We start from the raw sequence: 144,179 nt of genomic DNA on the forward strand, positions 1-144,179 counted from the left end.
ACCTTCTACCCCACCCTAAGCTCTCGTTCTTACATTTACAGCATCTCATTGATAAATCTAACGAGACTTACGCCCTCAGACTCAAGCTATTACCCTATTGCAATCCAAAAGCAAGATGCTGAGGAAAACGTCTGTTCTAATTCAGAGATTCATCACACCCCCAGAACCATACAAACCTGCCTTTCTTTTCAGCTGGGAGAAGGAACTCCACATCCAGCTTTCCGAAGAGGAAACTGCCATGGTCCTGAGGAACTCACAAGGCTTTTCACCATGCATCCGATTGAGAGAAGCACGCTACAAATTGGTGTCCAGGTGGTACAGAATGCCGGCGTGGCTGCATCACACAGGCTTATCTGACAGCAATGTGTGTTGGCGCTGCCTGTCTGATTGGCAATTACTTACACATTTGGTGGACTTCCACTCATCACACCCTATTGGGCAGAGGTACAGTCTCGGATACAGAGAATTACAACCAAACGCCTAAACCTCACACCTGAAGTAATATTTCTTGCTTTGCTGAACACCTCATATTCCCCAGAAGAAATTCGAAGGCCAGTTAGAGTAGATGTAGACTGATGCATCCAGAACAGTTTATAGAAAAAACTAGACCCAATTCTGACATGGAGCTCTAAATGCTAAAATTCTTCACCTCCACTTTCATGTATCACTGACTACAGATATAAATGTGAGGTTCTTAGCGCACAGCTTGGTGAAATGTGCGAGCCCATCTGCCACGTCAAGGCGACCTCATTCAGATGGGTCCCTACCCTAAGACTTTATTTATATAATAAATGTTTTACTCCCCCTATAGACAAAACCCCTAGGAGACGTAACATTCTTAGAGACAGCACTGTAACAGTGAGTTTAGAAGAAGGTTATCTCCTGCCCCATATATAAAGTGTTAGTGTAGGGACCCATCATAATAAAGCCACTAAGTGGTTGATGGGCTCTATATACACATACTGTATATAGAGATTCTTATTACATTACATGATATATAATTTGTATGTACAGTATATACAGGTGAAGCAAACATTAACTTGACTGAACAACATTACACGCCATTGTATTACATGGTAGAAAACAACATAGTAAGATGGAGCCCGCACAAACTCATAGCACAAGTGAGGGAAAAGTCATTGGATGGGACCACACAGTCCCTTAGGATAGTTGAGGGACAAATAGTAGGATGGGGCCGCATAACCACTTAGGACAAGTGATGGAGTAAGGGTAGGACAGCACAAGCCTTTGGGATTCCTGAGAGTAGGAGCACAGTAGCCCTTAGAATGGAGGATGGACATACAAATTGTGGCCACATAGCCCCTAAAGGACAGGTGAGGGACACACAGTAGGGTGGAGGCCACACAACACCGTAAGATGAGTGATGGATATACAATAAGGAGTGGTCTCACAACCCCTTGCAGCAAAACACAAGACAAACAAAGTACAGGAAATACTTCCTTCTGCTTCTAGCTCACGCTCTGTGTATGTTCTGATACCTAAGGAAGCCAAAGACAGCTGATCGGCATGGGTACCAGGTGTCAGACTCCTACTGATTTCATGTTGATGTTGACTCATCCTAAGAATAGAAAACTATGTTAAAAAAATAAAACAAGAGCGTGTCCTGACAGTAGAAGCACAAATACTATCCTAGTCCTCTTCTAGATGTCTTCCTCCACATCCTGCTTCATTGTAGAACTTGGAATACTCTGCACCTGCTGAGATGTAATATACATGGTGAGGCTCTGATGCCTATTATGTCATAAGTTCCGTGATGTCATAGCTACTCATTTTCCAACCTTTTAACAAGTTATGTGGCTGGGATTTAATCACCTATAACCATTTTTAATGCAATTAGTAATTTTTTCAATTTTCACTTTTACCCTATCCCCCCCCCCCCAAAAAAAAAAAATAAAAAAAATATATATATATATATATATATATATATATATATATATATATAATTTTATTTTGATTATTTAATCAATTACTTTCTGACAACCCTTGAAAGTAATAGGCCGAGGTCGATTAAGGATACCATGAGTCCTGGGGTGTATTATAATATAATATACACCCCAGGGCTCATGGTTTGACATAAACAAGACCTGCAATTATTAGGGCCCCTTCACACGGAGGATACGCTGGCTGATTCTGAACGTGTAAATGTTCGGAATCAGCAGCGTTTAAAACAGATCCCATTGCTTTCTATGGGAGCCGGCATACGTGCGCTCCCCATAGAAATGAATGGGCTGCTTTTTTCCATTAATTTCTAAGGGGAGCGCACGTATGCCGGCTCCCATAGAAAGCAATGGGATCTGATTTAAACGCTGCTGATTCAGAACGTTTACATGTTCAGAATCAGTCAGCGTACCTTCTGTGTGAAGGGGCCCTTAGACTCTGGGGTCTTCTCACACCCCACCTTGCCTCACCTCTCCTAGGCATTCTTGCAGCATCCATTGGCTGATGTCAGGCGGCCCAGGTCACAGGCCTCATCGGTCACGTGGGACATACTGACCACCAAATGTGCAGGAGAGGTGATGCAAGGTGAGTATAAGTGTTTGTTATTGTTACTCACCTCACTTTAGACCTCGGAGTGTAATAAGTGGAGACCAACGTGTTTGGTAGGTGATGAACCCCTTATGTTATCACTTCAGGCTGAACCGAAAACTTTTGGAAAATTAAAGTCAAATCTTGTTATAACTGACACAACAGACACATTTCATGAAGTTTGGGAAGGGAGAGGGAGATCTCGTCCAAAAACAGGAATAAGTGTGAATATGGTCCTATACTAACATACCTCCCAACCGTCCCGATTTCCGCGGGACAGTCACGATTTGGGTGACATGTCCCGCGGTCCTGGTTGGAGGGAGGTATGTCCCGATTTCAACTCAGATCTGCGTCCAGAGGACGCAGATCTGAGTTGAACACATATGCGGCTGAAGCAAGGAGCTGACACAGGTCAGCTCCTCGCTTCGCCGCTGCCCGCCTCTCTCCCTGACATATGCGGCTGAAGCTGCTCGCTTCGCCGCTGCGTCTCTCTCTCGCTGACACATGCGGCTGAAGCGAGGAGCTGACACAGGTCAGCTCCTCGCTTCAGCCGCATGTGTCAGCGAGAGAGAGACGCAGCGGCGAAGCGAGCACGCGAGCAGCTTCAGCCGCATGTGTCAGGGAGAGAGGCGGGCAGCGGCGAAGCGAGGAGCTGACCTGTGTCAGCTCCTTCCTTCTGCCGCATGTGTCAGCGAGAGAGGCGGGCAGAGAGCGGCGAGGGAGCGGAGGAGAAGGTAAGTTTAATGTGGAGGTGGAACGTGAATCTGGGGGCAGATGAAGGAGAGGACGGCATGACACTGGGGACAGAGATGGAGAGGACATGAATCTGGGGGCAGAGATGGAGGGACAGGAATCTGGGGGCAGAGATGGGGGACATGAATCTGGGGGCAGGGATGGGGGACATGAATCTGGGGGCAGAGATGGGGGGACATGAATCTGGGGGCAGAGATGGAGTGGACATGAAACTGGGGGAAGAGATGGAGAGGACATGAATCTGGGGGCAGAGATGGAGAGGACATGAATCTGGGGGCAGAGATGGAAGAGGGACATGAAACTGGAGGCAGATGAAGGGTGTATATGAAACTGGGGGAGAGATAGAGGGGGGGCATATAATTTACGGGTGACTGTAGGAGGATTATATTGTGTGCGGGCACATGAAAAATTAACGAGTGGGCGGAGTCAACACAAAAGTGGGCGGGGCTAAATTTGCCGCGGCGCGCAGCCGCACATTTTGTCCCTCTTTCAGTTCTTCAAAAGTTGGAAGGTATGTACTAATATAATATCTTACTATGTGTAGGAGAACATGGAAAGTCATCATCTAAGTCTGTGATCTCCGCCGCTCATAGGCCTAAACACTGTTTCTGTACTCCTGTAGTATCTCCTCTGTGTAAGGCCCTAAAATGTCTAGGGGCCATACTGATTTGAGGACTATCTACACTTGAAAAGTGTTTACCAGCATATAACCATACTATACTGTTGACAGCTAGAGGGCGCCATCCCACTATTAATGACTCACTGTTTGCTACTCTGCAATGTTCCATTTGACTATGCGTTCAGTACATGACCACTAGAGGTCAGCGCACATATTGTGTATACGCTGTGGATGATGGAAGCAAATCATAGTAAACTCAATAAGCAATTAAAGAGCTTGTATTTGTGTGGCAGGTTCCATCCTCTAGGCCAAAGTGAGAAAGGAACAGATCCAGCTTTAAGAACCGCACAGGTACAAGCTGGAAATAACATGCCACGTGACATTGTCAGTACATAAACTACTTATGTTACATACTGAAATACATAAACGGTCCATTGTTCATACAAAACATATTTTTGCGCCACCGGTTTTTGCAGGGGTTTACACAGCTAAGGAAAATAAAGACAAACACCCAAAAAGTACCAAGATTAGTCATGCTGATTTCTCTTGCCGTCCACTATGTGTTTTTCAACCAGTAAAAATGCCATGTGAACATACTCTTAGGCAGATGACACAGTGACATGTTTTTTGTGGATTGCAGATCAGTATTTGCGGAGAGTAAAAAACATTATGGTCGTGTGCTGGAGGCCTTACGTCTCCTTCAGGGTGGTTTCACACATGGTGTTTGAGGGAAAATGGTAGGATTTTTGTCACAGTATTTTCATTTATGTTTTCGCCTGCTTCTGCTTGAGGTTTTTTTTAGGATGGTTTGACATTTTTGATTTTTTATGGTGTGTTTGCCATTTTTAGCTTTGCTTTTTCAGGCTAAGACTCTATGTTATGGAAAAGCTGTTTTTTTTTTTTTTTTTTTCATTTCAGATTTTGCTGCAGTTTTTTGAGCCAAAGCCAGGAGTGGATTGAGCTGAAGGGAAAAATATAAGTTCTTAAGCGGTGTTCACACTGCCGCTGCTGTCCGCCCCAGGGTGTCCGTGGTAAACCCCCGCGAAACCGGACAGCAGACGGCTTGCGAGCGGTTGACTTTTAAAAAATATTCATTTGAATGCGCATTTTCGGCCTTTCCGCCTGGTGTACGTTTTTTTTTTCCGCAGACACAATGTCCTCCATGTTGGATTTTGTGTCCGTGAAAAAAAAACAGACACCAGGCGGAGAGGCTGAAAATGCGCATGGACCTTTGAAAACCCATTCAAATAAATGTTTTTTGAAAGCCGACCGCTCACAAACCGTCTGCTGTGCTGTTTCCCCGGGGTTTACCACGGACACCACGGGGCGGAGAGCAGTGGCAGTGTGAATGCCGCTTTACTAGATATTTCCCATTTCTTCTGTTCATTTGGCTCAAAAAAAATGCAGCAAAATCTGCAATAAAAAATAAATAAATCAGCTTTTCTACAACATGGGGCCATAGCCTCAGTGTTTTTTTTTTGTTTTTTTTTATAAAAACACATGTAGCCAGATGTTGGATTAAGTCTATATTGGATCATGACACATTTACTGCTTCCATAGTAAATGTTTTTTTTTGTTTTTTTTTTGTTGCTGTTGACGGTTTTGCGATTTTTGTTTTCAAACTACTGTTCCTGCTTATCTGGTCGGCATTTTCAGAAGCCTACACCAGGACCAGACACGCACATCTGTCCCCAACTATTCCAGTCTGTCTCTAACCAATGAAGTTTCATTGGTAGAAAACCTCCATCAGCTAAGGCCTGGTTCACATCTGCATCGCTAATCCTTTCGGGAGTCATGCAGACAGGAAAGTAGATCGTGAACTACTTTTCTGTCCGCATGGTCCATGCGGAGACCGTGCGGAAATCGCACAGACCCCATTATAGTCTATGGGGTCCGTGTGCTTTTACTGCACACCACTTGGCAATGCATTCGATAGTCCGTTCCGAGGGGTCCCCATGTGGACTCCCCTGAACAGATTACTGACGCAGATGTGAACCAGGTCTAAGGCCCCACTTAGCAAGCCACTTCCAAAAAAACGCAATAGACACTCCCCAAAATGGTATAAATAAAATGTACATCTGACCCTCTATGCATCCCCATACACAAAAATATGAAAAACTTACAGGTGTCAGAATATGGCAACTTTAAGGAAACCTTTTTTTTTTTTGCATTTGGATCTTTGTTAATGGGTTAAAATCTAAACACATACTATAAGAATTTGGTATCCCCTGAATTGCAAAAGAAACATAGAATACACATGAAATGTCATTTGGCTGCACAGTGAACGCCGTAAAAACGATATCCATAACAAAGACTTTTTTTTTCCAATTCCACCCAGTTCTGAATTTATTTATTTTTTTGACTTCCCAGTACATTGTACAGAATAATAAATTGTACCTTTATGAAGAACAATTTATCATGCAAATATAAAGCCCTAATATGGCTCTGTGAACAAAATAAAATATAAAATAAGTTATGGGGTTTGGATGGTGGGGAGTCAAAACCGAAAATCAAAAAGGCAGGAAGGGGTTAAATTTACTGGAACACGCCTCAAGGGTATGTTTACACAGAATTTTTTGCAAGTGGATATTGAGGTACCTTAAAGCACCTTAAAATCTGCTTTATTAGACTAAAGCCCCACGTTGCAAAAATGTTGCGTATTTTTGGTGCAGATTTTTTTTTTTATTAATGTAGATTGCGAGCCCCGTATGATCACAATGTACATTTTTTTCCCCCGATCAGTATGTCTTTGTAGAATGGGAGGAAAACCAAACAAGCACAGGGAGAACATACAAACTCCTGGTAAATGTTGTTCCTGGTGGTATCTGAACCCAGGACTCCAGTGCTGCAAGGCTGCAGTGCTAACCACTGAGCCACTGTGCTACCCCTGCAGATTTTTGAACCAAAGCCAGGAGATGACAAAGCAGAAGGGAGCACCATGGAATTAATGGTACTATATAAATAAACAATAATAATAATATTGGCTTCACATTGTTACAGATAGATCATCTTTGTTAAAGGCAATTTCTAGGATGAACACAGCGGCCTCCAGTGGTGAGGAGGGGAAATGCAATAAAATAGTTAAGAATGAAAAACAGTGGCCACCGGTGGTAGATTAGCAAAATACACCAGGATTCTCTCACAGTTCCTTTTGTAGCCATGTTTAGCTTTGGCTCAAAAAATCGAAGCAAAATCTGCAACAGAAAAAGCTGTGTTTTCACGTTGTTTAAAATATGCCTCAGATCTCTCCTATTCATTTCAATGAGAGTCAGGAGCAGATTTTTTTCCTCTGATTTTTGTGCTAGAGGAAAAAAGAAAGCACTACGACTAGAAATGGCTGAATTTCTAAAGATTTGTTTCGGGTTCGGGTGGATCAAGGCCAAGATTTGTTTTGGGTTAAACAATTTTGGTACAACCCACACTTTAGGGTATGTTCACACCGAGGTTTTTGCAAGCTGAAGAAAATCTGCATTATGTTAAGGCAACCGCAAAAAAGTCCTACGGGGAAAACCGTGCGCAGCAATGCATTGTGGTTTTTCCTGCAGCGCTTTTCACAGAAGGACTTTCTGCTTCCATTATACCTATAGGGAAACTGTCAGTGTTTCCGTAGATATAATTGACTTGCTGCGATTTCCAAAGCTGCAACTGTCTTGCTTATTGCAGCGTTCCACCACATTTTTCCTTGCAGTGACTGTAAAAAGCTGCATTTTTAAAATGTGTTTATGCAGTGTGGAGCCCCCACCTTTTTTGGATGCTTTTTTTTGCATGATGCGTTTTTTGTTATTTTATACTTCAGCACACTATATGGACCTGAGAACTTCACTTTAAAAACACACCAGTGGTTTTGGATGAGGTGGGGGTTTTTTGCGCAAAAACCACATTAAGGCTGGGTTGACACGGGGTATTTTGGACCAGAATTTGAGGCCACCTCAGATTCTGGTTCAAAAACCAGCATCCAGTTGCGCGGTCCAATCGGATTAGGCCCAAATGAATGGACCTAGTCAGGAGGGAGTGTCTTCAGGCGGACGTCCGCGGCTGAACCGACCGTGGCATCCACCTGAAGAATGAGCATGTTGCTTCTTTTTTTCCGGGAGCCGAAACAAACGGCTCCCGGAAAAAAGAACTGACCAGTTCCCATTGATTTCAATTTTGAGGCAGAATACGCCTCAAAATCCTGACCAAAATACCCCTAAAAGAAAAATCACGTTGAAAACCTATGTCACATTTTTTCTACTTCCTGTTGTTTTCAAAGCAGAATACGCCTGAATATAAATCTGCTACTGACTCAAAATCCTCCTGCAGAAAACTTCTGCAAAAAAAAAAGAAGTTTACGGGTCCATACAGTGTGCTGGAGCAAAAAAAAACTGACGCAAAAACTGTGATGAAAAGCGCGTCATGTAAAATAAAACCGCAGTTTTTTTTCCCACTTGCACAAAACTCTGTATGAACATACCCTTAATTGTCTTAAAACATAGTTAACCTGTCTATCCAAATTCTAGCTCTCTAAGGCAAACACAGCCAAAGTTATGTCACAGTGAAGTGACATGTGTGGTAAGCAGTGAACTGAAACTCAGACTTTAACCATACACTGCGCTGAGACTCACTTTTACACATTTTAACCTTTAAAAGACTCCAAAAAACCTTTTATTGGGGAAATGTTCTTGCCTGTGGTTTGTTTAGGCACCGACTGTGGTTATATTGCAAAAAGCAATGGTTTTAGAGAAAAAAAACAGTCCGATTTGATGACTTGTTAGTGTTACAGGCATGTATTTGGGAGACAAAATTTGTGGCTGTGAGTCTAATTGAAAAGTGATGAAGAATTGGCTTTTCAAAAACAAAAAAAATCTGCTAAAAATTATCCATTTATAGGAGCAGATGTCAAATCAAAATGGTTCAGTATTTTAATTTATTTTTTTAAATGCCAACACTGTGGCACCCAAGGTATACTATAGTGGAATGCGATGGACCACTTGGTGGTGGTAGCTGTTAGTGAATTGCAAGTAAAGCAATTCTCCAGTCTTCTGCTAAACCTGGGAGGAAGGAAGTGACAGAGACAGTGAGACCACGACCCAGCCCCTGTCCCTACCTACTTGCCTCAACTATCCTAGGTGATAGAGGACAACTGGGTGGCAGTCCCTCCCTATAATCAACTGTAAACACAAAATCTGGAAAAGACAAACAGATACGGATAATCAGGAAAGTCAAGGATCAGAACCAGTCGAGCAACAAAGTACAGAGTCAGAATCCAAAAGAGTAGTCATAGAGAATAGCCAAAGTCAGAAATATATGAATACAAAAAACAGTATGGTCTCCAGCAAACTAAGAGAAAGCATAGAAGAGAGGGCTGAAATATTATATAAAAGGAATCTACACTAGGCTTGATTGGCAAGTCAACTAGCTACAAACCTAACTCCATAGTAGTCAGAAGACTAATAGCACAGGCTGAACTGACACACAGCAACAAATACCCAGCTATGCTAAAACAGCAGGAGCACAGGATCACAAATGATCACGGCTCCTGCGCCATAGAATGCAACTGGATAATGGCGCAGAGGCCCAAACGGGCAAATATGTTACAGTAGCTGTAGCAACATGTGTGGCAGGACATGTCTGGCTGAGTGGTGGCAATGGTGGCTGGCACTAAGCAGCTGTAGCAACATGAGTGGCAGTACAACATGGAATAATATGATGGACCAGGCCACAAGACATGTCTGACTGAGGGGTGGATGCCGATATACGCGTGCTTCCCATTGAAATCAATGGGCTCTGCTTTGAAGCGCCGCGCTCGGACACGTGTATATGTGTGTAAATGAGCGGCACGTTTACGCCGTGTGAAGGGGCCCTTAGAGGTAAAAAATCTGACTCCCACTGAATTGAAGTTGGGAGGCATGTGTTGTGGACAATTTTAAGCAGATACTGCCTCACAAATCCACCTGCAAAAAAAACTGTGTGAACTTAGGGGGCATTCACACGATGTAACGCGGCATTGATTCTGACACGTAAACTCATGTAAGGATCAGCACTGCAAAAACAGAATCCCATTGATTTCAATGGGTTCCGTTTAGTGCGCGTAACACATTGAAATCAATGGGAGGCTTTTTCAATGATTGAGTTACGCGCGCTAAATGGAACCCAGTGAAGTTTACGTGTCAGAATCAACGCCGTGTTACATTGTGTGAATGCCCCCTTACCCTAAGGGTGCCTTCACACAGAGTAATGCTCTGTGCATTTTGCTACATTTTACACGTGTAAAAATAAACGTGTAAAATGTAGTAAGCCATTGAGTTCAATGTTTTTTTTTCATATAACGCGCGTCTTTTTGCGTAACTTTTGATTTTACGTCTGTGTGCCACATTACGTGCCAAAATACATCGTGTGAACCCCGGCCTTTGCCACATGGCACTGTCACATCTACATCCCTTTTAAAATGAATGAGGCTGAGCACCTACACTGTATCTTCCAACATAATTTCGATTCCCTCTACATGATCGCTGAGACCAATGACATCAGGGAGAGAGCAAAGATGCCTGGGAGAAAAGACTGGATACTGCGGCAGAACTCAGGAAAGTTGACTATGTATGGTGTTTTGTTGTTTTTTTTTTTAGTTTTTTATGCATCTTCCCTGGCCTCCAGTTATTATACTCTAGGGCCTGAACAGAACCAAGAGTATAATCTTGATCATGATGATGGGTGGTGAGCCTCAAAAATTTTGGTTTCATTCAAAATGGATGTTTTTGGAAGCAGGTTCATTGTGAACTTGTCTAGTCACTTGATTTCTCGAATGCCAGGCATTGATCTATAGGGAACTAATTTCCAAATGGTGGCGCTAAAGCAAGTTTCAACTGCTGCTTGAGGCTGCTATAAAGGCCCTCAAATGCACCAGAATTGTGTGCAACAAACACTTCTGGCAACTGTGTTTCTGGGACTGTATTACTACATTCCTCAAGTTTCCTTGCACTGACTTGGAATCCTGCATTAAGAAATGTCCATAATGTTTACCCTCTTTTATGCTCTCCTACTTCATTTTTCCTACCCAGCCCAGCTTCCTCCACATTTCCCTGCCCAGCTCGTCACCTTTCTTTACTGAAGATGTTACCATAAATCTATGCCAGCCCCTGATGACCGGGTGCACCTACATTTGCTAGAATTACTAAGAGGCTCCAGTTATGTACCTGACAGGGAATGAATTAAGACTGGTGTAAGAATTTAAAGTCTTATTAAACTCCCCACAACGATAGAAACTTCACAAAATGTCAGACGAGATGAGGAAAGTCAGATCAAGAGACTGAAGCACCGACCTGGAAAATGGGAACATCTAAGTTATAAAAGCTAATGTAAAAAACATACCATATGGGATACTGGATTCAAAGCCTTATTAAAGTCTGGTCCCCAGTCTGGTCACCAGTCTGGTCTGGTGTGTGAACTTGGTCTTATAAATGTAGTGAGTGTATGTAAATAAGCAAATCATTTCAATGCCCCCTAGTTCTCTCAGAGCCCTTCTAAAGCTAAGCTGTGTACATTACAACATTTTATGTTCTCAGTTGTTTAAGTCTATGCAATGGCAGAGCGTCGAGAGTCTCTTAGGCCGGGGCCCCACTGGGCGTAAACGCCGCGATTTGACCGCAGTGGAGACGCTCGGGAAAAATCACAGCGTTTTACAGTGCAAGCAAAGTGTTATGTCAGTCCAGGTAGCTGCAACGGGGCTAAGGGATAGCAGTAGGGAATCTCGCCCTGCACTACTCCCACTAGCTATCCCGGTCCCTGCCTCACGGGTGTGGGTCGGCTGTACTCAGGCTAAGCCTGACCCCGACAGCTCCTCTCTCACTGATTCCGTAGGCCTAGAGGGAAGTGGGAGAAGGAATGCCCTATAAGACCTCTAGGGACTGGAGACTAAAGGGGGTCACCCCTAACGAACAAGTGAAGCTGCTACTGACAGGGACTGACAAGGGTGTGCGCTGACTAACAACACAAGCAGCACACAGGAAACATGTGGGAAAGGATTCCCCCAAACCAATATGGGAAGGAACTTTACACTAGGAAACAAACACAGGGAAACTGAGTAGAAATCAAAGGATAAGGCAATTCACTCACACAGTCAATTATACACAGAGGGAGGATTGGTGAACACAGAAGGGAAAACACACAAACCAACTCGTTCACCCAAACCTCCCAAAAATCAACCACGGAACTTCCTCTATCCCAGAACACCGCCTACTCCTCCTGCTAAGGCCTAGCTCTGTAAAAGCGACACTCAGCACAGAACCATGGGAGGCATGGGTTTAAATACAGAGTAGAGACCACTCCTCCCAGGTGCAAATGGGAGGACAGACTAATCAACCAGGAGATAAAGCTGCCTACCATCAGTGCGCGCGTGCAAGTCAGAAGGTGTGCACCAATACCCACGACAGGACAACCCCGCAGCGCCAGGATGCCACCCCAGACACTGCGCAGCCAAAAACTCCCCAGGTAAGAAAAATAGAAATTAAAGAACCTAAATACTCCTAACAGGATCCTCCCCTCAAGGAGAAGACTCCGGATTCTCTAGAAGCATCCTTCTTCGGGAACTCCTTGTGGAATTTCTCCACGAGTCTGGGAGCTGACACATCCGACTCCAGGACCCAAGAATTATCCTCAGGACCGTATCCCTTCCATGCCACCAGATACCATAGCTTCCCCCGAACATATTTGCTATCCAGAACTCGGGATATCTCATACTCCCCGGACTCAGAAACTGGTGGAACCTTAACTGGAGACGTTCCCTTCTTGGCCTTCTTTAACAAGGAGACATGGAAGACCCGGTTTATCTTCCACCTTTTAGGTAGTTTCAGCTGCGCCGCCACTTCATTTACCATCTTGATGATCTTAAAAGGACCCACAAATCTGGGACCCAGCTTCTTGCTAGGAACCTTCAACCTGATATTCTTGGTGGACAACCAAACCATCTCACCAGGGAAGAACTGCAACTCTCCTCTCTTCCGATCCGCCTGGACCTTAGCCTGGTGCGACGCCCGCACCAGATTCTCTCGGATACGAGACCATACCCCTTGCAGCTTTTTAGAAAATAGCTCCTCCTCCGGAACTGGGGAAGAAATGGAAGAAAATACTCCGAAAACAGGATGTCTACCACCGGAGCAAAAAAAAGGTGTGGTACCTGTGGCATTGGAATCATGGTTGTTTAGGGAAAATTCTGCCAGGGGGAGAAAGGCAGCCCAATTATTCTGGTTCTCTCGAACAAAACACCTCAAAAACTGTTCCACATCCTGATTCTTCCTCTCTGTTTGTCCGTTAGACTCTGGGTGAAACCCGGAGGAAAACGACAGTGTAACTCCCAACCTGCTGCAAAAAGCCCGCCAGAATTTAGCCACAAATTGCGGTCCCCTGTCCGAAACGATCTCCTCAGGAAGACCATGCAACCTTACAATCTCTTTAATAAACGCCTCAGATAGTGTCTTGGCACATGGCAGCCTGGAAAACGGGATCAAATGGCACATTTTCGTGAAGCGGTCAACGACTACCCAAATGACCGTGAAACCCTTAGACACCGGAAGGCCCGTGATGAAATCCATAGACAGATGAGTCCAAGGTGCCTTAGGAGGTTCCAATGGATGTAGAAGACCGTGGGGACGGGTATGCGACGCCTTGGCTCTTGCACAGACCGAACAATTTTGAACAAACTGCAAGACCTCCTTACTCCACCCTGGCCACCAAAAATTCCTAGACACCAATCTCATGGTCTCTGAAACCCCCGGGTGACCAGCAAGAACCGACTCATGACACTCCCTCAGGAGACTTTGTCGGAGAGTAGTTGGGACAAAAAGCTTGTTTCTAGGTATCTTGGAAGGTGCAGCGTGTTGCGCTTCGATCAAGGCCTTCTCCAATTTCGCGCCCAATACTGCTACCACCATTCCATCCCCAAGAATAGTGGCAGGCGCCTCTCGTTCCTCCTCAGTCGACATATACCGGGATAAAGCATCAGCCTTAACATTCTTTGAACCCGGCACATAAGTCACGTTAAAATGGAACCGCGCAAAAAATAGAGCCCATCTGGCCTGCCGTGCATTTAATCTCTTCGCCGACCCAAGATAAATCAAATTCTTGTGGTCAGTAAATACCTGGACTGGCCTTCTGGCCCCCTCCAGGAAATTACGCCAATGTTCGAACGCTAGTTTTATTGCTAGTAGTTCCCTATCTCCGATGTCATAATTCCGTTCAGAGGCAGAGAATTTCTTAGAAAAGAAGGCACAGGGATGCGTACCCTCCTCGAACTCCTGAGAAAGTACTGCTCCCACCCCCACCGAGGAGGCATCCACCTCCACTCGGAAGGCCAACCTCTCATCCGGCTGTCTCAAAATGGGAGCGGACGAGAATCGCTTCTTCAGTTCTTCAAACGCAGCTAGCGCCTCTGGCGACCACTTAGCACAGTCAGCCCCCTTCTTAGTCAAGTCCGAGATAGGTTTCACAACCTCAGAAAATCCCTTGATAAACTGGCGATAATAGTTGGAGAACCCCAAGAACCGTTGGACCGCCTTTAGGTTCTCGGGTCGCGGCCACTCCAAGACTGCCCTGACCTTCTCAGGGTCCATCTCGAACCCCTTGTCCGATAGGATATAGCCAAGGAAACATAATTTATTGACCGCGAACACACATTTCTCCAGCTTAGCACTTAATTGGTTAACCCTCAGGAGATCTAAAACCTCTCTCACTCTCTCCCAATGAGTCTCCAAATCCGGGGTGTAAATGAGTATATCGTCCAGATAGACCACAACCCCCCTCCCTATGACGGCACTTAGTACATCATTAATAAAATTCTGAAAAAACGCAGGCGCATTGGTTAGACCGAAAGGCATCACAAGATTCTCAAAGTGTCCTAGGGGTGTGTTAAACACTGTTTTCCACTCATCCCCCTTCTTGATTCTCAGCAAGTTATACGCCCCACGTAAATCTATTTTACTAAACCAGCAGGCTCCCGTAATCTGGCTGAATAGATCCGAGATCAACGGAATGGGATAGGGGTTCCAAACCGTGATTTTGTTAATCTCCCTAAAATCCAAACAAGGGCGCAACCCTCCATCTTTCTTCTTTACAAAGAAAAACCCCACTGCTACTGGGGACTTAGATGGGCGAATATGCCCCACCTCTAGACTCCCCTCAATATACTCTTTGAGCGCCTCCCTCTCCGGAATAGTGAGATTGTACAACCTTGTCTTGGGTAACACTGCATTAGGTATAAATTTAATCGAGCAATCATAGGTGCGATGTGGTGGTAATGTCTTGGCTGCCCTTTCCTCAAAGACCTCCCTGAACTCACATATTTCTTGAGGCAAATTGTCTATAGACAAAGACATAACGGATATGGGCAGACATCGACCATTACACCCCTGCCCCCAAGAAACTACTGACTCGGTCTCCCAGTTGATAATAGGGTTATGCTGCTTCAGCCAGGGCCACCCCAAAACTACTTGTGCTGATAACTTAGACAACAAGAACAAGTCAATCTCTTCCCTGTGGCCACCCACAATAAACTCCAAACCCTCCACCTGTTTGGAGATGACAGCTTGCTGTAGAGGGGTCTTATCAATAGCCCACACCGGTATCTGAGATTCCAAGACCAAAGGACTCACCCTTAATTGCTCACAAAACTCTGAGTCAATAAGGTTGACTGCCGAACCACAATCAACCAAAATCCGGCACTTCTGCCCATTTACCCATCCTTCAAGGGTCAACCCGGCAGTCTGAGTACAGGAAATATGCACACCTCCCTCCTTAGTAGGTTTTCTCCCTTTACCCTCAATAGATCTGGGGTTATTACTCTCCTTGGCGAACCATTCTCTGGAGGGGCATACCCTTGCTACATGTCCCATCCTTCCACACACAAAACAGCGTACTGTGCGGGACCCTTCACTCTTGGGTCTTGCACTTCGCACAGTGGCCTCAATCTGCATGGGTTGGTCCCCCGGGTCCTCTCTAAAAACAGAGAATTGAGGAGGGCTAAGCCCCCCAGGACTCTTGTCTCCACGCTCCCGGAGGCGCCGTCCAACTCTAATTGCCAGCTGCATGGCCTCATCTAGATCTCCCGGAACAGGGTGAGAAACTAGATGGTCTTTAACCTGGTCCGAGAGCCCTGTCTCAAACTGACTAAGTAGAGCGGGGTCATTCCAATGTACTTCTGCTGCCCACCTACGAAACTCTGTGCAATATTTCTCTATAGTGTGATCCCCTTGCACCACACGTCGTAGGTTATACTCAGCCGTGCGTACCCTGTCTGGGTCGTCATACAGTAACCCCATTGTGGAGAAAAACGCCTCTACAGTTAGTAAGCAAGCTGAGTCGGCTGGTAACGAATGTGCCCAGATGAGGGGATCATCTCTCAATAAAGTAATAATAATCCCAACTCTCTGTACCTCAGAACCGGAGGAAAACGGCCGTAGCCGGAAATACAAAAGACAGTCCTTTTGAAATCGGAAAAAATCTGACCTCTTACCTCGGAAGGGTTCAGGTAAGCTGACTTTTGGCTCCAGAGGCCGACCCACAGGGGCGCTACTCACCTGCCTCTGTATGCCCTCCACCTGAGAGGCTGTGTGTTGAGCCAACTGCTGCAACTGAGATACGCCAGAAGCTTGGATGGCATCCATTCGTAGCTTGATCCCCTCCATCTCAGTGGAAATCTGCTGCACCGCCTGGTACAACTGTTTCAGGTCCGTCATAATGCAAACGAACCTCTTTTTTTTTTTTTTTTACCGGCTGAGTGTACTGTTATGTCAGTCCAGGTAGCTGCAACGGGGCTAAGGGATAGCAGTAGGGAATCTCGCCCTGCACTACTCCCACTAGCTATCCCGGTCCCTGCCTCACGGGTGTGGGTCGGCTGTACTCAGGCTAAGCCTGACCCCGACAGCTCCTCTCTCACTGATTCCGTAGGCCTAGAGGGAAGTGGGAGAAGGAATGCCCTATAAGAACTCTAGGGACTGGAGACTAAAGGGGCTCACCCCTAACGAACAAGTGAAGCTGCTACTGACAGGGACTGACAAGGGTGTGCGCTGACTAACAACACAAGCAGCACACAGGAAAAATGTGGGAAAGGATTCCCCCAAACCAATATGGGAAGGAACCATACACTAGGAAACAAACACAGGGAAACTGAGTAGAAATCAAAGGATAAGGCAATTCACTCACACAGTCAATTATACACAGAGGGAGGATTGGTGAACACAGAAGGGAAAACACACAAACCAACTCGTTCACCCAAACCTCCCAAATACCAACCACGGAACTTCCTCTATCCCAGAACACCACCTACTCCTCCTGCTAAGGCCTAGCTCTGTAAAAGCGACACTCAGCACAGAACCATGGGAGGCATGGGTTTAAATACCGAGTAGAGACCACTCCTCCCAGGTGCAAATGGGAGGACAGACTAATCAACCAGGAGATAAAGCTGCCTACCATCAGTGCGCACGTGCAAGTCAGAAGGTGTGCACCAATACCCACGACAGGACAACCCCGCAGCGCCAGGATGCCACCTCAGACACTGCGCAGCCAAAAACTCCCCAGGTAAGAAAAATAGAAATTAAAGAACCTAAATACTCCTAACACAAAGAGGATGGGATTCATGCGTTTACACCCAGTGGGGCCTTAGTCTTTTAGAGGAAATTTCAGCTTTGTCTGCTTTAACCTCTTCCCGCCTCAACAGCAATATTCCTAGGACATGCCTGGGAGCCTACATTATTCATTATCTGCTTCAGAACAGCCGCCATCTTTAATTAAAAGACCCAGCATCCTCCGTAACAGTACAGGAAAGGGTTAAAGGGACTGTACTGTACTGTAGTCTTAAAAAAAATGGCTGCCTTGTTCTAAACAGCAAAACATCTTTGTGCTTGTGTTTGGCATTGCAGCTGTTAAGAGTCTGATACAACAATAAACTCTGTAAGCCCTGGGCTACTAGAATCCCCAAGCACTGAGACAAAAACAGTCCTGAGTGTGCCATGCTCTCCTAACTGGAGCGGAAATAGGTCCTGGAGTTCTTCACCAGAGCTCCTGATGGTGGAGTTGGACTTGGTAAAAGTCCGGGGCCCAGATCCACAACTGCCCAGAGAGCGACACACACCCAGTGCACCCCCAAGTAGGAGGACCCAGAAAAAACCCAGACACTAACTTGAGAATGAAGTTCAGGAGAACTGGATGGCTTGGAGAAACAGGAGTACCAGAAGGCAATCCAGGAGAGTAAAGCAGATTCCAAAGGAAGCAAATTTGTGGTCAACAAGCCGAGTCGGTAACTGAAGGTCACGTGGTAGCAGAAGGCAGAGGCAGAATCATAGTCAGGAGAGCCGGGTCATACACAGGAGGTTTGTGGAACAGCCAAATCAGGATCCAGAAAAGGGAGGTCAGGAGAAAGCCAAAACGTCATACACAGGAGGTGAGGAAGATGCCGAATCAGGATCACGGAGGAGAGGTCTGTAAAGCAAACTGGGTCATACACGTGCACAGAATCCAGGGAAAAGGATCAGGAGGCAGGACAGGAGATAGTAGACAGGGTCATCGCTAGAGAAGCTGATGCCACAGAAAAACTAATAACCCGATGAACCCCCGGACCCCGGATGTGCCGGTCCCGGCGATTGGGGGAAACCGGTAAGCTCCGAATACACAAGCAGAGCCTTCTGGCCTACCCCGCGCCGGAACCAGCAGCCATCCTGGCGCTGGACAGAAAGCGGGTCGGGCGCCTCTGCTCAGCACAGTGAAGGCCCGTCCTAAGAGCAGCTTAGCCTCAGTCACTTTACTGGAGCTTCAATGCCACACATCACCTCTAGGCAGGGGTGGACCCATTCTTGGAATAAGGCAGCCATATTTTTCTACTCTTGGACATCCCCTTTATCAAATATTTACTCATTAACCTTTTTCCTACTAATATAACATGAATAAATTCACATTTGGATGTTACCAACTAGTTTTCAGTATAGACGGTATCAGATTGTGTTGTCACCTACCTCTTTGACAAGGAAAATGGAAACACCCAGTTGTCAATTTTCATACATTTCTAGGAGGAATAACAGAGGAATGGCCAATGAAGATTTCAAGAAAAGATAATCCATAATTGTTATTTTATGGGAAATGGTATTATTTACTAAAACGGATATGTCAGGAGCGATGGCCGTCCGCCTCAAGTCTACACTTCAAGCAAAAAACAGGCCGGGAGTGGACCAAAGATAAAAAAAAAAGGATGTGCGCTCACCCACTTCAATGGAACACCTATTTAATGGCGTCCAAATAACACAATGTATTTTGTGGTTAAATCCCTCTCTGCTGTTGCTGTTTTGAAGGCAAAGGGAAGTGACACCAAATATTGACCGGACTTAGATTTCTCTTTTGTTCGTTAACTTTTGTTTTTTTAATTGATAAACTATTAACTCTTTTATTTCTGAGACTTTCTTACTTTGCAGCCTTTTTCCCACTCCTGCTTAAAACTTATATCCAATACTGTACATGGAAGATTTCAATAAAAATGATAGCTAAATAATTTTGGACATTATGGATGCAATACCTGGGAGCGTTACATATAATGGCACACCTGTTGTGGGTGTTTTTTTTCCCAAGACCGTTCAGTACATGGAAATGAAGTATACAAAATTCCATTCACATGTAGAAGAGGGAGCAGGATGAAGATTATTACTTTTATAGAGTTTATACTTAATAACTAGAGTTTGCTTTGTTGCCTTTGTTAGATTTTACTGTTTCACAACAATGTTCAAGAGGACATGTTTCATACGCTGCAAGTTACCCTGCTCCTGCAAACCTCATGTCTCGTGAGCCTTGTAGCCCTTGCACATGACTGAGTCCTGTCTGTGTGTGGGCTGTATGTCCTGGGCGGACCATGGCCATGTGCATAGGAGTCACTGCATCATAGTCAGTTCTCATGCAGTAAGCTCCAGAGCAGCCTGATCGCTACAGTAATGATCTGACATAACACTCTCACTTCATTACTGTAGTGATCGGGCCATTTGGGAGTTCATTGCATGATATCTGACTATGACGTACCGACTAATATGCACATGACCAAGTTCACTTCGGGACATTAGGCCCACACACGGACCATTTTCCACAGATAGGACTCAGTCGTGTACAAGGACTTGATTCCTGTACAACCATTCTGAGTACACCAACTCCCACCAGGCTCAGGAAGCTGACCACAACTAGTATGTACCTCAGGGCAGACTCTGCCATGACCAGGTCTCCTCAGCACTGCACCAGTACAGAAGGAGAGCTAGAGGAATTGGTAGAGTTTCTAGCCCCCATAACAAGTTCAAGTATTAAAATTTCCAGCCTCCAGGCTTCCTCCAACAAGCTGCTGAAATTTATATTGGGGTCAGTGCACACAGTTTTTTGGTGCTGATTTTGACGCTGAATAAAACTCTATTGGGAGGCTTTTTTTGGAGGCGGATTCAGCATCAAAATCAGTGCCAAAAAACTCTGTGCACCGACCCTACCAGATAACCCCTCTAACAAATGCATTCATCTTATAAATACTGTGGCCCAGGTTTACTATCGTAGTTATGATCTAACACTGGTGTAAACTTAACACATCTAGTTTAGGCTAAAAAAATTTGACACCTGTGGATGTAGATTCTCAGAAATATGGAGCGTGGCTTAAATGCACCAAAATTATACTATATTAAAATCTGGCTCAATGTTAGCCATGTGAAAGGTGCCATAAACTTAGACTAGACAGTCTAAAAATTTGTCAGATTTCTCATCCAGCATCAGTCACTGGGATAATTCTGGCGTATTTTTTACTTGTCTAAATTTATACTTTCTATTAGTAGATCTAGGGTTCACATACAGTATATCTAGCGCACTGGTGTAGTAATGGTCCCATTATTTTATGTATGATTCTTTTGGCATCTGGCCCCCATTTCTCTTTGCTCTTTGCATGTCTTGCTCTCTCCATCAGATCAGCTCACAAAGTGCACAGAAATGTCAAAAGTTGTTTTTGACTTGAGCATAAAACAGCTCAATAGACACAATTGATATGAGCATGCTGTGTTAGGGTTCGTTCACAAGGGGCAAGAGGGGGTGGACTTTGGCGCTGAATCCTCCTCAAAATCCTCCCCTTCACAATAAAGGTCTATGCAGAACGCTAGTGTTCTTTTTTCCGCTAGCAGTATGTTCCCGCTAGCACACAAAAAAAATTGACCTGCCCTTTCTTCAGGTGGATTCTGCAGCTGATCCAGCCACGGCGTCCGCCTCGCAGCAGCACCTTCCGGACTAGGCCCATTCATTTGGTCCTACTCCTGAGCGGGAAGCCACGACTGTCGGAAGCTGCGCCAGTCACAGCAGGCCCATTTTGGTCCTATTCTGGCTTCCCATGTCAAAATCAGGACCAAAATACGCGGCCCTGTGCCCGGTGCGAATGGGGCCTTATGTGTGTAGCAGTTACTGTGCAAGGTGGTTGTCAATGGTGGATGATGTGTTACCTTCTATTGTAATGCCCCGAGATAAGAAGATGACTGATCAAGCTGCTGCCCCAAATGTACAAAGGACAAACTGACACGTTACAGAAGGTGTCAGACTATTGTCCGTTCTTAGGGTGAGTTCACACTGAGTATACGCCAGCTTATTCTGAGCGTAAAACACGTTCAGAATCAGCGGCGTATAAAGCAGTTCCCATTCATTTCTATGGGAGCTGGCATACGAGCGCTCCCCATAGAAATGTATGGGCTGCTTTTTTCACTACGAGCACTCCCATTGAAGTGAATGGGGAGTGCTCGTGTGTACGGCTCGGAATGAGCAGAGCTTGCCGTATACGCCGGCACTTCCCATTCACTTCAATGGGAGTGCTCGTAGTGAAAAAAGCATCCCATTCATTTCTATGGGGAGCGCTCGTATTCCGGCTCCCATAGAAATGAATGGAACTGCTTTATACGCCCCTGATTCTAAACGTGTTTTACGTTCAGAATAAGCTGGCATATACTCAGTGTGAACTCACCCTTAGTGTGAAAAGTGTTCTAAAAAATAAAACCAGATCTGCAGATCATCAGCAGATTCCTGCTAAAATGAATGTGTCAAAAACATATGCATTTTCAAAAACCCAGTGCAATACACCAAGGTTTCTTCTGCAATGTCATAAGATTAAATACTTCCCACATTGCAGGAATGCAGCACTTATTTTGTTGCAGATTTTTCTGTGTTTTTTTTAACCAAAGTCAGGAATAGATTGAGCAGAAGTGAGAATTATAAGATCTTCCTTTATGTTTCCCATCCATTTAGGCTTCAGCCTAATGCAGTGTTTTTGGTGTTAGCGGAAACGCCGGAGAAACCCCCCCAATAAACTGCATTTTAACATCCCAGAAAAGCGAATGAGTTTTTATTTAATCTCATCTTCAAGTTGTGAAAATGTAATTTTTTACCTGCGCCAAAATTGTTTTTCCCATTTGTTTCTTCAAAAAACAGCAGAAAAGTTGTGTTTTTTTTTCTGCAGTGTTTTATAGCAGTGATTCACTGCAGCTCTTGTATAGTCCTCATGGTGGGACTATTAAAGGATTATCTGATCTTATCTTATATATTGCCCTGGTCCGTTTCAGATCTATTGATACAAAACTGCTACAGAATACAAATCTACTCTATACTGGGATGTAGAGGATTTTTGTATAGTTTATAAATTTTGTAAAATTACATTTTTTTTGTTTTTTGCATGAACAGATTTCAAGGACTTTCTCCTGGCTTTGTTGATCATGGAACATGTAATACTTAAAGGGGCTTTCCAAAATAATGATAGTGAAGAAAGTATGGGAGCTGAGCTTCAACAGGACGCCACTGCATGTTGTACGGAGTTATTTCTGGCTCTGAGAACACCTAATTGGTGAGGGTGCGAAATGTCGGACTCTACTGATTCAATATTGGTGAACTGTCCTAGGAATAGGTTATAAATATTAGGCTGAAAATCCTGTTAGGCTAAAGCATCACAGCTAAAAAATACTGCAGGTAAATGTAGCAAAAAGGCTTTTCCACTGTGCTTTGCATTTTTTCTTCCCCAATATTAAACGATTTGTCCCATCTCAAGGATTCTAGCTATACTGGGAGCTTATGTAAATTGAAGCCTTTTTCTAAATATATTGCTTTAGAAATTCTGCTTTGTTTGCCTGTTATGTGAACTTATTCCTCCCATTGTTTACACAGCGTTACTATAACCACGGACCTGGGAGATAGGACAAGTGACGTCACTTACTCAGTGTCTGCAGGACAATCCATTCAGAAAATTGCACTTTGCTGATAAAGCCTGGTCTGTTATCTCTCTTTGTAAACACACAGATAACACTGAGTCCCTTCTGTAGAAGAATCTACAGATTATCTGATCTATATAAGTGTTGTGAGAATTCTCCAGCTGTTTAGCAAGAGGGAAGGGAGGAGAGATACAGGAAGTGAGAATCAGACACTGCATGCAGTTTGACTGATACACTGAAATGGGAGAACCCCTTTAATATGCTGCTTTCTATTCTGCATAATGGGTATAAGAGTAACAAAAAAAATCTCATTTAGAATAAGGCACATAGTGAAATGCAACAAAAAAAACAAAACACTGCGGGGGAAAACACAGCGGAAATACATCACTTTCTTGTGCAAAGTTTTTCATGATATTTTTGCTGAGTTTGCCTCTGCCCTTATTATACCTTTTATACCTTGTTCCCTTTCTGCCCTTATTACCTATAGAGAAATCGCTAGAGTTTCTGCAGGCATAATTGACATGTTGTGATTTTCAAAAACACATCCAATTTTTGAAATGCAGCTTTTCTGCAACATGAGGATGAGATTAGTCAGAGTCTCAGTCACTTTTTTTTTAATGTAGATTGTGAGCCCCATATAGGGATCACAATGTACAGTATTTTTTTCCTATCAGTATGTCTTTTTAGAATGGGAGGAAATCCACGCAAACACAGGGAGAACATACAAACTCCTGGCAGATGTTGTTCCTGGTAGAATTCAAACCCAGGACTCCAGCGCTGCAAGGTTGCAGTGCTAACCACTGAGCCACCGTGTTGCCCCTGAATCTCATTCAATCTCATTCAAAACACAACTTTTTTTTTTTTTCCAAGTTGCAAAAACATTGTGGTTTGGCTGCAGTGGAAACACCATTGCAAAAATTGCATTTTACATTACTGCAAAGTTTTTGTAAATCACAGCATGTCAATTATACCTATGGAAATGCTGACATTTAGGTAAAATAGAGGCAGAAATTCTGCAGAGGAAAAGTCTGTGGACTTTCTGTGAAAAATCCTACGGATAAAAAGTGACACGTTTCCGCCACGATCTTTTCCACAGTGTTTTTTTTGTCTGTGGCTCGCTCTTTCATAAAAGAAAAGTGAGATTACACGAGTGAAGTGATTTGCAGAAGCCATGTACAGATTAGAACATCATATGGCAATATATTGGGGAATGTTTGTACAATCCCCTAAACCTAAAACCATAAATAGAATATGATAAAACTTGATAACAATTGTTAGGTCTGGTTCACATCTGCGTCCGGGTTTCCATTCGGGGATTCCACTTGGTGAATGGAAACCTATATGCATTAAAAAGTGATTACCTTGGAAACACACGAACTCCATAGACTATAATGAAGTCCGTGTGGCTTCTACATGAAATATGCAGAGACAAAAGTTCTGCAAGCAGCATTTTACTCTCCGCATGTTTTGTGCGGAAACCAAGCGAAAATCACATGGAACCCATCATAGTCTATAGCAGGGGTAGGGAACGTACGGCTCTCCAGCTGTTGCAAAACTACAACTCCCAGCATGCCTACTTGCTCTGCTGTTCTGGGAACTCCCATGGAAGTGAATGGAGCATGCTGGGAGTTGTAGTTTCACAGCAGCTGGAGAGCCGAAGGTTCCCTATCCCTGGTCTATAGGGTCAGCAGGTTTCTTTAGGTAACCGCTTTTTAATGCGTATAGGTTTCCATTTGGGGGGGAGTCAAGTCCTAAGTGGACTCCCCGAATGGATACCCGAACGCAGATGTGAACCTTGCTTTAGGGAAGATGAAGGAGACTTCAAACCTTAAGTAGCCAAATAAATTGGTGAGAACAGTCCTCATAATGGTCATGTATCAGGAGCAGCACTGCCCCCTTAACAGATTCTCTGTTCTCTTTGGGTTGCTGTGTATGGAGTAACAATAAAGGAGGTAGACGTACAACTTACTATATATTTCCCATTCCTTTTGTAGCCATTTTTGGCTTTGACACAAAGAAAACACAGCAAAATCTGCCACAAAAAAAGTTGCATTTCTGCAACGTGGGGCCTCAGAATTAGACAGAATCTGACATGGGCAAAAAAGGATTTCTTAGTAGGAAAATGAGAAGAAAATTTTATAGCTGACCTATGTTGTAGATCTCTGGATATGCTGCTTGAATTGTACAATGAATACAATTGCATAAATGCAACCTATAGATTCTTTACTGATACATTTTGTTATCAATTTCTACGGGCCAGAAACACTGCGATTTGCCCACGGTGGAAAAGCCACAGGAAAAATTGCGGCATTTTACAATAGATGTAAAGTGGATGGGAATCTAGCAAATCCCATGCTCACTTTGCGGTTTTGGAAATCGCAGAATGTCAATGATATCTACAGAAATGCAACAGTTTCCCCATAGATATAACTGTAACAGAAAGTCTGTGGAGGAAAACTCAGCAAACTTTCTGTTTAAACCGCCACGGGAAGAACCGCGATGGGTTGCCGCCGCTGTTTTTCCAGCAGCGCTTTATTACTGCAAGACATCCTGTGGGGTCTTAGCCTAAAGCCAGAAACTGCAGTGAAAAGTTGTTCAGATGCAGCTCACAAGATAAGTATATCTTGCAAATATCCCATGCAAGTTAATGAGTGTTTATAACCCCCCGCCCAATTCTAACCAATGCTCGCACTCTCTCTCTCTCTTTCGTATGTAATCTATGTTTATATGTAAGCCATAATATAGAGAGCCATAAAAACTTTTCAACCTTTAGGCTTGATTCACAGCTGCGCATGGGTTTCCATTTGGGGACTATGCTTAGGGACCCCCTGAACAAAACCTAATTCGTATAGAAATGCAGTTATCTTAGGAAACCCGCAGACCCCATAGACTATAACGGGGTCCGTGTGGTTTCCATTCGAGTTCTGCATGAAAAATGCGGAGAGAAAAGTGTTGCTTATAGTGTTTTTCTCTATATATTTTTCATGCAGAGAGGGGAACAGAATCCCCAAACGCAGATGTGAATCTGGCCTTACAGGTGACTACAGTCTCTTAGTTAGATCTACATGGCAGCTTTGACCGTGACTCCCAACACACCACCAAAGATCTTCATTTCGTCCTGTGACTCCTTTACCACTGCGACCACCTAGGGAGCTACAACTGCAACTTCTAGATAGAAGTATCAGTTTTACCTCTTGGTCACAGTATGGCTCCATTCAATTACATTGGTCTTTGGTCTCATGACTAGAATCACTGCCAAAATGACTGTGTAGCCCTAGCTTTAGGGACTTTTTGCAAACACGGTTGTTTTAAGCTAAAGCCAGCAGGAAGGCAGAAAGTATTCCCATCACTTCTGAATCCTTTCCTAGCTTTGGATCAAAAACTGCATCCAGCACTGTCACAATAACTGCAGTTTTTCCCCCCAAAAAGTGTGTGTTTGAGGCAACCCTATAAAGTCCTATAAGAGTTTCCACTGAGAGGAGGCAGAATTTCTGATATACATTGCAGTGTGAGATACAAGTAACTGATCCAGTGTGAAGGAGACTTGGATTTGTGCAAAACCTAAGATTTCAACAGAGAGTGGAGAAGAAAAAGGAGGAGGAATGTGGGAGAGGAAAGACAGAAGGAAAATTGGAAGGAACATCAGGAAGTTTTCCTCACAGGGAGTGGGAGATGTACTGGAGGATACATTGCAAGTACAACCAGCGCATGTGAGAAGAAGTAGGAGAAAGTGCAGGAGGATATATTGCCCAGTACAACCAGTACATGTGAGAAGTAGTAGGAGACAGGAGGATAAACTTCCCAGTATAACCAGTACATGTGAGAAGGAGCACAAGAAGACAGGAGGATACACTGTCCAGTATAACCAGTACATGTGAGAAGAAGAAGAAGAGGAGGACAGGAGCATACACTGCCCAGTATAACCAGTACATGTGAGAAGAAGCACAAGAAGACAGGAGGATGCACTGCCCAGTATAACCAGTACATGTGAGAAGAAGAAGGGGACGGGACGATACACTGCCCAGTATAACCAGTGCATGTGAGAAGGAGCAGGGCAGGCAGACAGGAGCTGCTGCTAAGTACTGAATGCAGAAGTAACAGGCAGGATCACCTCAGGTCTCTGCTCTGTAGGGCTGCAGTAAATCCTATGTCTCAGGGTCTCAGCAGCAGGGTGAGCAGTGAGGAGTGACAGGTGTCAGGGCTGGATCCCAATGACCAGTCACCACACAGCTGGGCAGGGCTCCTGAGTAACCTGTAGCCTGGAGGAGGAGACAAGTCTCAGGACAGGAGCAGCTCTGCTCCCTCTTATATCACTATTCACATTACTGGCTGTCAGTGTCTGCAGGAGCTGTGCTATCCATACAGCTGGGTGAGTGCAGTGTCCCCCTGCCCCAGGGGGTGCAACCATCATCAATATCTGTCACCATCGCTTTAGCTTCAGTGTCTGTCTGTCTGTACTGCTATCTGTGTTATTGCACCTACTTTATCCATTGTATATAAGATTGTATCTACTTATTGCATCATATTATACGTCCTGTATCTTTTACATGTTTGTATTTGCAATAAATTGTATCTGTTATGTATCTTTCTCTCTTTACTACATGTAATATTTTGCACCTACAGAGACTATTATCTCCGTGTGCCAATAATAACAACCAATACAGAGCAGAAAAAAAGCCAAATGTGTCCTAATAAATTATTACTAAAGTTATATGTATACATGGAAGTCACTGGCTGGATGTGCATGAATAGAGAATACTGAACAGTATATAAAAATAAAGATATATATATACAGTATATATATATATGTGTAATAAATTAGTTTTATAATATAGGTTAAATATTACTAATTATTATTATTATTATTATTATTATTATTATTATTATATACAACTGCATGGATAATCTAGAATTCTGTCACATACTTTTTATTTGTCTACCATATACTATTCTATGTCTAGTATCTATCGATCTATTCATATACTATCTGTTTGCTCTATCTATCTATCTATCTATCTATCTATCTATCTATCTATCTATCTATCTATCTATCCATCCATCTCTTTCATCTATCATGATATATTGATATATGTGTATATATATATATATATATATATATATATATATATATATATATATATATATATATAATCTTTCTATTTATATGCTTTTCATCTATCTATGTATATACCTATGGATCTTTTTTTTTTTTTTTTTTTTTTTGCTGTCTTTCTAATCGCTTTATCTATCTTTCTACTCTATGTGTATCTTTTACATGGTGAATTATTACAATGGAAAGTTCTTTACAATTACAGCAAGTTTTGGTATTATTGCTATAAATCTGACTATAATATCTCATACATGTATGGCTGGAGATGGATTACTATTTGACCGGTGTATATTTGCTCCCCTCAGTGTCACAATGCTTGATGGGCTTAAAATGGAGGAAAATATACAGAATGTCATTGACAAGTCATCGGCTCTGTCTATATTTGGTGAGTGTCCTATACCCACGTATACCTGTATTCACTGCTGTGTGTGAACTGGATGTAACGGGGCTTGTCCGGCCAGTGTGTGATAAATTATTATTACCTTTCATGAGTGATGTCATCCTCATCATCATCACCATCATCATTATTATTGTGTTATTAGTAATTTATGATCAAGTTTCCTTATTTATAGTACCTTACAATAGTAATTTCATGTGACAATATATTTTATATACAGAATGTTCTCTCCGGTAAATAACCATGTGCCAGTCATAGAGGTGCAATGTATAGGCTTCATTTATACTCATTATGTTTGGGAGTCAATCTTGTAGATGTCTTGTAAGGTTATATATATATATATATATGTATATATATATATATATATATATATATATATATATATATTTATTTATATATATTGTACATATATTATACAGTTCCTATATCTTAGTGATCACTTTGTATCTGCTTTAAATAATTACAGAACTTTTCTTCTTTCCTGCTGCAGCCTCATATATAGTAATAATGCAGAGCTCAGTGGGGAGGGGGCTCACACCTCGGGCTGAGGAAATTTAATAAAAAAAATTAACCCTTCCCGTGCCGCCTGCCCTAAGGTGACACAGCTATCATCTGCTGTATGAAATGCAGAATCCTTACAATGACTGAGATGTATATATGCTGTATATATGCTGTTATAGCTGTATATAGGCAGGGCAGCAGAGCGGACTTTCTCATTATCATGAGATATATATAGATAGATAGATAGATAGATAGATAGATAGATAGATAGATAGATATAGAGTTTATATTGACCCTACCTCACAGATATCTATCTATCTATCTATCTATCTATCTATCTATCTAGCTATCTTCTATCTATCTATCTATCTATCTATCTATCTATCTATCATCTATCTATCTATCTTGAATATAAAGGACATGTTACACAGAATTATACACAATTGACTACAGCTACAGGAAATACAGATATTTATAGTATATTCTCAGACCGAGAGAGATTAACTAGAGGTATCTAGATGTGGTATGATAGAAATATGATATTGAAATTATTTAATTAGATTATACATTTGGAATGGGCTCTTAAATATTAGATATGTAAGAAGAAGATTTTATAGAATTCAATCGAGACATATCTGGCTACTGTCTATTCCTTTGTCTATTTTCTTTCTTTCTTTCTTTCTTTCTTTCTTTCTTTCTTTCTTTCTTTCTTTCTCTCTCTCTCTCTCTCTCTCTCTCTCTCTCTCTCTCTCTCTCTCTATCTCTCTCTATCTTTATTATTTTATTTCTTTCTCTCTCTTTCTTACTATATCTTTTGCTATATTTCTTTCTTTCTTTCTTTCTTTCTTTCTTTCTTTCTTTCTTTCTTTCTTTCTCTCTATTTCTTTCTCTATCTATCTATCTATCTATCTATCTATCTATCTATCTATCTATCTATCATCTATCTATCTATCTATCTTTATTATTTTCTTTCCTTCTCTTTCTTATATCTTTTGCTATATATCTTTCTTTCTTTCTTTGTGATAAGTAGTTACAAAGGAAAGTTCTTTGCAATTTCTGCGACTATCTCATGATCTCATATTCATTCAGCTATTTATCCCTCTACCTTATGTACGGGTCACTTGTGGTTGTGTTATAACGGGGAATGGCTGATATTAGGATCGTCATGAGTGAATACACAGTAGTGAGTATATAGTAGTGACTGTATATACAGTCTAGGGCAACTATTAACACAGGAGACCAGCGCTTATAATGTAAACTGTGTCCCATAAGTAGCTTCCATCCACTTCTCTGTGGTTACACCTATTTATCGGCATATTACTAGTACAAGTCAATATTTCTTAAACCTATAGTGATGATAAGAATCTCAGTGATAGTAATGTGCTCCAAATATAGTGGGAAATCTGGATTTTACCTATACACTACTGTTTCTACTTACTATAGATACAAATTAGATTTAGATACTATAGAAGATTTAGTAGTAATACTAATGATTATAATATTACAAATACACTTTTACTGTTGCTGAAATATTCCTTCTAACATTAACAGGCCCTTTATATAACATATTATAGATTATAGATAAAAATGTATAAAAGGAAGAAATTGTTCTCCCTTACAAAAAGAATTTAGCAGACTACCTTGGAAAAAACATTCAGTAATGGTAGATGATAACTAGCATTTTTAGCTCTTACTGTGTAGTAGTATTACATGATGTATAATAATATTTACTTTTTAATAATTAATTGTAATTTAATATTTGTTTCAATAGACAATATTCAAAGCTGTTTCCATTTAGAATAGGATGTGTATTTCCAGATATATGTATATTTCCAAGAAATAGTTCAGAAGAGGCAGAAGAGCTGCAGTACTTAGAGTTTCACTATGGGGCCCCAGTAACCCTCTTTAGACGGTTGGTATAGTTATACATGGGGCGCTCAAGTTCTCAAGTTCTATATATTATCATCACTCCATTTATTGCAATAGCAACAAACAGATTAACATAAGGTGTGTGACTATAGGCCAACATTTGTAAAATCGTGTACAGCAGACATAAAAATCATGAATTATATATATATATATATATATATATATATATGTACACATACTATTTACTTGTGTGTTTATACATGGTTATTATGTACATCTATTACCCCTGTCCCCTCCATTCCTTAATTATTGCTCTACATATATATATATATATATATATATATATATATATATATATATATATATATATATATAGTAGTAAATGTATTGGAGAGTTACAATGTTTCTACATTACAGGGCGAGCTCTGGATCAGAAATGGGTGTGTGAAGGCTGTGAACGTGTGATCTGTGATCGATTTCTTCTTCGGATCAGTGACAGTCTTTGGCATGAACAGTGTGCCCAGTGCTGCGCCTGCAAGGAACCCCTGGAGAGCAGCTGCTTCTACAGAGACAAGAAGTTGTACTGCAGGAATGACTATGAGAAGTAAGTCCTAGAGGCTTTATTGTGCCTTGTCCTGTTCCTTTATAGAAGGTCTGGCGGTGATATTAAATCATATTTGCTGTCTGTTTGTGGAAATACTGGAGGTTTTGGACGGTTCTTCTGCTTTTCATAGACTTGCTGGCTTGTTTGGCCTATATAACTCTCCTTGAAGTTCATTGTAATGTGTATTGTCAACAGTGTAATATTTAGTACAGCAAAAAATAGTCATAAAGATACCAAATTACCAAAATATCTGACTATAACAATCCGCGTGATTTGTACATATTTTTTGAAAAGATCATTGACAACATTGCCTTCCTGTGAATTATTACATATGACTGGTCATATTGTCAACTATACAGAATTGACCTAAACTTCTGCAAACTTGTTAACCTATTGCAGTGTGATATCTTATCACATAAGACAACCCCCCCCAAAAAACTATGAAAATTCACAATTTTTTTTTTTCCAATTATAAAATAAGATGTCACGTTGCAATTGTTTAATTGCAGAAGTTCGTGTTAATTCTGCTACATCTACATTATGATGACACAATTACAAAGAATAAGGTTCAATTAAAACATAGAGGGTAAGTCTATTCTAAGACTGGGGCCTCATGTTGCAACAAAAAATGCTGCATTTTACTGTACTTGCAGAGTGGATGGGATTCTGAGTTTTTAAAAAAATTGCAGCTTGTCAATTACTCCTGCGAAAACACTGGCGTTTACCATATAGGTATAATATGTGTATGTGTGTATTAGACATTGGGTATGAAATGGAGGAGTGCACGTAATTTGTGTACAATACTGTAAAATGGAGCCTGTAGACTTATTGGGCCCTGCCCTTGTCGCTCCTATCACCCCATGCGTCTAAGCATTACTCTAAGCCTAGGCTGCACATATGGGTAAGATGTGGTAATATCTGCTCAGATTGAATATGATATTGGGTTTCAGCTGAAATGTGTTGTGACTTGTGTTATGTCTTACCACATTGCTTCTGGTACAATTAAATAAGATTTACTTTTTTCTGCAACCTATTGTGTCATATTATACGACTGTTAAATTCATTGAAATGGTAAAAGAATAAGCATCAGAATTGCGAAGTAGGGTCCACTGGTTCACCATAAAAAAAATCACAATAGAAATATAAAGCACATATAAAACACTTGGAATTGGAGTAACCATATCTTCATTCCTGTAGAATGTCTGAGATTCTCAGACTACCTGTAAACACTGGGCTCTGGGCTATACACACTGGGCTCTGGGCTATACACACAGGGCTCTGGGCTATACACACAGGGCTCTGAGCTATACACACAGGGCTCTGGGCTATACACACTGGGCTCTGTGCTATATACCCTGGGCTCTGAGCTATACACACCGGACTCTGGGAAATATACACCGGGCTCTGGGTTATACACACCTGGCTCTGGGCTATACACAACGGGCTCTAGGCTATACACACTGGGCTCTGGGCTATACACACTGGGCTCTGGGCTATATACACTGGGCTCTGGGCTGTACACACTGGGCTCTGGGCTATACACACAGGGCTCTGGGCTATATACACAGGGCTCTGAGCTATACACACAGGGCTCTGGGCTATACACACTGGGCTCTGTGCTATATACACTGGGCTCTGGGCTATACACACCGGACTCTGGGAAATATACACCGGGCTCTGGGTTATACACACCTGGCTCTGGGCTATACACAATGGGCTCTGGGCTATACACACAGGGCTCTGGGCTATACACACTGGGCTCTGGGCTATACACACAGGGCTCTGGTCTATACACACCAGGCTCTAGGCTATACACACTGGGCTCTGGGCTATACACGCTGGGCTCTGGGTTATACACACTGGGCTCTGGGTTATACACACTGGGCTCTGGGCTATACACACTGGGCTCTGGGTTATACAAACTGGGCTCTGGGCTATACACACAGGGCTCTGGGTTATACAAACTGGGCTCTGGGTTATACACACTGGGCTCTGGTCTATACACACCGGGCTCTGGGCTATACACACCGGGCTCTGGGCTATACACACCGGGCTCTGGGCTATACACATCGGGCTCTGGGTTATATACACTGGGCTCTGGGCTATACACATCGGGCTCTGGGCTATACACACTGGGCTCTGGGTTATACACACTGGGCTCTGGGCTATACACACTGGGCTCTGGGTTATACACACTGGGCTCTGGGCTATACACACCGGGCTCTGGGTTATACACACTGGGCTCTGGTTTATACACACTGGGCTCTGGGCTATACACACAGGGCTCTGGTCTATACACACAGGGCTCTGGTCTATACACACCAGGCTCTAGGCTATACACACTGGGCTCTGGGCTATACACGCTGGGCTCTGGGTTATACACACTGGGCTCTGGGTTATACACACTGGGCTCTGGGCTATACACACTGGGCTCTGGGTTATACAAACTGGGCTCTGGGCTATACACACAGGGCTCTGGGTTATACAAACTGGGCTCTGGGTTATACACACTGGGCTCTGGTCTATACACACCGGGCTCTGGGCTATACACACCGGGCTCTGGGCTATACACACCGGGCTCTGGGCTATACACATCGGGCTCTGGGTTATATACACTGGGCTCTGGGCTATACACATCGGGCTCTGGGCTATACACACTGGGCTCTGGGTTATACACACTGGGCTCTGGGCTATACACACCGGGCTCTGGGTTATACACACTGGGCTCTGGTTTATACACACTGGGCTCTGGGTTATATACACTGGGCTCTGGTCTATACACACCGGGCTCTGGGCTATACACACCGGGCTCTGGGCTATACACATCGGGCTCTGGGTTATATACACTGGGCTCTGGGCTATACACATCGGGCTCTGGGCTATACACACTGGGCTCTGGGCTATACACACTGGGCTCTGGGCTATACACACCGGGCTCTGGGCTTTACACACTGGGCTCTGGGCTATATACACTGGGTTCTGGGCTATACACACTGAGTTCTGGGCTATACACACTGGGTTCTGGGCCATACACACTGGGCTCTGGGCTATATACACTGGGCGCTGGGCTATATACACTGGGCTCTGGGTTATACACACTGGGCTCTGGGTTATACACACTGAGCTCTGGGCTATACACACTGGGCTCTGGGTTATACACACTGGGCTCTGGGCTATACACACTGGGCTCTGGGCTATACACACTGGGCTCTGGGTTATACACACTGGGCTCTGGGTTATACACACTGGGCTCTGGGCTATACACACTGGGCTCTGGGTTATACACACTGGGCTCTGGGCTATACACACCGGGCTTTGGGTTATACACACTGGGCTCTGGTTTATACACACTGGGCTCTGGGTTATATACACTGGGCTCTGGTCTATACACACCGGGCTCTGGGCTATACACACCGGGCTCTGGGCTATACACATCGGGCTCTGGGTTATATACACTGGTCTCTGGGCTATACACATCGGGCTCTGGGTTATACACACTGGGCTCTGGGCTATACACACTGGGCTCTGGGCTATACACACTGGGCTCTGGGCTATACACACTGGGCTCTGGGTTATACACACTGGGCTCTGGGCTATACACACTGGGCTCTGGGCTATACACACTGGGCTCTGGGTTATACACACTGGGCTCTGGGTTATACACACTGGGCTCTGGGCTATACACACTGGGCTCTGGGTTATACACACTGGGCTCTGGGCTATACACACTGGGCTCTGGGTTATACACACTGGGCTCTGGTTTATACACACTGGGCTCTGGGTTATATACACTGGGCTCTGGTCTATACACACCGGGCTCTGGGCTATACACACCGGGCTCTGGGCTATACACATCGGGCTCTGGGTTATATACACTGGTCTCTGGGCTATACACATCGGGCTCTGGGCTATACACACTGGGCTCTGGGCTATACACACTGGGCTCTGGGCTATACACACCGGGCTCTGGGCTTTACACACTGGGCTCTGGGCTATATACACTGGGTTCTGGGCTATACACACTGAGTTCTGGGCTATACACACCGGGTTCTGGGCCATACACACTGGGCTCTGGGCTATATACACTGGGCTCTGGGCTATATACACTGGGCTCTGGGCTATACACACAGGGGTCTGGGCTGTATACACTGGGCTTTGGGCTATACACACTGGACTCTGGGCTATACACACCGAGTTCTGGGCTATACACACTGGGCTCTGGGTTATACACACCGGGCTCTGGGATATACACACTGGGCTCTGGGTTATATACACTGAGCTCTTGGTTATACACATTGGGCTCTGGGCTATACACACTGGGTTCTGGGCTATACACACTGGGCTCTGGGTTATATACTCTGGGCTCTGGGCTAAACACACTGGGTTCTGGGCTATACACATCGGGCTCTGGGCTATACACACTGGGCTCTGGGTTATACACACTGGGCTCTGGGCTATACACACTGGGCTCTGGGTTATATACACTGGGCTCTGGGCTAAACACACTGGGTTCTGGGCTATACACATCGGGCTCTGAGCTATACACATTGGGCTCTGGGCTATACACACTGGGCTCTGGGCTATACACATCGGGCTCTGAGCTATACACATTGGGCTCTGGGCTATACACACTGGGCTCTGGGCTATATACACTGGTTCTGGTAGTCTAAAACACTTCCCCCTAGTCTCAGCTAGTCCATCCCGGAGCAGGAGGGAGTGTCTCAGACTACCAGATCACAGTTTGGAGGAACCACATCAGAAAAGGTTAAAAACAGGAGATTCCAGGTATTTAGCGTTATACATTTCTTCTGCAATATTTGTCTGGAACTGGAAGTTACTTTTTGGTTGCTGTAGGCAACAAAGACCGTTTCTTAGTTCACTCTTGTTGTGAGTTCATTGAGTTGATTGGTAACTTAATTTTTGTCCACAAGAAACACTTAGACCAGGGTCACACAAGACATCTCCAATGCAACTATATCCTGTGTAGAATCAACTTTAATGTGATTTGTAGGACAAGTTACTTAAAGGGAGTCTGTCAGGTTCAAAATGTCTCTCAAACTAATAAGTGTCCCTTTAATAGGGGAAGAAACATATCCTTGTGGACATAAACCAGGTTGACTTGCAACTATTTAGCATGTGATTAGTTATGCAGATTCTTGTCATGTTACTGCATTTTAATTATTCTGTAAATCCACCTTTGGCTTTCAACATTACCTGAATCCTGCTGGGCATGTTCTCGATCAGATTCAAGCATGTCTCAACCAAATTCTGACTCCAGGTCTATAAAATGTTGGTAGTCTCACATTGGAAGCTGTAGTGGATGGTGAGATATGAAGCCTATATTTAAAGGGATTCTATCATTAAAAAAAAGTTTTTAAACTAAAATCAAATAGATATAGCCTTGATAAAGGCTATTCATCTCATACCTTAACTTTGCAGGTCTGCGCCACCGTTTTCAAATTCTTCATTATTTATTCTTTACATTAATCATATTCAGAGCACAGCTTCGTCATCACTTCCAGCGTCAATTCTGTCCTCTCATGTTCAGAGCACAGCTTCGTCATCACTTCCAGCGCCAATTCTGTCCTCTCTTCCTGTCTCGTCATCTCCTCTTCGCTGTGTCAGCAGCCACCTAGTGCCAGCTCAAAATCGAAAGCCCGTGCATGCGCAGCGCAGTTGCCTCTGCCACTTCAAGTTTGGATAGAGCCGACTGTGCGCGTTCCGTCGGGCATTTTGCGCTGGTCTCTACTCAGTATGCTCTGTACTCCTTAGAACTACACGAGAAGTATGCTCGTGTAAGAGCCCACCACATTATGATCACTGTCATATATGTCTTTTGTAACATGGAAACTGTTGCTAAAATACATAATACTCGTATTCCTGGAGCAATTCATTAGTGGGTGCATCTTACTTTATATTTAGCAACATATCCAACGCCTGTCTAATTCTTCCAGCATTACTGTACCTGGCTGTACTCCATGACCTGATCTGTCCAAGGTACTGAATGGATGGATGAGCCATGCTCTATAATCATAACTCCTCTTTATGGGACACATTATGGCACTGAATAGGTGGAGAAAATTCATTTCAGATTTGTTAGTGTAGAATGGCAGCATTGTATTAGTGAACAACATAAAGCTCTAAATGGCTATGAACCTGTGGACAGTGCTTACTATTATTATCAATGTGGTTTGCCTCCACTAAGTTCAAGATGAAGGTATTGTAATTCATCCAAATGGTGGAGGCTTGGAAACTCCGAGGCCTTTGTGCATCTCTTTATTAGTGCAGGAATGAAAAGGTTTTTGTAGCGTTGTCAGTGTTATGGTGTGTTACATGTATGGTTTTATCCAGGTTATCAGGACTATGCTCTCAGAACATATACCGTGCTGTACAGTATCTTCTCTACCTATACTCATGATGTTGACTCGTACATTGTAGCTAGAGTTTCTATTACCCATGTCAAACATTAGGCTTGATGCCCTAACTCTATATCTGGATAACCTAGTCAAGGCAGAACAGGTTTTTAGTGTCCCTGGCGGCTAGAATCTATGGCACATGACCAGCCGATGAGCAAATTACAGTTTTAAGCTTTTGTTATATATAGACATATACTATGGATACTTTGCATATAATACTATGTTGTGTCATCCAACTTGTGCTCATCTGGGTGCATCTGCATTTGGGGAGCCTGCTTTGGGACCCCCCGAACTGAAATCTATACGCATTAAAAAGCGGTTACCTGGGAAATCCGTGGACCCCATAGACTATAATGGGGCCTGTGCGGTTTCCGCTCAGTGTCCGCAAGTAGCCACATGGACTTTATTATAATCTATGGGGTCCATGTGATTTCCTTAGGTAACCACTTTTAAATGCATATAGGTTTGCAATCAGAGGGTCCCCAAGAGAACTCCCCGAACGGAAACCCGAACGCAGATGTCCAGCTACACAGTATTACAAGGGTACTGATAATTCTATATAATAATACACATATAGAAATAACTGGATTAACCGATTCATGACATGCCAAGGAGATAAAGCAAAATAAACTAGACCCTTGTTGGGAGGCCATGAAGATATCTGCCCTCAGTGGTGAATCTGACTTTTTTGTTTGAAGACATGTGGAATTTATTTTCTTTTTGCTGAAAAATACATAGACATCGTTCTATATTTGTTGGTTCAAAGAGCTTAGTGACCATGTTGAGTATTTCTTGAAGTGATTGTATTCCTGGCTGCAGATAGTTTTGCTTAAGGGGTTAATTAGCTCTTTGAACCGGCTGCCTTCTCAAGTCTGAGGGATCACCGGAGCTATTTCTGGAATGTCCAAGTGGGCCATAATAAGAAGCCCCTGCTGGGGGTCAGCCCTGTGGCTACAACCTTTGTCATCCTCTCACTCCCTGGACAAAAACACTGTCTCTGGCCACTTTGCTCACCTCTTGGAGTTACAAGGTTACAAGGGCTTTTAAGAGTTTTCACTGGTGTTAATAGGTATGGACCATACATTAGAGCATGTGATGGGGAACATAAACTATTTTAGAGGCTTCTTGAGTTTAGGAAATATTGCTTTCTTTTGAGAGGTTTCCTATATTATAACTTAGACTGGACCAAAGGTTAATTGGGAATCCTATCCTACTAATATTATAAATGTGAAAGTTTGTGTGTTTGGATGTTTGTTAGTCAATCACGCAAAAACGGCTGAACGGATTTGAATGAAATTCGGCACATAGATTGTAACCTCGATTAAAACATAAGCTACTTTTTATCCCGGTAAATGACATGGCTTCGCGACTGTTATGAATTTATGTTCACATACTATATTACACTTTTCCTGCAGCAGCCTTATCTCAGGTCCCAGGGCTGTTATCTCTCTGTGTGAACACACGCTAACCCTCAGTGGTTTGTGTACACACATTTGCATATTATCTGATCTGCTCCAGGCAGTGCAGACAAACTGAAATGGGCAATCACCTTTAATCCAAATTGGCAGTTTGTCAATTTTAAACATATCTGGAAAAAGAAAATCTAATTTGTTGCAAACAACGACAGCTATGAAGGAAGCCAGAAGTCAACAGAGTTCTCCTCAAGCGGAGCTGAGGGGATCGAGCCAAAGTTTACTAGTATGGCACAGGCTTGTGGGTTCCCTTGGGCTACAAAGTCTGGGTGCGGCTGCCACCTCTGCTCCTTGTCTAGATGCACCCCTGGCAGTATTCCGTATAACGTCTTCCAGCAATAACATGGAGCATGCTATGGAACTGAAACTTTGGCATGTAAAGAGAATAACAAATAGGAAGGAAAATTACTTTTGGTTTATTAGGTGTTACCTTAAAGTTTTCCATGAATATTTTTGACTGCCACTTTGTCCAATGTACTTAAGCCAGTTGTGGGGGTGGGGGGATATCATAAATAGTGCAAAGAAAATGTGGAAGAATCCATTTTATGATGGATTATTGTAGTAAACTGATGCTTGAACTTTACATTAGTTGCTAAATCTCCCTAAGGTCCTTCATTTGGTTGTCAAATAAGAACAAGGATTATATATATATACGGTATATCCGATAACACTCCATAGCCAATGATCCATGCTTGAGATAATATAGCCCTAATTCCAAAAATTTAGATAAAAGTCTAAATGATTTTTCTGCTGTGATTTTTAGTCCATGTCTCTAAGTTGTCTTCCTTAGCCCCAGGCAGGGAGCGTCTTCCTACTGTGACTCTCACAATAACCGTCAGCCCTACCTTTCTCTCTCCCTAAGTCTGGTGACTAATGTGACTCTGTGGAGACTATTCTCTGTATGACAGCGCAACAAATCCTATTTAGCCAAATTATCAGTGTCTGCTGATGGGAAGTGATGGAGCTTCCTACATAGAAGATAAATCACCCAGTACTGGAATACAGTTATCGAACAGTCCAGGTACATAGACCCGAATGTGTGACTAATTCTTATATGGACATTCATATGTTTATCTCTCCTGTATCTTTGGTAATATTTCACTGAATTGTCATTCCTTAATACACTCATATTATTGTAATACAGCAGCATACGCTGAGAAACTGAAAAATCTCGTGGTTCGTGGTTTCTCTGAGGTCAACATTTGACATACGCATCATAAAAAACATGTCCATAGGTTACACAGAGTTTTTTATTCAGGATTTTGAGGCCGTATCCGCCTCAAAATCCTGACCAAAAACACGGTCGGTTCTTTTTTCTGGGAGCTGGTTTGTTCTGGCTCCCGTAAAAAGAAGCGAGGTGCTCATTCTTCAGGCCGTTTCGCCTTGTGATTTGGCCTGAAAACACTCCTGACTAGGCCCATTCATTGGGCCTAATCCGGAGCAGAGTGTGCGACTGGATACCGGTGCAATGCACCGGCATTCAGTCGCGGCTACCCGTATTTTGGACTGGAACCTGAGGCGGCCTTTGCCTCAGGTTCCGCTCCAAAATACTCCGCCTGAATTTAGCCTTAGGTAGACTTTACCAAAATGTGGCCCATGTGTTCATATATAATGGCTTCATCTCTACTGGAAAAACTTTGTCAGATATGCTTTTTTCCATAACTATACAAACAAAAGAGATATATTTACTGTAAAAAATATATATTCTACTAAAATCATGGAATCTGTGATAGGCCGTACAATCGGTACTCCGGATTAGGCCCAAATGAATAGGTCTAGTCGGGAGGGAGTGTCGGGAGGCGAACATCCGCAGCTGAATCAGCCACAGAATCCGCCTGAAGAAAGGGCATGACCGGCTCCCATTGATTTCAATGGGAGATGTTTTTTTTGGGACGGATTGTAACGTGGACTCCATCAAAATCCGTCCCAAAAAACCCCATCTGAACCCGGCTTCATTATAGCATTTATGCCACATTTCTGGAAAACTCCAGTTCACAACTTTTTAAATGCCATCTCAGGGAATATAAAGACTGGTGTTGAATATGCCAGTCTTTATAAATATCTCTCTGTGATTCTGCAGCAAGGATTAGGGAGCCTGCACATGGAGTTATGCACCGCTCATTTTGAACGTAAAACTCGTTCAGAATGAGCACGTAAAAGCCAGATACCATTGATTTCTATGGGTGCCGGCATACGTGCACATATAGGACACCTATATTGATACAATAAAACTTAAGAACCTAATTTTTGGGGGTTTGCAGTTCCGAGGAAACAAAGCATTATCCGACAATGTTGGATAATGTTTCATAACCAAGCTCCACTCCCAGCCTGGCACACATAACCTCCTGCACAGTCTGTTCCTGATGTATATCTAAACCCTGCTCCCTCCTTCCATCCATTTCAGCAACATGTAATATGTCAGAAAGATGTTACAGGCAAATTCCACATCAGTATAGAAACAAGATTTTTTTTTTTTTTAATTCTGGTTTGCTTTCCACCAGAATATCATGATCCTTGTCATTGAAGTTTGGATGTTACCATATAGGATATATTCATTAATATTAGTAAAAGCAATAATGGGGTAAATGTCGAAAATAGTTGGAAACATTTTCTGGACTCCCTGCAGATCTATTAAACATAATCTAGATCAGATAGATCCCTGTGTGATCTAACTTTGATCCAGCTGAACCAATAGGTGTACAAACACTCTTAGGCCCAGTTCACTTCTGCATTAGGGTTTCCGTTTGGGAAGTCTGCTTGGGGACCCCCTCTATGGAAACCTATACCCAATAAAAAGCAGTTACCTGGGAGACCTGCGGACCTCCTAGACTATAATGGGGTCCATGTGGTTTCCGGTCGGTGTCCATATAAAACATGCGGAGAGAAAAGTCCTCCGCATGTTTCGTGCAGACACCGAGCGGAAACCACATGAACCTCATTATAGTCTATGAGGTCCGCAGGTTTCTTTTAGGAAACTGCTGTTTAAGGCATATAGGTTTTGGTTCAGGGGGGATCCCAAGTGGACTCCCTGAACAGAAACCCAAATGCAAATGTGAATAGGGCCTTAGGCTAAGGCCTCAAGTAGCATCCCACAGCAAAAAGAAATGCTGCAGGAAAAACCATGTCTGCAACGTATTACAGCTTTTCCCACAGTGCTTTTCATAGAAAGTTTACAGGGGTTTCCGCTACAGACTTTCTGCTTCAATTATACCTATAGGAAAACCGCCAGTGTTTCTGTATGTATAATCGACATTCTGTAATTTCCAAAATCGCAACAGTAGCGTTTCCGTTGCACATATTTTACTGCACTGTGGGTATGTGATTCGCTAGAATGCCATCCACTACACAGTGACTGCAAAATTCTGTGTTTTTTTCCATGTCATTTACACCACATGGGGGCCCAGCCTTAGGCTAAAGCCCCACATTGCAAAAATGTAGCTTTTTTTTGTTGCGGTTTTTTGAGCCAAAGCCAAGAATAGCTAAAAAAAGAATGGGGAATATATAGAAAGCTCTTATACATCTCCCTTCTGCTCAATCCACTCCTGGCTTTGGTTCAAAAAACCGCAAGAAAATCTGCAACAAAAAAAGCTGTGTGTCCGCAATGTGGGGCCCCAGCCTTAGACTGGGGCCACACATTGCAGAAAAGCTGTGTCTTTTTCTTGTTGAAGATTTTTTTTGGAACCAATACCAGGAGTGGATTGCGCAGAAGGAAGAAGTTTAACAGTTTCCTTTATATTATATTCCCCATGCCTTTTGTAGCCACTCCTGGCTTTGGCTCAAAATAGAGCAACAAAATACAGCGTTTCCACAACGTGTGACCTTGTCTTTTATAGTGTTTTTTTTAATTTATTTATTATGATTCATATCAGTACCACCAGAGAATTCTCAACTGAAGTGGTTCTCTAGCCCCAAATGTAGTGACCGCTCCTGAGGTCTGACACCAGGACCCTGCACAGATCAGCTGTTTAGCAGGGAGCATGCACAGGCTTCCCCTATTCAAGTAATTGGAGCAACACTTCAGCTATTCAATGGATGGAGGTGCTGCCATTACAGCTGATCTGTGTGGGGTTCTTCTGTCGGACTCCTACACAACACATACAGTCCTATGAAAAAGTTTGGGCACCCCTATTAATCTTAATCATTTTTAGTTCTAAATATTTTGGTATTTGCAACAGCCATTTCAGTTTGATATATCTAATAACTGATGGACACAGTAATATTTCAGGATTGAAATGAGGTTTATTGTACTAACAGAAAATGTGCAATATGCATTAAACCAAAATTTGACCGGTGCAAAAGTATGGGCACCTCAACAGAAAAGTGACATTAATATTTAGTAGATCCTCCTTTTGCAAAGATAACAGCCTCTAGTCGCTTCCTGTAGCTTTTAATCAGTTCCTGGATCCTGGATAAAGGTATTTTGGACAAACAATTCAAGTTCAGTTAAGTTAGATGGTCGCCGAGCATGGACAGCCCGCTTCAAATCATCCCACAGATGTTCAATGATATTCAGGTCTGGGGACTGGGATGGCCATTCCAGAACATTGTAATTGTTCCTCTGCATGAATGCCTGAGGATTTGGAGCGGTGTTTTGGATCATTGTCTTGCTGAAATATCCATCCCCGGCGTAACTTCAACTTCGTCACTGATTCTTGAACATTATTCTCAAGAATCTGCTGATACTGAGTGGAATCCATGCGACCCTCAACTTTAACAAGATTCCCGATGCCGGCATTGGCCACACAGCCCCAAAGCATGATGGAACCTCCACCAAATTTTACAGTGGGTAGCATGTGTTTTTCTTGGAATGCTGTTTCTTTTTGGACGCCATGCATAACGCCTTTTTTTTATAACCAAACAACTCAATTTTTGTTTCCAAAATGAAGCTGCCTTGTCCAAATGTGCCTTTTCATACCTCAGGCAACTCTATTTGTGGCGTACGTGCAGAAACGGCTTCTTTCTCATCACTCTCCCATACAGCTTCTATTTGTGCAAAGTGCACTGTATAGTTGACCGATGCACAGTGACACCATCTGCAGCAAGATGATGCTGCAGCTCTTTGGAGGTGGTCTGTGGATTGTCCTTGACTGTTCTCACCATTCTTCTCTGCCTTTCTGATATTTTTCTTGGCCTGCCACTTCTGGGCTTAACAAGAACTATCCCTGTGGTCTTCCATTTCCTTACTATGTTCCTCACAGTGGAAACTGACAGGTTAAATCTCTGAGACAACGTTTTGTATCCTTCCCCTGAACAACTATGTTGAACAATCTTTGTTTTCAGATCATTTGAGAGCGGGCTGTCCATGTTCAGCGACCATCAAACTTAACTGAACTTGAATTGTTTTGTAGAAAGAAATGGTCCAAAATACCTTCATCCAGGATCCAGGAACTGATTAAAAGCTACAGGAAGCGACTAGAGGCTGTTATCTTTGCAAAAGGAGGATGTACTAAATATTAATGTCACTTTTCTGTTGAGGTGCCCATACTTTTGCACCGGTCAAATTTTGGTTTAATGCATATTGCGCATTTTCTGTTAGTACAATAAAACTCATTTCAATCCTGAAATATTACTGTGTCCATCAGTTATTAGATATATCAAACTGAAATGGCTGGTGCAAACACCAAAATATTTAGAACTAAAAATGATTAAGATTAATAGGGGTGCCCAAACTTTTTCATAGGACTGTACTTTTCCATATTTCTGAATACTTTTCAGTTACATCACCAATATTCTATGGTATATTTAGGGTTAATATCTGGGATGGAGGACTTTGACGCTCTTGTGTGATATCTCTCACGTGGACTCTTCTGGGATGATGTGATCATTGAGTCACTTCACAATTAGCTGCAGGCGTGTGGAAGTGTTTGTCTGCCTTGCCTACATATCTTCTCCTATGTAGTTGCAGGTCCCAGCAGTTTGCTGTAAGACCTTGCAGGGCTGTGATGATTGTATAGGACAGCCACGTGTACTCTTACTGACAGCCACACTCAGAAGAGCAGAATTGTAGACTACACAGTAACTGGAAAAAAAGATGTGAATTTCATTCCCCATTTGTAGCACCTTTATAGCAAATGCAGAAAAAATAATTTCTATTTAGATCATGCATTTTTGCAAATTGTAGTAATTTTTTGTTTGTACTGTATGATGCACGTGTTGTATAGTGTTGTATAGTGCATGCTTATCATCATTCCTATAGCCTTTCTTATGCATTACAATTATGCATTACCTGGCTGTTCCCTAAATCTGACTACATGGCACGTTCTTGGCACTGTATCCTAGTTCTTAATACCAACATATACTAAAAAGACATTGGCATAATGTAATAATATGGTGCAGGCACTTAATGAAATATATCCATTGAGTAGGAACATTGACATATGGCTCCACATTGATGAACATACTCTATGGAAGTAACAAAGTTAATACAAGTTCTTGAGATCCAAATATCCAACAACCTAATAATTGTTCTATGTAGGGGCTGTTAATAGGAACAGAAATTAAACTTTGTGGCCACCTATTGATGAAGAATTGCAGAGATATGTTAATGAGCCTAGAAATGCATCATGGGTTGGATGTGATTTCCTATATTTGCCGCAGAAAGTTGCAAAGGCATTGGCTGTCCTCTAGAATCAGTGCCCAATGGCTGTCTATAGGAAACCCTGGTAAATCAGGTTCCGCCCTCGATGCTCTTGGAAGATGATTTGCATATCCATCAAAAGATGATTATCTTTGCATTGCTCCATCTGTTTGTGGCCATAAGAGTATATTTCTACTTCTTTTAATGCACACTTTATTATTGATTTCGGGGGTATTTTGACTGTATAAGACTGTATAAGATTCATATAAAACCGCTTTAACTGGAAGAAGTGCTATTTAAGCTTCTTTGTATCAGTATGTATATATTAATTTATATATCAGCAGAAGCTTATAGTTTGATCAATTGTTACAAGTGGCCATTAAAAGTATTTGTATAAGAAACAGCGCCTCTACTGTCTATGGCCATATCTGGTATTGCAGTTCAGCCCCATTTCCAATCTATTTAATTAACATTAGGAGCAGGTCACTAAGGTCAAAGTTTGTAAAGCAATGGAAGTATAAGGTTTGGCCTGTGTCATTTGATATGGACATGACTACTTTTTTGCTCAAGACTCAGTCATTGTCACTTTAGAGACCGATCTGCTGATCTTCATGTTGAGACACATAGTTTATCTGACTATAGCAGCTCACACTTCTTGACATAGCCTTTAAATGTTGAGCTGGGGCAGTTTTCTCATCAACAGTCCAGATGTCTTGATGCACAATAGAACTTTTCATGTTGAAGAAATAGAGGGAGCACTGTGGAAATCATCTCAAGACTTAGCACAACCTTAGGCCAAGCAAGATCAAACAAATAGAACATTGTTACAAGCTTAACGTGACAGGAGCACCGCATCTTCCACACCTGTGCTCCGGGGAACCGAGGTAAAGCAGACGTCTTGGAGTATCCAGGAGCATATTTCTAAGCAATATTCCTATACTTATAAAATGCATCTTAAAGGAAACAGGGGCATATTACTATGGGATATCCTAATTTCTAGGAAATGAGCTGATATTATATTTTACGAATACAACACGCAATAATACTGTATAATGTTATTGTATTCTTTATCTGCGCCTTGGCACTTCTGCAGAACATTCATTACTAATCCATATTATTGTAAGACGCTCTGGTAGCAATGGGGTTAAAGTGTCTTGGGTTTTGTTAGCTCTTGAGTCAGAACATGGTTTTCGACAAGTAACCAGAAGGGCTCCAGGGATAGGCCAGATGTTTCACAACAATCCCCTCCATCCAGCTGTGCAGAAACCTCTCACAACTGGAAGGAGAGCCAGCGTTTAGTCACTCCGCATTAACTCTTGCATGATTGAATACGTCTCAGACACGCTTCTTCTAGATACAATACGGCCTGGAGGATACTAGAATACTTGAGTACTGTCTTCTAAACACCTGACATTAGTCAGTTCCCCCAAGTCATGTTCCTTTCAGTAATTTCTGCTGGATACACAGCTGCACTATTGAACATCCTCTATATCATAATTCATCCTTTTATAAGAGTTTAGGGGTTATAAGAGGAAATCAGGAAATCCAGGAATCTAAATACATATTTACCAAGTCCGAAATATGTTCTCAGGCTCCATGAAATGTCAGATCCATGCAGGGATTCATTTACATTGAGTGCATGGATTATTTTATCTTCATGTTCCATGTTTCAATGGGTTTAAAGGGTTATTCCCATCTCATAATGTTATGGCCTCTTGCTACAATGTGCCATCACTTTATGATAGGGGGGAGGGTTGACTCCTGTGTCCTTTGCTACTACCCCTTCACTTCTGGCGACCCCGCTGTACAGGCAACTGCCATCATCAATGGTGTAACCAAAGCCTTGTGGGACCTGGTGTAATTTTTTGTCCGGGACCCCCTACCTCACCCCTACATCAAATTCTTGATAGTGATGGTGACGGGTGCTAAGGAGTTTAATCCCCCTTAGTGTGGTTAGGGTAATCTGTGCGTCTCCTTGGTTTATGGACCAGATGGAAGCTGCAATCTCAATACTGATGCCAGTGCTTATGGGCCCCCTAAGGCTCAGGAGCTGAACGCCCACCATAACCACCGGGTCTCTGTTCTATTATACATCAGAGATAGGGGCAGCAATGCCCGCTATCCATGCAGGCATTAACTCCCCTGGTGCTTCATTCAAAGCTGACTAAGGCGCCATTTTCCTGGGGTTGCATGGGTGCTGCTATTTTTCGGTTGATCGCCAGTCTGCGAAACAAGATCAGGGTGGCAATCCGCGACCATGACAGCTATGATTCTATTGAAGATTACCAGAATTTTTTAAACACCTCTTTATGCAGCCTGTAATAGAAGTACTGTCTTTACCGGGAGCCGTTTCTTCCAGCTCCTGGAAAAAAGAAGCGAGATGCTCATTCTTCAGGCCGAGTCACCTCGTGATTCGGCCTGAAGACACTCCTTCCTCCACACTAGGCTCATTCATTGGACCTAATCCGGAGCGGAATGCGCGGCTGGATGCCGGTGCAGTGCACCGGCTTTCAGTCGTGGGTACCCGGTTTTTTGGGCCGGAACCGGAGGCAGCCTCCACCTCAGGTTCCGGTCCAAAAATCTCCGTGTGTACTTACCCTTACACTCTTAACACATCCCTGTGTTCAAAAACACATGTTCTACAAACTTATAAAAATATTTTCCCCATACGGTGAATGCCACAGTGGAAAAAACAATTCTAAAGAATATTCAATAAATATTTTCTTGAAAATAAATCACAAGTAATATGTATCCTTAAAATTAGCATTTTTGTAAGAGAAATTATAAAAAACTGTACACTGTCGGCATCCAGGCCCAGACCACAAAATGACCATGTTATTTATCCTGTATAGGGAAAGTCCATAAAAACTGGTGACAGAACTGCTGTTTTTGTTCACACTTCCCATAAAAACTGCCTAAATATCTGTATGTACCACAAAATGTATCCAGTGCAAACTTAAACTTGTCCCCCGAAAACAAAAACAAGTCCATAGCTGTGTCTGGAATTATACAACCTGTTATGGGTCTTGCTGAGACACAAAAAGAAATGGTTTAAAAAAAATTAAAAAAAATTCTTATTGTGTAAAAGTAGAAGCATTTAAAAACAAAAAAACTATATAAATCGGCACAAGTCATGCAGCCCCATCAATCAGCTGATCAGCGAAGGTCCCAGGCTTTGTGAACCCACCGAACTTTTATTGGTGACCTATTCTTACAGTTCTTCAATATAAAGGTCATCAATAAAAAGAACTGGACAATTCCTTTTAGGGTCCATTCACACGGAGGAAAATGGTGAGAAATTTGGTGTGGAATTTTCCACGCTGAAAAAAAAAAGCCTCCCATTGACTTCAATGGGTTCTGCTAGCTTTTTTTTCAAACTAGCAGAATTTTCCACTAGTGGAAAATTCTGCTAGTGAAAAAAAAAGCTAGCGGCACCCATTGAAGTCAATGGGAGCCTTTTTTTTCCAGCGTGGAAAATTCCACACCAAATTCCTCACCATTTTCCTCCGTGTGAATGGACCCATAGGACCCATAGGGTCCATTCGCATGGAGTTTTTTGGCGAGGATTTTGGTGAGGAAAAAATCTGCTTCAGGAACTAGGAAAAGGCTTTTTTAGTTTTTTTTTTTTTTTTTTTTTCTCCAGCACAGTGTATGGACCTTGAAAAAAATGCTAGTGGTTTTTCCACGTTGTTTTTGACAATTCCGTGCCCAAATCCGCGATGTAGATTTTCTACTTCCCATTGACTGTGTTGGTTTTTGCAAGTAGAATCCGCCTGAATGAAGCTTTTTTTTCTGCTAGTGGAAAAATAAAGCGAGTGGAACCCATAAAACTCTATGGGGAAGCGTTTTGTCCATGTGGATTCTGACGCGGATTCAGTGTCAAAATCATCGTCCAAAAACTCTGTGTGAAAGGACTCTGAATGTCCATTCACACAGAGGAAAATGGTGAGGAATTTGGTGTGGAATTTTCCACGCTGAAAAAAAAGCCTCCCATTGATTTCAATGGGTTCTGCGGAAAATTCTGCTAGTGGAAAAAAAAGCTAGCAGAACCCATTGAAATCAATGGGAGGCTTTTTTTTCCAGCGTGGAAAATTCCACACCAAATTCCTCACCATTTTCCTCTGTGTGAATGGTCCCTAAGACCAAAAGAGCTGGTAAAGAAAGGTTTGTTGCTTCTTGCCATACCCACAATATGGAGACATTTCTACCTTGAAGACTTGAGTAATCAGACACAGACTGATGGCTAAGGAGGTGCTGGGTGTTGAATAATACTGGATATGATGTCATGTTCTTGCATTTCCCATCTAGTTTTCCAAATTTTACATTTTCTTACGGCTGAACTCTCCTCTTTTATGCATTCTCATGATAAATGCCAAAGCCGCGTCTATTCACACAGGCAGGTTATTATGGTTACTAAGCGCATAAAATAACATAGACCATTAATGACTAGAAATTTCCATACTCCTAACTACAATATAAAAAATTAAGAGAATGCTTATTAGACATGAAACAACTTTACAGCTCTGGCTAGATTTTTCGAATGGAAGTTTGTGAACCACGTAAAAACTAGATCTTTGGGGGAAAAAGACCAATGTAGTTTAATACCTTGTATGAGCTATACAAGAAGCTCAGGATCGGAAAGTGGAGAGAAATCAGAAGACCGCTTTCCAATATGCGAACAGGCCCGTAGTCCAGAGTTCAGTGATGGTCAATAGGGTTGAGTCGATCTTGAGATTTCAAGATCGATTCTAAAATCTGATTTCCGATCATTTTCCAGCCGATCTCGATCCGATCTCGATCGTGAAATTTGCTCGATCGCCGATCGGAATCCGATCTTTTCCGATCCCGATCCTCAACCCTAGTCAATGCTTTTCTATGGGAAAAGTCACTTTTGGGGTTGAGCCGATCTTGAGATAACCTCCGTTCTTGATCCCGCTGGAAAAGATCGGGTCAGAATTCCGATCGCAATCGTGAAATTTACTCGATTGCCGATCGGAATCTGATCTTTTCCGATCCCGATCGCTCAACCCTAATGGTCAACTTTACACACCACTCTAATGGGTCTTTGGCATGGCTCAAGGTGATCTCAAACTTGTATGAAGTTCTTTCTTCCTAGCTTTAAGGAAGCTTGACATACTTTGGTTTATATAGAAAGTAGCAGTAGATAAGTGAACATATGTTTTATATTATTGCCTATTGTCAAGATAAGGTCAATTTCACTTGAATTACTTGAATAAGATGTGCTTCTTGCTTCTCCTCTTCAGCCCCACCAGAGGATCCATCAGTAACCTCAATGGTCAGGCCACACTTGGCTTCTTGACACAACTATAGCTATAAATCTATAGGCCTGAATTCCTACATTGCATTGTTGGACTGGGAGCTGTGCATTTCATCAGCAAATATAGTCCGAGGGACCAACTACTGTGATGGACTTCATATATTACACAGAACAAACATATTATAGCCTAAACATTCAGTAACTTTTGAGGAATCGCTCTCATACTAAGTGAGAACATGAGATCATGTTGTCCTAGTTCTAAGCGGGCCGTTGGGGCCTACTGAGCAACATCAGCCTGGCAAACGTCTTGCATTATTAGATCCTGGTCCGAGCACTATACTCCATTAATACCCTGGCTAAACATTTGTTTGACTTGGTCGCGGAGAAGGTTTTATTGTATTGGGTTTTAGGAATCAGCAGATTTCTGTCACTACAGGAGGTCGATGTGTGGGAAACTGGCAGGAAAAATAAAGATTCACGAATTGGTCAACGTTAGAGATGAGCGAACACTAAAATGTTCGAGGTTCGAAATTCGATTCGAACAGCCGCTCACTGTTCGAGTGTTCGAATGGGTTTCGAACCCCATTATAGTCTATGGGGAACATAAACTCGTTAAGGGGGAAACCCAAATTCGTGTCTGGAGGGTCACCAAGTCCACTATGACACCCCAGGAAATGATACCAACACCCTGGAATGACACTGGGACAGCAGGGGAAGCATGTCTGGGGGCATAAAAGTCACTTTATTTCATGGAAATCCCTGTCAGTTTGCGATTTTCGCAAGCTAACTTTTCCCCATAGAAATGCATTGGCCAGTGCTGATTGGCCAGAGTACGGAACTCGACCAATCAGCGCTGGCTCTGCTGGAGGAGGCGGAGTCTAAGATCGCTCCACACCAGTCTCCATTCAGGTCCGACCTTAGACTCCGCCTCCTCCCGCAGAGCCAGCGCTGATTGGCCGAAGGCTGGCCTATGCATTCCTATGCAAATGCAGAGACTTAGCAGTGCTGAGTCAGTTTTGCTCAACTACACATCTGATGCACACTCGGCACTGCTACATCAGATGTAGCAATCTGATGTAGCAGAGCCGAGGGTGCACTAGAACCCCTGTGCAAACTCAGTTCACGCTAATAGAATGCATTGGCCAGCGCTGATTGGCCAATGCATTCTATTAGCCCGATGAAGTAGAGCTGAATGTGTGTGCTAAGCACACTCATTCAGCACTGCTTCATCACGCCAATACAATGCATTAGCCAGTGCTGATTGGCCAGAGTACGGAATTCGGCCAATCAGCGCTGGCTCTGCTGGAGGAGGCGGAGTCTAAGGTCGGACCTGAATGGAGACTGGTGTGGAGCGATCTTAGACTCCGCCTCCTCCAGCAGAGCCAGCGCTGATTGGCCGAATTCCGTACTCTGGCCAATCAGCGCTGGCCAATGCATTCTATTAGCCCAATGAAGTAGAGCTGAATGTGTGTGCTTAGCACACACATTCAGCTCTACTTCATCAGGCTAATAGAATGCATTGGCCAATCAACGCTGGCCAATGCATTCTATTAGCTTGATGAAGCAGAGTGTGCACAAGGGTTCAAGCGCACCCTCGGCTCTGATGTAGCAGAGCCGAGGGTGCACAAGGGTTCAAGTGCACCCTCGGCTCTCCTACATCAGAGCCGAGGGTGCGCTTGAACCCTTGTGCAGCCTCGGCTCTGCTACATCAGAGCCGAGGGTGCGCTTGAACCCTTGTGCACACTCTGCTTCATCAAGCTAATAGAGTGCATTGGCCAGCGCTGATTGGCCAGAGTACGGAATTTGGCCAATCAGCGCTGGCCAATGCATCCCTATGGGAAAAACTTTATCTCACAAAAATCATAATTACACACCCGATAGAGCCCCAAAAAGTTATTTTTAATAACATTCCCCCCTAAATAAAGGTTATCCCTAGCTATCCCTGCCTGTACAGCTATCCCTGTCTCATAGTCACAAAGTTCACATTCTCATATGACCCGGATTTGAAATCCACTATTCGTCTAAAATGGAGGTCACCTGATTTCGGCAGCCAATGACTTTTTCCAATTTTTTTCAATGCCCCCGGTGTCGTAGTTCCTGTCCCACCTCCCCTGCGCTGTTATTGGTGCAAAAAAGGCGCCAGGGAAGGTGGGAGGGGAATCGAATTTTGGCGCACTTTACCACGCGGTGTTCGATTCGATTCGAACATGGCGAACACCCTGATATCCGATCGAACATGTGTTCGATAGAACACTGTTCGCTCATCTCTAGTCAACGTTATTCTAATATCATCTCTCAACCTTAATATTGGCTACAAAATATTAATATAGCCATCCAGGTAGAATGGTGTACAATATAATGCTAAAATACTAAGTCAGGAGGTCTCCAATGACTAGCGTGGATCTAGTTAATAGGATATGTGAGTTGTCTGGGGATAGGTAGCTATCACTCAGCATATGGCTATAGTGTGTGGAGCCTTCTGGAGCTAGAAGCGGACATGGGCATGGACAGTACCTGAGATCAGTAGGTGGTAAATAGAGATGAGCGAAGAGTATTCGAAACTATAGTTTCAAATACCTCGCTCCATAGGAGTGAATTGAAGCGACCGGCGCTTAACCCCTTGCTGTTCGGCCGCTTCCATTCATTCCTAGGTAACACCTAAAAAACCCCAAACAAATAAAAAAAAAAAATGCTGCGTACTTCGGCAGGCCCCCTGTTCTCTGGGACAATTGCATCGGTTGTGTTATGGCAAAATTGATCCTTGGTCATAAAATACGTGACGGGCACTGTATGTGCTAGGCGTGACCATTGTGTTGTGTGCCGACATCACCAACAGGGAAATGGCATGGAACAAAATGGGCACCCTAGATAGGGTGGGGCTTTAGTAAAAAGGATCATGACTAGAGATGAGCGAGTAGTGTTCGATCGAGTAGGTGTTCGATCGAATACTACAGTATTCGAAATACTCGTACTCGATCGAACACTACTAGCTGTTCGTAGTTTAAGGTTCGATGCAGAACCAGCGTTGATTGGCAGAATGCTATACATTCTGCCAATCAACGCTGGTTCTTTTCTTACCTTTAGAAGTCTTCTCCGTGCAGCGTCCCCGCGGCGTCTTCCGGCTGGAATTCACTCTACCTAGGCATCCGGCCTAGGCAGAGCCGACTACGCATGTGCAGGCATGCCCCCGCTTGCGCAGTCGGCTCTGCTCAGGCGTCGGGCCGGGCAGAGCCGATCACGCATGCGCAGTCGGCTCTGCCTAGGCAGAGTGAATTCCAGCCGGAAGACGCCGCGGGGGCGCTGCGCCGGGAGAAGACTTCAAGGAGAATCCAGCCCGACCGTCACTCGTGGACTTGGTAAGTATAATTTTATCGAATTTTGTGTACCCCTGAAACGAGCATTTCCCCCTATAGACTATAATGGGGTTCGAAATCCGTTCGAACAGTCGAACAGTGTGCGGCTGTTCGAATCGGATTTCGAACCTCGGACATTTTAGTGTTCGCTCATCTCTAATCATGACCATATAGAAATTTTTGTGGTTTGATCTGAGTCTCCGAGAATCATACGTCTTTAAGATGGCAGGTATGCATTAATTAATTAATTATTAGTTGAGAGGTGATTGGTTGTTATGGGAAACAAAGACAGTTTGGATAAGTGAGGCCTGCCCTTTGGCGCCCCCTCTCCTTCCACTATCTAGCTCCAAATGGTGTTGTGAATAATAACTAACTAATGCCCAGTGGAGGAATGGTTCCTGCCAGCCGTCCTTCACCTGGCAAGAAGGAAAGGCAGATTGTCCGCAAACACTTTCAGCTCTTTAGATGATTGTGAATGACAACGCCATGTCATCAGAAGTGCGCAGACCCTGTGCTGTCACCTGGCAGCCACATCGCAGCTGCTCAGTACTTTGCATGAAATGATATACTTTGATTTTTCCTTATATCTAGTGACAACCTGTAGACAGCTCCTCCAACAGAGAATACGCCGGCTGAATCCTTCTTTGGAAGCCGCCTGTGAGTTTTAACACCACAGAAACACATTTAGCGAGGCTCTTCTAGATTTTGCCAAAGAGAAATTCAGCACAAAGCGCAGAGATACAAAATCAACATTGAAGCAAGGCCTGAAAGTTCAGATGGTTAAAGCATAAATCCATCTTTGTGAACTTGATGCAATGTGCAAAGAAACCCCTGTGACCTATTCTGTCCTCAGTCTTATGTTTGGTTGCTTATGGCTTATAGATACAAAGTTTGCGCACCCCTATTTAATGGTCATCCTTTAGGGGCACATTCTATGTCCACTTTTCTTGAAGAGAATATACATAGTGCTCCGCTACATTGCTACAAAGTATCTGAGACCCAAACCCCATATGTAATGTATCTGAAAGACACAGTTATAACTTATTCATCTTGATATTTGTGTCTCCTAATGAACAAGTCTGACCGAGCTAGACTGCAAGAACCGCTCTCGTGGATGTGTTTATTGCTAGTTAATGTGAATGTTCCTGGCACATTGGATGACCTGAGCTTTTTAACAGTCTTCTGCCTTGTACACAGGGGACCTTTGAAATCTCATCTGAAGAGCCAGACATATAAGTAGTTCCGTAATCTGTAATTCCCTCCGCCGCCCTCCGATCCTTTGCAGGAAAAGGTTTACATTAATATAGGCATTAATTATTCACCACCCGGGGCAAGTAATCGGAAGGTTTCGCCGCAGCCGTCTTGGATAAAGTTAAATGCACTGACAACCCAATATAAAAAATGGAGAATTATCTTGTTAGAGAGCTTGCGGTCAGCAGATGAATTGTTCAGATGCAGATAGGATGTTGGTTTTATATCATGAAAAGAAATTGTTTTCTTAAACAGTCACTTATCTGTAGCTGCTAGCACGTCTTCACCGAATTCCAGAAAACAGAAGGAAATTATAGAACAAAACGAAATAATTTTTACATTTATTTTGATTTTTTTAATTCTTGGTTTAGTGGAATAGATGGAGAAAAATTCAAGTGAAATCAATATATAGAACATGGTGAAAACAACTAGACAAGAAAGAAGTAGAGATCAAATGCAAATTACTAGCTAGGGATTATATGTTCGGAAGGCTAAATACAGTATTCATACTATGGATTTCCCCCAGATTCCTGTGTATTTCAATGGGTTAAATCATCAGTCTGCAGAATATTAAACTTAAAGGGATTCTGTGGTTAAGGACACTTATTCAACTGCTGGGTCAACCAGTGATTATGAGAACGGGGCACCGACTGTGGGCGCTGATGGAGATTACAGCAGTGAATGGAACCCCAGTCATGCAATCGCACTGGCATTCTATTCACAAGGTGGTTTTAGAGTGGTTTATGGTTCCCAATTCTACTAATCGCTGAGGGACCTGGTGATAGGGCTAATAGTGATCAGAAAGTTATCCCCTATCCTAACGGCACAAACCCTTTAAGGTCAGGATGACACTGAGGCCTCATGCACGACCGTGAAATGGCCACATGGCTGTTTCTAAGGTTTGAACAATAGTTTTTACTTTTTTAAAGGTTTGGATAATAGCTTTTACTTAGGGAACCTAAAGGCAACCTACAGTATACTTGGAAAGACAAACCGATACATTTGTTAAGACTGGTCGTTCACAAGGCATGCTTGTGAAATAGCATAACTGTATAACACATCAGAAAACTGGCATGATAACAATATCAGGCCAAGACGTCCCAGGCCCAGCCCAATCCACCCACAATTCACAGAACCTGGAGAGCGAGGCAGACAACTGGCAATGTGGCACCATCTTTGGTGTGCAACATTATTGCAAATGTGCACAAGAAAATTAGATGTGTTAATGAATTTCTCCCATGGATTTCAGCTGGGCAATCCACATGGCGATTATCTGTTTTAACAAATCGTCAAAAAATAGGACATCTTTTGCTTTTGTCTGTTTTCACAGATTAGTGAAGCTCTGCTGAGGCCTTATTCAGTTGGCTGACAATAGCCACAGGTAAATAATGATATCAGGAGAGGATTGTTGAGGTAGAGTGACCCTGGGGTTCGGGGCTGGTTCCAATCACGTGAATTTTTAAGTCCCGGACAAGCCAAAATCCATTGAGATGTATGCAATCTTGTCATTTAATAGTTAAAACCAGTAGCGCTACAAAACTGTAGCCTTGACCTTAAGCTGCATATACAGTACTAGTACATATTAGTAAAGAAAAACATACACAGTGCAGTATTTTGGACATCCTTACTTGTAGAAGGATCCAATGGGTGTTGATACCCCATCTACAAAAAGGGGAAAAGGGACGATCCAGGAAATTACAGGCCGGTAAGTCTGACCTCGATAGCAGGAAAAATCTTTGAGCAAATTGTCAAGGAACATTTACTTCGGTACCTGGATGGGAAGGCATTAATTAACCAGAGCCAGCACGGCTTTAGGACCAATAAATCTTGTCAGACTAACCTGATTTCCTTCTACAACAAAATCACTGAATGGTTGGACCAAGGGAATGCCGTGGACATAGTATATCTTGACTTCAGTAAGGCATTTGATAAAGTATCACATAACCTTCTTATTGAAAAAATGATTAAGTATGGCTTTGACAAAAAATCAGTTAGGTGGATTCACAACTGGCTTAATGATCGGGCACAACGAGTAATACTAAATGGCTACACATCGAACTGGAAGAAAGTCAAAAGCCGCAGGGTGCCGCAGGGCTCTGTTCTGGGCCCAGTACTTTTTAATATCTTTATAAATGATCTGGACGATGGAATTATTGGGGAACTCATAAAATTTGCAGATGATACGAAGATAGGAGGAATAGCCAACACTAGAGAGGAGAGAGAGTGTATTCAAAAGGACTTAGACACACTGGAACAATGGGCTGAGGCCAACAAAATGGTATTTAACAGGGACAAATGCAAAGTTCTACATCTGGGTAACAGAAATGTAAAAAACATATATAGTATGGGAGGAATAGAACTAAGTGATAGCATGGGGGAAAAGGACTTGGGCATAATAGTAGATCACAAATTCAACATGAGCCAACAGTGCGGTGCTGCTGCAAGAAAGGCTAATAAAATTCTGGGATGTATTAAGACAAGCATTGAATCTAGATCAAGAGAGGTCATTATTCCACTGTACTCTTCCCTGGTCAGACCACACCTGGAATACTGTGTACAGTTCTGGGCGCCTCAATTCAAGAAAGACATTGATATATTGGAGCAAGTCCAGAGAAGAGCAACCAAAATGGTGGAAGGTCTGCAAACCATGTCCTATGAGGAGCGGCTAAAAGAACTGGGACTGTTTAGTTTGCAGAAGAGAAGGCTGAGGGGAGATTTAATAGCAGTCTACAAATATCTGAAAGGTAGTCACAGTGCAGAGGGATCTACCCTATTCTCATTAGCACAAGGAAGTACAAGAAGCAATGGGATGAAACTAAAGGGAAAGAGATACAGATTAGACATTAGGAAAAACTTTCTGACAGTGAGGGTAGTGAGAGAGTGGAATAGGCTGCCACGGGAGGTGGTGGGTGCTCCATCAATGGAAATCTTCAAGCGGAATCTGGATAAACATATACAGTCCTATGAAAAAGTTTGGGCACCCCTATTAATCTTAATCATTTTTAGTTCTAAATATTTTGGTATTTGCAACAGCCATTTCAGTTTGATATATCTAATAACTGATGGACACAGTAATATTTCAGGATTGAAATGAGGTTTATTGTACTAACAGAAAATGTGCAATATGCATTAAACCAAAATTTGACCGGTGCAAAAGTATGGGCACCTCAACAGAAAAGTGACATTAATATTTAGTAGATCCTCCTTTTGCAAAGATAACAGCCTCTAGTCGCTTCATGTAGCTTTTAATCAGTTCCTGGATCCTGGATAAAGGTATTTTGGACAAACAATTCAAGTTCAGTTAAGTTAGATGGTCGCCGAGCATGGACAGCCCGCTTCAAATCATCCCACAGATGTTCAATGATATTCAGGTCTGGGGACTGGGATGGCCATTCCAGAACATTGTAATTGTTCCTCTGCATGAATGCCTGAGGATTTGGAGCGGTGTTTTGGATCATTGTCTTGCTGAAATATCCATCCCCGGCGTAACTTCAACTTCGTCACTGATTCTTGAACATTATTCTCAAGAATCTGCTGATACTGAGTGGAATCCATGCGACTCTCAACTTTAACAAGATTCCTGATGCCGGCATTGACCACACAGCCCCAAAGCATGATGGAACCTCCACCAAATTTTACAGTGGGTAGCAAGTGTTTTTCTTGGAATGCTGTTTCTTTTTGGACGCCATGCATAACACCTTTTTTTTATAACCAAACAACTCAATTTTTGTTTCCAAAATGAAGCTGCCTTGTCCAAATGTGCTTTTTCATACCTCAGGCAACTCTATTTGTGGCGTACGTGCAGAAACGGCTTCTTTCTCATCACTCTCCCATACAGCTTCTATTTGTGCAAAGTGCGCTGTATAGTTGACTGATGCACAGTGACACCATCTGCAGCAAGATGATGCTGCAGCTCTTTGGAGGTGGTCTGTGGATTGTCCTTGACTGTTCTCACCATTCTTCTTCTCTGCCTTTCTGATATTTTTATTTGCTTGCCACTTCTGGGCTTAACAAGAACTGTCCCTGTGGTCTTCCATTTCCTTACTATGTTCCTCACAGTGGAAACTGACAGGTTAAATCTCTGAGACAACGTTTTGTATCCTTCCCCTGAACAACTATGTTGAACAATCTTTGTTTTCAGATCATTTGAGAGCGGGCTGTCCATGTTCGGCGACCATCAAACTTAACTGAACTTGAATTGTTTTGTAGAAAGAAATGGTCCAAAATACCTTCATCCAGGATCCAGGAACTGATTAAAAGCTACAGGAAGCGACTAGAGGCTGTTATCTTTGCAAAAGGAGGATGTACTAAATATTAATGTCACTTTTCTGTTGAGGTGCCCATACTTTTGCACCGGTCAAATTTTGGTTTAATGCATATTGCGCATTTTCTGTTAGTACAATAAACCTCATTTCAATCCTGAAATATTACTGTGTCCATCAGTTATTAGATATATCAAACTGAAATGGCTGTTGCAAACACCAAAATATTTAGAACTAAAAATGATTAAGATTAATAGGGGTGCCCAAACTTTTTCATAGGACTGTAGCTGGGATGATTTAGGAAGACCTGCACTCGCAGGGGGTTGGACCCGATGGCCCTTGAGGTCCCTTCCAACTCTACCAAAAAAGTAAAAAAAGTAAAAAAGAATCAGCTGTTAACATCTAATGTCTTAATGTGTATGGTGGTATATTCCCCACTGTCCCAGCATATGTCAGGAAACATGGGTCGAGCATGTTGAATATCGCCATGCTGAATCCTTTGCTCTCTAAGGAGACAGTCATCACCAGAAGTGTCTGAAAGAACCGTACTCCCCTCTTTTAGCTGAGAACACAGAGCTCTATATGCATTGTATAGACCAATCGGGATAAAAAAAATCAACCAAACAATTGTTATTTAAAGTGTATGATAAGTTTCACTGCTCATTTTTTCTGCAGCGCCACCATAGGCAAAGTTAAGCATTGCACAGTGTCCATGATGAATATATATATATATATATATATATATATATATATATATATATATATATATTCTGAACTGCATTTGGATATTAAAAGGCTCCATCTGTCTGTTTCTCTCTCTCTTATATTGACCTTTTTTTTTTCTACAACTCAAGATTTTAAGGACCAGGTAATTTAATCTTCTATATGCGTCTTAAGAATGAGATCTCCTTTTCAGCGGTAGTGAAGAGCCTTTGTAATCTTATAAGGACATAACTGAATATGAAGTCTGTCTATGTAGCTATTCCATCTCAGGGTCATGTCTTAAGAAGATTCTTGTCATACTTCAAGCACTTAGGTTGCCATTTGAGAGTCTAAAGCACAATAAGGTATCTACAATAAGGAGCTTTAACCTATAGAATATTAAATTTCTATAGCACAAGTTAGATTAAAAAATGGAGGGTAAACTGGGTCTTGTGCCCTGACGGATGCCAACAAGGCACTTTTATGTGTTTAGATGCAGAAGAAGGGCAGTGACTCAAACCTTTGCCCCGGGTGAAGGACAGACTACCCACAACTCCATCTTCCACCAGGTTCAAATATGAACATTTCTGTCTGGCTGTCCACTCCAAAATCTCCAAGTACGCCCTGACTTCCCTCAAATAGCTTGTGAGAGACTGTTTCCAATGGCCAGTGAAATCACATGGAGTAGACAGTTTACTGGCCAAGCAGTTTATGGGCCCGACTCCTTTGTGGCTCCTTGACCACACAATGTTATAAACCTCTTTTGGCTACTAGTTGTACATATTCATTCTACATTCAATGTTGGTTCTGGTTCACTACATCATCTTCCAGGTTCAACTTGTTTCTCTTTGGTGAACTGTTATTGTACAAAGGTTTTTTACATAAAAGAGTAAGTCATAACTTTATTTTGTAACACGGTCTCCCTATTGAATTATCAGATTGTGACACGTATTGTATCTGAGGACCCCCATAGATCTGTCCTTTCACTATGCTATTGCTGGTGTATTCTTGCTACTATTACTATGCAAAACCTCTGCTAGCTCATCACTGATATCCTATATAGGACTGATAGAATGTATGACACTAAGTCAGTAATGGCACAATCTTCCATTAATCTGTGTACATGGACTTTCAATGTGGTAGTCTTTCTCCCATCAACAGATGTGTCCTATCTTATCCAATATGTCCCTAGATGTGTGGCACGGGATGATCAGCTTTTTACAACAACATGATTTCACAATGTTGCTAAATCTCTATCTTCTATGTATCTATGTACAGCTACCCGGTGTCTCTGTAGTAAATTGCAGCTTGTTAATGGTTTTACCAGCATATTCAATTTATTTAACAAACTTTTAAACTAAACTTGTGACAAGGTAAGGGAGGACACATGACCCCATAAAAATATTCTGGTCAGGGGGAGGAGTTCCCAGCTGTGAATATTCTTATGACACATCTGATTAAGATTTTATATACATTGTCATTGGTATACCCATATAAATTGCTAAGATCTTTTCTTTATGAGGCCCCTTTATGAATCAGAATTTGTAAGCCAAAAACAGTTTTCTGGTGTAGATAGGTGAACTGGTATAGATGGGTGTAAATGCGCAAGTCCCCCCCCTTCAAAAATCAAAAGCAAAGAGGCCACACGGTGGCTCAGTGGTTAGCACTGCAGTCTTGCAGCGCTGGAGTCCTGGAGTTCAAATCCCACCAAGGGCAAAAAAACATCTGCAAGGAATTTGTATGTTCTCCCCGTGTTTGCATGGACTTCCATCCCATATTCCAAATAAAACATACTGATAGGGGAAAAAATGTACATTGTGAGCTCTATGTGGGGCTCACAATCTACATAAAAAGCAAAACCATAGGGGACTGAGAAAAGATCTGGAGGCCAGCCATATCAAAAACTACCCAAGTTTCAGGTAGTTTTTGCTATGGCAGCTTTGCAGTATAAAACGCTAGTAGACATGCAGCAGTGTCTTAGCTATGTGTGTCCTTAGCCTAAAGCTGCTCTAACTATCCGGCTCTCTCCATTTAGCATGCTAATGACGGCAATGACTGAAGGATAGCCAGTGACAGACAGGGCAGTCATACTAGTCCTGCTGTGTCGGCCAGTCATCTATTATCAGCGGGGTATCTGAAGCTGCTTGTAGCATAACACTGGCGGCTCAAAGAACTCTATCCTAAGTCCCTAGACATTTGTAAAGGCCACTTGCCTACTTAAGGGGGACTTTTGTATATTTTAGACAAAACTATCTGTACAAATGAGAGTTTTATTATATTGTTATACTACACACATCTACAAATCAAAAGGTTCCTATTTATAGAAAGTACAGTAAAGCGTCCTAAACCTCCTGAATGCGGCGCTGGTGCCACTTTGTAATGGGATTACAAGCTAAATGGGAAAATTGTACTATATTTATAGGGTATTTCTGAAACCATGTTACTACAAAGCAGGCAATAATGCTGGAAGGTGTCTTTGTCCTCAACGTCGTTGCCATATGATATTGTACTTACGATATTTGATACACGTCCAATATATTTTGTCACTAGAGATTATCTGGATAATCCAATTTATATGTAAACCAGTGGGGTCAAATAGCACTTTCAGAATGCAATACCTAGTATGCACTGTTCCCTCTAAACTGTGCCCTGTGGAAATGAAAGAGTTAAGAAATACCATTCCCTGCATTGGAATATCTGTTAACTTCATTTTGAAGAGGACTTTTCATCGCCCCCACCAATTCCAGTTGTTTGCATCCTTTAATAGTCAATGCTCCACTGATACTGGTGCAGTTCTAAGGTTTTCTTTAGCCCCCACCATTCCTGAGCAATTGGTGCTGTAAGTTTTGGTCCCTGACATGTTAATTTGGCTTACTGATGTCAAGTGGGTGGTCTTGGGTCAGCAAAGACAAATGGGCAGATTCTGAGCTCTGACACTCTCTGCCAGAGTGTCTGTGACTTCAAAGTAATGGACTGGTTGATTAGGATTGAGGAAGGCTAGAGAAAAATTTCCAACTGTGTGTATGTTTGTACTTGGGAATATTATTACTGCCCACTTGACTGATGCTCCCTAGACAAGTGCGCAATTTAATAAGCCACACAGTGTATTTAGGTGGCATCTAGTACAGAATTATTCAATGGGGAGTGTGCTGAATAATGACAAAGGCAAAAACAATAAAAAAGTACTGGAGATTATATATCAAACATGTTTTTTAACTAAGTGAAAACTTTAAGGCTAAGATCCCATGTAGTGAAACGCAGCAAAAAAAAAACACTGCGGAAAAATATTCAGCAGAAACGCATCATGTTTTTTTCCGCAGCATTTTTCATTGTTTTATCACTGAGTTTTTTTCTGTGGACTTTCTGCCCACATTATAAGATAAGATAATCCTTTAATAGTCCCACAGTGCGGAAACTTCAGTATGTTACAGCAGCATAGTAATACAGATACAGGATAGTACACAGTAATATATTACAGAAGCAGATACACATGCTGAGAAGAGAAGATATACTAGGAGTCCGTAAGTAAGAGAAGAAAGAAAGAAGGAAGACTTCAGAATCATTTAGTTCTCTGTGCAGAGTGATCTTTGCTTGGTCTGATGTAGATTATATAACCTGATCGCAGTTCGGAGGAAGGACCTACGAAAGTGCTCCTTCTCACACTTGGGGTGAAGCAGCCGGTCAAGTGTGACCGATTGCTGGGAAAATTCCAGCATTTCCGTAGGTATAACTGATATGCTGCAATTTTCAAAAACTTTTTTAGGCTGAGGCCCCACTTTGCGGAACCGCAGCTTTTTTGGTCACAGATTTTATTGCGGTTTCTTAAGCCAAAGCCAAGAATGGCTACAAAAGGTATGGGAAATATATACGAAGTCCTTATACTTCTCCTTTCTGCTCAATACGTTCCTGGCCTTAGCTCAAAAAACTGCAACAAAATCTGCAACAAAAAAAAAAACCTGTGTTCCTGCAACGTGGGGCTTTAGCCTGAAGAATTTTATTGAAAACGCGGCTTTTCAGCTGCCGATTTTTTTTTTCTGCAACGTGTGGATGGGATTAGCCAGAATTTACTTTGCAGGTCATGTAAAACACAGTCTTTTTTGCTGCAGTGTTTCTGTAGCTGCGCTTTAATTTCAGATTAACTTAACATAAGAGGGTTTAAAGAGAGACTTTCACATATTCTGATACCCACGGTTTTATATACCAATAGAGAATTGGTATATAAATTCTGCTGAATTCTGTGCACTGTCAGTCTTCCCAGTGTGCGCCCAGGTACCAGAGATATTGATGCAGTTAGTTTCAGCACCGATATCTCTCCACTGTCAGAAGGGTGAGCCTTACCTCCTAGTCTCAGCACCCCCCCATTCCTTCCCCAACAGTACTCTTCCATTGAATTGTACTGTTGGAGGGGGCATTCCTTACCAACTAATGATGACGCTGAGCATTAAGGCTCGCCCTTCTGACAGTGAAGGGATATCAGTGCTGAAACTAACGGTACCAATATCTCCGGCACCCGGACGCTTATTGTCAGAGCTGACCGTGCACTGAATTCAGCACGCTGCCAGCTATCCAGTGGTATTTAATACCATGGATGAAAGGTGCTCTTTAGGTTTACTGTCAATTTAGGCAAAAATAAGTATACATCTGTATATTCTATATACAGCATGCCTGTGTCTCTCTCATATAAATCTATATACGCATGAATATATGAACTTAGACAGATCCTGCCTAGAGCTTGTGCAGACAGTTTTGCAGCAGATGAGAAGGAAATTTACTGAGCTTGAATCAATAGTTTTCATTTTCCCTATTGTGCTAGAATACACAGACGCTCGTAACCGGCCTGTATCTATTACAATGGAAAGCAAGTTCAGAGGCGAATCTCGTGGCGATGACACGACCATTAACAGGCGCAGGGCTGGGATCACCGTGCCTTACACAGGCTCTCCTAGTCACTAACAATAAGGAGCTGAGATTGTATTTAACTTTCCAGCCAGGATCTGTAATTGGTACAATAAACAGGAGCTATAAAAAGTAATTGGGGGAGAAGGTTTATTTACAAAGCAGGAAATTAACACATCCATAAAAATAGGAGCCGGCCTCAATATGATGAGTCTTTTAATTATGAAGCAAATATTTGAGAGAGGCCGAAGTAATAACAATACAGGCTAAAATGTTAATAAGTTCTGGCGCACGAGTCCACGCTGCTTACATAGTGCGCAGGCCGCTGCTTGGAAGAAACCTCTGACTACTGGAGTACAGAGCAGTCACACAGAACGACGTCCATCATACGCTCACCGACAACCTCTCCTATAGCAATTTTATCACATGTAGCAGAGTTGAGTTTGTTGTTTTGGAGCATATTGTGATATTGCACATTGCTTAGTCTGCAGTAACTTCTTTCCCCTTTTTACACTGCACAACTTTGGTTTTTTATCATTGCCTAGCTGGGGGGTAGCTCGGTGCAGGGCTATGCATACATTTATGTGTACTGGTTGAATGGGCGCTATCGTTTTAATAAACTTTCCATGAATCAATATTGGGGTTGAGCCGATCTTGAGATTTCAGGATCGTTTGTAAAATCCGATTTCTGATCATTTTCCATCCGAACCCAATCCCGATCCTAATGCAAGTCAATGGGATTTTTTAATTATCGAAAATTAGATTTTAAAAATGATCCTATTCACTACACAGCGTGGAGTCCAAAAATTGAAGGCTTAAATTTTTGGACTCCATGATGTGTAGTGATTAAAAAATCCGCTGGCTACTTAGTCCCCCCTGCTGTCCGGTTACCTGCTCAGAACCGCTGCCGCCTCCCCTCCAGGTGTGTACGGCGCTCCCTGGAGCTCTGGGCCGTTGTTCTCTGTCCGGTTCTCTCCTCTTTCATTCAGACACTGGCAGAGCGCTGTACGCACCCCCACCTCCCTAGTGAATCACTCATTTCTCCACCGTACGCGCCCACACTCTTCTAAGCCACAACAAGCCCCGTCTACTCCCAGCATCAATAACACTAGCCTAGGGACGTGGGGGCGTGCACGGCACTCTGCCGGCATGTGAATGAGAGAAGAGAGGACAGAGAACAATGGCCCGGAGCTCTTGGGATCGGCAGCGGTTCTGTGCAGGTAACTAGGGTTGAACGATCAGGATCGGAATTCCGTTCCCAATCTTTTTTAGGCAGGATCGGAATTTACTCGATCTTTTCTGATCCCGATCGCTCAACCCTAATCAATATGTATGAAAATGGGATTTGGGCTAAAAATATTGAAGGCCTATACTAAGCACAAGTCATCAATATCAGATTAGTGGAAGTTTACCTGCATCACCGCTGATAAGCAGAGGATGGAGCAGGAAGCAGACAGCGCTGTTCTTTGCCTTGTGGCTGAAATGAGTCACTACAGCTTAGATGATGAGCTGCAGTAACCTATTTTGGCCACAACACTGAGAATGACGCTATCTTCATCCTTCTCCGTTCTTTGTGCATCAGCTGTTGAGATTAGTTGTTTGGCGCCTAACGGATAAACAAAGGCATATCTTTTATAAGAATATTGTGCGATGGCCTTGAAAAAGGTGATATGCAATATTATGTTTTGTTTTTTTTATGGTTCTTAATCTTAATACTACAAAGCAATACTGGGCAAACATAACAGCGCTTATTTATTCATGGTACGATGGTGGTATTAATAGACTCCCAGCAGGAAAACTGTGAGGTCACCTATAAAGGATTATCCATGCAATTGTAACCGCCATGGGCAATGCCCATCAAACTGGTTCATCTACATCATGCTGGTAATCGTATAATATCCCATCATTTACTTTGTATCACAAAAAGCCAAAAACAAACAAAATCTCCGTAAATCATGTGATCAGCCTGATCCTAATGGTAATAATAATGCCACCAAGGATGGGGAATAAATATAGTGCTATTTAATGACCGTTCCTTCAGTATTCAATTATAGCCCTGCGTATATCACATCATTGTAGTAATGTGTCCGCGCTGGTACAACACACTGTGTTAGCCATAGTGGGGGCTCTAACAATACCTATACAATGATAACAGGGTAGTTACAACTATAACACAAAAGTTACACTTGGACTGCAATATCGCAAGAAAATGGAATAAAAGGAGGGCTAGAAACCAGTGGCTGGAGCCACAATGAAGCCCCTGCTGGCACCCAGTGGGGACATGACTGATGGCTGTGCAGTCTTAATAATGGTAACAAAGCCCGTGTCAGCTCAGTCATCTACCAGTTCAGAATTTAAGACCACTTAACACTGACTCGCATTAACCCCTCGATACCCTAAAGCGTCATGCTTTTATAGACATGGAGAGACATTTCTTCATGCATTGTCAGACAATTGCAGCGTTACTGCCCATCTAGTCAATAGGCAGCAGATACATAACAAAGATATACATAAAACAGCAACCAGTAACACATGTCTGAAATGCTTATTGAAATGATAAACATATGTATTACGATGTATAGTCACATCTACAGTCATAAAAGGGAGATAAGCGATATGATGGCATTTTATTTCCATTTAATTACATACTTTTTGCTCTTATAATGTATTACACACAATGAAATGACTTGTTATAAATATAAGAAAGAACATTAAGCAGAATCTATGATAATTATTGTTAATAATAATAATAATAATAATAATAATAATAATAATAATAATTATTATTATTATTAATTATTATTATTATTATTATTATTATTACACCATTGAGTCCATAGTACTTAATGTCTGAAGAGGGGTTTACATACAGAACACAAAATACACAAGAACAAGCACAATAGACTAACATGGAAACCAACTGGTGCAATAGGATAGTGTCCTACCCTATATATCTGTCTGTGCCTCTATTCTCTAACCATATATATACATACTGTGGGTAAGGTAGCTCAGTAGGAGCAGTGGTGCATATCCAAACAGTCAAGACAGGGGCATAAAATGTTCAGCAAACTGGTTTATTTAGAAAAAAAAACAGGAAAATAAATAAACCTTGACTTCGGGCACCAAATGAGCAAAACAAAATACAGCCTTAACTTCGGCAAGACAAAATAAAAACCTGCTCGTCTGAGCAACTAACAGAACTTTAACCTAACTATACGTGTGGCTTACTTCCAGCCACATGAACAAAACAAGCACAATATTGTCTCACCCCACTCAGGGTTACAGGACAGAACCATACCCCTCCTTTCACCTTGTGGAACTGCCCTGAAGTAGAGGAGCTACAGCCTTTTTCTGGCCCAGTAATGAGCCAAGGACTTAAACCATCTGGTGATGTCACTCTGAGCATTTTAGAATTTGGTTTATGTCAATCTATTCAGCTTCTCCAAAGATATAAGCCCTCTTTGTGTCTATGCAAATTAGGGTATACTAGCTGATTGGCCGGTAACACTGTGGTACCTCTGGGGCGGGCTCTTTGTGTGTCTTATGTCATGTAGTTTTACTGTCCACTTGAGGGGTGTAAACTAATTTGTAACAACATTAAATGGGCTTATACCTGGAATGGTTGAACAGATTTGGATATACAAAACATCTGGGGGTGACAGCTTAAAAAACCAAAGCAAAAACTGCAACAGAAGAAGCTGCGTTTCTGCAACGTGGGGCCTCAGCCTGAGAGAGTCAATGACTACAATCTAATAAGGCTTCTTTTGTTTGCTTTATAAATATGACAATTATGGTCTTTTCACACTATTTAATATGGAGGGGGTCCCATTCTACTCAATGTATGTATATCTGGTTTATGTTTGTTATGAATCCAATTAATGACCATCCATCAAGATAAGAGACCCCATGAGATATTGCCTGATAGTTCCCCCTGTTGAGCTCGTGCTGATACCTCTCATCTTGATTTGTTATATTTCTGTTCAACATCTCAATTTTCTACAATAATATGAATTTTTCATTCTCTTTTGTATAATAAATGTCAGTCTTAATATTTGTGCACCATATACCGTCTGCAGGCCTCTCCAGTATAGAATCTCCTGGATCATGCTGAGCCATGTATGATATTTTAGAGAATATATTATCTCTTGCCTAACATCAGCATGTACTCACTGTCGTCCATAGGACTTACATAAGTGTTTTCATAATGTGATATATAATGTACATAAAACCAATCCCTGCCGTTCACTATCATGTGGAAACCACAGAATTGATGGCTTGCTTTTAGTGCAAGCATTTATACAATATTAGAGATTTACTAAGCAGAGTACAACAAAATAATGAAGTGTACAACAAATGCACTGGATTTCTACATCTCATGGGATTAGTCCTCCCTAAGTGCCCCTGACTCCAGCCTAAGCCCAAGGCCTCCAGATCTTTAACACATCACTTTGGGCCTAAGACATAAGGTCCATTTGGCTCTTGAGCCTGGTACATTTTGCCCAGCACCATATGGTTATGAGCCCACTCCTCTTCTGGACTTGTCTGCTGCCTGGCCTGACTTCTGCCTCTTCTCTGTTTGAGTGAACTCTTCCTGCATCAACCTATGGTCTGTTTCACTAGGACTCCCGCCATCTTATTTCGTCTCATGACTTAAGCTCATTTCTAGTACAGTATCAAGTGTTACTGAAAGAGACTACGCTAGATATAGTGACCTAGGGATTTCCTTTGGAGAAGTCTTTGCCAACTTGCAGGTTTAGGTTAATGGTAAAGAATGGACAATCCTATAGACTAATCCCCTTGTTTAATTCTAAATCTGTAACTCAGTAGATCCACCATCTTCAGTTGGCCTTTCTGACCCATTGTTAGGATGGGGTCCCGCAGGTTTTCCTTCCGCGCACAGCGCCACCTGCGGGTCGATCCAGCTCTCGCCCTCGGCGTCGAACAGTGAGATTCGTGGAGTCTAAGTCCAGCATTTGGCCTACTGAGCATGCTCGGACTTTTTGGAGATGCTCTGAGGCTGTCTCATTCTCCCCCTACTGAGCATGCTCAGACTTTTTGGAGACGCTCTGAGGCTAAGTTCCATTCACTCCCTAATGAGCAAGCTCAGACATTTTGGAGGCGCTCAGAGGCTAAGTCCCATTTGGCCCATACTGGGCATGCCCAGTGAGGTTATGGCCACTGCCCTGCGGGCGGGGACTTGCCTTTTTATGGTGTGAGCCGACGCCCGCTGGGTTCTCATACTTTGACTATCAACTTTGAGACAGGAGGTCAGGGCTAGGTTCCTGTTAAAGGCAGGTTGTCAGTTCAAGGATTCTAGATAGGATTCCTGGGTACTGCCAGTAGGGAACTATTAGCCTGATTGAACTGTCCAGTAGGATTGTAGCTCCAAAGCTGTTTGTGGAGCCTTTGTGTTGCTGACCAGGGGTGACATTTAACCCTTGGCAGCCTTTGTTGCAGCCAATTCACATTGGAAGCTGCCTAAACTCACTTGCCCAGTGAAGCCAACTGGTGTAAGCCTCATTGCAGCCATTTCATATTAAAGTTGCACAAACACCCTTGCCCAGTGAAGCCAACTGGTGTAAGATGCATTGCAGCCAGTTCACACTAAAGCTGCACAAATACACTTGCCCAGTGAACCCAACTGGTGTAAGCCTCCTTGCAGTCTGTTCACATTGGGAGCTGCACAGACACATTCATCCAGTGAAGTTAACTGGTGAACGTGTGTTGCTCCCTGTTCACACTCGAACCGCACAGACATACTGCTGCCCTGCTTAGGCAGACGGCCGCCCTCCTGGGGCTTGAGGACCTCGACTGCAACCACTACTGCAGTCAAGAGGTTCTATTAAATTATAATTTATATATATAGACAGAACCTTAACACCCATCCACATGATGGGATTGGAAGAGGTGAACTTCTGTCTCAAATTCCTCTCCACTTTCTCCAGTTTCAATGTTTCGGCATGTAACAAATTGTGGATGTGGTTATGACTTTCAAAAATGTCATAACTTCAATTCTAGTATATTCGGGTGAATCCATAAAGTTTACACAATCGATAAATTCACAATTGAAATTTTTGCAACTATGGTAATGTCATTTTATATTTTATTACATATGAAAGCCATGAAAATGCTGCCAACTGTATGCCATATTAAGTTGCTGTGTAGCCTGGGATTAAAAGCCGATTTCCAAGTTCACAATACTGATGACCTGGTCTGGTCCCATTGGAATGGGACAAAGCTGCAAAACCCTGCACAACCACTACTAAATATCAATGCATTAAGTAGTATAAACCATTAAAAGATCTCATCCCGCCCCTGAGACCCATAACCAGGGCCGGCGTCAGCGCACGGCATAGTCGGGCAAGTGCCGGGGCCCACAGAGCCTCTGGGGGCCCCCCGGCACTTGCATGTCACAATTTCAGCTCATCGGCATCCGTCCGCCGATGAGCTGGAATACATACGCGATGCAGGAGCTGTGAGATCAGCTCCTGCTTTAAAGCTCCGGCCCGGCTTGCGTGTGTAGGCGCGATGACGTCATCGCATCACGCCTACACACGCAAGCCGGTCCGGAGCTAAGCAGGAGCTGATCTCACAGCTCCTGCATCGCGTATGTGATTGGAGGGAGAGAGAGGAGAGAGGAGTGTCGGGGGAACGATGGAAGGTGAGTGATAGAAGGTGAGTGTAAGTGTTTGTTTTGTATTACATATTAAGGTGAAACATAATGAAGGGGGCCCAAAGAAACTGGGGGGCAAATGAAGGGGAGGGGGGAACAGCATGACACTGGGGCAGATGGAGGGGGGGAGAACAGCATGACACTGGGGCAGATGGAGGGGGTGGGGAGAGAACGGCATGGAACTGGGGACAGAGATGGAGGGGGCCCAATGAAACTGAGGGGGCAAATGAAGGGGGGGGGACGGCATGACACTGGGGCAGAGACGGGGGACATTAAACTGTGGGCAGATGAAGGGGGAGAACGTGATGAAACTGGGGACAGAGATGGAGGGGGGACATGAAACTGGGGGCAGAGGAAGGGTGTATATGAAACTGGGGGAGAGATGGAGGGGGGCATATAATTTACGGGTGACTGTAGGAGGATTATACTGTGTGGGAGCACATAATAAATGAATGAGAATGGGTGGAATCAACATAAAAGTGGGTGGAGCTAAATTTGCAGCGGCACGCAGAGCGCGCCGCACATTTTGCCCCTCTTTCTACTCTTTAAAAGATTGGGAGGTATGGCGTTGGTGACGCCACACTCCTGCATGACGTCACTCGCTTCATCTGCAACGCACAGTGTCTCGACTCCCCCACCTCCTTTACAAGGGGGCCCACTGAGGTTCTGTTGCCCAAGGGCCCATAAAAACCTGGAGCCGGCCCTGCCCATAACCCTTCCAAAACAGCCAACCAATAATGGTGTTGAGAGTTGGACACCCCACTGATCAGATCGTGATACCTATCCTATGGATGATTCATCAATTTTCTGAAGGACTATTCTGGTTTGACTACTGGGACCTTCACTGATCACAAGAACTGGAGTGTTTTTGCAACAGAGTTGGTGGTTGGACCCACTCCATTCATTTCAATGGAGCAACTGAAGATTACAGCACTTGCTTATTTTTGGCAGCCCCATTGAACAGAATCTCACATTTCCAACCATTGCCTCAAACTGGATTGCAAAACACCCCAGTTCCTTTTATCAGTAAGGTTTCCAGCTGTTAGAATGGAATACCCCTTTAAGAAATTGTTGGCTTATCCCCCAACTATGTTCATGCTGTTGTGCAAAAGTCCTCAGTTCAAGTGATTGATGGGGCTCCCTGTGGTCTGAACCACCTTGATCTATAACTTACCCCTTATCCTGTGGATAGGGGGGTAACTTGTTGTGGTTGGAATATCCCTTTAGTCCTACATATACATGTGCAGGTACACGCCTGTGAAAAAATGTCATGGACAGCACATAGATGATATCCATCTGCTGTATATGACCTCAATGGATCCAAACATTGAAGAGTCCAGGTCACAAATCGGACAGAAATAGAATCTGACTCACAGACCCATACAAAGGGATGTGATAATATATGATCATGTATATGGGGCCATACGAAGATTATGCGTCAGCTACAACACAGCTACAACACTTGCAATTCATGTGCATGGGTGCTAAGCCTGAAGCCAAAGGTCACCAAATGGTCATATATGTATTTTGGGTAGTGTTTGAAAATACTAAAATGTTCTAGATTGATATTCTTTGTTGCATATTCAGAAAGTGATATCTCATCACAATTAGATCATATAATAACTTTAAGGCTCGGTGTTAGGGGATTGCTTAGATGACAATTCTCCAGTAGCTGCTGGAGAACCCTGGAGGAAGGGGCACAAGAGATAGTGAGCCCTAAGCTGAAGCCCCCACTGTCCCTTGCTCTTGCCTGGCCCTATCCTATGTAATAGGCGGCAACTTGGAGACGATCCCTTCCTATATATGTGACACACAAAACGCAATCAAGACAAACAACAACAAAGGGAGGTCAGCTAGCCAAGGGTTCGGTAACAGTCGAGCAATGCAGTGCCAAATCGAAGTCCAAAAGAATAGTCAATAGGAATAGCCAAGGTCAGGATGAAGAATACACATAAATTAACAGCAAAAGAAAGCCAGCAAGCACGAGGCAATAACAGGCACCAGTGTGAATGTGAGCTAAGACTAAATAGGGGAGGATGAACCCGCCCTGGACCGTACATGAAGACAGTTTGTCAATCACAGAGCAAGACCAAATTTAACTACTTTATGGATAGAGGCAGACAAGGGCAGAAGACAGGTGTGGTGCAAATTCAATTACAGAACTAGAGCCGTGTTCACACAGTGCAACCAAAAACTCTAAGCAAGGAACTAAACTGCACACGCCTCCTGCACCACCGCATGCGAGCAAAGGGTGGCGCAGTGACTTGAACAGGCAGAGATGTTACAGTCGGTCAACATCTGTTTCGGGCTTTCGGTCAGTCTGGGGGACCTGGACCATTAAAAAAGTGGTTACCTGCAGACACTGGTGGATCCCATTGATTATAATGGGGTGCACCATTGTCATACTGAAATCGTTGGAGAGAAAGGTCCTCCGTGCAGGACTTTTTGCTCTGGTGGTTTCTGCGGCAGAGAAACTGTGCAGATGTGAATTTAGCCTTAGTGAGATTAGAGACTAATTCTTCTACATGGGCTGAAATTAATGTGTTATATTATTAGGTACATGTATCATTTCTTTACATTTTCTGAAAAATAAATAAAATGACAGTACCCTTCTGAGATCCTCGTCTCTCCAGGGAGGATGTCCTTTCCACCTCACTACTTTCCACATATTAACTTTCTAATTGGAGATATTTATCCCTCTGGGTTTAATAATTTCGGAGTGGAAGCTCCATCTCGTGGCTCAGCTCATGTTTCTTTCATCTCTGTAGTTGTGTTACATTTTCTTCATATAAGGACGGGCACATTCACTATATTACGACTGAAAGACTACAGAACCTGGGAGGGTTGACAAATATCTATGACTCTCTCAATTGTTTATCCGTCCTGTCTGTGAACGGCATTGACAGACAACAGACAGATTATAGGGAGGTAGATAGATATTAAGAAACATGATTTAATTCTGTACTTAATATATCACCTATATACATATTAAATCTAATATTTATAATTTATTACCAATTATCATTTATAATATTATGCCGTACCCCAGGGCACACTATTAGATCAATTTATTTTTAATTAAAAAATTGCTTGTCCTGTGATATTATTATAGCTATCTCCTGCCAGGCTGTGGGCTACATTGAAATTAAGACCATTATATAGGGTATATATTGCTGCAGCGGCTTCCAAGGAACATGGGGCCCATGATGTGGACAATCCTGCGCTAATATTGAAATGCCTTGTCAGTTCATGTAGACGCAGGAACATGACTATGGCGTGAACACGAACATTGATAAACGTGGAAAAAGTGGAGAAAGAAGCCAAGAGAATAAGGAAGTGTCTGTTAATATATTTAGATACTGCCCGAGTCACTTGGTAAATAGAAGATTCACCCCTAGAACCCCAAAATGCCTGGATATGGATGCAATCTTTTCAATGACCATAAAATATTTGTAGTAAAGGGCTTTATTAACTGTGATCCTTCTTCCGTGTCCTCTGATCTGTAAAATATACTTGGGACGATTTGTGCGGAACAATTTCCAAAAGTTTCAAATTTGCCAAAATTCCAAACTTAATAATCGTAATAAATTTGATTCATGCCAAATCAATTTTCTCATCTCTATTCCTCCCATTTTCAAGATTTCTGCTTGCTGTCATTCAGTAGGATCCTCGTAGTTTACTACCAGTATGTCCTGGGGAGATATGTGTATCATGGTCGTGTCACCTTTATATTTATCCCATCGCCAGGACTGTTTTTTTATCCCATAGAAATAAACTATCTATTCAATGGCAGCAAACCGGGATCTTGGAAAGTAAATAGTAAAGTCATCTACAAGGTAATATTTATTACAGAGGTGTCTACTGTAAATTTGGGGTAGTCGAGTGTCAGGTTGTGTTATCTGTTTGGGGTACATCCTGTATCTCGTACATAATGCGTTGATCGTCACTGTATGGTAGGATCACATTGCTGGATTTAGTGAGCCGTGAAAATGGCATAATAATGGACTCCTTAGGGACATATTACTTCAGCAGCCTGACATTCAGTGAATATGGGGAATTCATTGCCCTAGAAGCAGCTGCCGGAGCTCTAATTATACCAGAATTCATAGCCAGTGGAGCCACATGGACACCGCGCTCCGCAGTTGCAGTTATGTTTGTAATAACTGAGCGAGTGGATTGGATCAAAACCAATGGAAACAAGGTTGGCCGGGACACAAAGAACGCTGGTATCAAAGAGACCTGACCAATTTTTTTTTCTTTTCTTTTCCAAAATATACACAAGCAGATATTCATGTCCCATCGTTGGCACTTTTCTTCTTTTTATTAACTACTGTATATTGTACAATAGATGTGCTACATTAAAGTTAACCCATACTAATATAACATGGATCCATTTCACCCAATGTATAGGAAAGCACCAAACCTAGAAGATTAATAGGAAATATCTGGTTTTATGCAAGCAATCATTTTAACAATTTCCAGCGTTTCAGTCAACTTTTATTGCAAAGGGGCATTCTTAACTACGGTATTACAAAGGCTTGCTACAGTTGTGATAGATCTTCACAAAACAGTGAGAGAGATAAAAGAGACACAGGCACAGACAGAGGCTGCTGAAGTTAAATAATAAGTTTCTATCTCACCCCAAGTGCTTTATTTACATTAATGCTGGTCAGTACTTCTCTGTAATGTTCTGATAATAATAATAGTAATAATAATAATAATTATAAGATATTTCAAAATCTGTCAACACATCCGTCAGATATAACTGGACTGTGAATAGGGCTATAGGACAGAAAAGGGGCATCTGAAAGTTTCCCAGCCCTATGTTTAAAGGTATTACCGTATATACTTGAGTATAAGCCGAATTTTTCAGCCCAGTTTTTGTGCTGAAAAAGCCCCCCTCGGCTTATACTCGAGTCAGCAAAAAAAATTAATAATTTTCTTTTTTTTTTTTTGGGGGGGGGGGGTCTACAATGTATAGAATCTCCCATAAAATAGTGCAAAAAGAAATAGGAAGAGTTAAAAAAATAAATAAATAAATAAAAGTTCTAAATCCCTCCTTTCCCTAGAATACATACAAAAGTAGAAAATGACTGTGAAACACATACACATTGGGTACCTTGTGTCTGACAGTGCCCGGTCTACTGAATATAGGGGATCTGCAGTGCTCCTGGACCGTCGGGAAGGGGTTAATAGGAGCACTGCAGATGCCCTATATTCAGCCAGACTGAATTCCAAGTGGGGGAAGAAAGACCCAGTCCTCAAGCTCAGGGAAGGGGCAGACAGACAACCAAAACACCCCCTCCCCTTCCCCAGCACCCAGCACCTACTGCACCCAAAAACTCTGACCATTTTAATTTATGAAATTTTCCAGTAGCTGCTGCATTTCCCCACCTAGGCTTATACTCGAGTCAATAAGTTTTCCCAGTTTTTTGTGGTAAAATTAGGGGCCTCGGCTTATATTCGGGTCGGCTTATACTCGAGTATATACGGTACTAAGAATTACTATTGCAGCTATTAAAGTGGAGTTTCCGTTATCTACGGTATAGTGCTTGATAAATCATTGTATATACACTGTATCACAGAGAAGCTAAAATGTATTTACTGCTAACAAAATGGAAGACAATTGTCTATCGCCCTCCTTAATGTGAGTTATACAGACAGCACTATGTATAAATGGGTAGGTGACAAGACAAAACATGCCCATAAAATCTACCCTGCAGCTGCCAATCCAGAGAGACGTATGCCATGCAATCTGGTAAAATGTCATTTGTTATGTGTGTTCCAAGCAGATCGCAGCAATAAATAGTAGATTAGGCAAGCATGTGTTCAGTGATGACTGCCACCGCACAAGTCAAGGTGTCCCTTCTGAACTCTGGCAGTTGCAATATTACAAAGTAACCGTCTTTACAGCTTCTGGAGGGTCTTTTTATTTCTTCTGCCAGACGTCCGAGGTCTTATTCGTTGGTAGGCTGGCCTGTTGGATCATTTCACAAAGGCCAATCTGACAACAAAGACTGATTTGCCATGAGGATTGTCCAAAATCCAAATGTCTTTATTCCTTGTTATGCCAGGTCGTCTCAGGCTTGAGACGAGAGTCAGGAATCGCTAGCGAAGTAAAAAGCACTAATAGAATTTAATTAAACACAATAGCAATCTCCATTTAATGGATTGCTGCACAGCTTCAACATATCAGTTATGCTAGCTGTCACGGCTTCCCGGTATGAAACCAGTGGCCGGGCAAGACTTTGGGCCAGTTGATTGACTGTGAAATGAAGTTAAACTTGACAGATTTGTGGGAGTGAAGGGGTTACAGAGGAAAGAATTCTCCATTACACAGCAATATGCTGGGAATCAGCTTGCTGAGTGTAGGCTACATTGGCTGTCTTTGTTGAGGGGCCTTGTTAAGTATTAACTAGAGAAAGGCTGTGCCCGGCCTACTCCATGGGAACACTTTATCTCCTCTTCACTGGAGCCACGGCCTGCGGTGTTTAATTTTTCTCTCTCGGTTGGGCTGCGGCCCTGTGCCGTTCCAGCCAAAAAACGCTCATATTTGAGGAAGCTTAACTCTCCCTTGGTTGCCAGGTATTAAACGAAAACTTGTCTGTCACAGGAGGAGAGGGTCAGGGGGAGAGAATAAAGGGTCATGTTAACTACTAAGGCAAAAAACAAACTGCAGGCCAAATAGTCACGTGAGACAGCTTTTAGCTATGGAGACAGCTCTGGGGCCAAGAGAGACAGATACAGTAGTGACCCTCTGGAGGTATGTGTAAAGTTACAACAGTTCCCTCTTCATTCCCACCCTTTCTTCATGAGATGAAGTATTTCCGCTTCTGAAAAATAATAGAGCGTGCAATGGAGTATTTAACTCTTGTGTGAAACGCGTACAGTACAATACAAGAAGCTTTACAAGATACATCCACAATCCACATACAGCTGATATCTGGTCAGTATATACAGTATATTACATAGTCCCTGATAGTATAACAGCAGTGGCTCTCCTGTTGTGTTGAGACTACAACTTCCAGCATGCTCTAAGAGTATCCAATTGTCAAATCACGCAAGAAGAACCACAAGTTATGGACTTACATGGAGAAGCTATCCTGTGGGCTGTAAAAATGTCCAAGCATGCTGTCTACCTGTCATGGTATTTTGGATCCATAACATTTTTTTTGCGTTCTATGTACATGTCTTCTCCTGGTCTGTATTGGCCAGGTATTGTAAATAAGAAGTGACAACTAATCTGTGAGTATGACTGGAACATTATATATCCGTAGTGTTGTTTCTGTGAGCTCCTTGAAATGATGTTGGTAAATTAAACACGGGGGCAGAGTCACTAAGAATTTGCGCTGATTTTTTTTACGTAAAAAAAATTGAAAACCCGTGGACTTTGCCGTCACCACTTTTCTCAAAGTAGTCTAAGTGGGCATATGTGGCCATGGGCTACCCCAGCAAATGTAGCTGCCATAGATGTTAGCCAAGGCACATGGTCTTCTGAAGGATGTAACTAATAGACTTGACAGACTGATCAGGAGGGCCAGCTCTGTCCTGGGGAGCCCCCTGGACCCAGTACAGGTGGTGGGTGACAGAAGGATACTGTCCATGGTGAGCTCCTTGCGGGAGAATAAATCCCATCCCATGTATGAGACCTTGATGGCACTTGGCAGTACTGTAAATGACTGACTTCTTCACCCTGTGTGAGAAGGAGCGCTATCGCAGGTCCTTCCTCCCAACCGCGTTGAGGCTACATAATCTACATTAGACCAAGTGAAGATCACTCTGCACAGAGAACTAAATGATCCTGAAGTCTTCCTTTTTTCTTTTTCTTCCTTAGCTGCTATGTATTTCTAGTATTTTTCTCAGCTTATTTGTGTCTACTTCTGTAATATATTACTGTGTATTATCCTGTATCTGTACTACCATGCTGCTGTAACACACTGAAATTTCCCCACGGTGGGACTATTAAAGTATTATCTTATCTAAAGCATGATGGGACCTATATTTAGCACACCCTCCACTGGTGCAGGGAACATCAAGCCCGGCATACAACTTTCCAATCATCACTGATCCCGCAGAGTTTGATGCCTATACGAGACGAGAGGAGTCGGTATGATCGGTGTACCCATATGTATAGCATAATGAGATGACAAATATGTCACGATATTGGGGTTCTTTGGTTATACTTGGTAACTCAGAGGCACAACATGGTGGCTTAGTGACTTGCACTGTTGTACACAATTCTGGGTTTCCAACTAAAGGCAACATATGTGAAGAGTTTGTATGTTTCCTCATTTTTACAGGGGTTTCCTCCCACATTAAAAGAAAAACAAAAAACATACTGATAGGTTAATTTGGAATTTAGTTTTTGTGTCACAATGGAGACAGATATTAATGTGATAGTCTTTCTACCCATAACCAACGCTGATTGACAATCATGGCCATTCCATTAGTACTACCATTCATTCACATGCAACTTCATGTTGGTATCCCTGTTTCTACCAGGCAATGTGGTGCCAACAATGTCCATATAAATGATGTGATCAGCTGACAAACAAGGAATGATCGTGACCATGTTTACAAGGGCCAATGATTGGGAACAAATGTTTGCAGAAATATTTATTCAGCTACTTATTATCCTCTGAAAGAAAGGAAAAATAATTTTCATTCCACAACTTCATTCTGAGCGCCGTATAAATATATTCTCAAATTTTAATACAATCCTAATTCCAAAAAGCACACCGTAAAATATCCCAAATGTTTACAACCAGGATTATGTCCAGAGCTCATCCCTATATGGAAAATATTTTTTTCAAATCAGAATTGAAATATATGACCGCCAGGGACTAGTCGTCTAGATTTCATCTATAACTTGTGCTAGGTTATAATAAATCAGCAGGGCCAAGACATCACTGCAACTGTTATCAACGTATTTGTACATTTCCAGGAGGAATAACAAAGAAGCTATACAATGCAAAGGTCTTAAATTGTCATGGGGAATAACTAAAGGAGACATCAGGAATGTTGACCGGTCATCTTTAAAGGGTATCAGTCACCAGAAGTCAGCATTGTAATTCAGCTATTCGGATAGGATAGGGTGAATTAATGCCTGTTCCCAAGATATCACTATTTTGGTCAATATGCAGATGAAATCCTTGGAGCAACAAGGGCACTGTCTCTTATCTCTTTGGAGCAACAGCAATGACTTTGTTCTCTAAAGAGTTCATGTGGATATTGATAAAAAAAGCCAATATCTTGGCAATGGAGGCATCAATTTACAAAGTGAAAATACAGTCGGATTCAGGTGACCCTTATCTATCTGCAGGACTGGGTTGATGTGCTGAGTTCTAGTGACCCTTACCTATCTATCTAGTAGTACTGGGTTGAGTTCTGGTGACCATTACCTGTCTATCTGCAGGACTGGGTGAGTTCTGGTGACCCTTACCATCTATCTGCAGGACTGGGTTGAGTTCTGGTGACCCTTCCCTATCTATCTGCAGGACTGGGTTGATATGTTGAGTTCTGGTGACCCTTACCTATCTATCTTCAGTACTGCATTGAGTTCTGGTGACCCTTACCTATCTATCTGCAGGGTTGGGGTGATATGCTGGTTCTGATGACCATTACCTATCTATCTTCAGTACTGGGTTGAGTTCTGGTGACCCTTACCTATCTATCTGCAGGGTTGGGGTGATATGCTGGTTCTGGTGACCATTACCTGTCTATCTGCAGGACTGGGTTGAGTTCTGGTGACTCTTACCTACCTATCTACATGACTCGGTTGAGTTCTGGTGACCCCTTACCTATGTATCTTCAGTACTGGGTTGAGCTCTGGTGACCCTTACCTATCTATCTGCAGGACTGGGTTGAGCTCTGGTGACCCTTACCTATCTATCTTCAGTACTGGATTGAGTTCTGGTGACCCTTACCTATCTATCTGCAAGACTAGGTTGAGTTCTGGTGGCTGACTCCCTTCAATTGAATTAGCTTTCCCAGATCTATATATGCATTATAAATGGAAAGGGGCAATTCCAAGTTTCGGTGCTCATGTACTTGTGATATCTTTAATTTGTGGGAAATAATTTCAATGTATACTTATTATCTAAAAAATACTATTTTAGGAGACCAAAATGCATAATTTTGGCTTGTCTGTGATAACAGGAATCATCCTCAGCTCGAGAAGAACATCTTGAGTATTACAGTCCTATGAAAAAGTTTGGGCACCCCTATTAATCTTAATCATTTTTAGTTCTAAATATTTTGGTGTTTGCAGCAGTCATTTCAGTTTGATATATCTAATAAGTGATGGACACAGTAATATTTCAGGATTGAAATGAGGTTTATTGTACTAACAGAAAATGTGCAATATGCATTAAACCAAAATTTGACCGGTGCAAAAATATGGGCACCTCAACAGAAAAGTGACATTAATATTTAGTACATCCTCCTTTTGCAAAGATAACAGCCTCTAGTCGCTTCCTGTAGCTTTTAATCAGTTCCTGGATCCTGGATGAAGGTATTTTGGACCATTTCTTTCTACAAAACAATTCAAGTTCAGTTAAGTTTGATGGTCGCCGAACATGGACAGCCCGCTCTCAAATGATCTGAAAACAAAGATTGTTCAACATAGTTGTTCAGGGGAAGGATACAAAACGTTGTCTCAGAGATTTAACCTGTCAGTTTCCACTGTGAGGAACATAGTAAGGAAATGGAAGACCACAGGGATAGTTCTTGTTAAGCCCAGAAGTGGCAGGACAAGAAAAATATCAGAAAGGCAGAGAAGAAGAATGGTGAGAACAGTCAATGACAATCCACAGACCACCTCCAAAGAGCTGCAGCATCATCTTGCTGCAGATGGTGTCACTGTGCATCAGTCAGCAATACAGTGCACTTTGCACAAGGAGAAGCTGTATGGGAGAGTGATGAGAAAGAAGCCGTTTCTGCACGTACGCCACAAATAGAGTTGCCTGAGGTATGCAAAAGCACATTTGGAGAAGCCAACTTCATTTTGGAAACAAAGATTGAGTTGTTTGGTTATAAAAAAAGGCGTTATGCATGGCGTCCAAAAAAAACAGCATTCCAAGAAAAACACTTGCTACCCACTGTAAAATTTGGTGGAGGTTCCATCATGCTTTGGGGCTGTGTGGCCAATGCCGGCACCGGGAATCTTGTTAAAGTTGAGGGTCGCATGGATTCCACTCAGTATCAGCAGATTCTTGAGAATAATGTTCAAGAATCAGTGACGAAGTTGAAGTTACGCCGGGGATGGATATTTCAGCAAGACAATGATCCAAAACACCGCTCCAAATCCTCAGGCATTCATGCAGAGGAACAATTACAATGTTCTGGAATGGCCATCCCAGTCCCCAGACCTGAATATCATTGAACATCTGTGGGATGATTTGAAGCGGGCTGTCCATGCACGGCGACCATCTAACTTAACTGAACTTGAATTGTTTGTCCAAAATACCTTTATCCAGGATCCAGGAACTGATTAAAAGCTACAGGAAGCGACTAGAGGCTGTTATCTTTGCAAAAGGAGGATCTACTAAATATTAATGTCACTTTTCTGTTGAGGTGCCCATACTTTTGCACCGGTCAAATTTTGGTTTAATGCATATTGCGCATTTTCTGTTAGTACAATAAACCTCATTTCAATCCTGAAATATTACTGTGTCCATCAGTTATTAGATATATCAAACTGAAATGGCTGTTGCAAATACCAAAATATTTAGAACTAAAAATGATTAAGATTAATAGGGGTGCCCAAACTTTTTCATAGGACTGTATATCTACAGGTCAGAGTCTTGGCTGAGAATCTGGTTTGGTGGCGCGAGGGTAGCGGACATGTATGTAGATGCCATTCTTTATAGACTTGCAGCTGCTTTTCCTTAAAACAGACACATTTCTTCCTCATCTCTTGTGGGTGTTTTGTAGAATGGTTAATCCTTTAGTTTAATTAAAGTAAAATAAAAACACAGAGTACGTGAGTCAGTCTATTGTTGGCCTCCTGGAACAGAATGTCAACCGGTAACTTCTCAATAGGGGATGGATAAAACCATAGAGGAATCATAATGTCCATGTGCTAAATCCTCTTATCCCAATCCCACCTCCTTCCTCACTTCAGCACTGCCCTGCTGAGAGTAGAGGCCTGGGGACATGCTGTAAACTGCCTAAAGAACAGCCTTACAGATAATGGGTTAGTAGTTAAGGAATTTTACTGCTCTGAGTAAACAGAAGTACATAGGGAATGAATGAGCGAGGAGCAGTGAAAGTGCAAGGGGAGCACAAGACGGATTAAATAATAGCCACTGAGCGCAGCAGAGAAGGAGCTGATAACAAACTGATATATTGTAATTCATATATAATACTGCAAAGTTATACATTTATTAAAAAATGTGCAATAAATATTTTGCAAACAATTCTGAAAGGCTGGCATTAAAGATTTCTGCAGGTTCATGTAAAGAGGACCGGTCATCTCTCATGACTTGTGTGTTCCCAATTAAATGATTCTGCAATTTTTTCTTTAGAAGTCTGCATTTTGTCATTCCTCTGTTACTCTTTCTAGAAATTTTGGAATAGATCGACAGCTTGTTGCTTTCAGTTAAGGGCATGTAGCAACACATTACATCTGCATTCAGGTTTCCGTTCGGGGAGTCCGGGAAATCCATATTAGAAAGCGGTTACCTTCTGGAAACCCTTGGACCCTATAGACTATAATGGGGTCCGTGTGGTTTCCGCATGAAACATGCGGAGAGAAAAGTGCTGCTTGCATGCACATGGACCCCATTATAGTCTATGGGGTCCAAGGTAACCGCTTTTTACTGCATATAGGTTTCCGTTTGGGGGGGTCACCAAGCGGACTTGCCGAACGGAAACCAGAACTCAGATGGGAATAGGGCCTTATACTGTCCACTCAGTGCTTACTTGCTTCCAATGGTTCCAGGAGTCTTCCAGGGCTAGTTGATGTATTCAGCAAGGGCTTCAGTTCAGAATGTTATTTTCCAGCCATGATAGTCTTGCTACATTGCACTTTTGGAACGGGTGAAGAATTAATTTGTATAGAAGTCTGTAGTGCTGTTCAATTCCTTTATATAAGATTCTTTCCTCCCTGGGAAATACGGACTAGAATAGAGTGGCCATTGCTCTACCCAAAGTCCTAGGTCTAGTGAGCTGCTCTTGGCATGTGATTCTTCCTCACCAATTATAAGTATCTCACAGCAAATCTAGAGGTGACCACCGAAATGCAGATCTTGGATTCATGTTTGGATAGGGACAGACCTCTATAAATCAGGGTTGCTGTAATTGGCACAATGAAAATTCTTACAGAGGGGCATGGATACTTTTTTTGAGAATTCAGCTCATACAGTCAGGTCAAAAAGCTGAAGTAACTATTGTGGAGCTGGAACGTTTGCAACATTCTCTGAAGGGTTTAATGTCTTTATGTGGCGTCTAGCCGTGGTGGCATCCAATGCTAAATTACTCCCAATTAATGTGAATGGTACATGTAATTAGATCACATTCTATAAATAGATTCAGCAGGGTTTGTAGAAGATGTGAAGCCATCTGGCCGCTACCCTTACACCAGCCCTTCAGTTCTCAGTGTGACTTGTCATTATAAATACAACACTTGCTCTTCTCTGCAGCCGTTAATGTGAAATAACATTTTCTTTTTATCTCCTCTCCAGCATTGCGCTGGACTAGCCATAAATCAAGTCATGTAATAGAAAGCTATGCACACAGCATTCTCAACATGTATACATGTTGACATCAGCAGTAATATACATGCATATAATACGTGCGTATGCCTGGGCACAGAAGCGGTAACGTAGTATTATGGAGATGGATGCTCATGGTATTTAGTTCCCCATGATTCAAAGGGCAGATAGATATTTATTAGATATTGTGGCATCTACTAGTTCAGAAATCCTCTACATTTATATCTTTGCACCATCTCCATTCTTCAAGGTGCCAGCAACATCTCCCAATTCTACCACTTGGTTCACTGTCCTGATCCCACAGCTAAGACCACCACCAATCACGAGAGCGGAAGGTACGAACCTTGGGTCCTTCCTTAAAGGGGTTTTTCCGGGCCAAAAAAATATTTTTTGTTAAGGTCTGTTAATGATATCAATAGGTTAATAAGTGCACCCAAATACATTTCACAGTGTTTTGAGTGATTTTTGGCTTTCTCTGGTGTCCTTTGCATTTCTTTACATGGATGCATTGCAGTTTACTCAGATCCCCCCCCCCTTTAACTTCCTCCCTCACAACTCCCCCATTTCCCTATCTAGCCTGCAGACTACAAGCCCTATCTACCTACCTACCGACCGAATTCAGTGCTCCAACCTCCTCCCCACCCCATCATACTTGCCTGTTTTCTCATCCTGGACTTGACTTTGAGATGCCGCTCTCCCCCTTCTTCTTCACCTGAGATTCAGAACTGGTGCCTGTGCAATAGAACCCTACTTCTTTTTGCTTCTGCTGACATTCTATTGCGCAGGCTTCAACTGCGCAGGCTTCAACTGCAGAATGGTGGTATCACACCCAGCTATCCTGCCAATCATCTGTCTGAAGTGGTTGTGGTGCCTGCTGCAGCCAAGTCCTATCCAAATGAACTGCAATCCCAAGTGCTATACAATCTATGGTGTTGGGATTGATATGCTGTAAAGAGGCTGTGGTGGTCATCCAAGCAATGTGACCTCTTCAAACAGCTGGTCAGTGCAGGTGCCGGGTGTCGGAGGAGTAAACAGCCCAATAAATTAGCTGACTGTCACGTCTGGCTTCTGGATCCCTCAGCCAACTAGGGGAAGTTTCTCCTTGCCACACCTTTCCTTTGCTTCTGGAGAAACACTCCATAGTAATGTATAGGGCTCATTTAAATGTATAGGACACCATGTAATATATGGCCATGCTGAATCGCCAGCAGCAGGTGTTGGATAGTGCAGTGCTGGGGACATATCTTATTTTGGAATAAATATACAAAAGCTTTTGGAAGTCTATATTAAATAGTATATACAGTACCTAAGTCAATACACAGTACTGTATATACTATAGAAAAGCTCCAAAAATCACTTTTAATTTGATGGGAAAGAAGCATAAAGAAAGTGTGATGTTAGGGATTGTAGATCTATTGAATGTATATTTCTGTAAATGTCTCTATCCTACGCTGATCGCACAGAAAATATTCTTCGTGCCAAACTATATATCATTGTTGAATACTGTAGAGGAATACACAACCATGAACACATCCATAAGAATCAGAAATATTCAGTAGAAAGCCATAGACTTGTTTGTGAAGCTATTGGAGGATAATCATACTTTGTGGCCTTGGGAACAGATCTGATGTCTGCGGAGAGCTATATTTCTATCACTAAGGGAGGTCTCTGCTGCACGTTTTATCAAGGAGTTCCCTGAAAGCTGCAAACACAATGTACATCGGCACAAGGGGAGCAAAGAAAATGTCTGAGACATATTGCTAATTACTTCTTAGTATTCAGCTTATTATGGCTAGAAGGACATTATAGGCCTTGTACTTAAGAGAATTTACCTTTTATGGGCAAATTGTTTATTGTCTCTGAATCGATAAGCGGAAAAAAATTTCGGAAGTTTATCCGTTCCTCCGACCTTCATCCACATCATCTTGGTTGAATTTAGTCGACCAAAAATGTCCAAATTAAAATAATTCCATTCTGTTTCCTTGTTCTCCAAGTAATAATTCTTTGTATGTTTATTAGAACTATAGATCTTATTTGTTATTCTTCACTTTCATAATCTCAGAAATTTCATCCAACACCAAAGTGCATCCTTCCCTCTCTTGTCCTGCTTCTCTATTGTTCTTCTCTTTGTGGATGCGTAGTGTAGAGAAGACTCCTTGAGTTGTAATCATATCTTATCATACACAAGGAAATGACACCGGTCGGTTGTAAATATTTTATAGGTACAAAGAGAACATGGTTTGGAGCAAAAAAGCAGTGGTCAGAGATCTGTCTCACATCGCGTCCTATAAAACTAAATCTAAAGAAAACGCGCATCGGGAATTAAAGGGCCAAAATAAAAATGACCAAAATGACCAATTTCTCAATACGATTTTTAGAATTAAGGTAATAAAATATCATTTTCAATTTTCAAGGCGGAGAGCTTCTCTAATTTTATTATATTATATACTAGTGCAAAGCAGATTATTAAAAGGTTGTCTTACTGATAAACAGAAAAAGAAACCATACTCCTTTCCACGCATTCTCTGCTGCCCCCCTCCATTCACTGGCTGGGGTGGGTCATTACTAGATTGACTGAGTAGGCATTTAATGTCTCAAGATTAGGGCTGAGCCGATCTTGAGATTTCAGGACCGTTTTTAAAATCCGATTTCCGATCATTTTCCAGCCGATCGTGAAATTTGCTCGATCGCCGATCGGAATCCAATCTTTCCTGATTGCTCAACCTTAGTTACTTTATGTTTATGGAGTAGGGTTGAGATTTCAGGGTCGTTTTTAAAATCTAATTTTCGATCATTTTCCGATCTTTCCCGATCTTGATCACTCAACCCTACTCAAGATGGAACCAGGATGTAGAGACCGGTGGTGCCCAAGATTAATGGGATTGGGAAGGGCAATTCCTTTAATATTTCTAAGATAATAAGCTAAGACATATAAGCTATTCCAACCTACATCACATATATAAAATAATTAGCACAGAAAGTACACGATTTATCAAGAGTCGTGGTCATATCTTAGTCATTGGGTTCCAGTTTCCTTCACTTTCCTATTTCTATTGTACACCAGTCTTGCCGAGTTCCTTCTCTATCATCAAGTAAGACAAGGGGGGCCGTGTCAGTTGTACGTTTTGCATGATGTGTCCTTGGGATAAAGTGTATAAATAAATAGCTGATGTATAATTCGCTGTCCTTCACTGATTAAACAGCTGGACGGGATCAGACATTGTAAAGGTTCACTTGTGGGACGTGTGTGGCTATGGAGCTTGAAGTCGCAGTCCTTGTTATCTTCAGCCATGTTATTGCTGGATTTAAGAAGATTAACTTGGTTCTGAGCTAATAATGAACTCTGTACACAGTCACTAAAAACACCCCCCAACCATTGCCTTGACAGAGGATAGAAGGTGAAACAGGCCACCAAAAAAATTGGCCTCTCTCTTAATAGAATTAGACATGGAGTTTAAAAATTTGGCATTTTAGATTTATTGTTACATCAGTATTTTTCCAGGAGAGTCGTAAGTCACAATTTTACGTAGACATACTGTGTACACTTCATAAAATTTCTACTTATACCCTAGGGTCTCAGGTGTTGTAGTTTATATCTAGATCCAATGGTTAAGATTAAGGGGGCTCTATCATTGGGAAAAGTCATTTTTAACTAATCACATACTTGCATAGGCTTTAGAAATGCTATTTCACACCTACCTTTAGTATGTAGATTGCCTCAGTGGTTTCTCAATTAGTCCGTTTTTATTCATATGCTAATGAGCTTCCAGCCAGCTCAGGAAGTTCCCAGCAGCACTTGTGTCTACTATTATCTCCTATGTGTGTGCAAACAGGAAGCTGAGTCATCACCCATAGGAAACAATAGCAAAGAGGGTGCACGATGCATCGTGCACACAGTCTAATTAGCATATGAATAAAAATGGACTTATTCGGAAACCACTGAGTCAATATACTAAAGGACTTTCTAAAGTCTATGCAAGGATGTGAATAGTTAAAAATGACTTTTCCCAATGATAGAACCCCTTTAATATTATATTTTTAGTTTCCAGAAACAATAAAAGGTAATTGCTACTCGGAGCAAAAACATAATATTGTTGTATTTTAATGAGCGTGCAAAAATAGCCAGAAAAGTTATGGCAAAGTGTGTACAAGCAAAAGGGAAAAAAAAATCATAGACGTAGACGAAGAAGCTGCTTACCTTGGTCTCCCGCCACTCCTATTCCAATGCGGGTCCCGACTGGTGTTCACTTCCTGGTCTTGACGCACACGAAAAACCAAAAAATGCCCGCTTTGTCAATTGCCAACTTCAGGACTAACCCGCCTTAACCAGTGAGTGACTGAGGAGGTATTTCTTCTATAATGAGATAGGACCAGGGTGTAGAGACCAGAACATGCTGGAATGGGAGTGGAGAAGGACTGAAGAGGCGAGTACTGTTTCTTTCTTTTTTTTTTTTTCAACCCATTCAGAGCTTGTATTAAAATTCGCCCCCTGCTTACTGCGGTTAATTTGTTTAAAATTGGATCAAACAAATTTGGATAGAAATTTTATTCTGGGGTCTATCACAGGCCTCAGCGGTCACATAGGCACCTCAGTCTTAATAAATTCCCTTTATTGTTACTACAGTAATATTTATTTTTGCCACATAATCCGCAATTCTGTCCAACACAGTCCTACATTTGTGCCTGACTCCAATGTGGCTCACAGTCTAACTTCACTAAAATACATGGTAAGGCCAATTTCATAGAATGACAACGTAATAGGATATTTTTGGAATGTGGGAGGAAGTCAGAGGAAAGGAACCCATGCAACATTGGGTCTAACATACAAACTTTTGTGTGATTTTGTTTTTGTCTTGAAATGGAAACCCAGGATTCCAGTGGTTACCAATGCTACAAGGCAATGGTGCTACCCAATGAGCACCCATGAAATATTAAAGGAGATTTGTATTTGGAGTTGAGTCAACATTTGTGATATTGTTTCAACCATAAAATGTGAACTTTTTGTCCTCACCAGGCTGTTTGCAGTAAAATGTGGATCCTGCCTAGACACCATCACACCAAGTGAGTTCGTCATGAGGGCACAGAAGAGTGTCTACCATTTGGGATGCTTCTGTTGCTGTGTATGTGAAAGGCAACTTCAAAAAGGTGATGAGTTTGTGCTGAAGGATGGACAACTCCTCTGTAAGAGTGACTACGAGAGAGAACGGGATCTGCTTAGCCTTGTCAGCCCAGTGGCCTCTGACTCAGGTACCTCATAGACAGCTATATCTATAATGTAACATACTGTACCATACATCTTGTATTTCATGGACATGGAATTGTGTGGATTACCCATCTTTTATGACCATACGCATCAATGAATGCTGGAATAAAATGGATCCAAATTTAACTATATGGTTATGGTAGGGTCAAGGTAAATGGGTCTCTTGGCTGTCGTCTATTTCATGCCAGGTTTCTAACTGATCGGATGAATCCTCTAACATTACTGGGGACCAAATGCAGAAGTTCCTTTATTCTATGGTATGGTTAGCTTTGGTTCTGCTCCACAATCCTCTTTACTTTAGGCTTATATCATCATATTTCTGACCCAACATCAGGCATACAAAATAAATGAAACGGAACCACAGCTTATTAATGTCATATGATAATAATAACAACAACGTGATAATATAGAAATTTATTGAAATTAAAAAGTTTCACCCTTCCCTAAGTTAGGCCTCCTCAAAAATCAAAACCACACAAGACAAAGAACATGTTCATTTTTTAGTTACTTCACCTGTTCATCATCCCTTACCAATCTTATAAGATGTTACAATGTTGGTTCTTAGCTTCCACCAGGATGTAACAGAATACTACATGGATACATATTAGTTACATCAGTTCTTTGCTTGGAAGAATGTTATTTCTCCCTAGCAGATATGAGGGAATTATTGTCTGAGTCTTGTCTATCCCTTGCCATCTTCATTCTCCAGCATTGGTCTTTCTTGTTCTATATCCCCCAGTTTTGCATTTCTTTCTAATGTCTATCTTTCAAAGGGTTTTCTATAGACAAGAGGGCGAGAAAGGGAAAGCATAAGTTAAACCCAATTTTATTGGAAAATGTAGAAAGGGGTAGAGCTGAGCTGCGGATCCCATATGCTGAAGCTAATCTCCAAAGCCTGTACTTCAATTACAGCCTCTGTCGACTCAGGCACTCAATCCTATGTAAACAGAACCAACTCAAAAACCATCCACATTTCCAATTAAGTGCCCTAACTCTGCCTCTCCATCTAATTCCCTCACACCAAAAGAAGCGCGGGATTCAATAGCCAAGAAAGAGACCGATGAGTGCAGCTTTATTATCCGAGATGTCCCTTTTAGCCGTCATCTCATACAATGGGAAACACCTCTGGTACAATATGGACCTTACAATGGTCAAGAACAACTCATGCAAAGGTCACCAAACACAATATGTTTCCTACTTCTCAGGCAGGACTCGGAGGAGAGGGTTAAGGCTTAATTAAGTAGCCCTTCTAACGCCTGAGACATTTAAGATTGCCGAGATCTCACTAATTAAAATTAAGACTCTTCTCGTCGAATTTGCATTGGTCTTAGGAGCCGTCTCCTTTCATTCTACACAACTATGATCTTTTGTAGCAGGTGGTGACAAGCTGGGAGATATTAGGGTCTCAGCATGTAGGCCGCTCCCCTGTGTGTTTATGTTTGCTCTTTCTCAGTCTATCCTCTTGGCTTGGCACTTGTAATACAGATCTATATATACACACTTCTTCTTACTAGAGACCCTGATATTAAGGACAGTCTGTCACCATAGCAAAATGCAACTGCTTTGTCTCAATCTACATGTTTTCTCCTAAATTGGGACACAGTGAAGACAAAAGACTAAATGAAACATCCATAGCATAACCTAGTCAAATATGATACTATAAACCTAAGCTAAGTTATGGAAGATATACAGTAGACCATCTTTAAACATGAAGATGGACAACGGTGGTTCTGCCCAACTATTGTTAAATGGACAATTATATCGGGACATAACTAAAATTTCATGGACCCTGTTGCAAAATATCACCTTGTGCAATTTCTCCTTCCAACCGTACATTTTAGCAGCATGTACATTTCCCTACCTTCTCCATATGAGCCCGGACCACCAGGAACAATTGCGCACAGGAGAAATATATGACCAGCTGGCGTTTCTTGGTTCCCCAGCAATAACAGACTCAAGGTTTCTGAAACTGGATCCAAACCAATTCACTAATAGCCAGACTGGTTTCCTTATAGAAAGCAGAAATTATAGACATCGCTCAATGCTACTATAAGTCTACCAGGACATATTGATCTGACTTATGTTTCTCTTTTGTTAATTTACTTAATTTGGTGATTGACAAAAAATAAACTATTAACACTTCTGTTTTGGAAACATTCTTACTTGGCAAAATTCTAACACTATGTTATCTATGCTACAAACAGCCCCTACAGCAGCATATCCGTGGCTTAGAAGATATGTTGTTGGTGGTAGATACAATTGAATCTTGAATGTTCATGATATGCAATGCCATTTGTGTTTTAGATTCTAACGTTGTATATTATTCCAACCATAATCAGGGGTAATAGAGAAAGGTGGGGATGGCAGTAGCACCTGAGCCCTGGGACCTCAGCGGTTCAATGGTCCATTTGTGATATAAGAAGACACAAACAGAGGGTCACATTATAGATTTTGCACTGGGGCTCAGCAACTTAAGTTACACCCCTGACCATCATACCTTTTAACTGAAGCAATGTAAAGTCTCTGCCTGTTTGGGTCTCTGCGCCACCCTCTGCTGCGGCGCAGGAGGCGTGTACAGTTTGATTAATTGCTTAGTGTTTTTCATTGCACTGTGTGAACACTGCTCTATCTCAGTAATTGAATTTCCACCACGCCTGTCTCCTGCACCTTGATTCCCTCTGCCCCTCTAATGGTTAATTCCAGCCTTGCCTTTGTGATTGTCAGCCTGTCTTCCAGTCAGGTCTGCGGCTGGCCCTGGGATTTCTATATACAGGCCATCCGCCCACACAGATTCGGTGGCTATTGAGACTCTGTCCTGTGACTTTGTTCCAGCTAAGCTCCTCTTCTGCTTCTATTGTATTGCTTACCTCTGACCTCTGCCTTACCCTTGTGACTATTCTCTTGGATTATGATTTTGTACTGTGTTGCTCAACTGATACCAGACCCTTGGCTAGCTGACCTCCCTTTGTTGTTGTTTGTCTTGTCTTCATTCCGTGTTGTCACATATATACAGTAGGAAGGGCCCGTTGACCAGTTACCACCTATTGCTTAGGATAGGACCAACAAGCAGGAATGGACAGCGGGGGATTTCAGCTTAGGGCTTACTGTCTTGTTGCCCCTCCCCCCACAGTTCACCAGCAGCTACTGGGGAATTGCTGTCCTAGCAATTCCCTTACAAGCAAATTATCGATTGTTTGGGTTTTCAGGTTCCTGGGTTCAGTACCATCTGTCATACAGCCGCTATATTTCTTTCAGTTTATCACAAGCAATTTGTAGGTGTCTTGAGCAGTATTTCAGGCAGGGAGATAATACGCAAGGGTAAACAAGTAAATAAATTGCTGTATATATAATAGTAAATTGCTGTATATATAAAAAATAGAAATCCTATGTCTATTGCGACTCTATAAAAGGTTCATAATATCTAAATGATTGCAGTAATGTCATAAATCAGAGGCAGATAAGATAGGCCCTGTGCACTCATCATCAGCTACTTTGTTATTAATTAACAGGATCCTTACGTCCTCCCGCTGCGTTCTAAATCAAGCCCCATAGACATATAAATTTGCTCTTTTAATTCAGTGATCATTTCCTTTCCAAATTGGCTGTAATGGAAGTAAAGAAAAAGTGCTCTTAATAATTTATGCTCCATTACAGGTAGTTTAGGATCTGAAATATTCATTAGTTTTGCTGATAAGTTTTAGAACCTCAATCCCCTTGTCACAAAATATACTAAAATAGATATTAAATTAAAGCACAGCAAAAATGAAAGAGGCTTCACGAAATAGACAGTTACAGGTACAAATAATCAGAGTGATCTACCTTAAAGGGGCTTGTCCGTTTTGGGAAAAGAGCCCTCTAAGGAAAAGCTGATCACACAGTGTGTTGGTGCTGACAACCCTAGGAAAAGCTGATTTTTCCAGGGGAACCTAAAAACAAGTGCTCAGTGCGCTGTTTGCTTAAAAGGAACAACATTAGGGTTGTATTGTGATGCAAATGATTATGTAAGATGCATAATTCTCCAAAGTGAGAATACAGGGCCCTGGTCCTGTCATTCATAGTTACATAGTAGATGAGGTTGGATGAAGACATCAGTCCATCAAGTCCAACCTATAACCCTACAATCCCTACATTTGATCCAAGGGAAGGAAAAAAAACCCAATGAGGATTCAAGGAAGGTCGGGGGTTTGGAGTACTTTGGAGCACTGGAGTCACCCTCTTTGCTCCAGCTTGCTCATTTGTATATTTAACATATATATTCAACACAGGACCGGATTTTTTTTTATAGGGAAAAACCATTGTATTCAGAAGAGTGTCATCTAACTATGTGTTAGCTTTATATGCTGCTTTATTGATGTTGTTGGACATTGGTCATTGGTCTTTTATTCCATGGGCGCTTATGGGTGATACTGTAAAGACTATAATAGCATATTAGGTAAAATAAGCGTTATCAAACAGCTAATCAGTAAGGGTGCTGGGTATCGGACCCCCACTAATCTGATACTGATGATCTATCTGAAGGATAGATTGTTAATATCAGAGTCACAGAAAACCCCTTTAGTTGACTATGTTAGGTTATGGCGGGCATAATGGCCTGTTTATAGAAGTCATGGCTGTTCTGAGGTTTGCTGAGGCTATACTGTCTGAGGCTATATTGAGGTTTGCTGAGGCTATACTGTCCATATGTGACTGCTAAGGCCTTCTCGACATTATAAAGGTTATAAATAGGTGTTTTGGGCAGTCATAAAATAAAATTGATGGGAATCTGCAAGCTAGCAATACGTTGCATTGTTTTAGAAAGATGGCTTGGTTTTGCTAAATAAAATCTGTAGACCATGTAGGAAAGTAAGAATCCACTATACATATGAGTAATACGTACGTCTTGTCTTGAAGGTAAGAGTGAAGATGATGAAGATGGGAGTAAATTTGAGGATGGGAAAGGTATTGAAGATGGTAAAGATCAAAAACGGCCTAAGAGACCAAGGACAATTTTGACAACACAACAGAGAAGAGCTTTCAAGGCGTCATTCGAGGTGTCCTCTAAACCATGCAGAAAGGTAAGATGGAGTGGCCATGTTTTCCGCATCTTCTGCAGATCTACTGTCTTACTGTTACTCCAAAACCCATGGATATTGTACAAAATGGAAACCATCGAAAACTTTATCAAAAGAAGAACATAGAAAGTCATTATGTGTAGGAAAAAAAAACATTAGAGGGCATTCAATTTTAGGAAGAAAGTTGGAAAAATTAAAAAGGGAAATACTGTCATTAATAAATGATAAAAAGTTAAAATAACATAGGAAAATAATTACATTACTATCATAACATTACTTTTTACTCTTGCAAGGAAGATAAGTGTCCACAGTAGCATTAGGTTCACACTAGCGTCTGGTTTTCCATTCTTCGGGTCCGCTTGAAAGTCCAAGACATCTCCTTGGGCAGACACTACGTCCTAATGGACCAGAGGATCTTTCATAAGCTTTTATGGGCGACCCTGAGATCATCCTCCTTCCTTACATGATCTAATCACACGGACATGACATTATCATTATCTACCATCTACCCAGGTGAAGGTTCGTGGACTTTGAAAGCCCACTGTACCATTTCTAACATGTAAACAGGACAGATGTAAATGTACAGTTATGTACATCTTATACGTCATGACTTTATACTATGGCTTAAGTCCCGTTGCATTACTTACTCTCTGTACAATACTACTGCAGAATTGATCCTTTGTTTTAGATATTTGATATACGAGTTAGTGACCATCTCTTGTTTTTTTTTTGTTAAGGTGAGGGAGACGCTTGCAGCAGAAACTGGCCTTAGCGTCCGTGTGGTGCAAGTCTGGTTCCAGAATCAAAGAGCAAAGGTAAGAAATCTGGACCAACATCTGGGTGTATCTTGCTAATCATTTGTGACAACGCTCATTGAGGCCATTGACATGAAGTTCTATTTCACAGCAGATGTTCCTACCAGGTCTTTGGGCATCTAGAATCAGCTTAAAGGGGTTTTTCTTTTTGATCGATGACCTGTACTTAAGATAAGTTTGTCAATTGAAGATCCGTGGGAGTCTGACACCTGGACCCCTATGGATAACCTAGTTGGAGCAGCAGCGAATCGTATGGTTGCGTCACATGTTAACCGTTATTTCAGTGGCCATGTGATGTAACATTCATCTGTCCCATGGCTTGATGGCAGCGATACCCAATATAGCCATTGTACAAGTATATGCTGCATTGCTTGGTCAGTTCTCATACAAACACTCCAGTCTCTCCAGATAGCTGATCACTTGGGGGCCTGGGTGTCAAATTCCTCTTGATCTTTAACTGTTGCTCTGTCCTATAGAAAACTCCATTTTTGTAAATCACAGCATGTCAATTATTCCTATGGAAAGGCTAGCGTTTTCCGTGTAGGTATGATAGAATCAGAAAGTCTGTAGACTTTCTGTGAAAAGTGCTGTGATACGTTTTTGCCAATGGCAATGGATACCACATGACGTCGGAAATTTATAGGACTCGTTAGAAACCCAGCCATGATTTATTTATTGTGAATGGCTTAGGGTATGTTCTCTCGGAGGAAAAGGTGGCGGAAACCTTTTTCGCCTTGTGAGCATTTCGTGCGGCTAGCACAGATTCAGCATCGGCATTCCGTTGTGGCATCCCACTCCTGAACAGGAACGTGCGTCTTTACGTGGATGTCGTCGCTGACAGCTGTGGAATCCGTGGCAAGATAGGTCATGTCTCTTCTTTTTTCCGCTACTAGCTAGCAGAAAAAAAAAGTGAGTAGCTCCCATTGAAGTCAATAGGAGCCATTTTTGCAGGCGTTTGTGGCGTGCAAAAACATTGTGTGAATATACCCTAAGATTTTTCATACCTGTGGTGTTTGTGCCTGACAACATGGCGACAATAAGGAAACCATGGCTGGTTTTCGACATGGCAACTGATTAAGACTTTCACCATTCAAGTTTGTTATTAGAGATGAGCGAACAGTAAAATGTTCGAGGTTCGATATTCCTTTCGAGTAGCCCCTCAATATTTGACTACTCGAATCGAATATCGAACCCTATTATAGTCTATGGGGGGAAAATGCTCGTTTCAGGGGTAGGCAACATTCGATCAAATTACACTTACCAAGTCCACGAGTGAGGGTCGGGCTGGATCCTCCAAGCAGTCTTCTCCGTGCAGCGTCCCCGCGGAGTCTTCCGGCTCTTCATTCACTCTGCCAGGCATCGGGCCTCAGCAGAGCCAACTGCGCATGCCCGCACTACAAGCAGACATGTGCAGTCGGCTCTGCCCAGGCCCGATGCCTGGCAGAGTGATTTCAGAGCCGGAAGACGCCGCGGGGAAGCTGCACGGAGAAGACTTCTAAAGGTAGGAGAAGAACCAGCGTTGATTGGCCGACTGTATAGCATTCAGTCAATCAATGTTGGTTCTGCATCAAACTTTTACATTTGAACAGCAAGTGGTACTCGATCGAGTACGAGTATTTCGAATACCGTAGTATTCCATCGAATACCTACTTGATCGAATACTACTCGCTCATCTCTATTTTTTATTACTTATATTTGCAAAAATGTTTAACTACTAATTGTCTAAAAAAATGTAAGTATGGTTATGTTCCTGGGAAAATTCCTTTAAGGGATTATTCTTATTAAAGTCATCATAGCATATCCAAAAATGTGTGAATATTTCCTAAATGTTTGCTAGTTGGTGCAGCACCATACACCACAATGACCGCCACTCATTTACTTTTCACATTGTGCTTTTTCCTGTTAGGTGCAGTTTTATACCTTAGAATTAACATTAAGATGCAATAACGTTGTAGAGAAAAAAATCCTGAAGACATGAATAGGTCTATGTTGTAACACAATGTACCCTTCAATATTTTGGCAAGCAGGAACAATTATTACTGAAGCTATGTAAAGAGCTCATCATGCCGTTCCCGGATCTGGTTTATATAGAGAGTGCACTGGTTGTATTACCAGAATTCTATGTAGACACACCTCCATTGTGCTGTAGAGTCTTATTCCTGTACTTTACTTTGAACAGATGAAGAAGCTGGCAAGAAGACAGCAACAACAGCAACAGCAGCAAGATCAGCAAAACCCTTCCCGCGTACCGGCAGGTAGGAATGTGTCTAGAAACTCTTCACTTTTACAGTAAGAGACCATTTCCAAAGATGATTATTCAGTATATACAGTCCATATCTTCATCACTACTATCTCTATCGGCATCTGGACGCCAGTGATAGTTGTATGATCTTTACGCTTTTATGATAAGTCGATCCTTTAAATATCACTATGTAATTTACATTTAGATATTCCCTTTATAAAGGGTTGAGTCAATATGGAACTTCAGAGCTTTGTTCATAATTCTGCTGGTTGCAATTGAACAGTCAACACGTTTGTTGATGGACTTACTAATAAGTCTGCTGACTACCTATATTACAATGGTAGAGCCATTTTGGATGACGGGTACATAGATTATATTTCCCGGCTCTGAATCCTGCAGAATTGAGAATACAGCTCTGGGCTATAATGCATAAGATAAGTATTCCCGAAGCACTTGGAAGTACTGTATGTACTTGAGAAAGGAACGTCTACCCGAAACGCGTTGTGCTTATATGTAAATAAAGTAAAGGTCTTCCTTACCCGTTGGTATCAGTTCATCAGTCCTTCCACGTTTTCCTTTTGGGTGTTAACACCCTTCTTTTCGCTGCTTTGCTCGAGATGAGGCATGCAGGGTATTTAGAGAGTTAAAGGGATTTTTCATGAACATAACCGCATTTAATTTGTAGTTATTTAAAAGTTAATCATATTTGCAAATAGGACCATGAATTGTGGACAGGTTATCAGACAGGAACACTACAAGCAACACAAGAAAACCTGGCCATGGAAATCATGGCTGGATTTCCGACAAGTGCCAGACTATAGAAAGTTCCTGCATTTATGGTCGTATCCATAGGCCCCATGTAGCCAGCTGCAGCCAAAAAAGCACTATGGGAAAAACCTGCACTGGAAACGCATCAAATTTTTTCCCGTAGCGCTTTTCATCTGCAAACTTTCTGCTTCAATTATACATATACGGAAAACGCCAGCTTTCCGTAGGTATAATTGACATGCTGCGATTTACAAACACAAGACTGGTTTTGTCCGCTGTGGATATTTTTCTACAAAGTGTGGATGGGCTTAGCCAGAAACCCATACACTTTGCAGGGACTGTAAAACGCAGCGGCAAAATCACTGCATTTATACTACATGAGCTCTGGCCGCATTTAAGAGCCGCAAATACGGAAGCAGGTACTATACTTGTCCTCATTTTGACTCAGCCCATTCAATAGAATGGATAGGACAGTGAAAACCATGGATGACACCAATCTGGGTGTCATCCATGCCGTTTTCACTGGCCCATAGACTACACACAGTCTTGTATATGAAGGTTAACTAAAGAACGATAGTCTGTGCTAGTACATTTGTATGAAGTCGCCAACTTTGTTTTTTTGCAGCACAAACGCACAGTTCCAGTAACTCCAGCATTGAAGGAATCATGAATGTCTTCACATCACTCCCTCAGCAACATCTACTTTCCATAGAGCAAAACATATATAGTTCAGACCCATTCCAGCAAGGGCTTACACCTCCGCAGATGCCAGGAGACCACATGCATCCCTATGGCAAGTCATTATTTTCTATCTGTAATCTTCTTTTAAATGATGGCCATCGTAATGGCCTCGAAGTTATAGTCTGCTTTTTGTCATTTGTAGTCTAATGTAGTCTATACAACATGAAATGGGATTATGAGCAGGAAATCCAGGAGAAATGCTACCATCACTACTCATAAACAGGGGTGGACTGTCATTTTGTGGACCGCAAGCAAAATTATGTCTGGTGGCCCCCCAATCAAAAATTTTAGGTCACACCACCTCTTTACTGGAACCGCCCCCATTTGCAGTTTGAAAAATACCCATTTATTAGCCCATCTCCCTTTCAAATGAATGGGACCTCAGCTGTAATACTCAAGCACAGCACAGTACACAGAACCCTCTGCCTCCAGCTCCATATACTGTGCTAAAATATGAGGAAACATTGCGTGATTGGAGTGAGGCCTGGGTCCTTAAGCTCCCCAGTCCTAAAATGAATGGTCTATGCTAAGTATAGCTCTTGAATTGGCAGTCTTGCATACCCATTTAAGCTAGCCCATACATATAGTAAGGTAAGTCTGTCAAACCCACTGGCTAGCACAATAACCTATTATATTTGTAATGGTCCCATACACACAGGACCATGAGCCTGGTGCAAAACTCAAGAAAGATCCTATATCTGTCCATTCTGTGGCCTTGCTGAAGGACAGTTATCATCCATGTGTGATCCATACCAATCACCCTTGGACCCAGCACATGTACATGTGCATGTGTACAGTCATGTGCATTTAGCCTAAATCCCAATGGTTGATTCCAGGGAGAAGAGGAATAAGGCATGCAGGATCTTTTGTTGCAGTTCCTGATTGATATAGTTTATTCTCCTCTTTCCATTGAAATAAACATCACATTCAACGGATCCAAGCATGTATGCTCACTGGTGAGTTGGGAGAAATACTTGTATTCTGAAATAGCTATTTAGGGCCAGGGGTCACGTGGGGTTTTTTGGACCGGATTTTGACGCGGAATTCGCATCAGAATCCAGCTAAAAAAAAGTGAAATCAATGGTGACGGTCATTTCCTTTTTCCGCGAGTGGGAACAAACTGAAAAAGAAGCAACCTGCCCTTTCTTCAGGCGGATTCTGTGGCTTATTCAGCTGCAAATGTCTCGACACCTCCTTCCAGACTAGGCCCATTCATTTCCCTAATCCGGAGCGGAATGCCGTGACTGGATGCCGGTGCACTGCATGAATCCCATCATGGGCCTGTGTGATATGGATTAATAATGATCACACCGCAGTAAAAATGAGACCTTATTTGACTTGTATTTTCCAGGTGGAGAGACCATGTTCCATGACATGGACAGCGATGATACTTCCCTTAGTTTGGGTGAATGTCTTCTAGCAACACCCGAAGTAGGGTCACTGCAGACTCGAGTGGGAAATCCCATCGATCGCCTTTACTCAATGCAAAGTTCCTATTTTACTTCCTGAAACCAACGTGTAACGTTTCAGTAAGAATGTTACGCAGAAGTGGAAACGATGCAGTTCTAGTCAATCTGACCAATTTAGACATTATGGACGTTCATGATGCTACTGAAAACCTCGCCAAGAATTATTCTTTAGAAACAATTTCCACTGGACTATCCTCCATAATATAAAAATCTAGTGTTCCTATAAACTCTGTCAAGTGAAACAGCTTGATCATTGGTATCAGATCGATCGCAATATCAAGGTGGAAGATACTGGGAACATTCTACATAGCTGCTGCTGAGGTCTGGACTCTGGATTTACGATACAAGGTTGCAAGACTCGTTTTCACTATAAAATGTACCGATACACATGGATACATTGTGATTTTATCTACTGACTTGACTGAAGCACATTCACATGCATAATGTGCCGCAGGAACTTATACACTAGTGACTTCAAGAACATTCGGCCATTGACTTGAAGGATGTTGACTGATGTTGAATTCGATATATTAGTTGTATTATCCATGACACTGATTGTACAGCCCAGCAATATGCCATTGGGAGCTATTTAATATTGCACACATGTGCATTAACTTATGTCAAATTTAGACTATTTTCTTTTTTTTTTTCCCTCTTGTCTTAGGATAAGGAAACGTCTGTGACTTTGTTTCTTGTCTATTAATTGCATTATGTTTTATTGTTATTATTGAAATAGATGAAGGATCTTCAGTCGTGTGATGCTACTTTATTTTCTGTGATTATATTACAAGGAATTATGGTTATAGGATTCTAAAGAAAGACTAAAGCTTCATAAACTTTGTTATCATAGTTGGTTAACTGAGTTAACAGCCAGGAACATTGCAAGGCTCCTTAAAGGGATTCTATCTTTAGCTAAGAACACATCGGAATAGCCTTAAGAAAGGCTGTTCTTCTCTTACCTTTCTTATTCTAATCCATGCCGCCGTTCCTGAGAAATTTCTTATTTTTTTCCATATGCCCCATTTGTGTCCTTCAGTAATTCTGACTTTTTTTGTGGCTCCCACGGTAATAATACCAACTTTGTACCCCATAAAGTAAAATTTGTTCAATTTTTACTCCTATGAAATAAAAATTCCCCTTTTATGCCCCACACAAATTAATAAAATCCTGTTTAAGCCCTCATAAAGAAATGAGCTCCATTCATAGCCCTACAAGGTAACAATGCCTATTTTCAGACCACACAAGGTAATGTTGCCCCCGTTGTGTTTCTACAAGGTAATAGTGTCCCTTTCGAGTATCCACAAAGTCCTTTTTGTGCCCTCTCTACCCTCACAAAGTAACTGTGTTCCCAACAAGGGAACTGAGGCCCCATTGTATTCCACAATTTAAAAGTGGCACTTTATGTCTCACAAATTGATAGTGCACCCACCCGGGAATAGTGCCCCTTTGGGCCCCACTTAGGCTTTCTGCACTATGAAATCCTATAATATCTTCTTCCTTAGGGTTCGTTCATATCTGTCTTTGGATTCCGTCCAGGGGAGTCTGCATGGGGACCCCCCGAACGGAATACCAAACGCAAGTACAAGCGGTGGAGCAGTAAAACCACATGGACCCTATAGACTATAATGGGGTCTGTGTGCTTACCGCCAGATCTCCGCAGTGATCGTGCGGACTGGAAAGTAGTTCACCATCTACTTTCCTGTCCACATGATTCGTGCGGACAGTGAACGGCAAGCACACGGACCCCATTATAGTCTATGGGGTCTGTGTGCTTTTACAGCACAGCACTTGCATTTGCGTTTGTATTCCGGCCAGAGGGTCTCCATGCGGATTCTCCCCAGACAGAATACAAAAGCAGATATGAACGAACCCTAAGGCTAAGGCTGAGGCCCCATGTTGCGGAAACGCTGTTTTTTATGTTGTATATTGTGTTGCGTTTTTTTGAGCCAAAGCCAAGAATGTCTTCAAAAGGAATGGGAGATATATAGGAAATTTAGGGGATAATAACACTCCTTAGGGAGAATGTGCACCTTCACAGGCGAATGGAGACTTACAAGCCATTTCTGCTCCACTGGGAGATTATGGGAAAAATATGCAAATCTGTTCTCGAGAATGTAATTAGGAGAAGAGTGCCTCTGGTTGCTGTCTTCTAGGGGCTGCCCCCTTAACATCATGCATGACTTTAATAAGCCTAATAACATAATGCGGGGATTATTACCAAACTAGTATTTCTATTCCAAAAGGAACAGATTCCCAGCTGTGTACAGCGCTGTTTCTATCTGCTGGATCTCTTCAGCGCAGCGGGGTCTATCTTGGTCTATAGTCTCTCACTGACGCGGATTCCGCATCAAAATCCTGACCAAAAAATCGCGTCTGAACAAGGCCCCACATTGTGGAAACGCAGCTTTTTTTTTTGTTACATTTTTTTGAGTCAAAGCCAAAAATGGCTACAAAAGGAACGGGAAATATATAGGAAGTACTTATAATTCTCCCTTCTGCTCAATCCATTCCTGGCTTTGGGTCAAAAAAACGCAACAAAATCTGCAACAAAAGAAGCTGCATTTCCGCAACGTGGGGCTTCAGCCTAAGGCCAGCTACTGCTCTGTCTCAAGCTAAGTTGAAAGATTCCTACACTTTTTCCTAGATAGACACTGAAACTGGCAGTAAAAGGGTGCATTCACACTACGGATACGGTGACTGATTCTGAACGTGAAAACACGTTCAGAATCAGTGCGTATAAAGCAGGTCCCATTCATTTCAATGGGAGCCGGCATACGAGCGCTCCCCATTGAAATGAATGGGCTGCTTTTTTCTCTACGAGCGCTTCCATTGAAGTGAATGGGAAGCGCTCACGTGTATGGCTCGGAATGAGCCGAGTGCCGGGCCCCTTCACACGGCGAGCCGTACACGCGAGTGCTTACCATTCACTTCAATGACAGCGCTCGTAGAGAAAAAAGCAGCCCATTCATTTCAATGGGGAGCGCTCGTATGCCGGCTCCCATTGAAATGAATGGGATCTGCTTTATACGCGCTGATTCTGACCGTGTTTTCACGTTCAGAATCAGTCACCGTATCCGTAGTGTGAATGCACCCTAAGGGTGCATGCACACTACGTAACGCCGGGCGTGTATGAGAGCCGTACATGCCGGCGTTACAGCAGGGCTGCCGAACACTTCCCATTCACTTCAATGGGAGCGCTCGTAAACGCCGCTGTTACGAGCGCTCCCATTGAAGTGAACGGGAAGTGTTCGGCAGTCTGCTGTAATGCCGGCGTGTACGGCTCTCATACAAGCCCGGCGTTACTCAGTGTGCATGCACCCTAAGGGATAGTTTCTTGCACTACGAGTTGATTATAGGTGGTTGTTCTGTGATAAGTACACAGAGGTGGTAGAATTCAGAGTAACTATGAGAAAAATAAGGTGACAAGTTGTGAACATTTGGCTGTCGGATAATATCAGCCACTCACCCTACAGCATCCAATATCTTCACAGTCAGAGTTCTTTCTCGTGTGGATCTCAAGGTGTGCTAGAGCAGATGTCATCATAGAAAGAGTTAAACTCCTTCTTTTTAGGTATGAAGCAGGCGAATGCAGGACTCTATGAATGGAGGTCACATCATTATTTTATTCCAGAGGAGGTGGCTGAGTTCCAGGTGACACCTGTTCCAAATGTTCAGATAAGGGGGGGAATGGATCAGCTAGCGCATAAATTAGCACCTGATGACAGACTTAACTAGAAGACTGACCTGCACACAGCTTATCTTCCCGGCAAGGGGTTGGAGAGGTAAATACGTGTGGAACAGAAAGAGGATTCAAGATCAGATTCCACTGCACATCCAGCATCATTGTGAGTCCAAGCTACACGGCCAATACTTACCAAGTTGCAAATCTATTTTTTTCCATATAAAGTGATGTTATTCACATTCAACATGTGAGGACAAATGTATGTTATATATCAAAATTTACATGGATGGGATAGAAGACCTACTAAATGTAAATGATATGTAGGCCAACAATCTCTTTCTTAAAACTGTGCGCTCTCTCTTCAGTTCCCATAAATACTGCAATTTCCAAGGCTGTGGGTTGCACGATCCAAAAAAGGTCTCCAAGTGTGACCTGAAGTTTATGGAATTGGTTGTAGGTACAAGACCCAAATAGAAGATTGGAAAAATTACATACAGGGTAGAAACAAAGGGACTTACTCCGAGATATAGCTAGTGGGAGGGCAGAGGGGGCACCCTGGGGCCACCATTAATACATGACATACAAACCTGTTTTTGCAGATTGTGGATCAGTATTTGTGGATAGTAAAATGACTACAGTCATGTGAAGGAGACCTTACTAGCTCCTCTCCTGAATAGAATGATCTAAGGTAAAAGGGTTGTACCTTTCTTCATCCTCATTGGTAGTCTATCTTAAAGTTCTAAGATAGGGTACCAGTCAGGCATAAACATTAAGCAATATGAAACATGGCGTGGCAGGGTGCAAAATCACAGTCAAATGGCAGTTACCGTAACTCTTTTAGGGCGGGTTCACACCTGCACCAGTCTCTGCTTTGCAGGTTTCCGTCTTCTTCCTAAGAAACTGGAAAGGAGATGGAAACTTGACTAATAAAATGGTCTAGTAAGAGCTGTGACCCAAACTCCACCCCCCTTTGACCTTAATAACCCCATTAAGTACACTGACACACAAGTTTGGGAGTAAAGGCCACAGCGGCCATGTTTATTAACACCATAACAGCAAAGTATCCTTGAAACATTCCAATACTGATAATAACATCATATAGGTAACCCTTTCTTCCCCACAATATTCAAAAGCTGACATAAGGAGGGATCTCTGAAGGCAATTCTTCCCCAAGCATTAGATATACAGACTCCGGCTATTACCCTTGGCCGTGAACACCTAGCCCAGGGGCACCAACACCAGAGTGTCAACCCGTCCTGGGTACCCTGCCTCAGGACTTAGCAATCAGCATTCAATTAAACAAGTGGGTGGAGTTACCCCCCTTTTTGTCCTCCACCCCTGTTTCTTGCCTACAAAGACCCCTCCTGACCACGCCGCCGTGACAAAATCGAAAAAAGAAGGGCGGGTGGGCGGGACAACTTTTCCTCACGATTTCTCCTGGTAGAATGAGCCCTGCTTCACTACTTTATTTACTAAATATCCCCTAGCTAGCCCACTCCCCCTCCCCTTGCCCTCCTTATCACCTTTCACCTTAACTTGTCCCTGTCTGCTCCTCATCCCCTTTATTGTCATGTGCTGCACTACACTACCCCTTCGGGTCCGCTCCGTTTTGCTGTCTGGCAGTCAGTTTTCAAACCCATTCATTCAACCGGCCGTGAGCGTCTTCTGCCTCTCTGTGGCAAAACCGTTTTTTTTAACCGGACACAAAGTCGGACATGCAGGACTTTGTGTCTGGTTAAAAAAAAAGAAAAAAAAACAGTTTTGCCGCAAAGACCAGAAGACGCTCATGGGCGGATACTGACTGCCAGGATTCCTGTCCAGTTTCTTGGGCAGAAGACAGAAACCCACAAAGCAGATACCGGGCGCAGGTGTGAACCCGCCCTTAGCAGTGTTCTATTGGCACAAACATACTGTTAGAAGATTCTAACTCCCTAATGAGTCTATTTTGGTCTTCCGGACAAGGCTTTTTCTCATCTCTGTCTTAAACTCCGTTCCCACGGAGTAACGCGCTGCTCATTCTGACACGTAAACAAGTGTCAGAGTGAGCGCTGTAAAACAGAATCCCATTGACTTCAATGGGTGCAGTCTAATGCGCGCTACACATTGAAATCAATGGTTTAAAAAGTCTCCCATTATTTTTATTCTCACTGGGATATTTGAACCTGCGATCTCTCGGCCACTCTGCAATATTACAGGTTATTCATGTAAATGCTATATTGAACTTCAGCCTATTATTAGAGATGAGCGAACACTAAAATGTTCGAGGTTCGAAATTCGATTCGAACAGCCGCTCACTGTTCGAGTGTTCGAATGGGTTTCGAACCCCATTATAGTCTATGGGGAACATAAACTCGTTAAGGGGGAAACCCAAATTCGTGTCTGGAGGGTCACCAAGTCCACTATGACACCCCAGGAAATGATACCAACACCCTGGAATGACACTGGGACAGCAGGGGAAGCATGTCTGGGGGCATAAAAGTCACTTTATTTCATGGAAATCCCTGTCAGTTTGCGATTTTCGCAAGCTAACTTTTCCCCATAGAAATGCATTGGCCAGTGCTGATTGGCCAGAGTACGGAACTCGACCAATCAGCGCTGGCTCTGCTGGAGGAGGCGGAGTCTAAGATAGCTCCACACCAGTCTCCATTCAGGTCCGACCTTAGACTCCGCCTCCTCCGGCAGAGCCAGCGCTGATTGGCCGAAGGCTGGCCAATGCATTCCTATGCGAATGCAGACTTAGCAGTGCTGAGTCAGTTTTGCTCAACTACACATCTGATGCACACTCGGCACTGCTACATCAGATGTAGCAATCTGATGTAGCAGAGCCGAGGGTGCACTAGAACCCCTGTGCAAACTCAGTTCACGCTAATAGAATGCATTGGCCAGCGCTGATTGGCCAATGCATTCTATTAGCCCGATGAAGTAGAGCTGAATGTGTGTGCTAAGCACACACATTCAGCACTGCTTCATCAAGCCAATACAATGCATTAGCCAGTGCTGATTGGCCAGAGTACGGAATTCGGCCAATCAGCGCTGGCCAATGCATTCTATTAGCCCGATGAAGTAGAGCTGAATGTGTGTGCTAAGCACACACATTCAGCACTGCTTCATCAAGCCAATACAATGCATTAGCCAGTGCTGATTGGCCAGAGTACGGAATTCGGCCAATCAGCGCTGGCTCTGCTGGAGGAGGCGGAGTCTAAGGTCGCTCCACACCAGTCTCCATTCAGGTCCGACCTTAGACTCCGCCTCCTCCGGCAGAGCCAGCGCTGATTGGCCGAAGGCTGGCCAATGCATTCCTATGCGAATGCAGACTTAGCAGTGCTGAGTCAGTTTTGCTCAACTACACATCTGATGCACACTCGGCACTGCTACATCAGATGTAGCAATCTGATGTAGCAGAGCCGAGGGTGCACTAGAACCCCTGTGCAAACTCAGTTCACGCTAATAGAATGCATTGGCCAGCGCTGATTGGCCAATGCATTCTATTAGCCCGATGAAGTAGAGCTGAATGTGTGTGCTAAGCACACACATTCAGCACTGCTTCATCAAGCCAATACAATGCATTAGCCAGTGCTGATTGGCCAGAGTACGGAATTCGGCCAATCAGCGCTGGCCAATGCATTCTATTAGCCCGATGAAGTAGAGCTGAATGTGTGTGCTAAGCACACACATTCAGCTCTACTTCATCGGGCTAATAGAATGCATTGGCCAGCGCTGATTGGCCAGAGTACGGAACTCGACCAATCAGCGCTGGCTCTGCTGGAGGAGGCGGAGTCTAAGGTCGGACCTGAATGGAGACTGGTGTGGAGCGATCTTAGACTCCGCCTCCTCCAGCAGAGCCAGCGCTGATTGGCCGAATTCCGTACTCTGGCCAATCAGCACTGGCTAATGCATTGTATTGGCGTGATGAAGCAGTGCTGAATGTGTGTGCTTAGCACACACATTCAGCTCTACTTCATCGGGCTAATAGAATGCATTGGCCAGCGCTGATTGGCCGAATTCCGTACTCTGGCCAATCAGTGCTGGCCAATGCATTCTATTAGCTTGATGAAGCAGAGTGTGCACAAGGGTTCAAGCGCACCCTCGGCTCTGATGTAGGAGAGCCGAGGGTGCACTTGAACCCTTGTGCACCCTCAGCTCTGCTACATCAGAGCCGAGGGTGCGCTTGAACCCTTGTGCACACTCTGCTTCATCAAGCTAATAGAATGCATTGGCCAGCGCTGATTGGCCAATGTATTCTATTAGCCTGATGAAGTAGAGCTGAATGTGTGTGCTAAGCACACACATTCAGCTCTACTTCATCGGGCTAATAGAATGCATTGGCCAGCGCTGATTGGCCAGAGTACGGAACTCGACCAATCAGCGCTGGCTCTGCTGGAGGAGGCGGAGTCTAAGATCGCTCCACACCAGTCTCCATTCAGGTCCGACCTTAGACTCCGCCTCCTCCAGCAGAGCCAGCGCTGATTGGCCGAATTCCGTACTCTGGCCAATCAGCACTGGCTAATGCATTGTATTGGCTTGATGAAGCAGTGCTGAATGTGTGTGCTTAGCACACACATTCAGCTCTACTTCATCGGGCTAATAGAATGCATTGGCCAATCAGCGCTGGCCAATGCATTCTATTAGCGTGAACTGAGTTTGCACAGGGGTTCTAGTGCACCCTCGGCTCTGCTACATCAGATTGCTACATCTGATGTAGCAGTGCCGAGTGTGCATCAGATGTGTAGTTGAGCAAAACTGACTCAGCACTGCTAAGTATGCATTCGCATAGGAATGCATTGGCCAGCCTTCGGCCAATCAGCGCTGGCTCTGCCGGAGGAGGCGGAGTCTAAGGTCGGACCTGAATGGAGACTGGTGTGGAGCGACCTTAGACTCCGCCTCCTCCAGCAGAGCCAGCGCTGATTGGCCGAATTCCGTACTCTGGCCAATCAGCACTGGCTAATGCATTCTATTAGCCCGATGAAGTAGAGCTGAATGTGTGTGCTTAGCACACACATTCAGCTCTACTTCATCAGGCTAATAGAATACATTGGCCAATCAGCGCTGGCCAATGCATTCTATTAGCTTGATGAAGCAGAGTGTGCACAAGGGTTCAAGCGCACCCTCGGCTCTGATGTAGCAGAGCTGAGGGTGCACAAGGGTTCAAGTGCACCCTCGGCTCTCCTACATCAGAGCCGAGGGTGCGCTTGAACCCTTGTGCAGCCTCGGCTCTGCTACATCAGAGCCGAGGGTGCGCTTGAACCCTTGTGCACACTCTGCTTCATCAAGCTAATAGAATGCATTGGCCAGCACTGATTGGCCAGAGTACGGAATTCGGCCAATCAGCGCTGGCCAATGCATCCCTATGGGAAAAAGTTTATCTCACAAAAATCACAATTACACACCCGATAGAGCCCCAAAAAGTTATTTTTAATAACATTCCCCCCTAAATAAAGGTTATCCCTAGCTATCCCTGCCTGTACAGCTATCCCTGTCTCATAGTCACAAAGTTCACATTCTCATATGACCCGGATTTGAAATCCACTATTCGTCTAAAATGGAGGTCACCTGATTTCGGCAGCCAATGACTTTTTCCAATTTTTTTCAATGCCCCCAGTGTCGTAGTTCCTGTCCCACCTCCCCTGCGCTGTTATTGGTGCAAAAAAGGCGCCAGGGAAGGTGGGAGGGGAATCGAATTTTGGCGCACTTTACCACGTGGTGTTCGATTCGATTCGAACATGGCGAACACCCTGATATCCGATCGAACATGTGTTCGATAGAACACTGTTCGCTCATCTCTACCTATTATCCAGTGCCCAAATTCTGCTGGAGCAGCTGATCCGTGCAGGGTCAAATACTGATGACCTCCCCTATGGATAGGTCATCAGTATTAAATAAGCAATAGGAAACATGCAATGCATTTCTGCTGTGGTTTTTCCTGCAGCACTTTTTTTGCTGTGGCTTGCTATGTGCAGTCGCTATAGCCGTAAAAATGGAGGATGCCAAAAACCTTCCACTTGCCATGATCAGTCTGTATATAATTATGAGCAAATATCTCCCAATCCTTTTCTCTACTTCATTTGGAAACTGTTGAAATTATATCTACTCCGCGCTTATATTAATGTTCGCTTCATACTGGCAACCTGTCTCCTCTTTCAGGATAATGAGGGCAAATTATATTTATCCTCTCTCTCCTAAGGTCTAAGATAGAAAAATACAGACATTTTCCAAAATTACCAAAATTGGGTTTATTTGGATGACTTTCAAAATAATGTAAGGTTTCAGAAAGAAATTCATAGAGTGCTCCAAATTGGTTGGCAGCCATGACATAGAACTATTGTGTTGTGTGGTATCTGCATTCGCCTTATTAAGCTGATAAGTGTGGCTCGCATGGGCCGGCGCTATCTTGATAACCCCCTTATGTTTTCTAAACAGCATTAGCAGGCGTACAAAAGTCTGTCTATGCAGCCAAGTAGCAAAGATGCAAAAAGGTCAGTCTGTCCATTTAGGTCGTAAAAGATTATTGCAATCTTGTATAAGAATGGTTGGTGGGGGTCCTAACTCTTGTGCCCCCACTGATTCTGAGAATCTTGGTGCCACTGCACTAACTTGGTACTGCAGATATGTCAAGGGGTTGTGTTATACCTCTTTTGTTGGAGGATTGCCAGGGCGCCACTGTGCAGAGAAACAAGTGGAGAGGATGCATTCCTGTATTAACCTAGTTGCCCTTCAATTTCACAATTGTTAGAGGTCCGAGAATTTGGACTTTTTCCTTATGAGGTTTTTATTAAGCTTTTGTCATTAACAAGGTATTTCTGCATACGGTAACAGTAAGAATTTGGACATTTTTAGTATGGCAAGTGATAAGTTTTTGTAATTGTAATGGGTGAGCATCTAGTTCTGCAATGGTCGGATCCCTGTTACGCCAACTGCTTAAAGTGGATTAGGGGAGCTAGTGCCCTGCTCTCTCCAGGTTTCTGTATATAATATGGCTGAATAGGATATAATACATGTATAGAACAGTGTAAGGGCGGATTCACATCTGCGCCTCGGTCTCTGCTTTCAGGTTTCCGTCTTCTGCCTAAGAAACTAGACAGGAGATGGAAACCGGCAGTCACTTGTCAAACCCATTCATTTGAATGGGTTTGCAAAGTGTCTGCCCGTGAGCGTTTTGTGGTCTCTGCGGCGAAAGCAGTGTTTTTTTTTTTTTTTTTTTTTTTTTAACTGGACATAAAGTCGGATGTGCAGGACTTTGTGTCTGGTTAAAAAAAAAAATGGTTTCGTTGCGGAGACCACAAACCGCTCACGGGCGGACACTGTCTGTCGGGTTTCTGTCTCCTGTCTGCAGAAGATGGAAACCTGAAAGCAGAGACTGTGGCGCAGATGTGAACCTGCCCTATGGTCTATCTAGATTGGGGACTGTTCATAAACTACAAATCATCTACTTAGGGCACAACTGTGGAAGGGGATGACTTCCACCACCTTACATAATGGCAGCCATGTTGTCACCCAGCTTTCTCAAGCAGTTATCTAGGAGGCTGTATAACATCCATGGCAAAAGAAGACTACTATAACTTTATTTTAGGTGTAAATGATTTTTAACTGCAATTCAGACATGTCAGGAAGGTGAAATCTCAGTGAACACTGCAAAACACATACTGTACATGTTATGTGCCATGTCTAGATAGATTATATATGCAATTACAATTGTGCCCCTTTAAGGGACTATTCCACTGCAGGTGGGGGAGTTTTAGGTGCTGATGTTTAGTTCAGTCAGCAATTGGCTGGGGATTTGGAGGAGAGTCTCCATCCGGCTTAATAAGAGGAAAGACGTGTGTTTCAGCTCTGTTGGAGAGGATAGAGTATGAGGCAGAGTAAGGCCGGGTGCAGACGACCATGCTGCATCCGGCCTGCCATGAATTACAAGCATGGGCAGCACACTGGGAACACAGGGACGTCCCCATGTGCCGATTGTGCACAGGTCGTGCTTCTGTGGCTCCTTTCTTTAAATGCACGGGCCGCAAAGTAGGACAGGAATAGGCCCCTGTTCTATATTTTGCAGCCCAGACTGTCATCCCTCACTTGAGACCGTGAAATTCGCAGTTATGTGTACAGGCTCATAGAAAAGAATGGGTCCGTGTGCTATCTGTGAAATACATGGCTATCACACTGACCACAGCTACGGTTGTCTGCAAGGGGCCTAAGGCAGTTTTTCACTGCTTCAGCCTTAAGACAGGGAGAGATGAATGCTGTTAGCCTAAGAAAGGAGAATTTGTAAGGAGAGAAATGTATTTATAGTTGAAATGATCAAAAATATAACTTATTGATTTTAACAAAAATGGCTAAGTCTATGTCCACTATTCACACAGGTAGAGCTTGTCGATAGCAGTCAATGTAGACAAACTAGACTCTCCAGCCTTGCTGTATATAATGATATAGGACACTGCCATTCTCCATGATACTGACTCGTTATTGATTAACGTTATTATGGCCTGGACAGCCGTGGATTACGAATAACAAGCGATCCTATTGAGGCCTTCAGTCTTGCGAGTGTAAATGTCCATGTTTTGCTCTCACAGGCGAGATTGACAAGCTGAAGTACCGTACACCCTACACAGTGGTGTGAGCACAAAGGAAGCGTCACAACAATGCAGGCGATCAAATACCACCATGCGGTCAACCTGAGGAGAAAATACATTTTCAAGACGTTTCATGGGGAACTATGGAATAGATCTTGTTTCTTCCTGTTTGAAAAGTATTCCTGAAAACAAGGGGTCATTCATTCCATAGAAGCTGCTGTGCAAAGAGTGCTCAGCCGTGCATTACGTTTATGCTAAAAACTATGACTTGCCTATTTCTTCCTATGAGGCACAAAGCAGAGCTCTGGAATATGAACCCACATTAGGAATTGCTTTATTACAGTGGAAAATATATACGCGGGTGGTATGATATAAGGCCTGTTATCAGTCTATAAAACTGACATCTGTTGTTTTAGTAATAAAGACAGAATTTCCTCTTTCTTACAATACACCTACATATTTCATAGTGCTGGAAATTGTGATTTGTGGCAGTGACTGGTGTGAGCAATCCAATTCCTTGTAACTTCTTATAATTAAGGGTAACCCTTGGTTCACATCTGCGTTTGGTAATCCATTCGGGGAGTCCTCACGGAGACCTGACTACCGAACGCATTTGCAAGCAGTGTGCAGTGAGAGCACACGGACCCCATAGACTATAATGGAGTCCGTGTGCTTGCCACACGCTCCCTGCACGAATTATGTGGAAAGGAAAGTAGATTGTGACGTACTTTCCTGTCCGCATGTTCCCTGCAGAGATCTCGTGGCAAGCACATGGACCCCATTATTATCTATGGGGATCCGTGTGCTTTCACTGCACACCGCTTGCAAATGCGTTTGGTAGTCCATTTGGGGGGTCTCCATGCGGACTCCCCCGAATGGTTTAACAAACGCAGATGTGAACCAAGGGTAAGGCCCCACATTATGGAAATGCAACATTTTTTGCTACAGTAGAAGAACAGCATAAAAGAAAGATAAAAGCTACATTTTTAACCTGTGTTTCGATTCATGGAGCCTTAGTAGAGATGGGTGAACCTCTGAAAATTTGTGTCATCTTAGGTTTAGACAAGTTGAACCTTCAGTTCATGTTTGTATGGAACCAGTTGGTTCATTTCTAGGCCTTAGTTTAAAGATTTTTCCAGGATTCTGATATTGATGAGCCGCCATTTGGAAATCGCCTTAGCCTCAAGAGGTTATTAGGCAACAGCTTTATTTAGTAATATGACAAAATATAAAGAGAGAACTTTACAATTATGTGCCATAGTAGCCCCTGCGCACACTATTATGCCCCATAGTGGCCCCTGCGCACACTATTATGCCCCATAGTGGCCCCTGCACACACTATTATGCCCCATAGTGGACCACCCATAAACAATTATTAGACCACAGAGTATAATGATTGGAGACCCAGGGGAGGATACAAACTTAAAAATCATTTAGCTACCTCTCTCTGGCTCCGGCGCACTCCCCGCTACTTTCGGCCATTATCAGTATTGGACCAGACGTCACCTGAGACAGGCAAGTGTCGCGACGCATTATGACGCCAGCCTGGCCCATGTGATGGCTGGGACGTCGCCAAACAGGCCTGCTGACTGCCAGAGTGCAGGAGAGGTAAGTAACAGTGGTTTTTATGTTCCCTGGACCTGAAAAGACCTCAGTGTGTGTTGGGGTTCGTGGACCCACAGCCTCACTGACCAATTTCCGCTCCTGATCACAGCTGCCTCCATGGTTGGGGAAACGCAGGTGGCCATGAGCAGGAGCAGGGATGGTAAGTAAATAGGACCGTTACGTCCTAGTGGGTTACTCCAGCAGGTAACTGCCTAATAACAAAAAAACCCATCAGGGGCCTGGCAGGCACCTAACGTCCTGGGCCCCGTGGCAGCCGCTACCGCTATTGCCCCAGTATTTACGCCACTCTATCTATCCATCTATCAAACTATCTATGTGTCAAATAAACACAAGTCCTAGTGTACCATGCTGAAGATAAAAGACAGTATCCGAGCCCACCTTGGATTAAACACTATGCAACCACGTGCTGCAGGCCAACCTTAATGTGATAACATCTCGCCCAAAATAGTATGCACATTGTGCACCTCCTGAGATCCAGTTACTCGGCACTGGCTGGCAGAGCCGAGTTCAAGCTGGGGATGACTAGTCAGACGCATTAAAAGGTTTTGTTATTGAAACTCTATATGTAGCATGCCTGCCGGGCCCTGCGGGGGCTTCTCAACAACACAGGCAGATTAATATTATTCAGACCCCTGTGCTTTACCTTTGGGGAGCCACAGACCATTGGTACCAGCATCTTCTCTTTTGCCTAGGATTGATAAAGCCATATTAGACACATATAAAGATCTGATAGAAAGTACAAACTGCTTCATAATAATGTATTAAGATGGTGGACGAACTACTTAAGGAAAAGTGAAGAATACTTAAATGGAATGGGGTAAGATATAGAATATTCAGCGGCTGCTTCAAACACCTATTACATATTACTAATGAATATAGAGACAACTGTGTATTCTGCCTTGTGTGAACTTTAACCTCTTCAGGACCAGCCTTATTTTTCTTATAATGGATTCAACAGGAAAATTCCTGAAAAAAAAAAAAAAAATTCCATACCCACAAAATGCTCCATTTTGGAAAAAATGCCAAGGGTAAACAAAATACCATGAAATGTTAAGGGATATATTTAGTGTTAGGCCATATGCACACTACCTTGCCGTTTTTCATGGACCTAATGTGTGCGTCCATGATTTTCAGTGGGTCTGTTCACATACTACTGTCTTCACGGACATAGAGAGTGCATATCAGTTTTTTTTGATAGCTGTGAAAAACAGACCGTTAAAAAAAACGGACATGTGAATAGACACAATGAATTCAAGTGTTGTCAAAATGGACGTGTCTTGGACTTTGCTTAACCCTCTCCCGATATTCACCAGTATAGTATGGCGAATGTTGGGTATTTAAATATGGCGGCCGCTCATAGCTGCTGGGTGTCTGCTGTATTATACAACAGTGAGATCAAAACTGACCAAGAAACCATTTTTCTGAGGATCACTGGCACCCGGAGCAAGATTAGGGGCTGGCATCTCGTTGGCTCCCAGGCTTGTCTTCCATTCATTTGTAAGGCAGGCTGTTTTATGCTTTACACTGTTAGGCCGGGTTCACATGGAGTATTCTGGCTCGTCATTTGGTACGTAGACGCCGCGGGAGGATTTGCGGGCCGTATACGCTCCCATTGTTTTCAATGGGAGCCGGTACCGTACACGCGGCGCTATTTTGCGGCCGCTGCAAAATCACGGCCGCAAAATAGCGCCGCGTGTACAGTGTGAACCCTGCCAAACTGCAGCAGCCAAAAACACTATGCTTTCACAACATGTGGCCTTAGCCTAAGAATGCGGCCCCATGTTGCAAATACATGGTGTTTTAGCTGCGGAAGATACATTGCAGCAAAAAGCACCACACATTACAGTACCTGCAAAGTAGATGGGATTCTGGCTAATCCCACCCACACATTGCAGGAAAAAAAAAAATTCTGCTGTGGAAATGCTGAAATTTCAAAAACCATCACAATTTTGTAAATTCCTGCATGTCAATTGTACCTACAGAACTGCTGGCGGTTTCCGTATAATAGAAGTGAAAAGTCTGCAGAGGAAAGCGATTGGGGAGCCTGGATTGAGCGCACGTGTCAAAAGAGACGGTTCTGAGTCTTTCTCTGGAAGGAGTGCATTAGGTTCGCCAACACGAGTCTAAGGGTTCCAATGACAGCAGAAATAAAAAAATAAATTATATATAATATACAGTTTTATAAATGAAAATGATAAACTAGGGATATTATAATGTAGGGCAGTTGACACCGATTCCAATGGTTCCTTTCTTAATGTGATACAGTGCTGAAAAATTCTGCATTTTTAAAATATGCAAATGAGTATTCAAGTGCTTCTTCGGCATGATCCCTTTGATTCCCAAGTACCACTAATAGACAACCAAAGGTGGACACTGACATCTCGGGGTCCTTGTGTAAAAACAGATTCAGATTGCAAATTGCTCATATTTTAAATGACTTATGACATTCCTTTGTATCTAAGGCTGTGGAATGGTTTATGGTTACATGCCTGGTGGTCTAGGGCAGTAAAGGGCTAAAGGCATACCTCCCAAATTTCAGATGAAAGAGAGATAAAATCTGCAGCAAATTTGTGCAGAATGCTTCTCTCCCAACCCATGCCCCTTAGACCCCACCTAATTTAACCCAGTCCCATTGTGTCCCACTCTGTTGGCCCTTACCCAGTATAATGTCCCCTTGTGGCTCCCACACTATACAATGCCCCCTTTTGTCCCTGCACAGTATAATGTCCCCTACTTGTAGCCCCCAAGCACTATAATGTCCCCTCATGGCCCCAACTTAATTCCCCTTCATATGACCTCCGCAGTGAATAGTGTAACTTTCTTGCCCCCAAGCTAACATTATAATGTCCCCTTCCTTTTGACTTCCCACACAGTATAATATCCCCTTTGTGCACACAAAGTAGTACTTACCTCCCCCCCCCCATTCCTTTAACCATTCCAGTCTCTATGGCTTGGGATCAGCAGGCTCAATGGAGTGTAGTCATTACATTGTGCCTGAAGAAGGCAGAAGCTACAGGGGCTGGGTGGTGAAGCAGATGTGTATATACTCACCTCTATCTGTATCCTCTAGACACAGGCTAAGTTGAAATTGGGATATACTGCTTGACACCCAGGATAGCATCTTAAATACTGAATTACCCCACTGAATTCAGGACAATTGGGAGTTATGGGATAAAGGTAACATCCGTAGAGAAAGAGTTAACAAAAAACATCCATGAAAGTCTAGAACAATGTTCTAACAATTTTTGGGATAAGAGGGTTTAATGGTAATCCCACTGTATGTGAGGTTAGTAAATGGGGTTAATGATAGCATACGTGGTAGGTAATGATGGTGAAGGCATTAATAACATCCCGTGTCTGTGTGTGTGTGTATATATATACAGTCCTATGAAAAAGTTTGGGCACCCCTATTAATCTTAATCATTTTTAGTTCTAAATATTTTGGTGTTTGCAACAGCCATTTCAGTTTGATATATCTAATAACTGATGGACACAGTAATATTTCAGGATTGAAATGAGGTTTATTGTACTAACAGAAAATGCGCAATATGTATTAAACCAAAATTTGACCGGTGCAAAAATATGGGCACCTCAACAGAAAAGTGACATTAATATTTAGTACATCCTCCTTTTGCAAAGATAACAGCCTCTAGTTGCTTCCTGTAGTTTTTAATCAGTTCCTGGATCCTGGATGAAGGTATTTTGGACCATTTCTTTCTACAAAACAATTCAAGTTCAGTTAAGTTTGATGGTCGCCGAACATGGACAGCCCGCTCTCAAATGATCTGAAAACAAAGATTGTTCAACATAGTTGTTCAGGGGAAGGATACAAAATGTTGTCTCAGAGATTTAACCTGTCAGTTTCCACTGTGAGGAACATAGTAAGGAGATGGAAGACCACAGGGACAGTTCTTGTTAAGCCCAGAAGTGGCAGGCCAAGAAAAATATCAGAAAGGCAGAAAAGAAGAATGGTGAGAACAGTCAAGGACAATCCACAGACCACCTCCAAAGAGCTGCAGCATCATCTTGCCGCAGATGGTGTCACTGTGCATCGGTCAACTATACAGCGCACTTTGCACAAATAGAAGCTGTATGGGAGAATGATGAGAAAGAAGCCGTTTCTGCACGTACGCCACAAATAGAGTTGCCTGAGGTATGAAAAAGCACATTTGGACAAGGCAGCTTCATTTTGGAAACAAAAATTGAGTTGTTTGGTTATAAAAAAAAGGCGTTATGCATGGCGTCCAAAAAGAAACAGCATTCCAAGAAAAACACATGCTACCCACTGTAAAATTTGGTGGAGGTTCCATCATGCTTTGGGGCTGTGTGGCCAATGCCGGCATCGGGAATCTTGTTAAAGTTGAGGGTCGCATGGATTCCACTCAGTATCAGCAGATTCTTGAGAATAATGTTCAAGAATCAGTGACGAAGTTGAAGTTACGCCGGGGATGGATATTTCAGCAAGACAATAATCCAAAACACCGCTCCAAATCCTCAGGCATTCATGCAGAGGAACAATTACAATGTTATGGAATGGCCATCCCAGTCCCCAGACCTGAATATCCTTGAACATCTGTGGGATGATTTGAAGCGGGCTGTCCATGCTCGGCGACCATCTAACTTAACTGAACTTGAATTGTTTGTCCAAAATACCTTTATCCAGGATCCAGGAACTGATTAAAAGCTACAGGAAGCGACTAGAGGCTGTTATCTTTGCAAAAGGAGGATCTACTAAATATTAATGTCACTTTTCTGTTGAGGTGCCCATACTTTTGCACCGGTCAAATTTTGGTTTAATGCATATTGCGCATTTTCTGTTAGTACAATAAACCTCATTTCAATCCTGAAATATTACTGTGTCCATCAGTTATTAGATATATCAAACTGAAATGGCTGTTGCAAATACCAAAATATTTAGAACTAAAAATGATTAAGATTAATAGGGGTGCCCAAACTTTTTCATAGGACTGTATATATATATATATATATATATATATATATATATATTACATTTACACTAATTGCTTGGGCAATTAAAGGTTAACTGTAATTTTCGAGAATATTTGTTTCAGTGAATGCCAGCATCAAAGACATTTCATTGTGGTAAGATTAGGCTAATTCCTCTCCTTGCTTGAGACAAACATACTGTTGTACATAGCAGATGGATGGATAAGCGGTGGGGATCTATGAAATATCTGAGCACATTGCAGCCTTTATCTTCTACCATGTCTATCAGGTAACACAGAAGAAGTAAAATAGTCATTTTATTACTGCTGGACTGACGTATATTACTTTATCTTAATTTGTGGCTTACTGTAGGATGAACAAGAGTCCATATTATAGTCCCCATTGTCCCATTAACATACATGTTGTCTATATTCTGTCTATATCAGAAGTACATGTTTACACAGGTCCAAAAGAAAAGTTCGGAATCCAGCCAGTTAAATGGAATAAAACTTAGCTTTTATTAAAGCAATTCATAAAAACTTACCCAATGTTCATGCAAGTGACTGAGCCACAGTTCGGCTGACGTGTTTCGGTTTACAAAACCTTAATCATAGCCTAGAGGCTATGTTTACACACCAATGATCTGGGGCCCATAAAAGGAATGGAGTTTAAGGAATCACCTTCCATCTATATAGAAAAAGTGCATGTCTTCTTCTTCTTCTTCTTCTTCTTCTTCTTCTTCTTCCTCTTCTTCCTCTTCCTCTTCTTCCTCTTCCTCTTCTTCCTCTTCCTCTTCTTCCTCTTCCTCTTCTTCCTCTTCCTCTTCTTCCTCTTCCTCCTCCTCCTCATCCTCCTCCTCATCCTCCTCCTCCCAGGATATATCATTAATAAAGGACATGACCTTGTAACGGACCATCACAATAATGGCCATGTGAACAATCCCCATTCCCGGAATTAAACTTAATACTGCCGTGTACCATTTGTTTAACGGAAATTACACGGCCATTCTTCACTATTATTATTATTATTACTACTATAGTCTTACTCCAGGAAAATGCTTCATTTGATTAAAGGGGCTATCCCTTCATATATCATATTACATTATTACATATTTATAGATTATAAAACAATGTCTGCCATGCATATGTTGCAAAACAAATCATTCAGGGAAGAGCTATGACATTTACCCAATATAGCGCCATCTGGTGTTCAAAGTGTATAGCAATGTGCATGTCCACCGGTGGACACACATGCTCATTCTCCCACAGCCAATTCTTTGCATAGAGGTCCTCAGTTCCTGCAGCGTAAATGATAAAACAGACTTCTGGACTTGTTAGGAAAGGAGCTGACTCTTTGCAATATCATGGTTCTATAGTTGAGAGGACTCCTTTAGAAGCAAGCTGCCAGAGAGGAAGAAGACCGATTCTGTCCAAAGCTGAAGTCAATGGAAGCAGAGTTGCAGCAATGGGGCTCGGTCACTATACAGGGCATGGAGGTGTCTGCTCCAGTCACTGCATAGTATAGGGATTGATCCAGCTGATCCATGAAGAACTGGCTGATAGACCCCCCCATTGATCAGATATTTATGACATATCATAATGATAGGCCATAATAATAATAATAGAATCCTGGACAACTCCTTTTAAACAGCTATTAACATCATTTGTGGTATGATAACAACTCATGGGGACGCCCTTACACAAAAGCCATCATATAGTACTTTATTGCACATAACATATTGCTGCCTGGTAAGATGGTATTTGTATAGTTGATGGAAATGACAAGTATACAGAGGCTTTATAAATGAGCATGGTTCATGCCTGCCCTGTCTCCGAGCTCATACCCCTGACATTCTTCAGTGCTGGGCCCAGGTGCAGGCTGACTATACCCGCCCTATACACACTTCAGCCCACCTCAGAGATAGGTCTGTCACAGAGGACAAGGTGCCTTTTGTCTTGTTCTGGCCAAAATGAGCCACAGATTAAAAAGCTCTCCCAAAACATAACTCATCTATTTATTGCTACAAAACTGGAAGCCTCTTTCATTGGCACGGCTCAGTGAGTCCATAGACACGTCTTACATTACTTTCACCATCTTTGATCAAGTATTGAAGCAGTGCACATAATGTATTTACCAGATCTTATACATGCACAATAGGGCGGTATAATTCATAGGAATGTATTGTACTGTAGATCATGATTTAATATACATTTGTCAATACTAAATGTAATAGAAAACTGGCAAAATTGGAGGCACTGACTATGGAGACATTTTAGGGAATATACATGAGAGCTGCAGAAATTCCATGTTAAAACGTTATTGCAAAAATCCCTTTAACCTCTCGTGTGCTCTTCAAATAACCTCTAGGCTGCTTGATTGTCATTTCAATTTCGTTGAGTTGTCTGCAGATCATTAGCAGAATGCTGGCTGCCCAGAGGCGTAGTTAGAGGTTCTACATGGGAAGGAATGGGGGCAAATACAGCCAATGGGGCCCCAACCATTTATCTCTATATAGTGACCATATTGTAGGAACCAGGTATACTGAATAACCAGTGGCGGGCCACAGCCAAAATGAGGCCTTAAATAACCTCTGGCCCATTGACCCCGGAACTCTCAGACTATTGCTTAGGTTCTGGCCTACCTCCGCTAGGGACCGGAAGCGCCGTCCCGGAGCAGAAGACAGAGAAGGACGGCAGCCTCCATACAGTGCAGTGGAGACTCTGGCCCGGAGCTCTGACACCTATAGAGATAGATTCTGACTCCATATACGGTGCTCTGCAGAACATGTATGTGAAAACTGCACAGGAAACATTCACATTTTTCATCCCTTCATTCATGGCCATGGCTATTTATTCCAGCGGTGACTTTTTTTTTTGTAAAGTTTGTAATGCAGGCAGCTTTGGTTTCTCACTTTTCCAGGCACCTGTCCCACATTGTCCTTACCTACATAAAGTCCTCATCCTGCAGCTATCCCCCAATTATAACACATAGTATTAAAATACTCTAAAAATGAATAATATCCTTGTATCTTTAAAATAATGTTGTTAATTAATGTATAATAATAATAATTAATGTTTCAGTGTGTCTCCTAAAATAGAACCCCTTTGTACTCCATATATAATGTGTTCTCCAGCTTATTTTTACTGAGGACAGCCGTTCCGAATAGCATGCTCCCATAGAAATGAATGGAAGCGGCCGGCACACAGATTTTGCCGGTGGTCGATCGCTTAACCCCCCACGTGCCGGCTACGTCCATTCATTTCTATGGGAGCGTGCTATTCGAAACAGCTGTTTCGAATAGTGTTCGCTCATCTCTACTGAGGACCTTTCATTGGGATAGGGAATCATAAAAGATCAGTGAGGGGGTCCAATAGCTGCTGGGGATCCCTGCTGATCAGCTGCTGGAAGAGACTGACCTCTTCATAGTATTGTTCATTTCATGCAATGTAACTACAGCCTCATCATTTCCTGTAATTACATTGCATGGCTGCTGTAAAAAAAAGAGCATGTGCAATGTAAACCGTGATGATGTCATCATGTTCACATGTGTCATTATGTCCTCAAACAGCTGACCCAGACCCACACTGATCACTTATTGATGAAATATACTGAATATAGGTCATCAATAAAAATGACCTGGAATAACCCTGCAGTATGCCCCTGACATAAATACTGAACCTCTTATATTAAAAATGCCCCTTATTGACCTCTGATGCCCCACTTATATTCATAATGCCCCCAAATGCCCTAAAAAAGTAAAACTCAGATATCGATCCCTTGAAGCTTGGAGGCATCGCCACCTCGTCTTACTTCTTGTCAGCTGTAAGGCACATTAGGCTACTGTTTACAAAGTGCTGTGACCATAGACAAGACTCCTGCATCTCAGCACAGTAGATGCAATTCTGTGACCAATGCCGTGATAGAACCTGCCTGTGTCAGGAAGCAGACATCTAACCTGTGGTCCCAGGGCCGCAGGCTTGAAGTGGATTGCATCTTAGAAGTTACAGGATGGCAGAGCAGGAAGCTAACTGCTTCCTGCTCTACGATGCATTTCAACTGTATGTAGGAATTTAATTTTTTACCATTAAGTCCCTCTTATTTATAGGACATACTGCTAAACTACGGCATGATATTCAAAATTAGGAAATCCCAAAATTAATATAAACTACACCCATAATCCTCATAGTAAATACAGATCACACAGGTAATTAGATGTATAACAAAGCAATGGCAGCCTCAAAAATACAGTTGGGTTCAGATGAATGGGGAAATATATGGAGAGGAAATATAAGGGTAGTATGTTTTTTGGATATTTGCAAGGGTTCACATATATAACTGTGCATTACATTTAACACTGTATATAATAATGAATGATGGCACTGTGTATGATGATGAGGACCAGCACTGTTTATAAGGATGAAGGATGGTACTTTATTTATTAACCAACATACAATCACCAAATAATACTACTATAAATTCCGACTTAAACGCATCTGTGTTGCTGAAATATAAAAATACCCAAAAATCCTAAAATTAATAAACTGTCAGTAGAGATGAGCGAACACTGTTCGGATCAGCCGATCTGAACAGCATGCTCCCATAGAAATGAATGGAAGCACCTGTGATGCCGGCCGGCCGCCGGCAAAGTCAGCGTCACAGGTGCTTCCATTCATTTCTATGGGTACGTGCTGTTCGCTCATCTCTAACTGTCAGGTTTTTTTTTTTTCAGTAACACACATTGTTGTATGATTGACATGGCACCTGACTTCACTGTGTATGGCTAGGAAGAAGGAAGGAGTGTGCATGTGCAAAATATTTGATGTTGTGCTTCTCTAGTAAGGGCGCCTGCGCCCACTCTTCGCTCTAGACAGGAGACGGAAACTGGCAGTCAGTTCTCAAACCCATTCACTTGAATGGGTTTGCAAAGTGAGCGCCCGTGTCTTCTGCCTCTCCACGGCAAAACCGTTTTTTTTTTTTTTTAACTGGACACAAAGTTGGACATGCAGGACTTTGTGTCTGGTTAAAAAAAATGGTTTCGACCAGAAGACGCTCAAGGGCGGTCACTGACTGCAGAGTTTCCGTCTACTTTCCAGTTTCTCGGGCAGAAGACGGAAACCCAAAAAGCAGAGACCAGGCGCAGGTGTGAACCTGCCCTGAGGCTTTCTCTGCCAATCAGGCAACAATGGTTGGCAGAGACCCCTCTATGGTGGGGAGTGCCCAAGCGGACTTCTCGAATGGAATACCGAACACAGATGTGAACCAGACCTTATTTGACTGACACAAAAGCATAGTATACCTCACTTTTGTATCTGACAAAAAGAAACAGATCAAAATGTATGGCCAACAGTGTGCATCCTCTGGTACATCTATCTATCTATCTATCTATCTATCTATCTATCTATCTATCTATCTATCTATCCATCTCATCAATGTTCACCATGTCACCTAACTTCACCATATCTATCCAGCTATACACTCACCGGCCACTTTATTAGGTACACCATGCTAGTAACGGGTTGGACCCCCTTTTGCCTTCAGAACTGCCTCAATTCTTCGTGGCATAGATACAACAAGGTGCTGGAAGCATTCCTCAGAGATTTTGGTCCATATTGACATGATGGCATCACACAGTTCCCACAGATGTGTCGGCTGCACATCCATGATGCGAATCTCCCGTTCCACCACATCCCAAAGATGCTCTATTGGATTGAGATCTGGTGACTGTGGAGGCCATTGGAGTACAGTGAACTCATTGTCATGTTCAAGAAACCAGTCTGAGATGATTCCAGCTTTATGACATGGCGCATTATCCTGCTGAAAGTAGCCATCAGATGTTGGGTACATTGTGGTCATAAAGGGATGGACATGGTCAGTAACAATACTCAGGTAGGCTTTGGCGTTGCAACGATGCTCAATTGGTACCAAGGGGCCCAAAGAGTGCCAAGAAAATATTCCCCACACCATGACACCACCACCACCAGCCTGAACCGTTGATACAAGGCAGGATGGATCCATGCTTTCATGTTGTTGACGCCAAATTCTGACCCTACCATCCTAATGTCGCAGCAGAAATCGAGACTCATCAGACCAGGCAACGTTTTTCCAATCTTCAATTGTCCAATTTCGATGAGCTTGTGCAAATTGTAGCCCCAGTTTCCTGTTCTTAGCTGAAAGGAGTGGCACCCGGTGTGGTCTTCTGCTGCTGTAGCCCATCTGCCTCAAAGTTCGACGTACTGTGCGTTCAGAGATGCTCTTCTGGCTACCTTGGTTGTAACGGGTGGCTATTTGAGTCACTGTTGCCTTTCTATCAGCTCAAACCAGTCTGGCCATTCTCCTCTGACCTCTGGCATCAACAACGCATTTCCGCCCACAGAACTGCCGCTCACTGGATGTTTTTTCTTTTTCGGACCATTCTCTGTAAACCCTAGAGATGGTTGTGCGTGAAAATCCCAGTAGATCAGCAGTTTCTGAAATACTCAGACCAGCCCTTCTGGCACCAACAACCATGCCACGTTCAAAGGCACTCAAATCACCTTTCTTCCCCATACTGATGCTCGGTTTGAACTGCAGGAGATTGTCTTGACCATGTCTACATGCCTAAATGCACTGAGTTGCCGCCATGTGATTGGCTGATTAGAAATTAAGTGTTAACGAGCAGTTGGACAGGTGTACCTAATAAAGTGGCCGGTGAGTGTATATCTACCTATGTTTATCATATCATCTATCTGACCTATGTTCATCTATCTATCTTCATATCTTCCTATCTATCTGAGATACAAATGGATAACACTCCAATAAGGTGTAAGAAAATAGTTACTTTGGGTTTATTCCATGCTACCCACAGTAACTATTTTTTTTTTTACACCTTATTGGAGCGCTGTCCATTTGTATCTTTTGTGACTTCATGGGTTTGTATGTCAGACCCTTTTTGGACTTGAACCTTTATCTTTAAAGGGTTTGTTCACACGGTGCTGCTCTAGAATTTTCTATCTATCTATCTATCTATCTATCTATCTATCTATCTATCTATCTATCTATCTATCTATCTATCTGAATATAAATTTAATACACAATAACATTACACAGCTTTTAACTATGAACCTAATAACCCAGTGCTGGCCATAGACACGAGACAGATTGCTATTAGACACCACAGACTTTTTATTCATCTAAAGTACACGGCCAAGGTATCCCACTCATAGCATTTAAGTTTAAAGGGGAACCCCATTTTTATATCCACCACCATAATAAACCTGGGAGTGACGCTATAGTTTAGTATACGTGATATGCTATATACTCCACTGTACATCCTCTTGATGCCGATTCGCAGAGACTTATACAGAGCATGAGGCCATTCAATAGCTTGTGACAGTATCTCTCAGTAAGTTACCAGTCTGCTTCAGACAGCAGCTGTGATCAAGGAGAAGTCTACTGCCACCTAGAGGCCAACTAACAACCCAATGTATTTACAGTAAAATGTATTGAACGATTTCTTGCTCTTTCAAAAAAACTGATAGATATATGATTGTGTATTGTATAGGATTTAATGGATGTATAAGGTAAATTCTACAAAGTCTTTTAGGTGCTGTGTCATGACATGTAAAGTTTTGAGTTTTGTTATACTATGGAAATTGCATACAGCACTTACTTTGGAAAAGCAGAGCTGCAGTTTAAAGAATGGTAGTTGTGCGGAGCCATAATGTTACATTCAGATTTGTTGCAGTAATGTCAGTGACGTGCGGTTCCATGTATCTGAATGGAGTTTATTTTGCAGAGTGATTCATATAAATGGGTTTTTTCAAGTAATTTCTGTGTGACATCTGTAGCCCTTGGTAGTACTCAAATAAATGGTCGTATGCACCCTAATGCAGTTCTGTGCATGAGCCCTAAACCTCAATTTTGCTATTATTTCTGCAATATCTGATCTGCCTTTATTTTACTGAGCTGAATCCAATCATATTTTGGAGCCATCAGAATTAGATTTTAGACCATCTGCACACATAGGGACAGATAATAAAAATGCAATAAATGGACCGGAATAGGATCTGTACCGAGTTTTGCTCACGGCCCCATACACCGGACCATGAAAATATACGGTCATAGAAATGAAAGGGTCTGTGTGATAGCCATGAAAAAAATCTCTGTGCAAAAGGCCTTATAAAAGGTTGAGCTTTTATTATATTCTAATTCAGATGTTGCATTGTCAAGCACAAACATATACATATATACATGTACATTTATTGAATTTTTTTTTCAATGGTTACATTTTTATTTTACAGTTCTAGGAAACGGACCTTGAAATGTTCCCATAGATTCGCATTTATTTTTGCTTTGTGCAGAATATTTTGCTGATTTCCCTTCATCCGCTAACTGAACTTGCAGCAGCTGAGGGGTTAATGTGCATTGAAAGCTCAGGTGACCCGGGTGTAGCGGCAGCATGGTCTGTCAGGCTTCGAGTTCATCCACAGTTCAGCAATATTCTGTAAATCTATTTTACCCTCTGCCTCATTCCGATGATAACAGACATAATTGCACCTCAGATCAGACCCGCGATTACCTATCAATGTACACACACAGGGCTGAATGGATGTTCACAGGGAGAATGTAACTGTGCCAACAAGAGGTGACACTTAAACATTTCCAGGGACATGGTGCTGGGTATGCCTGGAGTTTTTTTTTTTTTTTTTCAATGGTGCCTCTGCTTTTACATGGAACGTGCTGCTGCAGGTCTTACAATTACTTATAGCAACCGTTATCAATTATTTTATACTTAAAGGGGTTGTCCTGTTATGGACACTTATCCCCTATACACAGGATACAGGCGCTGGATCCCCTAGTGATCAAGAGGATGGGGACCAAAATCAGCCTTAGGGTAAGTTCATATGGGTTTTTTTTTGTTCGGAACCCTCAGGGTAAGTTCACACAGGGATTTTTGGTCAGGATTTTGAGGCCGTATCTGCCTCAAAATCATGACCAAAAAGACAGTTCCCATTGAAATCAATGGGAGCCGCTCAGGTCTTTTTCCTGGGAGCCGTTTTTTTCCGAGAAGTGACATGCTCATTCTTCGGGCTGTTTCACACCGTGATTCGGCCTGAAGACACTCCCTCCTCCGGACTAGTTCCATTCATTGGGCCTAATCCGGAGTGGAGAGCGCAACTGGATGCCGGTTCAGTGCACCGGCTTTCAGTCGCAGCTACCCGGTTTTTGGTCCAGAACCTGAGGTAGCCTCCACCTTAGGTTCCGGACCAAAACCCCTGTCTGAACTTACCCTTTAGTCTTCCATATGAATGGAGTGCCAGTGCGCTTTCGTATCCGGTGCTCCATTCACTTCTATGAGACTGCAGGTAGTGCCGGAGAGTACAGTCCCGGCAGTCACATAGAAGTGAATGGAGTATCGGTTGTACAGGCGCACTAGCACTCCATTCACAAGGAGGCTTTAGTGGGACTTTTGATCCCTCTTCATCCTGGTCACTGGGAGACCTGGCAATCGGGTTCCCAGCGATAACACACTTATCCCTATCCTGTGGGTAGGGAGTAAGAATCCATAAATGCACAACCCCACTAAGTCATACGAGAGAGTTCCCACAAAAGCCACCAGACCCAGTACAACAAACATGTGAACTGTTATTTTTATCTTGCAATAAGACAGTACCAGAATTTTACTGTACAATAAGGGCATGTTCACACAGTGGAATTTTGCACTGATTTTTGATATGGAATCAGCATCAAAATCAGCGCCAAATTCCATCTTTAATCTGCCTCTCAGGGGTTTCAATGCGAGGCAAAGATCAAAGCAGGACACTGAAAAAATTAGAGTTCTGCTCAACTTTAGAGCAGATTTAACTGCAGAGCCACTCCATTGCCTAACCCCATTTACCTGAGGCTAATAAGTGAATGCAAGCCACGAAAGAAAGCAAGAGGGGTGGAAATGAAAGAGGAAGTTTGTTTCAGGCTAAGGCCCCATGGGACGTCCCGCAGCAAAAAAGCACTGTGGGAAAAACCGCGGCGGAAACACATCGTGGTTCTTCCCTCAGCGCTTTAGACAGAAAGTTGGAAGAGTTTTCCTTTGGACTTTCAGTTACAATTATACCTATGAGGAAACCGCTGATGTTTCCGTAAGTATAATTGACATGCTGTGATTTCCAAAACTACGCTGGTTTTTAACAAAAAGTGGGCATGTGATTCGCTAGTATCCCATCCACTTTGTCCTGACTGTAAAGTGCTGCAACTTTTCCGCTGCAGGCAAATCGTGCTGTTTCCGTCCTATGGGGCCCTGGCCCTGAACTTATGTTCCATTTCCACTGTGTGAACATACACTAACAGTTGCTGAAATTCTGCAACGGGACCTTTGGTGAACTGGAAAAAAAACCTGTCGGACACAGTCCATTATATGAAACTGTAGGGATGTCATTGTATGTGTGTGTGAGCAAGGGTGTAGCTATAGGAGGTGCACGGACCCTAAACCCAGAGGGGGTCCCTTTGCCATATAAAATATGCTACTATTCTAAATGACATAAGGTAGGAATCCCATTACAGGTTCTGCATTAGAGCCCAGGAACTTCAAGTTACGCCTGTGTATGACGCTGTATAGAATCCAGCCTAGATCTTGATATGAAATAAATTGCAGCCTTTATTCTGCGGACAGTAGAGATGAGCGAGTAGTATTTGATTGAGTAGGTGTTCAATCGTATACTACGCTATTTGAAATACTCGTTCTCAGTCGAATACCACGCAGTAAACGCAGTAAAAATTCTATTCCCCTCCCACCTTCTCTGGCGCTTTTTTTTACCAATAACTGTGCAGGGAAGGTGGGACAGAAACTAGGAAAACGGAGGCATTAAAAATAACGTATACAGTAGAGATGAGCGAGTAGTGAAATACTCGAAATTGGAAACTCGATTCAAGTAGACCCTCAATATTTGACTATTCGATCGAATACTCTCAATATGTCTCTAGCGGACAGGTCTTGTAATAGATCACAGTATCATATATTATGGAGTTTCTATTTGTGCTATATACTAGTATAATCTTCTATTTTATGTACTTCTTGCCTAGTGTCTTGTAAAGGACTAAAGATACAAGTCCATAGTGTAAGCTACGTATCACACCAGTGGAAGGTAAGGAAGGGAGATGGGCTCCATAAGCACACGGAGCTAAAGACACTTCATATATTGTGTGCAAATCACATATCTGGTGCACGCAGCAAATGCTCTGTTATTATTCTCAATTAATAGAAATACACAGGATGGACCCTTTGAAGTGAGTTGCTGAGGCAATGTCCATGACATCAGAGAGATGTGAGATAGTGACTGGAACAAACAGGTTCTTTCATTTGGTCTCGGTCCAGTCCCAACCCCTCTTTATAGGCTGAGGATGACAGACATGTGGCCGGCTGACCTCACTGCTGCTCTATCGCTCTGGCTGAGATGGGTCCTGTTCAGAACAATCCGCCATTGTGTTGCTATTTGCAGGTGAATCCTTTCGGAGTTTCAAGTGGCAACGCCTTCATGCTGCAACAATGCGATACTGCTCGGCCATGTAACACCCTGTTACGTTCACAAGAATTAAGTTGAAAGATGATGCTTTGAGCAGTTTCTATGAAACCAAGGAATCATTGACATCTAATAGACATTATATTGTGGCATAATAATCAATGCAATTGAAAATCTATTCTAATGCATTTAGAAGGTATTTAGGCAAAATATCACACTTACCAAACGGAGTGTGCCATATTGAAGAATATAATGCCAGCTGCTTTAGATTTTATGGCAACAAAGGCTGCAGTGAAATAAATAAGAATCTTGTGATCTTGAGTTTGCTGTCACTGGGGCAGATGTACTAAGAGAAATGTGCAAAAAAATTCTATTACAATGTACACCAAAGAAGAATTATAATTTTTGTCTCTGCCAATGTTAATATCCAGAATTGAAACCAGACAGGTTTAGAATATATCAGGATATAGCAACAGGATTGGAGATGGGTGAACTGACTCATTCTTCGCCATGTCTAGGGATTGCTGTTACACAATTGTTATGGTGCCTCGCAAAGGGGTGAAGCTATAGGGGGTGCTATAACACATTAAATATACCACTATTCTAAATGGCGCAGGGCAAAGAGGGGCGCTATTATAGATTTCGGACTGGGGCCTAGAAACTTCAAGCTATGCCTGTGGCCCCCTTTGTTATGGGAAGGAACGGAGGCTGCCGGCCATCTTCCTGCTGTTCTCCAGAGTCCCCACTTCTGGGTCTCGAGAGGCAGACTGGAACCTACTCAGCGATGTGCGGAGGTTGCTGGTCTCCTGAGCCAGACAAGGGACTTACGGTTTTGGCCTAGCAGTGGACCAGAGCCTATTTAAGGAAGGCTCTGGCTCCAGACCGCCACTGGCTCTTCAGTTATACTTATTAGTCCTGGTAGTAAGCGTTCCAATTGATCTGATTACCTGTGCTTTGACCTTTTTTACCTGGGCTTTTACCTTGCCTCTGCCTCCTGATTCTGTACTCTGCCTGTTCCTGTTAATGACCTCAGCTTGCCTCTAGACCTCGGCTCCCTGAACCCTACTTTGTACTCCTATACCATTCCTGTTACAGACTCGGCCTGCCAGACCTTTCATTTGGATTTCCCTTTGTACTGCATTGCCCTCTTGCTCAAGACCCTGACTATGATTTACTCTCTGCCACCACCTGCCTCAGCCTTCTAGATCCTTGGACCAACACCACAACCCGAAACTTCTGCTGGCAAGAGATCTCAGTGTCTGGCTTACTGTGATTTGTAGTCCGCTTTGTTTTTGGCGTTTCCCTTCCCGGGCCGCTATGTCCAGCAGTGCAGCCAAGTCCATCCCCTCCATCTGGGGCTCTGGTGAACACCATTGTGGGGTTGGAGTTGGTGTGGCCAAGGGCGAAGGGGGGGGGGGGTTAGATACATGGCGCCATGTTAACCATTTTAATCAGTATATCTAGTACTGGCTTTTACTTTGGCTCTGAACTGCATCTGCTATCCTATACACCCTTTTAATTCCTCCTTTCCACACTATTTCTTATTGGCTGGTGTGCTCCGATACAGGCAGTGGGAATGAGCTACTGAGCATGTGCGACCATCACCACCGGCATATTAGGTGGATATTCTAAGACTAAATGTAAAGAATCCCAGGGAGATGCAATAACAAGCAACATATGGGTACAGGAAATTATGTTTAGTGAGATGTAACCTATTATATTAATATTTAATTGGCAGGCAACGTGTTTAAACCCTATTTACATAGGACTGAACACCCCCTTTAAGTCCTGTATAAATACTTTGACTAGTCTATAACAAAATGCTTTGATAATAATTTGATCCCAGATGCAAGAATGTCTTGATAACAGAAGCGGCCGTATCTCTCTTGATTTGCTGGCCCAGTTGTCGGGACAACTCAGGAACAGATGACATGACCACGGGTGGCACTGTCCCTTCTCAGAGATGAGCCGAGGATTTCTTTAACTCGATGTGACAAGCAGTCCCCTCACTGGGTCCCACTGAGAAATTTTAATTATTGTACGAACCGCAGTTCAATTGTGTTTACAGACAAAGAAGAGAGAAGGAAGTCTGTTATATACCTTCATGGATAATGATTATATGTAAGGGTCATGTTATATGGGAAATGTATAATAAATCTTAGTATCTCGCAGCGTCCTTGTGTCTCTTCATAGGATATCATATGCAGATCTAGGAGACCCCAAATACGTAAATGTGTGCAAATCTTTATTATAGGTCAAATATGTTATGTGGTCCTCTAGAAGAGGACAGATAGGGCTTTAGTTTTATTTTTATTATTTTGCATATTCTTTATTTATTTAATTTTTTTTTAATATCCGGGAAAATAGAAACAAAAAATGAGGGAAACCGGGTCTATCACATTTTAAATTAAAAAAAAACTGCAAAAAATGCTGTGGGAAAAACCACTGTAACATCTCAGGTTTTCCTGCATTGCTTTCACAGAAGGTCCACAGAGGTGACTGTTTACACCACGTGGGGCCTAAAATAGTTTCCCTCCATGTTACAGTAATTTTTGTTTGGTATTGTATCCTTGAGGGTGGGGCCTTTGATGTGGGCGTGGTCTTGACATTTTATTTTTTTAATTTTTATTTTGTACTTTTCTATTTCTTTTATTGATCTATTTTTTTTTTCATTGTTACAGGAGGTATGCCACCTCCTGCCATAACCAATGAGCTGAGCTCTAGGACCAAGCAGCTCTGACAGTTTCTGATTCCCATTGGATCACGTGACCACTATGGCTTCTACCATAGCTGTATATATGAGCTCTGTGTATACAGCGATCGGGAAGGCAGGGACGGTAATAAACCATCCCTGCTTTCTCACTGCCCCGGGAGCCGTCACAGTCAACTCCCCAGTTTTGCAGAATAAGAAAGGGGTCGTCTGGACGTATATACTCTATGGGCGGTACGGAACTAGTTATCTTTTAGAAGACAGGTGTCATGTGATCTCCAGAAATCCTATATGATGGTTTTAACTCATATTGGAAAGAAAAGTTGGTTGTGACTTGTTAAGAATAAAATGTGATATCATTGTGTGCAGCATGGTGGTCTACAATGAGACAACACAAGACTGGATGCTTTCTGCTCCGTCAGCCATGCACTAAGGGCAGTACATCCAAGAAGCGGCTCCTACTCCTACAGCTGCTCTGGGTCCTAGCCCAGCATTCCCAAGCACATGAGGCTTTAGAAAAGCTGGTAGGAATGTTTTCTTCGTGCTGGTCATTCCTCATCTGTTGTCTCTGGAGCCCTGCAGGGAGCTAATTAGAACTAAGGTGTAAAGCATCCGATTCTCCTGTCTTTCTTGGCCCAGGAAAGTGCCTACTGAGCACACTCAGCACATGGACTGCTGCTCAGGTATTTCCAAACTAATAATTAGGTTATTAATGCCCTGCTGTTTGGCGGCCTCTGTGGATTCCAGGCCAGCTTGGCTTTTTTCCCAAGCAACTCAATGGCTCTTAGTCCTAGTTGTGCATATAAGAAGAGAAGATGAGATTCCTCAGTTATAGTAGTCATAATCTCATAGTCTGAAGAATAGTATTCAGCAGTTCGGTACGTATCAAAGGGCTGTTATAAAAGCTGTATTATTTCCTGGCCCATTGTGTGACTTGTATAGTGCTCTGTACCAATATACCATATGCCATAGTTTAGTTTTAGACTGGTCATGGATCATTGGGATTTTAGAAAGTTTCTGGTTTGTACGTACCTGTTCAAGCAAATATCAAAATCTCATCATCCTGTATCAAAAAATGTTCCAAAAAGTTGCGCACATTTATTCCTATCCTATTAAAACCACCATCCTTAAGGGTAAATTCCGAGATTTTATTACGCTTGGGTTCTTAAATCTGCATTATTATGACTTAATGGGTTAACAGTATGAATAGACCCATGTGTGTACACAAAGTAACACTGTGTGCTTCTTAGGACACACTTTTTTAGTGTCTGAGCCCGACTGTCTCCAAACAGCTGGTATAGATGTCAGAAACTATTACTATTAGGGGGTAAGCACTGACACCCAGTTGGTGTTCCCTGCTGCCACTAGACAGATGTGGAGAGCAGCACATGCTCCGGCACTCATCCTCGCCTCTAATTAATCACCTCTCCTGCAAAGTGATATCGCAACGTCCCAGGTAACGGGAACAATGTAGACTGAGATGCCGCTTCACTTGCAAAAATTTTTATGCATAAATATGTTAGACCACATGGATTGATGTTTTCATTGATGTGAAAAGTCAGTCTTATGTATACTAAACATCCTCATCTGAGAGTTAAAATTGTTAAAAAAAATAAATTAATATTCTGAACTTTTTAAATCTGTATTTTTGTAATAATGGAGGCTTATCCTCTTACTAATCACCAGTAATCTATATCAATGTAGATTTCCTAAGGAGGAACTGGATATACAGCTGTACCAAACTTGGGGGGGATTCACACGATGTAACGTGGCATTGATTCTGACTAGGGTTGAGCTGATCTTTAAATTTCAGGATTGTTTTTAAAATCCGATTTCCAATCATTTTCCATTCGAACCCAATTCCGATCCCAATTCAAGTCAATGGAATTTTGTTTTTAATAATCGAAGATCGTATTTTAAAAACGATCTTATTCACTACACAGCATGTAGTCCAAAATTGTTTACATTTTGGGACTCCACGACGTGTAGTAATTTAAAAAAAAAAAAAATCCCCTGGCTACTTAGCCCCCCTGGTGTCCACTTACCTGCACAGATCGCAGCCACTGTCGCTCCCCGTTCTTCCCGGTCTGGTCCTCTCTCGTTGACATGCCTTCATGGCGCCGTGCGCGCTCCCACCTCCCTAGGCTAGTGTTAGAGATGATGGGAGTAGGCGAGGCTTGTTGTGGCTTAGGAGAGTGTGGGCGTGGAGATGTGAGTGCATCACTCACATCTCCCCTCCCAGTACCCGCCCACACTCTCCTAATCCACAAGACCCACCTTCTCCCAGCATCTCTAACAGAAGAGGAGCGAGAAGAACGGAACCGTATCTATCTACTCTTCTGCTTCATCCCTGCTTTACTGTGTACTCAGCTCTACTACATCTCAGATGTAGCAGAGTTGAGTATACGGTAAAACAGGGACGAAGCAGAAGAGTGGCAGGCTGCGGTAAATCCATAGAAATGAATGGACGCAGGGGAAGTCTGTGTGCTGGCCACTTCCATTCATTACTATGGGTGCGTGCTCGCTCATCTGATACTATAGATTTTCCCACAATGATTGGGCAGTAGCCAAGCATTGTGGGAAATAACCTCTGACCTCGATCCCACCGGAAAACATCGGGATTGGAATTGCGATCGTGAAATTTACTCGATCGCTGATCGGAATCCGAACATTTCTGATCCCGATCGCTCAACCCTAATTCTGAGATGTAAACTCATGTCAGAATCAGCGCTGCAACACAGAATCCCATTGACTTCAATGGATTCCGTTTAGCGCGCATAACACATTGAAATCAATGGGAGGCTTTTTAACCCATTGATTTCAATGTGTTACGTGTACTAAACGGAACCCATTCAAGTCAATGGGATTCTGTTTTGCAGTGCTGATTCTGACACGAGTTTACATGTAAGAATCAATATCGCGTTACATCGTGTGAATGCCCCCTTACATAAAGAGGAAATCATGGCACATATTTATAGGAATCCAATTTATTCTTTTTATAATATAGTTCTGTCTTGAGATGTATGGTTGGGTTATTTCACAATATACAGTAAGCTATCTACCATATGTCAGCACATTAAAGGAATATTGCCTGGCAATGTTTCAGTCACCACTGACGTTTCTCAAACCAGATCTGTATGGAGGCAAATGCAAGACCTAAGTAACTGCATCTAACATAGTATATTGGTTGTTTGTATTCGGAACTATGTTTCTATAGCTATATGCAGACTAACTTTTAATATATCTCCTATTCGTCGCTCATACAGAAGAGGAGATCCTGCTCCCTTTTTATGCGTATTTCACCTTAAGCAGTATGGAGGACATTATACAGCAGTATTGAGCAGTTTAAGTGTGACCTGAGCAGTGACTCCGTATAACAATTACTAGCTAGCCGTAGCATTCCTGCAACTCCTAAGCTTTCCTCCTACTCTCTCTACCCTTTCCATAGACTTCTATGGCCTGCAAAGGTAACTGCCCCATGAGTGAGTTGCAAACCTACCAACAGTGAAGATGGATTTTAGCAGTAAATAAAAAGTGAGTGATCAGTGCAACAGGCCGCGGAAGGAGACGTCTGAGCACTGGTGAAATAGGCATATGTCTATGCCAAAATATATTACAAAGTTTCTTTGTTTCTACTACTGATTCATGCAAAAAATAAATTTAAACTTCAGTTACTCTTTAAAATGCGCTTTATAAAACCATCCAGCCTTTGATTTATTGAGTAATGATATAAAAAAGTAACAGTGTTTGTATACGGAGCCGCAGAAGACCTAGATGATAGAGACAGGGGCTCACTTCTTCTTTGGCCAGTAACTTTAGTGTAGTGCATTTTGGAGTCCGCACTGTGTTATGTGGGTATAAGATCTCCTGTAATGTGATGTACAGTATATCGAGTCATGATGCTCTCACAGTCCTCTAATATCTTTTTACATGTTACTAATAGAGAAAACTGTGGAGACTGTTGGAAACATCTTGATGACAGCTATCATGTCACATAGTGATTTGTAAATAGTGACACTTTTCTATACACACTATTAGCAAATGCCATATCTGTCATCTGTCAGCTGGATGTTACTGACAGTTCCCTTTGGTCTCCCCTACATGTAATGAGGACGTGGAAGAACTTCAGAGATCATCTGTAGGTGTCACTGAGATTAACATCAGTTTAAGGTACAGATAACACGTTCAGTAACTAACATACTTTGTTACATAAATGGACTGCCCGGGATTAGAAAAACAACTCCTTTCTTTCTGGAAATAAAAATGAATTCAATGAGTTAAAATGATTTTAAAACTGACTACCTTGGAAATATAGATATCAGCCAAAACAGCTCTGACCCAGTAAGACATGGACTTCACAAAACATTTGAAGTCACCCTGTAGTATCTGACACCAAGATATTAGCAGCAGAAATTCAAAGTCCTGGAAATTGCTTGAATTGGACTTGACTATCCAGCACATACTGTTTCACAGAAGCTTGATAGGCTTGGACTGTTCAATTCTGAAAGAGGCCACTGCCATTAGATAATACTGCTAACATAGAAGGGATTAGGTGCTACATGCCAAAATACGGACCCGTTCCCACGGAGTAATGCGGCGCTCATTCTGACATGTAAACACGTGTCAGAGTGAGCGCTTCAAAACAGAATCCCATTGACTTCAATGGGTTCCGCCTTACGCACGCTACACATTGAAATCAATGGGAGGCTTTTCAACCCATTGATTTCAATGTGTTACGCGTGTTAAACGGAACCCATTGAATTCAATGGGATTCTGTTTTGAAGCGCTCACTCTGACACACGTTTACGTGTCAGAATGAGTGCCGCGTTACTCCTTGGGAACAGGGTCTAATAATCACATAGATCTGTATTCACTGGTATACTTCGTTCTCGGCTGCCTGGCTATCTTTGTGTGTGTCGCTGTCTCCTTAAGTATTTGTATTTGCACCTGCTAACTTCCTCCTGCCAATCCCAGTCTGTCTGTATTTAAGTGTATGGGGGCACTCGTCCACATTAGGGAGAGTGTTCGCCTACATAGGCAGTACGGAGACTTACAAGTCATTCCTGCTCCGCTAGGGATTATGGGTAAAAAATATGCAAATCTAGTCTCCTGGATGGAATTAGGAGAACAGAGTGCACTCTGTACACCACCCTATAGAGGGCAGCATCCTTAAACATCATGAACGACTCAGTTATAAAGTCTTTTAATCATAATGTGGATTTAATTGCTAAATCAGTATTTCTGTCCCAAAAGGAACAGATTCCCAACTATGGACAGCGCTGTTTCGGCCTATTGGGCCATCCTCAGCATAGTGTAGGGATACTGATTTAGCATGGTGAGAGACTATAGACCAGTCTCTCACCATGCTATATCAGTATCCCTACACTATGCTAAGGATGGCCCAATAGGCCGAAACAGCGCTGTCCATAGTTGGGAATCTGTTCCTTTTGGGACAGAAATACTGATTTAGCAATTAAATCCACATTATGATTAAAAGACTTTATAACTGAGTCGTTCATGATGTTTAAGGATGCTGCCCTCTATAGGGTGGTGTACAGAGTGCACTCTGTTCTTCTAATTCCATCCAGGAGACTAGATTTGCATATTTTTTACCTGTATTTAAGTGTGCTCACTTTGAGCTGAGCAGATCAGTTCCTGGTCTGGTTTTGTTCACATGCATGCTTCTGTTTTGTCTGCCTTTGGCTTCTGTCCCTCCTACCTGTAGACATTAACTTCTGTCTCTGATATCTGTGTGCTCTGGGCTTTCAGCAATACCTCTGATACCTGTGCCCTGTTCCTGTGTTAGACCCTACTTATCTGTATATTCTGATATCTGCTCTGCAGCATATTTCTGCTCTGTCCGATCAGCTGCACCAAATCAGGACGGCTTGGGGCAGTCTTGGCAGACTCCCCACGTGACCAGATTCCCTTATTGGGGTTGAAGGGTGAAAACCAAGGAGTCTTCTAGGATAATGCCCATAGAGGTGACCACAAGCCAAACCAGTTTGATAGCACAGTCAACATGGACACTTTGACCAATCTTTGACTATGCTGCCCCATACACAGCAATTTGTAATTCATTGTGCGCTCTAATTTCTTTCTATCATAGATGGAAGTAACTTTTTCAGCAATTTATGCTCCAGTAGCTGTTCTGTGGAGTTGGTTTTGGGAGTGCGGACGCCGGCACAGGTGCCTGCAACATCACTATGCTCCTGCCCTGCATGAAGCCAGCAGCGGCAGGAGAGATGTTGTTATTCTGCTCCTCCATTTCCCCCCCACACCCCGGAATAGCAGCATCGCTCCTGCCGCTGCTGGCTTCATGAAGAGCAGGTGCATAGCGATGTTGCAGGCATCTCTGCCAGCGTTTTATCCTCCCCAGCATCTGCCTCTCTATTATAGCGGATGCCGGGTCTGTATTGGCGGCCCCTTCCCCCCCAAAGGGTAAACTACGCCCCCCCCCCCCTTCCAGGCTCGCTCCTGTGCAGTATAGATAGGATCCTTGTGATGGGACAACCCCTTTAATATCAATGGGCCTCAATGCGTAGAAACCACAAACAACGTCTGCAGTACGTGTGTGTGTGTGTGTGTGTGTATATATATATATATATATATATATATATATATATATATATATATATATATATACATACACAGTCCAGTCGCATTAATGTGACCACCTGTCAAAATCTAGAATAACCACCTTTGGCAGAGCGGACCACTGCGAGATGTGCAGGAAGAGAGGGGATGTTGTGATGATGTTCAATGGGATGTTGAGCCATGCCGACTCCAGTGCCGTGGCCAGCTGCGCTAGGTTACTTGGTTGAGCATCCATGGCGCAAACAACCCGATCGAGGTTGTCCCACAGATTCTCGATTGGGTTCAAGTCCGGGGAATTTGCTGGCCAAGGGAGTATGGTAAACTCATCCTTGTGCTCCTTGAACCACGCACGTACACTGCGAGCTTTATGACACATTGCATTGTCCTGCTGGTTGGATAGCATCAGCCTGAGGAAAAACTATTCGCATGTAGGAGTGAACATGGTCCGCAAGGATAGATGCGTACTTGTGTTGATCCATTGTGCCTTCCACAATGATGAGTGCACCCAGATGGCTGATAAATAACCAATCGCAGAAGGCACGTGTTAATGTTGATGTCAAAAGTAGGCGCTGGTCACATTAATATGACTGGACTGTGTATATATACATAATTAAGCAGGATGGAGAGTCTCTTTACGCTTTTTTTGTTGCAGATTTTGCTGCGTTTTTTTGAGGAGTAGACTGAACAGAAGGTAGAAGTATAATAGCTTTCTAGATATTTCCCATTCCTTCTGTAGCCCTTACTAGGTTTGCCTCAAAAAAGCACAGCAAAATCTGCAACAATAAAAGCAGCATTTCCTCAACAAGGGGCCATAGCTTTTAACTGGATTTAGAAGAAAGAGCTGAGTTACAGTGACACAATTCCTTTCTTTAATATTCATAGGCAGATCAGTGTAAGATAAGTCCACTTAGTAATATCTTCTCCCATCCTTGCTTGCGTACCTGTGGATTTAAAGCAATTACAATGACATTAAAGAGAGAGACTTCCATTCAGAGCTAGCGCAGGTTTTTCTCATCTCCAATGAGCAGGAGATTGATGATCACAATGCTGCCAGATACACCGCACTGCTGTATAATATGTTCATACATTGTGCCGAATGGTTTATTTACAGTTATTTCCAGTCATATCTACATCTTCTTTCATTCTTCACTCTCCTTAGCATATCATCATCTCACCTTACGTCACCAATTTATCATCCTGTTACTTCTGTCCAGCTTTCCGCTAACATAATCATTTCACATCAACATATGAACCATTACCCGTTTAGAGAATGATGGGAGCGCAGTTAGGTTACAAAATGTATACATTAAGCTTGATTCATTCTTCTTCTGATGTTCTAATGGCAACAGAGCCAAAATATTAGTAAATGGATAGTGCTAGAAGTACTTCTCCTCCCTATATTGGCGGAGGTCCCTGGGAATAACGTATGGGGTGACGCTACCAAATTAATGGAGAGAAGGAAATGAAGAGTAATATCGCCATAAAGCTGTCCAAATATTAGTACCATACAGTGCCTAAAAAAATACCATCTTACAGGGGATTTAGTGCTTTACCTCTAGAATTGAAGCAGAAATCCTTTAAAAGAAATTAAGCAAATTTCACGACTGACTTATAATGGCCCCCGTTCATTGATTATAGGGTGGAATGACAGCCTGACGTTCCGGTGAACAAGGGCAATACTGAGTTTATATAGTTTTTTCATGTTGCAATACATTTAATTTTTAAAAAAATCATCAATATTGTAAGCCCATGAGTTTATATATTTCGGGTACAGCGCTGTGTATGGCCGCGGAGGTAGATGTGTGCGGTCCGTGCTATTCAGAGACAGTACACCATGTGCAGGTGCCGTCTTATCAATGACTGATCTGCTCTTTCTATACTTTGTAGGTCTCTGGACCCCTGAAAAACAGAAGATACAGGAATGTCATCCTTTTATTTTCATGTGCCATAGACCTTCATGATGTGATGGAAACCTGAACGCCAGTGTGAACCTAGTGTAAGTTGTAATTGCGGCA

At 42.6% G+C, this 144,179-nt stretch overlaps 1 protein-coding gene across 1 annotated transcript; it reads left to right on the forward strand.

Annotated features, from left to right (window-relative positions):
- Window positions 1–27,402: 27,402 nt before the first annotated feature.
- Window positions 27,403–102,589, forward strand: LMX1A (LIM homeobox transcription factor 1 alpha). The gene is made up of 9 exons (XM_075287741.1): window positions 27,403–27,493; window positions 28,540–28,619; window positions 31,419–31,605; window positions 91,215–91,447; window positions 96,354–96,517; window positions 97,252–97,329; window positions 99,509–99,584; window positions 100,965–101,132; window positions 102,432–102,589. The coding sequence occupies exons 2-9, from the start codon at window positions 28,547–28,549 to the stop codon at window positions 102,587–102,589; spliced, it is 1,137 nt and encodes a 378-aa protein (XP_075143842.1). The 5' UTR covers window positions 27,403–27,493; window positions 28,540–28,546.
- Window positions 102,590–144,179: the final 41,590 nt, after the last annotated feature.

This window comes from Leptodactylus fuscus, chromosome 9 (genome assembly GCF_031893055.1).
Source record: "Leptodactylus fuscus isolate aLepFus1 chromosome 9, aLepFus1.hap2, whole genome shotgun sequence".
In the NCBI taxonomy this organism is placed as follows: Eukaryota; Metazoa; Chordata; class Amphibia; order Anura; family Leptodactylidae; genus Leptodactylus; species Leptodactylus fuscus.

What these genes read in the sequence shown, in the direction of transcription:
- LMX1A (XM_075287741.1), top strand. Translation starts at nt 28,547, where the DNA reads ATGCTTGATGGGCTTAAAATGGAGGAAAATATACAGAATGTCATTGAC. An exon ending in TGCAGGAATGACTATGAGAA is followed by an intron (nt 31,606 to 91,214) that starts GTAAGTCCTAGA and finishes TGTCCTCACCAG; the next exon opens with GCTGTTTGCAGTAAAATGTG. An exon ending in CCCAGTGGCCTCTGACTCAG is followed by an intron (nt 91,448 to 96,353) that starts GTACCTCATAGA and finishes CTTGTCTTGAAG; the next exon opens with GTAAGAGTGAAGATGATGAA.